Below are 140,637 nucleotides of genomic sequence, written 5' to 3'. Positions count from 1 at the left end.
TAACCTATTTCCCCTGAATTTTCAGATATTCCTACTAAAATGTATTATTATAATATAACGTCAATTTCAGACATAATTTTTGTATGAGATTTTCTCACCACTTGCAGGAAAAAAGTGATTTGCATTCACATAGAATACTAATTTGATTTGTAAAAGTTAATTTTCATTCATAATTTACACTTTAGAATTCGGTTTTTCTTCTCAAAAACACATCATAATACTCGTTTCACAAATACAGACTGTTCCTTTCAGTTTCAGAGATGCCAGATTATTTTAGTTTGCGAAAATATATGCAGGTTATTTTATCTGCAAGCAAATGTTTTTATTCCATAAATGAGACTATGACAGTAGAACCCCGATTATCCGCGAGCGGGTGATCCGCCCTGCGGATTATTCGTGACTGCGAGTTCCATAGTAAATCAATAGGCCTTTCCGGAATTTGTTAGTGAGTGGTAGGCCCATGCTCTTTTGTTGTGATCATGGCTTTTACATTATTTATTTACTGGTGTACACGACCTTATAGATGGATAATTGATTGATTTCTGTATTGATAGAACATAGTTTTTATGTTGAAACATCTCTTTTTGTGTTTGCATTTTTTTTATCCTTTAATGGGTCATCCGCGATTTTCGTTAATCGCGGTGAGTTTGCCCAACTATTCCGCGGATAATCGGGATTCTACTGTAGCTTGAATTAACACATGATGTTTTTTCATCTGTGCTTTTCCAAGATCTTCTCATTATCCAAATTTTATAGCGGAGTGTGAAGAAACACACAACCCGCGCACTAGCGCAAAGAATGACCGAGTTCAACGTTAAAAAATTCCTAAAACGTTAAGTTTCATCCACTCTCTCACCATCACTTTGTCAGTTTACTTTGAAGTTTTGATTTGTATCGTGAAAAGTACCGTATTTTGCTATTCATAGTATCGGTTTTCCAAACCAAAAGCTTCCATTTACGATTCCTACAATTTCAGTGGTTTATGAATTTTAATTGCAATCGCAAAAAAGACTAACAAAAATTAAATGTGCGCTTGCATATCTGGCAACTCAGTCTGGAAGTCCGTGAGGTAAAACGTCAACATCATGCATCCATATGAAATGTCACGATATTGAAGCCCGAAAATCAGAAAATCCGGATTTCTGCGTTGTCGGCCATGTTCAGCTGTCATTATGCTCTCAAATGTCATCATATTGTCAATAAATTTGACCGTGTAAGGTCCGCTTTATGTGTTAGCAGAGAAGAGAAGTGGAACATGAGAGAAAAAAGTGGCAACGATTTGTGGCAAGAAAATGTAAACAGTGAAAAAATTGACAGATGGTTTAAGCCGGGTTCAGACGGTGCGAGTAAGCATACGAGTCGGTCTAGTCAGTTACTGCAGTGCAGCTACTCACACCGTGTGAACACATCATGCCAGTTAGTGTCATGTGTAATCCGGCGTGCGAGCTACTTCAAAGTTTTTTGAATTCACTCGCACTCGCATCTCTCAAAACGTCAAAAACAGAATTTAGCGTTCGAATCAGGGATGCCAAATGTAAAGACATGTCTCAATTTTTTAAATATTTGAAAATATGCGAAGATATTTATAGACTTGAAAATTATTGGAAAAACAAATAAAACCCTCATAGTTTCTAAATGAAATCGTTGTTATTTTGATATGCACGCTGGCTGGGCATGCTTTCTTTTTGAGATAGTTTTCTTGAGAATCTCTAATATAGAATCATTATCAGGCACAACTTTCATTCAAAATTCTCTCACAACTTGCAAAGAAAGTATTGTTCTAAAAAACACAATACATATTCGATTTTAAAAAGTACATTTCCATTCATTATTTAAATTTTTGACGCGTATTTATTCCACCTGCAAATCTACCATCATTTTTATTTCACAAATTGGTACACGAAGCTGCTGGCAAGGCGAACTAAATAAAATTTAAAAAAATCTTCAATGTTGTCATTTATAGCATCACATACTTCCGGAATTATCTTAGTTATGAATGCTTTCGAGATTCTAAAAAATAACGACAACAATCTGAACGATATTCCAGAAGCAAGGCACATCAATGTCGTTTTTTAATTTCACTCTTGCAGGTATAGCATCCCTCATGAGTGTATCTCGGCGTTGTATTTTTGGACCAATGAAATCCAACAGTGTGCTACTGGAAACCTGAGACGAATACTGCCTATAGAGGAGTCGAATTCGGATCAATCATCTGTCATATTCGGACCTGATTGCTGTTCCTGACTATTTGATGGACATTTGAAAAATCATCTGGCATCCCTGGTAAGCCAATGCTGCAGTATCTAGTTTCGTGTCAACAGCTCACACCGTGTGAACGGACAAGGCGAGTCAACCAATTGTCAAGCGAGTTCACCGGGTCAGTAGCTGCTCATTCAGTCAGTCAGCTACTAGCAACGTATAAATGGGCCTTTACTCTAAAAATTGAACATAATGTTAAGATGTTTCTAAAACGGTGGGAGACGTCATATATAAGGTGGGAGGTTCGTATATAATGTTATTAATGTTAGCATCATCATGATAAATACGGCGAATGGGATAGAAATTACGAACTGAAAATTGAATAAAAAAAAATATATATATATATATATATATATATATATATATATATATATATATATAACTCAAGACCTTCGATGGCCTTTTGGGATTTTTAAAAAAACACTACTCGACTACGTTCCTCGACGTTTACTACTATAATCCTCTTTATTCAAGTTGTTGAAGCCTTTTTATAACTTCCCTAATCCTGTTTACTAAACTAAGCATACAACGGTCTCGCTGCGCATTCCATCGATAGTTGGGTAGCTGGCGAAATATGACACCTTGTTGGCGGAATATCTGATTGTGCGTTATTCGTTGATAGTTGAACGGCTGGCTGGCTGCCTGGCCGCGTTGCTGACGGGATGTTTATTCGTGGGAGGTTTGATGCTGCTGATGAAGCGAGATACACGCTTGGGGCGGTTGGCGTTTGTTTCCAAGTTGGGTTTGCAGTTTCGTCGTTAATATATATATATATATATATGTATATATATATATATATATATATATATATATATATATATATATATATATATATATATATATATATATATATATATATATATATATATATATATATATATATATATATTTATGGTCGTATTCCACCAATAACAATAATTATACGACTAGGTAACGTATGTACGCTTAAAAAACAACATAAATATATGATTTCTGAATAAATTTATTTTTTTTCAATACCCTCTGTTGGTATTGTATCTTGAATTTACAAGGTAATGAAAAGTTAACATCAATTAGTTTCTAATAATCAGCTTTTTAGTTGCCGGGGAAATTAACACCAAACTATATTTTTTTAGTGTTATATATATTCCATTCTCAGATTTTCGTGTAAATGAGTAGTTTTCTTCCTTATCGCAAAATGTTAGATCCCATTCCATTTTAGGGTGGTTCAAAAAATCTAGTTTTTCCCCTTTTTTCAAAAACTCATATCTTTCGAACTACTAAACCGATTCAGATGATCGACATATCAAATTGGCTAGTTAGCTATTCTTTTTAAAAAAAATACTATACTTGCAAGAAAAAATAATTTTGTTTCCTTAATTATTGATCGTATTTGTTTTTTATATAATTGTTTTTTCATTGTCCAAAGGCGCAATATTTTTTTATATATTTTTTCTCGAAAGCTGAGGATTTTTATATAACATCCAAAATATGTTCTTCGTTTTTAAATTATGATTTTTCAAATTTAACCGAAATAAATCATTTTTCTCCTTTTTTCCAAAAATTATGTTTTTCAAAAATTCATGACTTCTGATCTACTGAACCGATTCCGATAATCGACATAGTTAAATGAAGTCAATAATTTCACACTTGCAAAAAGGGGAATTCTATACGCATATAAATAGTCTTATCGCATAGGATGATCGAACGAAGCTTAAAAACATGTTAACTTTGAAAAATCATAACTCAAAAACGAAAAAGAACACACCTCTGATTTAAAAAATATAGCGCCCTTGGTCCCTAAACCATGTAAACTATAAAAAAAAACCGATACAATTATTAATCACGAAAACATAATTAATTTTTTTCGCAAGTGCATCATTTTTCCTAAAAATTCTAGCTTTAATTTGATAAATCGATTATCTCGGTTAAAATTATAACTCAAAAAAGAAAAAAAGAACACATCTGATTCTGAGTAAGAAATGTAAATGTGTAAAAAATCCTCAGTTTTCAAAAAAAATAAATAGAAAATTATAGCGCCGCTGGTGCCGAAACCAAAATTTAAATTTCTTGCAAGTTTGATAAAAGACTAGCTAATTAACTTCAATTTGAAAAATCATATTTCAAAAACGAAAAAATAGCATCTCTGATATCGAGATATGTAATGTAAAAAATTCTCAGCTTTTAAGAAAAAATATAAAAAATATAGCGCCCTCTAGTCCAAAGTCATAAAAAAGTAAAAAACGACTACAACCAATAATATAATATAATAATTTATAAAAAAAATATAATTATTTTTTTCACAAGTTCAATATTTTTTAACAAAAGGCTAGGTCATTAGTTTCAATCTTATATGTCGATCATCTAAATCGGTTCAGTGATTCAAAAGTTATTGATTTTCATTTGTCATTTTTGGGAAAAAGTGGAAAAATTGATTTTTCGGACCACCCTGAAATGGAAATGGGCACCCTAATGAAAAAATAAAAAAATACGGGTCTAATGTTTTGCGATAAAGAACAAAATTACTACTTTTGACGAAAATCTGAGAACCACTATATCGGTTTTGCATGGAATGGCTGTATATATACCCGGGAAACGTTGTTCTGCCATAGAAAATATTTCTAGCGAATATGTTAGATGTAAAATAAAAAATAACGTATGTGTTGTAAGTGTGTTTAAATGTTTCAACGATCTACACATACATACGCGTTGTTAATTTTTATAAAAATCAGTATTTCTTCGTTGATATATTGGACATCCACCAAGACTTGCGGTCTTGTCGTTGGTGAAATTTATAAGAAAATGCAGTATATATTTTCCATTCGCCATGCAAGGCTATACAAGTTTTGGATCACCACATGGCCATGAATCATGTCTGTGGTAACAATATAGAACAGTAACCCATATTTCGTCATAAGCAGACCCGAAAGCAAATGTAAGTTGTTGACAATAGAATGAAAATTTTTATTCGATGTTGTTTAAATACTTAGAAGACATAGTCCTGACCCTAACTTAACTATTTTTCTATAAATCTCCTTACATTTCAGCAAAACAATCTTATCCAGAACAGAAAATAATTATCAGAGACAATTTTTGTTCAAGATTTTTCCCTACCTGCAGAGAATGCAATTTTTCATTCATTGTGAATAATCGTATCCTCTCTTTCGTCTGCAATGATGTCAGGGCAAAAGTACTTATGTGTATGAGTTCCAAACTTCATACACACCAGATGGGCCAATCAAAAAGTCTGCCGGGCCGCAGGTTGAGTATCGCTGGTCTAACGTCATGCGTATTGATATAAACTAAATACAATAACTTTTCTGTATTAAAACTATGGAAAAATGTCATATGGTGAGTCAAATATCTCTGTTGTGATGAATAGAGCCTCTTAGTTTTCAAAAACCTGTGAAACGTTGTTATATCCATAAAGTCTACAACAAAAATAAAAAGTGTTTTGCAGACATGTCTGTAAATTTACAAACATAGTCGTAAATCTGGCATCTCTGGTAGTCTGAGAATTTATTGCAAGAAATCGCTTGAAGACATGCATGAATTTGCTTGAAAATGAAGTGGATTGAGTCCTCACCACTTAGGTTTTAATTGCTCTAGGTTGAATACTTAGTTATACAGTTGGTGGAATTATTTTAAAATAATTTTTTGATAATTAAGGCAAATATCCCAGCAAACATTAAATCGCATAACAAGCGTATATATAACATCATATGCCCTAAAATTTGGTTGGCATATAATGCGCCTAACTGGCATATGCATGCAAAAGTGGAGGCCATATACATACATGGCAAATGCTTACCGAATTTGTTTGGATGAATATGCAACTTTGACCGGCTATAATAGCGATTATAGAAGCACCAAATACGATTTTTGCCGTATTCATATACGATTTATTACAGACATAGAAACAAAACAAATGGTGCAAAATATTTTCGTTAAATGTTTATTATAACCTCACGAATCGCCATTTTTATATATGAGTATTTATGTTCGTAGAAATACTAATTGATTGATTGACTTATGTTGGGCGTGGAATATGAATGTTCAAAATGACACAGATTGATGTTTGGTGAAAACTGCTCCGATGTGGGTTCGAACTCCGGTCGTCTGGATTATCATCCACCAGCTATCTCGCGCGGCTATCTGAAATTTAATTCAACAGCGGTTAAAACTTCCGCGTGCATCAGCATTTCATTGACATTTCAATATGATGTAATTTGTTCTTTATTAGGATTTAATATGATTTACTGTTTCATGATTTTCTTCAGCATGCAACACGATTTACTAAAGTACTGAATCGATTTAAATTATACGCTTATACGACACACAAACTGCATCAGCGTAATATACGCATCATAAAATTGATGTTTATTACACCGAATTACGACTTAATTTGATAATGGTATATAAAATCGAGTTTTTACATTTTATGCGATTTCAAATATACACGATACATACTTTGATTGATATTATATGCGATTATGATTTATTCGGATTTCTTGTAAGACTTGGCACGTGCAAAATTATACGATTTAATGTTTGCTGGGATGTTAGGCCTGTTCATGTCTGTAAAATGAAAAATTGAATAATTAAATGGTTTATTTCGCCATTATACGAACTACATATCAATACAGTGGTACCCCGATTATCCGCGAGCGAATGTTCCGCGGTGCGGATTATGCGCGACAGTGAGTACCATAGTAAATCCATAGACAGTCCCGGAATTTGTCAGTGAGCGAGGCTCATGCACTTTTGCTGAAATATCTTTTTCGTGTTTGGAACTCATTTTAGTTCTTTATTGCGTTATCCGCGATCCGTGAGCTAGCCAAACTATTCCGCGGATGATCGGGGTTCTACTCCACTACACGAAGCTTCTAAGGAAATTCTAGTTCGCAGACAGTGGAATGGGTAAAAAATTACTTTAGATAAATCAGGACCGATCTTCTTAAAAGAAATTTTTTTTTTTGATTAATCTTCTAGTTTTCGGAAAAATGTCATTGGCAACCCTGCTTCCACATTATGGCGATCGGCATCATTTGGCCCGAGCCGCGCGGCAAAGCCGAACAAATGGGAAAACGACCGAACCGAAATGAAACGAAACACATAGATGTGATGTGTGTGCCGCTCGGCTTCTAGTCAGAGTTTTAAAGTTAGCTTACCTGTGCAATGGTGTGGACGGACGAAGAAACGTTGAGTTTAATCGACATGTACCGTGCTCGTCCAGTATTGTGGGACAGCAGTAATGAGCACTACAAAAACAAATACCGGAGACACGATAATTTAATTGAACTCGCAGTGTTATTTGGTGTAGACAAACCAGAGATTGAAAGGAAAATAAAAAATTTACAAAGTCATTTCATGAGGGAACGGAAAAAAGAAGCGGAGGGCAGACAAACTGGAAGTGGCACGGACGAACCATATGAAAGCAAATGGTTTGCTTTCCAACCGATGATGTTTCTGGCTTACAAGAATGAACCGGGAAGAATAAAGGATGATGTCGAGGTTAGTTTTTATTTTTGTTCTTAATTTCGGATACATTGGTAGTGGGGTGAACGTATTTTTTTATTTGAGTACAATTTGTAGTTTCAATGATTGTAGATTCATTCGTGAGTGGTGATTGACAAAATAAACAAAATCAAAAAAGGATCACAATCATTTACCAACTTGTAGTGTTGGTAACATACTTTAAATGCGTTTTCGAGTCCTCTTCTTTCGATATTCTTTCTCTTCGATCCCTTTTCAATTAACCCCGAATATGGATTTATGTTATTTAATACTAACGCAAACGGCATCGGGGAGATTTTCCCTGACAAAGTCCGCAGGGGAGGATAGTGCAAGACGCCTATGTTAAGCAAAACAGGATGAAACGCGTCTTTTTATTTCACATTTTTCAACAATATTTCAACGATTCTTCACATCCACAATGTAACCACATTTGTTTTCTTTGTAATGAAATGAGCTAGAACGATTACAAATAGACAAACCAACAGAAATAACGAGAATTCTGAATGCATTCATATTTCACCATTTTTGAATGAGCAAGGTAAGATGCCCTTGTGCGTGTCCAAAATGCACCACAACAACGGGTCAAAATGTCAAACGACATCGAAGTATTTGGATAATTTCTGATTCACTGCTTATACCATCCGCTTTCGGTATGTTTCTGCCAGTTAGAATCGTCGGAGGGCATCACATTTTCGAGGCAATTTTGTTGTCGAACGCCGAATAATTTTGAGTTCAATATTTTTGTTTACGAACGTATTAATATGTGCCGCTGTTCACAAGTCTATTGCTACATGCCGCTGTTCACAAATGTGCTGCCAGACTTTTAGCTTTTTTATTTATGAGTTTTGATTTCAAGGTTTGTATTATTCGTAACAATGTAAGAATTTTAGTAGTCAGAAACATTGAAAAAATTTTGTTCGTTCGAAATAGTAGCGTTGGCTTTTGACAGATAAACATGTCGTATGTGACAAATCATATTATCGTGTTTGCTTATTATTTTGCAGGCAAGTATTTTCGTAAAATTTAAGGGGGTATTCTAGTGTAGAGACACGAATTTCAGACGTTTTTTGAGCTCCGTAAAAATAAAACAAAGAATGTTTTTACTATCCATTATATCATTATTTGTTCATCTATCTTTTAACAATAAAACAAAATTTGAACGGAGAAAAATATTCAGAACTAGAATTGTTAAGAACTGATGAAGTGGGAGGGTTCAAAAAAAAAAGTTGTGCCATGGCGTACACGATTCCAGATCTTCTGGTTAACTGAAACAAAAAAAAATCGGACAGATTCTGAATCAGTAGAGATGCCGCTATCGCATGAACCGCGGACCAGACTAAGACATGTTTTTTGACTAAATGGCGGCCATTTGAAAAACAAAATGCGGCTCAAAACGTTTACCGATTTTTTTTAAAATAGTAAAATTCAAAAAAATATCATGTTTTAGAGGTTCGTTCGTTGCCTGCAGATTGTATCCATATAAATTCGACATGAATCGCATTGCATTTTTTATTGGACAATAAATTCGGATTAAAGCGGATGTGCGAAAAGTACATAACCTCACATAACCTAATAAAAAATATGTAAACTTTCTTACAGTATAACTTTGATAATAGAACACACATTGTGATGTAGAAAAGAAACCATTGGATTGAACCTCCTACAGGATCATAAATGTAGGTTTTAGCCAATGTTTTTGTTTGGCGATTTTTCGGTTTTTTGTCATTTTCCGGAAAACGGAAGGACAGAAAAAAATAATTCTTGAAAATTTGGGTTTCTGTAACACTAAACTGACCAGACGTCCCGCGTTATGCGGGACAGTCCCGCATTTCAACGAAATGTCCCGCGTAAGATTCCGTCCCGCGAAACGTCCCGCATTTGGCAAAAGAAACGAAAATGTCCCGCGATATCAATATATTTCAATATCACAATTTGATCATGTTGATTTTCTTAAATGGATAAACCTCAAAAAAACTTTTATTTGGCAGACTGTTCTAGAGCGCTTCTAATGCATTCAAAGATTAATACGTTGAGCTGGTTTCATCGCACCGACATTGGGCTTTTTGTTTAGAGAGTGTCAACTGGAAGCGACAGCAACAAAATTGAAAAATGATTTTTATGAAAGTCCCCTATTGATCCGCAGGGACCATCGTGAATCAGACGAAAAGTTCATCTTTGGTCCCTTAGCTCGGTCAGGGCTTAACGTTTTCAATAAGCCGGAAGAACTAGTGTATACTCGATAGGAAAAGGCAGAGTTGTTCGATGAAGTATCGTAAATCAAACGCTGGGCGGTCTTACGGAAGTTGGCCGAAACCTGAACCATGGCCGATGAAAATATGTATATCGGCGTGTTATTTTACCTTTTCGTGGCTTTGGTGGTCGTCTGTCTCTCTATTTTGGCCTTTCGCCCAAAAGTTTTCTATCAGGCCAAGCTGGGAAATGTTGGGAAGGTTGGTGGTCTTCGCGACAATGTTTATCCCCAACCGATCCATCCTCCAGTGATCTTTTGGCATAATGGGCTGATCCCAGGTTCGGCATAAAGACCACATCACCTTCCCAACTCCGGCAAGCACTTCGTACAATATATCTCCCCGTGCACCATATAACTCGAAAGATCCGGAAAGAGCGGCTTGGGCATTCCCTTCACGTCTGTCAGAGAAGGACCTTCTTCGAGAACTTGATGTGAATGATATATTCAAGCATCAAGTACGTCTCGTCTTTCATTATGAGTACGAAAAGAAGTTTTTAACAGAACCTCAAGCTACTCCTTCTGGGTGATTGCCTGCTGCTCAGATGTGGGGTGGAGCTTGCAGTATGGAAAAATCATCAAGTTGCTTGACAGTGCTGCTGCTGTTGCGAATCAACATCCTTGAAGACTTAATAAACGTAAGATTTAAAGAAAACTTGTTCCTATAAATTATCTTTCATCGCCATCCGAAATAAGTAATTTTTTTTTGAATGCATACGTTAACATTAAAATCGATTAAAAATGAATTGGAATTTTCGAGCATTCCATTCGATAATTCGAAGAAAATTGTAGAATTTGAATCGTGCTTGCCCGGCGTAAATGCTCTGATTGAGCGAGTGATTTTCGGGCGTAAACAAAATCTAAACCACCGAAAAATCACAATTGAGCGCGGACACTGAGAAAAAAAAATAATACTGATCAGTTTAGAATCGCTAAACTATGGTTTATGTTCACATAACGTATATACATAACGTTTTGTTTTTTTGTGTCCCGCGTTAGACCTCTGACCATCTGGTCACTTTATGTAACACCAATAATCAACATACAAACAACAAGCTGCCATACAAATTAAACACAAATTTCTACATTACTCGGGAATTAATCAAGTAAATGGAACCAAATTAGGCATATTGAGGTTTTAGGGTGCAATAAATGTTTCTATTGTGGTTAGACTCTCCACCCCCCCTCTCTAAGGGGGAGCTGACATACAAATTAAACACAAATTTCTACATTACTCGGGAATTAGTCAAGCAAATGGAACCAAATTAGGCATATTGAGGTTTTAGGGTGCAATAAATGTTCCTATGGTAGTTAGACTCTCCATCTCCCTCATTAAGGGGGGGCTGCCATACAAATGAAACACAAATTTCTGCATAACTAACAAGTGCTGTTAGTCCATTTGATGTTTGCGCTAGCGAAATTGATCTTTGTTCGAAAATGGAAAAGGATTTTAATGTGATGAAACGCACTCCTATATATTCTTCTATCTATACAAAAAAAAAGGATCGCCAGATGTGTTGATAAGAGCAGAACTCGAGGAAGTAATTGTCCGATTTAGGGCTGTTTTATTCTATCATCTTTTCTGTATAAAACATTTATTCCATGTAACGGAGAAACATGTTATTTACAAGTGGTTGAAAAATCTTGAACGAAAGTTGTGTCTGAAAATAATCTGATATGATAATGATGAGTTTTGTTAGAAATACTAGGAATTTTATAGTAAAAAGTAAATTCAATGGAGACGAATAGAAAATCAATCAATGAACAGTTCTGCGATTGGACTCATGAACTTGCTCATAGTAAGAAATCGTGAATGTTTGTAGGTATTGTTAACAAAAACCTAATTTTTGGCGGGACGAAGTTTGCCGGGTCAGCTAGTTTATAAATAAAAATGGAAGGCCAAATGTGTTGGTAAGTGCAAAACCCGAGGAAGGAATGGTTCAATTTAAGTCATCTATATTTCGTTGTATTCGTCTCTTCCCGTAGATCAATATAGCGGAGAGAAAATTCGGAAAATTGAATTTCCAAATCTTCTACAATTAGCTAAGCGTTGTTACTCCATTTGATGTTGGCGCTAAGGAAATTGATTTTTGTTCGAATGTGGAAAAGGATTTTCAGACGGAATAACGCATTCCTATATCTTCTATCTATATAAACAAAAATTGAATGCCAGATGTGTTGGTGTGCCCTAAACCCGAGGAAGGAATGGTCCGATTTGAGCTGTCTTTATTTGTAATATTCTCCGTATCAAACATGTATTCCATGCAACGGAGAAACATGTTATTTCCAAATGCTTGAAGAATCTTGAACGAGAATTGTGTCTGAAAATAATTTGATATTATAAGGACGAATTTCTGTAGAAGTACTAGACAATTTATAGTGAAAGTAAATTGTAAAAGGTCAAAGGGTAGTCAATCAATGAAGAGTTCAGTGATTGGACTCACTAACGTTCACTTAGTAAGAAAACGTGAATGTTTGAAAGTATTCAAATCAAAAAATCTATTTTGGGCGGGACGAAGTTCGTCGGGTCAGCTAGTAAATAATAATAATCTTCTGTAGGAGCCTTGAACCACTGCGTTTCCTCTATTGTAGTGAAGTAATAATAATAATTGAGCAATAAAACATAAAGTTATGATATTGTACAACAAAGTAAAACAAATTATAATAGCTTTTTTTCTTCTAGGATTCGGAGGACCAGGAAGGACAAAAAGATAGTCGAGTTCATATTCGATCCAGAGGTTCTCGAGTGGGGCCGGCATCAACACGGTTTAAAACTTCTTCAAATGTGACCAAAACCAAAAGGTTTCAATCTTCAAAGTCACTGCGGCCCAAATCCTCAAGACTTGCACTCAGAGCTACTCCTGGTTCATCCAGTGGACTCGCCTTTGCAAGAGCGGACATCAAAGACGAACATTCTTCGTATGGCGAACACATAGCAATTAGGCTACGCAGACTTCCACCGCGAACGAGGTTTTTGGTTCAGCAATCCGTCAACCAGATGCTCTTTGACGCGGAAAGTGGGATTTACGAACAGGACAGTGTACCAATAAAAAGCTGAGTTCTGCAATCCATTGTAATCCACCTTGAGCTCGCTAATGTTATTGAGAACGGTTCCCTTGTATTTCAACAATGTAAATAGAAATTAACTGTGTAAAAGTTGTAATTCTTTTTTTCCACTCAGCCTTTACCTCTACCTTAACCCCTTCCCGTATTATTTAATACGTCACACATCAAGTGATTCCACTAGCCTGCTGAACGTTCCAGCGCCTTATTTTATTCAAGTACCCACGAGTGAGACTCGATGTTGTACGGGAAAGGGTTAAGCTGGGTTCAGACGTTGTCAGTGGGATGCCAGGTGATTTTTTCAGATGTCTTCACATGGTACGAAACAATGTCTTCAAATGTCTTCACGATCATTTTGTTGGAAACAAAAAATCATAACTTAATTTTAAACAATGTTTGATAGATTATTCAATGTTTATTTCAATTGATATTGTCATATAGCGCGTTTCTTGAAACTTTCCTTGAGATTTTGAAGTTCATTTCGTTAAATGTGAACAAAGAATATATTGCGCAACAGCGAACTAAATTTTATGAATTTATAAATGATAATTGGCTTGCTAAACCGTTGGTTGAGTGAATATCGCCCCAGTTCATTCACAAAAACGGAACTTTAAGAAGTGTTCCATTAAGGTGGGCTTAAATGCCAAAAAATGTTATGGATGACTCTCATTCGTCAAACAATTTTTATAAAAAACTCAATTTGTGTATTTCAGCTTTGAAGCTTTGGTTATAACTCAAACTGTATCCATAAAACTAATTTTTGAAAAGGTATGTACAGGAAAACATTCGATTTGTGAAGTGGTCGTAAAAAACGCGAGAGAAAGACACGCGAATGTTTGCGAACTTTTTTCGCCAACCAATTAGAACGAAGCGCGGGATCTCTTGCGAAAGAGCTTTTGCTGCGAAAAAAACCGAATTCGCGTTGCTTTGACAGTTGCATCTGTCCACGTCAGAAAGTTGGAACAAGACAATCAAGATAGGTGCAACAAGATATAACAAATTTCGCTCAGCTTCAGTTTAGCTGCATCAAATTGTTCCTCTTCTGTAGGCGAACAGAACTTTACTGCACAATACACGAAAAGTTTGTTTAATCAGTGGGAAAAACCTTGAAACCACGACCGGAAAACTGCTTGTTGTGTTGATGCTACCGTTTCCTTCTACCTGTCGAATTTTACCAAAGTTTTCGTTGGTTACATACGGTTCAACAATAAAAGAAGGCGACATTATGAAAAATCCAAGTTGAGCCGTACTTTTGGAGATAAAGGGGTGGTCCAACTCACCCTGTGTTACCCTACCAATCTGTACTTTTTGGCGAAAATCTGTACCCTGTACCGTACAGAATCTGTACCGAAAATAACGAAAAAATCTATACCTTTCCAGATAAATCTGTACGTGTGGCAACACTGGTAATGATCATCGTTTCGAAGTACGTAGAATAAGAAGGTAGTCTCCCTCTTGCATTGATTGCAAGTAGAGGTAGGCATAGAAGAAAAGCAGAATATAGTAATAAACCATCGATCGAATCCATGTGAATTCAAACATTTTTATTATCAAGAACTTTACCAAAATATGTTTCGCAATGTTTAAAGTTTACTTAATTATTTCAAAATTAAAAACAGGAAAATTATCTCACCTGTATTATACAAACAGAAAGTGGGTTATATCTATGGTATAACCGCAAGGGTGACGTAGGACTATCGTTGATTTAGAGATCATTTGTTTGAAGTTGAATCTAAATCCATTCTGAATGAATGAATAAATGAATATTTAGGGGACTTCGAAAATGAGAGCGTTACGTTGGAGGCACAAGGTTTTATGCATCCAATATAGGATACGAAAAACCTTGTTCTGAAGAATAATCTTCAGAAGCTTTCCTGCTAACTGTACTTGATTGACAAATCACAAACCCAAATGTATTATATGGATATTTTATGGATAGAAAACACTAAAATAAACTCTTTCGCTTGAATGTAATTTTCAATTCCAAGGGGAACTGGCAGATTATTTTCCAGCAACGATTAGATATTTCCACATTTTCCTCGATACTGGAAGCCCACCAGTGGTTAATGCTAATTCGATAACCACCTGTTAATAGCACTTGATTGAAACATATTTGGTCACAGTGTTACATGGATAGAAAACATTCAAATAAACTCTTTCACGTGAATGTATTTTTAAATTCCCAGAGGAACTGGCAGATTATTTTCCAGCAATGATTAGATCTTTCCGGAACTTTCTCGATGCTGAATGGCATCCAAACGGAAAGAATTCTGCGCGTGTATGTGTCGATCCTTCGCCGTCCACCTCCTCCAGCACGTTAGGCAACGATGTTGTCTTGTCGATGTCCTCACGAAAAATGGATGTGTCTCACCACCAGAATATCGCTTAAGTATGCTTTTTGTGTGTGATTGAATCGAGAGAAGGTGTGGTTTACGATGGCAATTTGGAAGGCAAACTAGAGGGGAATGAACTCTCTGAGCTCGGAACTTTCGGCGACTGAGCAATAATCGATTGAGGGCGCATACAATATTGGATACGGAAATATCCTACTACTGATGGGGAAGAATAATCTTCAGAAGCTTTCCTGCTAATTACACTTGGTTGAAAAATTACAAAATCAAATGTATTTGATCGCTGTGTTATATGGTTAGAAAACATTAAAATAAACTCTTTCACATGAATGTATTTTTAAATTCCCAGAGGAACTGGTAGATTATTTTCCAGAAATGATTAGATCTTTCCGGAACTTTCTCGATGCTGAATGGCATCCAAACGCGTGTATGTGTGTGTAGCGATGTCTTCCCGGGAACCGTTTGTGGCATCACTCTCCTCTTGATGGATTGACACCGTTCATCCGCGCTTTCATGATAAACGAAGAGCTTCACCACAACAGCGACAACATGCTCCAATCGCTGTTCAATTTGAACTGAGTGGATTTCATTTTTTTTTCATTAAATTCATTTTTATTTACCAATTTTTGTTTTACAATAGGTTTTTGCAATTTAAGTGATTCCGCAGTATTTTGCTTTTCATGCTTTTGTTAAATTATTTATTCTATGTGGAATTGGATTTGATTTTACTCATTGGGATTTTATAGCTGCTTGACATCTATGGATGTATGTTTGAGTTTCAATTTGATATTCTAACCTAACCTACAAGCTTAAACTACTATACAAAAAATTTATTATTCTAGGGGTAGAGTTCTGCAATCGTTTGCCATTCTGATTGTTGACATCTTTCTATGTGCCTTCGTTCAAAATTATTTATTCTAGATTCGATTGGGTCAAATCCCGCTAGCCGGTGTACCTCGGTAGTTCTAGTGTGCCACGGGAGGTTTAGGATTAGCTTTAAGAACCGGTTTTGAATGATCTGGAGCTTTTTCATGTGTGATTTAGCACAACTCTTCCAAACAGGAGAGGCGTACTCAAGCATCGGTAACTGAGTGGATTTCCGAACGGCGCTCGCTTATATACCGATTGGTGATTTCAATAGCCTGTTTTGAAAGCAATTTTAAGACTATTGAAACAAGTTTTTGGATTAAAAAGTAACAAGTATAGAACGCGTGAACGTTTTATCTTTCAAATGAAGTGTTTATCATACCATTTCGTTCAGTTGTTTAGGAGCTATTAACGCTCAAAATCTCGGTCTCCGGCGTAACGCTTTCGTTTCCGAAACTTTGATTTTACACCCCGGTATAGAAATGAAAGACGTAGTCCTACGTCAAAAAAAGCAAAACCGATAAACAAATGTATGGAGAGGTTATATCGAAGCAGTGTCGTTTCCGTTCCCGATCCAAGAAGCGAATGCATGGGATAACTGAAAACATCTCCGATTAGTTTATATCATTCGAAAATATTCTGCTCCGGCATCGCGGGAAACGAAAAAAAATAATTCAATACTGAAGTGAAATGTATGAACGATGTGTTCCGATGAACAATTGCTGATATAAATATATATAGGGGAGAGGGAGGCAAGTTGGCGACGTTAAGCTTTGGCGAGCCCTGGATGCTGGAATTATTTTTTTTTAATGTTGATGCTGATTCATATAGCCTGAAGTGTTTTCTATCATATTATCTATTGGATGGGCAGTAAAAACTAAAAAACTTTTCCACCCAAAAGCATTGCGTAAAAAGCATCGAATTCGCCATCTTGCCTCCGTGTGGAGTCAAGATGGCGAATATGGTTTGGTCACCTAAAAATCAACAAAATATAATAACAATTATTTATTTATCCTTGGTTGGAACCAAGGCGCCTCTATATGTACCAGGTGAAACAATCATATGAAATGCACTTTCAGCCATATTGGAAATGCTGTCGGTATTGTTTACAAACAGCTGCCGGCGGCTCTCTACAAACTGCCACGACGCTTATTCAAACGATGCCTACTATGTTCGGCTTTCTCGAATTTATGTGAAAAAGAAGCGATGATTTTGTAGAATTTCATTCTCATCCAGTTCATCCACTACTCTCGCATGTGAAAATGCAATAATGGCGTATCCTAGCAATAACAAAACAAACAACCCCCGCTCCACAAACCGTAATCCCCTTCTTATTGAAGTGATGATGTTGCTTCACCTGTTATACATTTATACAAGCGCCTTGGTTGGAACAGTGGAAATACCATTTTCATCATCACTGTAAATGTCACACGCAGGAAAACGATACTGAGCTCGTATATCTCCCAAAGTTCGAAAAAAATAAGTCACAATTTTCTTTATTGAACGCCATTAATCGAGCCGCTGAGCTATTTTCTGGCTTTCTCAAAGATAGCTTATGAACCTTCATAAACATTTCAACCCATGTCCGTCCAGCGCATGTTCCTTCGAAAGGGTGCTCTATGCCATTTTTAACCGCAAACGAATAGGCAATTCTTCGAAGCTGGACCGGAATGTGGCTTTAAAGCGGCCTTTATTGGACGACTTATCCTGAAATTGATACAGATTTAATATGTCTTGCATAAAGAACATGGAAACGCAAATGCTGAATTGAGATCTAACCTCCATGTCTGGATATTTTCGTCGACAGCGTCTCAAAGTTGGTTCTGGCACACCGAACTGTTTTGAAGCACCCAGAACAGACAAACCTTCTTCCAGAGCTTTCATTACATTCTCCAAACTGGTGTCCGACCAATATTGGTCTATTTTTGACGTAGGATTACGTCTTTCGGGAACATATTGGGGTACAAATTGAAAATCGAGAATCGAGCACATCGTGAAAATTGTCCAATTTCAAACGCTTATTGCTCAGTCATTTCATGACGGATTGATGAAATTTTTGCGTCAATCGATTTCGGCACTCCATAACAATTTTTTATATTGAATAAAATAATATATATCATTAAACTAACTATCAAACAATTGAAAAATCTCAACCCCTATCCTAACGGAAATACCCACTTCTGATTGGTCGAAATTGACGACACATGCGGCGGTTCCCTAACAGAGACATCAAAACCAAGTTGCCTAGTGGAAATCAGCATTGCAAATACATGAAAGTAGGGGGAGCTTTTGCTCCCGCCGAGTTGTGTTCCCAAACAGAGACATCAAAACCAAGCTGCCTGATGGAAATCGGCACTGCAAATACATGAAAGTCGGGGGCATTTTTATATTGCAAATAAGAAGAGTGATACGAATAATTCTAGCAAATAAAATTTAAATTTGGAACTTTAATGTTCGATCGTGTATTGTGAAAAAATTAGCACAAGGGTAGGTGTAAAATTGTATACGATAGCCGTTGTGTTAACCCTTTCCCGTACAACATAGAGTCTCACTACATATAGTACATATAGTATTAGGTGTACATATAGTATTAGGTATTGTTAGTCCAATTCAAATTCGCATTGGGTTGAATAAACAATCAGAAAGTAAAAATTATAAAAGAAATTTACCTTTCCCATTTCAAATATATTTTCGCTATATTAAAGTAACATGTTTTTACTGATAAGAAAAATTGATAATTGTGTTCGGTATTAATAATTATCTTATATTACATTGGTGAATTTGTTTTCTTTATTTCATCAATACATATCACAAGAGGCATCTCGTCTAGGATCATAGAGGGCGATTCTCATCATAACTCGTTCCTTTTCGGTATCCTTTATCTGATACGCACCATCCAACGACTGTTTATCATCCTTCTGTTATCATCACCCGTTAAACACTAGTGGAATGAACAAACAATACCCAACAACCAAACAAAAAGGCCTTTTTCAGATCCACCTAATCATTATCAAAGAGTTTAACGATGTAATTATCCAAAATCAACAGATAACCTAACGGAATCCTACGTCAATTATGCGGTCGTGTCTCGGACACAACCCTCCTGTGACTTTTTGCTTATAAGTTCTAACCATCTGCAATAAAAAACCAAAAATTAACATAATGTTGCAGTTCGCCAACTTGCCCCCAAGCGACTTTTTCAATAAAAAAAATTTAGCTGAAAAAATTATAGGAGGTTGTGTCCAAGATACGACCGCATTGTGACATAGAACTACGCTGTTATTTTTTATAAGTCGCTTGTTTTTACCTTCGGATATTATTCTATAATGCTGTGAAATTTTAGAAACAACTGCTTAGTAGAATAATCTCTGGAATGGTTTTTTCATTGTAGAATCAGTTGACGATAATTGATTGATGATTCATTCTTGCCCTCGCAAAACAATACACTAGCTGATCGTATGTCGCAATTTATTTCATGTCAATGCATTGGAAATTTACCTCGAACGCTATACCGGTGGCCTTTTTCGCAATTTACATAGACTCGGCTACAGTCGATTATATACATGTTGCACCAGCACTAGAGATGGGCAAAACGGTTCATTTCAGTGAGCGGCTCAGAGCCGTGCGCTCAATGAAAAGAGCCGGCTCATTTGAGCGGCTCGGCGGCTCTTTTCAAGAAGCAGTTTATTCGGGTATGGGACGTAAAAAATTAAGCTTAAAACAATAATTAGTGCAGAGAATAAAACAAATAATATTTCACAGAAGGTTTTCTCATATATATTTCTATTAAAAAAATCTTCATTAAACATTTTGATCTATGAACATTATTTTTTCAATTTTTCCTGACGTAAGTCTACTACGTCTTTCACTACAAACTTGTCCTGCTTTCGAAAAAATTCGCTCACATGGTACTGAAGTCGCCGGAATACATAATATTTTCAAAGCAATTTCGTAGAGCCGCGGATAGATAGATTTCCTTTCCTCCCACCAAAGCAAAGGGTCGCTTGTTCTCAGCAAATATGGCTCCACTAAATATTTATCTAACTCAGCAATTGCAGCAGCTTCTGGATCATGTGGAGCTTGAAGATTGCCAACCAATGCATCAAACTCCTCCCATACAGATGACCGCGCTTCATCACCAACGATCGGTGCTGGTTCTGCAGGCGTGTATTCTATGGATGTAATTTTTAGCGTCCTTATCAACGACTGGTATGCATTGTTGTACATTATATTATCCCTAAAACCTTGCCGCTTGAAGCGCGGACCTAGCAGTATTGATTGGGCTACCAATTCGTCTGACTCAAGACCTGCAAATCGTTTTACCAGCTCCGAAATCAATTCATTACACAGCTTTTTTATAATCACGGGAACTGATCATCATGACGAACATGAACATGACGAATCATCAGTCGGGAGATTTAATTGTTGAAGGAACACGCTCAATGCTTGATTTGCATCTCATTCCTACATACTTTCACACGTTAATGTATCCCGAAGGCAAAATCCACAGCGTAACTACTCCCATCTCTTTCACCCTGTACTTGAAGAGGATTGTTAGAATGAGAATCAATCGTTAGGTTCATTTATTCATTTCTGTTTACACTCTCGTTGATCACATTCGTGATGACAGTGGTACAGTGTCGGCGTCTGGTGGCGACCTTTAATTCGGGTTCCAAACTCGATAGTGTAATTTCTGTTAGATCATCAGGAACGAAGGCAATTTAAAAATCTTAACAATTGAATGAAAATTTCTACATCATGTTATTTAACTACTCGAAACACTAATTCCTGACTATAACGCTATACATTCCCGACATTTTTATAGAAACTTTCCAACTTTTCATCAATAGTTTAAAAATTTATCGATGCATATAAATATTCACAATAGGAAATGCAAAAATAAATGAAAAAATCTTTCGAAGTAAATAATCTTGAATGCGCTGCGGTCGCAGATTTTTTGGTTATTAGTCAACAGAAACAAAATGTCATTATTTGATCTATCGAACATTTTATTTTTCCACCAATTTTTTCTATAGGAGGTTTAATCGAATGGTTTTGTCCTACATCACAATGTATGTTTTTTTCATCGAAGAAGTGCTGTGGTATTTTTGCATTTTATTAGGTTTCTTTTATTGCAATTGAAACTTCTTCCGTACTTCATTGCTTGAAATCGAATTTATTGCCCAATAAAGTTATTCGAAATTAAATTGATGGTATTTGGTAGCTAAGAAATTAAGCTATCATTTGGTGCAAAAACTTTATAATATGATTGCTTTCCAAAGACATGAAAAATTATCAATGTTGCTGTTAGATTTTTCGAACAGCTGGTCGTTAGCTGGCTAACAAAGACGTTGTAACAAATGAGCTCTTGTAGCAAACATATTATTGAAAAATAAGTAGAACAAACTTAAGTTAAACGGTTTCATTGTGATTCAACATAAAAACAAACAAATAATGTACTGAAAGCTAAGAAATTATTAGACAAGTAACCTCTTCCTTCATTAACCCCTTGGCCTATGATTGAATTTCCAAAATAATGGACCAAATGCAAACAATTCGATTGGTCCACATCGAATAATTTCACTACTTTTCTGAGCGTACTAGCGCCCTATGATATGCAAGTACACCACGAGTAAAATTCGATTTTGTAGGTGAAAGGGTTAATCTAGAAGAGATCGATATTGACCCCTTAGGGTAGAATGTTACATGAACAAACCTGTTATAAGAATGACAAATATTTTAGTAGAAATATTAATGTTGTAATTTGTATTAATAATTATTAATTACACTTGATTTCTACTGAATTTTATGCCTATAAGTATTTTGTATGAACGAGAAAAAGATTTCCATTTTTCATAAATAACTGTGTTCTACTAGTCAAGCCCTTTCATTTGATATCCATGATGGGGTTTTGAAAAAAATACATATTTCGCTATTTTGTGATGGCGGCCATTTTGAATTTACATTTCTCATAAATAACTGTGTTCTACTAGTCAAGTCCTTTCATTTGATACCCATATTGATGGGGTTTTGACATAATTTGTAGTCTGCCATTTTGTAACTGCCGCCATCTTGGATTTCCATTTTACATAAATAACTGTATCCTACTAGTCAAGTCCTTTCATTAGATTCCCATATTGATGGGGTTTCGAAAAAAATGCATATTTCGCTATTTTGTGATGGCGGCCATTTTGGATTTCCATTTTTCCAAAATAACTGTGTTCTACTAGTCAAGCCCTTTCATTTGATACCCATATTGATGGGGTTTCGAAAAAATACATATTTCGCTATTTTGTGATGGCGGCCATTTTGGATTTCCATTTTTCATAAATAACTGTGTTCTACTAATCAAGCCCTTTCATTTGATACCCATATTTATGGGGTTTCAAGAAAATATGTAATCCGCCAACATTTACAAACATACAAACAGCCAAATAAAACCTATTAAAAGCAGCATGGGAAACATATATTTCTTCCGCACTGCCGCAGGCCACGGTTCGTCAGAACGAGCATACGATCCACGGTTCATCACCAAAAAGCCGGCTCTTAAAAGAAACACGGTTCTTTTATGAACCGCGGTTCTTTTTTGAACCGTGGTTCTCGAATGAACGGCTCTTAAGTGAACCACGGTTCACAAAAGACCCACGGTTCACAAAAGACCCACGGCTCACAAAAGTCCCACGGTTCACAAAAGACCCACGGCTCATTTAAGAGCCGTTCATTTGAGAGCCGTTCATTCGAGAGCCGCGGCTCATTTTTAATGAACCGTGGGTCGTACGCTCTTCCTGACGAACCGGCTTAAATGAGCGGCTCGTGAGCGCTCGCCCATCTCTAACCAGCACCATTATTCCACATCTTATAACTACATCAATATATCTTTGGCACCGCATGGAAACAACAACAATTTTTCAACAATGACAACCGTTGCAAGTATCAAATATCATGCTACATGTTATTTAGTATTGCCTCAAAGGAATCGCACCTCTAGGCATCGTTTGTACAACGTAAACCAAGCGCCAAATAAGCGTTCGCCATAGCATGCATACAGAGCCATACATTGGTGGCTTGAAACTACCAGAAATATAAACACTTCTCATCATTTTGCGCTATTCTCAAAAGAAACGCTTCTGTTGATATTACTGGCCTTGAGAAAAGTTGCATTACTTTCTCATGCTTGAGAGAAGCGCAGCTGTCACCCTTAGTGGAGGAAGTTTTGCCACTGGCAAGCGAAACCTAATCACATACAAAATTCCAGAACGACATTTACTTTCTTGGTGACTAAACAAGCGAAATAAACTCTTTTCGTTAATAACAACTTCGAAAATAGTAGCAATGCTTCATTATGATCAATATTAGCGCAAATGCAATCCTAGTTGAAGGCAGTTTTGCGACTAGCACGCGAATCCAAATAACTTATAACATTCCAGTAAGACATTCAAGATGCTTGATATTCCCCAAATAATTTTTTTGGCACACAACCTTAACACCTGCTTCGCCATAACGTCAGTTTAATGCATTGATGCATTCTCAAAGGCACCAACGAAGCCCTAATGATGACGGAAAACAAACAATGTTAACTGCTTGGAAAAAAATGAATAATGCCACACAGCTTGTACTCTGATGTAACACCCATCGATGCGAATTCGCTGATGAGTTTGTCAAGAGCGACCGCCTTCGCCACCAGCGGGGAGAGCTTGATTTTGGTTGCTCCCTGGGTAACTGCGTTTACATTTTCGACCGACGCGCCGAAATCGCCATCGCGTGCATCATTAGATGACGCTTGTCTCGAAATTTTATTGGCCCTGGCAATGCGTTCGTTTTTTGCAGGGCTCGATAGAGATGTGCCATCCGCTCATGAGCTGTTCCGAAGAATCGACTCTTTGAAGTGAGTTGACGCGGAACAGCTCGCAAAAAAAATCAAACAGCTCTTCAGCTCACTTTGATGATGATGAAGGAGAGAAAAGAGCTGTAGAATTGAAGAGAGTGTGTGAGCTGTAAGATTCAAATGAACTGACCGTCTCTCGCTCTTCGTGTTAAGACATCAGTTTAGTTTCATTTGTCCCTCGTCTTTTCAACTGTTATATTCGCGTTGACGGCATTGAGCTTTGTTTACCAGTTTAGGGGGCGCCAAAAATAATAATTGGCTCTCAGGCAGAATGAACACGTTTTTAAAATTCAAATTATTAATGAAAATTAACTTCTGTGTATCAAATAAGTATTCTATTTCAATGAAAAACACTTTGTTTGCAGGCGGTGCAAAAATCTCATAAGATTTTTTTTTTTTGAAGAAAACTTTCTATTGTAATGCCTCAGTAAAAATGTCGGAAATGTTGTACTCGCCGAGTCTGTTGTAAATAATAGTCTGGAATACGTGTTTCAAGTAATTAATAATATGGTGTGAAAAATTTCATTTGAATTTTAACATTTTCAAACTGGCTTCGTGGCTATCGAGTTTGGGACCCAAATTGAAAGTCGGCACTGACAACTGAGCTGAAGAGCTGTTCATAAAGAACAGCTCATTTAGATGAGCTGATATGATCAGAGCTGTTCATCATGATGAGCTGATTTGCACACCTCTAGGGCTCGAGCCTGCCTTCCTCTTCTACTTGCTCATCACACACTACGCGAAGCGTCCAATTTATGACGCGGAAAGAAAAACACACGATACGAATAACGCGAAAAACGAACAGAAAAAATCACACGACGATATCCAAGTTGGATTACCACTGGTGGGGTCCAATCTAAGATCGAAGCGCAGCGAAAGCAAAGTGAACTGGATTGCTCAACAGTCCGATGCCGAATGGAAGTTTGCCTCAGCGAGATCCACTGTTTATACTCTAGGCAAGTATTCCCCTTCATTCTTCTACTTTTCCTTTGTTCACGGAGACTTTAAATCCTACGATTTCCCCTCCGTTGGTCGTCGATAAGTTGCTCGTTATTGACAGCTTTGTTCGGGAAAGCACGCAAATGGACAGAACAAATGTAGGAGAAAATAGAAACGCTTAAAGTTTTCATGAATTTTAACTGTTTACAAACCAGGGGATTCTAATGTATAACATATCAAACCAATCTTACGGTATTTCCGATTCGTTTAGTATGTAAATCGCCAAAATCCGTTCACGGCAAAAATAGTTATTAACGTTAACTTTATTTCATAAAAACGTGACCTGTTTTCTGATTTGGCACTCTTATTGAAAGACGTAGTTCTACGTCAAAAATTCATGATTGAAACTGGCCAGAAACAAACAGATTATGTACAATAGAGTACCTTTATCATGTATAAAATTGTTTTGATCATTCCTCGTCGATTATTTGCAAGAGACGGACACACATTGTCCGTCCTCCGCTACAATATCGAAGCTGGAAAGTTTTTTTTTTTTCTCCTCCACCAAAGTGATTTTTGGTTCGTTTTTTTTCTTCTTTCGCCTATTGGTTAAGAAACAAGTTAAGTGCCAGAGCATCTAGAACAGCGAGGAAGCAGCACCTCTCCAGCGACGCTGGACCGGTGATCTGTGGATTGGTTCCATTGAGCGTCACATCTGTATCTTCACCAAACATCAAACAGAGAAGTACAAAAGAATAGTTTTTGCCGTCACGCTATTGTGCTTATACCATAGCGTGCGGCGCTGTATAGCTCTCCGAATAGGGTTGTTCAGTTGTTCGGACTCATCAGACTGAATTTTTTTTTTCAAGTTTTTATTATTATTTTTTTTCTTTTATTTTCTTTCTTTTATTTAAATTATTGTTTTTTTTCAAGAAGATTTTTTATTTGAACTAATTTTTAGTTTTAGTTAGTTTTTACTCTAAGTTAGTTTTAAATTGAGTTTTTGCGCGAGTGTGTGCGTGTGAGTGTCAAGTGTCAAGAATTTTTTCGGGTTGGAAATTTCCTTGACATGCCTTGGAATATGTGAAGTGATGGGCCTGAAGTGTCGGCTAGAATAAGGCTTGGGTTTGCTCAGCTACTAGAACTCGGAAACGATCGCAATTGCAGGCCGTGGCCGGGGATCTGATAAAGCGGGATTTCCCTTGAAAATTCATGGCTAATACTGACATAGGCATTGGGTTCAATTCCCGATCGGTCTAGGGTATTCCCGGGTTGGAAATTCTCTCGACATGCCATGGAATGAATACTTTAGACAAAGGCTTAAATTGTTCTATCGATTAGTAATCTATGTCTGCGGGATAACCAGTCCGTTTTCTTTTCAATTTAATGTGCTCACTGGTTAGTATGATGTAATAAACTCAGTAACTCAATTATTATCAATAAGATAACTCGTCCCGCTCAAGCCTTTGTAGGGGAAAGAGGTGGGACCATCATCATCATTTAAAAAAAAATAAAAATTAAAAAAAAAATGGTTCTCAAATGGGGATCAACACTAGGGTAGGAGCCTACCTGTTGGTCTCAAATGTTCCTATCTCACGCCTCCACGAAGATCATATGACGACATTTTTAGATCGGGCGTGAACTGGAAACACACACCTGGTCTTGGCTCCGAGAACGGGTGTCGAAAGTGGCTAAGTGAGGGGGTGCGAGCGAGTCAGAGCGCTATATCCCTCCCGGGGAAGGCCTCCCGGGTCATGGAGGCCTTGCCAACCCGCTGTCTCCCGGGCAAAGGAGATACACCCAGACAATGGAGCTAAGGTCAAGACGAATACTACGAATGCGATCACCCGAGGAGGGTGCCCGAACTGGAGCTGGTCCTGGAACGGGCGTAAGAGCGAGCGGCCAGCGGCTGGAGGGCGATGTGCAAGAGCGGGCCACCAGCCGGGTTCAACCCGAAGAGCTACCGCCACACGGAAACAGCAGCCATCGACATCACCAACGAAACGCTGCGCCTACGAGGCGTGTTGCGACTGTCAGACGACAGTCGTCCACACTTGTGGGTACTACTAGGCGACGGATCATGTGGACACACGACATGAACGAATTCGTGATCCGCGCCTATTACATCTGCACTGCTTTGGAGACGGACATGAGCGGTCGCCCTCGAATACTCGCAATGTTCGAGGAAGCGTATCCAGAGTTCGTCGGGAGGCTTGACCAAAACGCGATGAACGCGAGGCGTAGAGCGATTGTACGCAACAATATGCTCTCCCAAACGCAAGTCGACGAGATCAAGCAGCAGGTGCAGAGAGAACTAAGCTCCAGAACAAGCAGAGCAAGCGATGTGTCGAGACGAAGTTCAGTACGGCTGAGCAATTCATTCGCGAGTGGGGCACGCGAATCAGCACCAGTGGAGGCCACAGTACAACAACCCCCTGAGCCGGAAGATCCACAGCCAGATCAACAACTACTACGCGATCTGGTCTTCCATTACGACGAGGCGATCTCACAGTTCCGCGACACGGACCCTTTGTCGCGCCCCAGGATCCCGAAGTTGCAGCATTCCCGCAGGCTGACAAGTGCAGTAAAGCTCATGAACGAGCACGTTCTTCCGCTGCACTTGGTTGATGCTGAGAACATGGAGGAGCTGCAACTGAAAGTTTACTGTGCTGCTGTGGCGACCGCCAAAAGTTTAGGATACCGTATTAGGCCAAGAGGCGGACTGCTCCAACATCTCCGTGAAAGGCGTGAGCCTCCATGGCGAAGGAGATTGGAGCAACGGATCCTAAACAAGCGCGCCGCAATTGGAAGACTGATGGCGTACAAAAGAGGCAGCAGATCGGTGAAATTATGTCGCCAAGTTGCTGTGATCGTGCGGCCTACTGAACTTCGCCAGCTGGGAGCTCACCAGCTGACGGAAAAACTCGACACACTGGTACAGCAATTGAGCGTCCTTACTAAACGGCTGAAACGTTACTCTGACTCTGCAAAGCGCCAGGAACAAAATCGGATGTTCAGAGATAACGAGAAAGCGTTCTACGACCACATTAGCGACGAGAAGCCCGACTACCGCGAAGGTTTGCCAGATATTAGCGATGTGACGAACTTCTGGGCTGGTATTTGGGAGACCCCAGTAGAACATCGCGACGGGCAAATGTGGTTAAGACGGGAGGAGGAGAGTTGTGGTGAAATTGGAGAGATGCCAGCTATCATCGTCGGAGAGAACGATGTCCGCGAAGCCTCGCGGTACCTGAGGAACTGGGCAGCACCGGGCCCCGATGGTGTCCAGACCTTTTGGCACAAGAAGCTGACCGTCGCACATCCAAAGATAGCTGAGTGCTTCAACAAGGTGCTACGTGACCCACACAACCTTCCTGAATTCGCCACCCGTGGCGTCACCTTCCTCCTCCCGAAAGACAGCAACACATTGAACCCATCAAAGTACAGACCGATAACGTGCCTATCGAGTCTGTACAAAACACTGAGCAGCATAATTGCCGCCAAAGTTTCTGCTCACTGCGAACAGCATCACATCATCGCAGAAGAGCAGAAAGGATGCAGGAAAAATACGCATGGCTGCAAAGACCAGGCCATCATCGACGCAGCCATAGTCGGCCAGGCGGTATATAACCAGCGGAACCTAAGTATGGCCTACATTGATTACAGGAAGGCTTATGACTCCATACCTCACTCGTTTCTCGTCCGGGTTTTGGAGCTCTACAAAATTGATCCCGTCGTCGTTAGGTTCCTGCAGCATGCGATGAGGCAGTGGAGTACGTCTGTGCACCTCAGTGATGGGGAAAATGTGTTGCAGTCTAGAACGCTGCAGATAAAGAGGGGGATATTCCAAGGCGACTCTTTCAGCCCGCTTTGGTTTTGTCTGGCACTGAACCCCCTCAGTAGGACGCTCAATAGAAACGGTCATGGCTATAAAATAAGGTATGGCGACGGCGCCCACGAAGAAGTGACCCATACCTTCTACATGGATGATCTCAAGGTCTACGCTGATTCACGTCAGCGTCTAGGTGTAGGTATCCGGGTTGTCGAAGAAATAAGCAGGGACATCTGTATGGAGTTCGGCCTCGACAAGTGCCGCTGTGTCCATCTGCTGAAAGGGCAGCTTACCGAATCCGGAGGTTACGAGGTCTATGACGGCGAGTTCATAAGAGACATGGTTTGTGGCGAATCCTATAAATATCTTGGATTCCGACAGCTCACCGGGATTCGCCACTCCGACATCAAGACGGAGCTGCGAGACAAGTTCTTGAGTCGAGTGAACTGTGTCCTGAGGACTTTCCTCAACGCGGGGAACAAGGTACGCGCGATCAACACATTCGCGGTTCCCCTGCTGACCTTCAGTTTTGGTGTAGTCAAATGGAGCAAAACTGACCTAGAGGACCTTGAGAGGAGGATGAGAAAAGCATTTAAAGAGGCCGGAATGCACCATCCTCAATCGGCACTGGAGAGAGTTTCACTGCCACGCAAAGAAGGGGGACTTGGAATAGTCGACATATCTGCACTGTGTGTTGCCCAGGTACGACAACTGCGCGAGTACTTCGCAGAACGCGCCAACCAAAACGCGCTATACCGGGCTGTCTGCGCCGCCGACAGAGGATACAGCGCTCTGCACTTGGCGCAAGCGGAGTACCAACTCAACTGCAATCTGCAGACAGTGGAGGAGAAGATTGCAGCTTGGAAGCAGAAGGCAGTGCATGGTGCCCACCCCCATCAACTGGACCGGCCACACGTCGACAAGGCCGCATCTAATCTGTGGCTAACGCGTGGTGAACTCTCTTCAGTAGTAGAAGCCGTCATGATAGCCATCCAGGACAGGATAATGCCGACGAGAAACTGCAGGCGGTACGTCTGGCATCAAGACGTTGATGACAATTGCCGGATGTGCCATCAACCAGGTGAAAACATAGAGCACATTATGGGAGGCTGTCCCGTTTTGGCCAACGCAGCCTACACCGAGCGCCACAACAACGTGGCCCGTATTGTTCATCGACAACTGGCGCTCCAATGTGCTCTGCTGGAAGACAACGTACCAAACTACCGGTACCTGTCTGCACCTGTCCTGGAAAATGACCGTTTCAAGCTGTACTGGGATCGCACTGTTCTGGTTGCGCACCGCCTGCGCAACCGTTATGGCGTCCGCTGATGCTATTGTTGCGCGGACGCGATATTACCAACAGTCCTCAAAGGCACCATGGGTTGTTTTCTTTCGGCCCAAAGGGAAACCGTTGAGAACTCTTGACATTTCAAGAGATTTGCTGCGTAAGTATCCGTAAAGAGGGACCGGACAAACTGCGTGTAGAAGCACCGACTTTTGATGTGGCGAACAAGATTGTTGACCACGAGATTTTCAACAGGGAGTACCAAATTTACATCCCTTTGAAAAAATCTGATGCTTTCAAAGCTTTTCGTAGACATGGAACATCCACACACTGCGAGGAATATTCGAAGCTTGAAATACAGCTGTTTCAGCTGTATTTCAAGCTTCGCAAAAAAACGCGGTTACTGGTACCTTGTGGAGGGTAGCTCGCAACATGCGTAACCGCTCATCTACCAACGAGAGTGAGGAATACTCCAACTGATGGATATTCGATTTCGCTAAAAAGGTCTGTCCAGACTCAGTTCCAGCCCAACATATTCTTCGAGAAACGTCTACAAGCGGTGGACCTCTGGACAGACCATTCTCAATGCTGGAATTTTCTATGGCTCTTCTTTCATCGAACAACTCTTCACCCGGAAGCGATATGATTAAATTCGTTCTTCTAAAAAATCTTCCCGATATCGCGAAAAGACGCTTGCTAGACTTATTCAATACCCTACTAGAAAACAATATTGTGCCACCCGAATGGAGACAGGTCAAAGTAATAGCAATTCAAAAGCCTGGCAAACCAGCGTCTGACCATAACTCATACCGTCCGATTGCTATGCTCTCGTGCATAAGAAAATTGTTGGAAAAAATGATCCTTCGAAGACTCGATCAATGGATCGAGACAAATAATTTGCTATCAAGTACACAATTTGGGTTTCGCAAGAGCAAAGGAACAAACGATTGGCTTCAGTATTCTTGGATATTAAGGGAGCTTTTGATTCGGTTTCCATAGAAATTCTGTCAGACAATCTGAACAGATGTGGACTTCCTGGAATTTTGAATAATTTCTTGTACAATTTGTTGTCAGAAAAGCAAATGAACTTCACCCTCGGACAGCTGACAACTTCCAGAAATAGTTATATTGGTCTACCCCAAGGCTCATGTCTCAGCCCCCTTCTTTATAATTTTTATGTAAAAGATATTGACCTTTGTTTGGCAGAACAATGCACGCTAAGACAACTTGCAGATGATGGTGTGGTTTCCGTCAGAGGTCTCTATGCCGAAAACTTGCAAAGACCATTGCAAAATTCCCTAGATAACTTGTCTTCTTGGGCAAGGAACTTAGGGATCGAATTCTCGCCGCAGAAAACAGAACTGGTAGTGTTTACTCGAAAGCGGTTCCCAGCCCAATTGCAACTTAAGCTTTTGGGCAGAAGCATTACCCAATCATTGACCTTCAAGTACCTTGGTGTCTGGTTTGATTCAAAATGCACTTGGAATACCCACATTACGTATTTGAAGCAAAAATGTCAGAAGAGGGTCAACTTTCTCCGCTCGATTTGCGGCACGTGGTGGGGAGCTCATCCGGGAGATCTCATAACGCTTTATAAAACAACTATTCTATCTATTCTGGAGTATGGCTCTTTCTGCTTTCTCCCAGCAGCTAAAAGTCACCTTCTAAAATTGGAACGAATTCAATATCATTGTCTGCGTATAGCTCTCGGCTGTATGCACTCAACGCATAACATGAGTCTCGAGGTTCTGGCAGGAGTAACTCCTCTACAGAACCGATTCTGGGAACTTTCTCTCAGAATACTGGTGAAATGCGGAGTCACGAACACACTTGTGATTGAAAACTTTGAAAAAATTCTTCATCTAAATATACAATCTCGGTTTATGAGAATTTATTACCACTATATTTCGTCGGATATTTGTCTTCCATCGTTTACTCCAGACCGTGCTCACTTCACCATCAGCAGTTCCTCAATTGAATACGATCTGTCGATGAAACAAGCAATACTTGGGATTTCAGATCAGCTTCGACCAACTTTCATTCCCCGTATTTTTAACCGAAAGTACACAAAAGTCAATTGCATGAAAAGATACTTCACTGATGGGTCTCGCCTCAATGGATCCACTGGCTTCGGTGTTTTCAATGAAAATTCGAGCGCCTTCCGCAAACTGCAGGAACCTTGTTCCGTTTATGTTGCTGAGCTGGCAGCAATCGCCTTCGCATTGGGGATGATCTCCAACAAGCCTGCAGACCATTACTTCATTTTCTCGGATAGTCTCAGTTCGCTTGAGGCTCTCCAGTCGATGAAAACTAGTAGGCACCCATCTTATTTCCTCATAAAAGTGAGGCAGCAGATGAGTGCACTGATCGAAAGATCTTATAAGATAACCTTTGTATGGGTCACCTCTCATTGCTCAATTCCTGGCAATGAGAAAGCGGACACTCTCGCAAAGGTGGGTGCCCAGGAAGGCGAATTGTTTGATAGACAGATTTCATACGATGAATATTTCCAATTACTACGTCAGAGTTCTGTCTTGAGTTGGCAAACCGATTGGGACACTGGAAGTCTTGGGCGGTGGTTATATTCAATTATTCCAAATGTTTCTTCGAGAGCGTGGTTCAAAGGTTTGGACGTAAGTCGTGACTTCATTCGTGTAATGAGTAGACTTATGTCCAACCACTACTCGCTAGATGTGCATCTCCACAGAATAAATCTTGTTCAAAGCAATGTCTGTCGGTGTGGAAACGGTTACGATCACGCAGTTTGGCAATGTACGGATAATTTCGCAGCCAGAGAGTACCTTTTGAATGTCCTTGAGGCCCAAGGAAGACAACCCTATGTTCCTGTTAGAGACGTGTTAGGAACTCGTGACATCTGCTATATGCAGTTGATCTATATGTTTGTGAAACGGTCTAGTATACGTATTTAATGATTTTGTGTTTTTCTGTTTCGTTATTAATTTATTTGTCTTGTCCCCTCATCTCACCGTCGCCCACCCTCGACAGATAGTCGAACACCAGATGCTATCACTGGTCATTATGCACAATGCTACAGTGCGTGCGGCAACTCTCGGTTGAGACAACGATACCTCATATCCATATCCCCAACCTGACCCGTCCCACAAAAATTGTTGCCCTTTTAATCTCGAGTAAACCGCGAGTATTCGGTCGAATCCTACTAAACATAGCAATTACTTGAAACTTTGTATAAACAAAACTTGAATTAGCGGCTCCGCAAAGCTTATGCGATTGAGCCTTACAAATAAATGAATTGGAAAAAAAATTGTTTTGAAATTTTAACTTTTCTCATCAAGTGGATAATGAAACTTGAAAAAACGGAAAAAAATAACAAAATCACGATTTTTCTCATTTTTATTTTTCACTTTTTTTGTGTTAACGTTTTCGGCAGAGTTACCGAGTACAAAGTTTGGCCTTGTTATGATGCATCTACAGTAAAAAGTAGGTGGCGCTACCTTCATTACAACGGGTCAAATTACCGGGGCTCTGGCAACCCTATCCCATCCAATGCAAATTGAGCGTAGGCAGCATAAAACAGGGCTCGCGCTTAGGGGGCTCACGTATTGTTTAATGTTTGGAGTCATATATGTTAATATTTGATTACGTTGGATAGTTTTTTTTTTTGGCAAGCGATGTTTGGATACCCATCCGGAAGCTTTCTTGACGATTTGCAATTCAAATCACAGCCCAAGAATCGCGCAGAGCACTTCATTTTGAATTTTAGGTTATGATTTCTATGCTCATGATTTTCTATGCTGGCTACTGAAAGACGGCCATCTTAGCAATCCCTTGCAAATTACCGATTCGTTATCTTGCCTCCCGCGCCAACTTGCCTCCTTCTCCCATATAAAAGCTGTATTTGCATATGAAGTAAAATTCTGATTATACGCGAGCGTAACATGAGCAAATTTATAACACATGCGAATTGGGTCTCTTTTGGTATTAACAAGTTCTTCCACACAGTAAATCGATGTTGATAATTCCTCAATATTTTCCTTCGTTGATCTTTTTTTTCACATACTCACGTTGGCCGAGCCATTTTGATTGAATGTAATACTTTTCCGTTTATTATTTTTGAAAGCATAGGTAGCCGTGGCAGTGTTCCGACCTCTGCAATACAATTTTCTTAACGAATGTTGAAGTTGCTAAAACTTACATTATAGACCCATTAAACGTTAAAATTGTAATTGTATTGGTATCAACACAATTTTATTTTATTGATTTTCATGACATGAAACGCTATGACTCAGGAATAACATTTTATTGAGTGGTTTTTATAGCTGTTTCGATGATGTTGTCTGATATCAGTGTCGAAAAAATAACGATGCTTTCACCAATACAAACAAAACCATTGCGGAAAATTGAAAATTTAACTTTCAGAGCACTAGCTCGAGTTTTCCGACGTTTTTCACTACACAGCGCAAGGACAGATGAAAATTTAATATCTTGTGAGTAATCGATTAGAGTTTGGCTTGAAGGAAAGTGTGCGAAAACGATCATTTTCTTCACACTGTTTCGCACAATTTTTGATTTTCGGACGAGGGGTAAGGGAGGGAGATGAAAGAAATGAGCGCCATTGTGGCAGCCATTTGTGGCTTCCTTCCATCTTCACCTTAAGTGATTGTAATATTGAATACGCAGCAAAAAATCAACACGTTCAGTAATATAGCATCTATATTTTTTCTTCAAACAACACTTACAAATAGATCATTTTGCATTCCACCATAGTTCCGTTTTTTTATGTCTAAATTTTTTATCTCTTGTCTGCGAAGGATCATGGTCCACCCCAGCCAATGTAATATGGATAATATATATGTGTGTATAATATACGCTTGACAGTGTATAACGGAAAAAAGCACTCTGGTTCCTTTCCTTTTTTGTTTATTGATGATAATAATAATAGTCGTCAAATACATTGTAAGGTTTGTCCGTTGTTTCCGAACGGAAACATACCTTCGTGCAGTAACATCAACCCGAAGAGAATATATTTTTTTCTTTCGCAATTTTTTCGTGAGTTGTAAAAATTTTAAAAATATAAATATTTTGACTTCTGCCGAATCACGTGTATTCCTTCTCTGTTTGTGTGTGTGCATGTATGTATGTGTGTGTTTAATTGATCACATTGCGATTTCCCATTTCATCACTTAACTCCTGCCTTCGCATCGCATCATCTAAAGGACTATAAAATGTGTCGCCATTTATCACTCTAGAGTTAGTTATAGTTATTATATATCTCTCGTTTGTCGCACACCATTTGCTTCTTGTACATAAGACTTATTGTTTAAACAGCGCGCACAAATAATTAACTCTTAAGGTTTTTTTTTCCGAACGTTACGAAATTAAAAAGAGGCTTACTTTTTGTGGTGAATATTGTATTTTTCGATTTTTTATTTGTTGCTTTTAAGCATTTTTTTTTTCATTTCATGTTGGGTTTAAAATTACGTGTAAAAAAAGAGGAATTTTTCTCAAATATTGAGAAGTGTAATCAAGCTTAATGCAATGACTCTGTTCTATCACTATTCGCACAGGTAAAAAAAATGTGGTCACAATTAAAAAATCTTTAGACAATAAAACGAACCGTGTTCATCCCCAGTCAGCGTCCAGAGGGGAAAATCTGCCATTCATTTCTCTACCCCCATTTTGCTGCCCACTGTTGGCTTCCACCCAGAGGAGCTCATTCGGTAGGTGCTGCTCTCCGTTTGGTTCCGTCGCAACTTGGGCCCCGTCTCGGTCGCCACTGTCCATCAGGACCAGAGGTTGCCGTTCCAAGTCCCCATCGGTGTCGCTCATACTGCTCGAACTGCTGCCACCACCATTCTCCTCGTCGTCGTCGTCGCTGCTACTCGAACTCGTCGAAGTGGAACTATCCGACTCGCTATCCTCACTGCTCGTGCAGGACGAACTGTCCATCCGTTCGACCGCTGCGGGGTTACTGTTGTTGTTGTTGTTGTTGTTCCGGGGAGACGATTTGGCCGACAGCACCATTCCGATGCGGGATGCATGCTCCAGCTGTCGTCGGAGTTCTGAAAAACAAGCAAATAAATGAGGCGCTGAGTGAAAGGCATATAGGGTAAATGATGTTGGTTTGCCCAGTTGAAATAAGGATCTTGGTTTGTCCACTTTTGACGTAGAACTGCGTCTTACATTAAGGGTGTCAAATCAGAAAACAGGTCACGTTTTTATAAAATAAAGTTAACGTTAACAACTATTTTTGCCGCGAACGGATTTTAACGATTTGCATAATGCTCTTGCTACACATACATGCAGAGCATCTGTTGGGCAAACATCATTTGTTTACATTCGTAGCTTCTATGCAGCAGAACCGGATTCATTATCAATCGACGTTCTTGTAGATGATTTAAATATAGTTGCGATCTTTCTATTAGCGCGAAATATTTAATAGAACTAACATGAACTTTGTGAAACAGTTAGGCAAGCTATTTACCGAACAAGTGCTTTTGTATGACGCATGTTGCTTTACTTACTAGCACCTATTTCGCGATGTTCATTGAGTGAATTTTCCACTAGATTTGAATCGAAAAAACAATGGGAAAGGATTATTAGCTTGTTCGGATCTAGATTCAAGACACAGAGGTTCGAGCTCACATTCGAATACTTCCTTGTATTTTCCATGATTTAGCCAATCGATGGATTTTCTTCGTTTCCGATTAATTTTCTTATAACCATATTTCACTTCTTCGCAGAGCATTCAGGTACCCGGAAATCATATCTGAGGGTTGGTTGATATCTCGGGCTGAATATGTTCTTAATTTCAACATAATCATCTGCTTTTTTGGCGAAACTAACCACCGATTAAGGATATCTGCACACGAATATTCATTATAGTTTACTTCATCACTTCATCACGAGACCACGATAATTTTTCTCCGTGTATATATATATATATATATATATATATATATATATATATATATATATATATATATGGCTTTGACACTTAAAGTAAATATTTTTATGTAAAGAGACATATATTCGCATGTTATTAATATAGGGTAGCGCGTACTTTCTTAACTATTTCGCTAAAATAATTATTTAAACAAAGCTCAATCTTGTCGATCCATATAAATCCTATGCAGCGATCTCTTTTGCCTGCCCAACAGATCACTAATACATATGCACGCTGCACGCTTTCCAATCGAATTGGAAATTTTCTAAGATTTGTATGTATATGTATGTATGTATATGGTTTAAATTGATGAAAATTGGAAGCACGATGAAGAAGAACTTTCCTCGAAAGCGAAAACTTTCCTCGATAGAACAGAACAAAATCCTTAGCTCTTTACATCATCAAAATAAGTCAGCGGGAAAGAACATGTCAGCAGTGTAACAATTGGTAGTCAGCAAAACACAACCTGGATGGTATCAACCATCTCTTTTTTCATATTTACGAGCTAGAGCTAACAACTCTGCCATCTGCATAGTGAATGATGAGACTTTCCATTTCTTCTTAGCAATGGAAATTATATTCCGAAATATGAAATCGCATTAGGGACCTAACGAAGCTAAATTGACAAATGAGTGTTTTGCCGTTCACTTTACTCCATTGTGAAAAAAACACATACACAAACTTTCAAATAATTCCTTCACATTTCCTTTAAACTCAATATCGTAATATCCATTAAATTCACCATTTCTAAATTCAATACAAACCCAACGCTATTTATGTTTATTGGCAACACTGACAAAATCGACTTTGTTTACAAAATTGATCGAAATCAGCCAATCAGAAATCCGAACGACTGACAAAAATTTGGTCCGTAAAATACCCCCTATTGTCTGATCTTATCTTAGTAATAACGTATCACGTTGTCATTTTGGTCACGTGATCTATCGGGTTGTAGATGTTAGATGGTTGGATGAAAAAATTATATAGCCTAATTCTTATCCGAAAAATGCATGAACCTTGAGGAAGATTCCTTCTTTCATTAATCGCGATTACAGTGACAGTTATTCGATGTACTCATATTTCGATTTTAAATTACTCGATTATAATTTCAGTTATTCGATTATTTGGATTAATCGAACGATTAACCGACGTCTCTATGCGCATCAGCTCTGTTGCGATGCAACAAGCTCCTAGCTTTGTTGACGGGTTTGACCGAGAGTCGAGAAACGATTTTTCATAAACGGTCATTCTCGCGATTTTTTCATTTTTATCGCTGTAACTGTTACGGTGGGCTTAGACTAGTGATATATTCATGTGAAGAAATATGATGAGATTTATAGAAATCGCATCAACCGTTCACACTAGCTTGAATTTATATAATGAATATATTCATGAATTTCTTCATACAATTTGAAGTGATGATAAATGTACATCCCGTTCACATATGCATATATTTATTCTGAATTGGGCATCATTCTACCACTTGAATAAACAGAAGTGAAAGGCAATTCTGGATCAGTTAATTAATTTCGACTTTCAGAAGCAATCAGAAGCAAATTGATAAAAATGGATTTAAAAATGAGCGTTGTTCACATCTGCTGACAAAAAACACATTCAATTTCCTTTGAGTACGAGTGCAAGAAAGAGAGAATGAGTTGTCTCTCTTTTTCGGTGATTTATTCACCTGAAGTAGAACTGCGGTCAACTTCAGTTATTTCTCACCAGTGAGCAATTCACCAGCGTTTACATATGCTGAATTTATTCTAGTTATATATACCTCGAATAAGTGTATCATATTTATGCTCACCCGTTTACATCTATTCTCACGTGAATAAATCCATCTATAGCTATAGATCTCCCTAATGTGAACCCGCTATTAGACGCGTGTTTGATGCTTGTTGAATGGTGATGCACGGAAGATGCCTCTCGTTAAATACTCAGTGTAATGCGTGCATTTATGTAAAGAAACAAGTTGCGACATATGACCATTCATTGTATTGTTCTCGCGGAGGCAAGAAAGCATGGTTGCTTCTCGAAATGATTCTTCAAAACCACGCAAGCCATTAAACCTTTCCAGGGTTCACGGAACTTTTTACTAAAGAGTTATTTATGAAATGTCGACGTATTCGCAAATAATATCCGAAATGATAAACCAACAAATTTCAAAAAAAAAAAGATTGCGTAGTCCTTCGTGCTAAGCGGTCGTGTCTCGGATACAACCCCTCGATTTTTTTTGAATGCTATAGTTCAGCGCAAATAAGATATTCAACTGTTTCAAAACAAATAAATAAAATTGTCTTTTCATTATTTACAGTAGTTTTATAGGATTCACTCGTTTTAAAGATTTCCAAAAAAGGGTAAAGGTATTCAATGTGCCCTTCATTTTCTGGATTATAACACGCACAAATGGTTCAATAAAAGTAATAAATAATGTTTCAAGTATTTGATGTGAAAAATATTATTCAAATTTTAACATTTGAAAACAGTCTTCGAGCCTTCTAATCTGGTAGAGATTACACCAACGAATTTGGTACCCAAATTATGGCCCCTAATTGAAAGTCGTCACCAGACGTCGACAGTTTCTCTGTGTTTATAACAAAATAACAAAATTTTTTTGAAAAAAAAATTTCGCTGAACAAAAAGTTATTTTAAAAATTAAAATTCATTTTTCTCAAAAACGTTTTTTTTTAAATTCCCAAAAAATATATATATGAATAACTCTTACAATTTCCAACAAGTCGTCCATACATCGGAAGATGGGCACTTTTACAGGGAAAAAGTTTTTCGAACAACAACTTTTTCATGCTTTCTTTGAAAAAAATACAACCAATCCTAATTTTATTCAAAGTCAAGATAGCGTTAAAGTGTATTCGACAAAGTTTTAGATCTTATTAAAATATGAACTTTTGTCGAAGACGTCAACATTCTATCTGTTATAGTTATAGTATATATATATATATATATATATATATATATATATATATATATATATATATATATATATATATATATATATATTTGTGAATTTAAAAAAAATACGTTTTTGAGAAAAATGAATTTTAATATTTAAAATAACTTTTTTGTCAGCGAAATTTTTGGTGTTTTTTGTGAAAATTTAAGCAATTTCCTACATTTCATCCTTTGGCATGAATTTTGTAGGTATCATAGTTTTTATGTTATAAATTTTTGTAAAAAAAAAGAAAAAAATTGGCTTTTTCCAGAAAGTAGTCTAATTATTTTTCGAATATTTCAAGTATGCAAAGCTGCTCAAATGACCCATGTCTTCACACTCACAACGTTTCACTGCTATCTGAAATGGCGCTGCCAACGGCCAGTCGAGTTGGCATGAAATTCGTCTATATTCAAAACAGATTTTTTTTCTAATGAAATCTATGTTTTTTACTCCAACATGTATGATTTTAACACTATTTTTCAGGCGACAGTAAACTCTGGCATTGAGAAATGCAACATCTACTCAAAAATTCGAATTTCTTCAACTTCTTCATTCAAACCATGATCATAATTTCTCTTTGAAGAAAACCACTAAAAAAAATAAAATTTGGATGATTTGGACGCCTTATGGTGGCAACTAGAGAATTGGGGCTTTTCAACAAACTCAAACTCTACATGTGATTTTAATGTAGAAAAATCGATTCGCATTTACTAGTTGCGTGAAAATACCCTAAAGCCTAGTTTATACGGTGCGAGTAAGCATACGAGTCGGTCTAGTCAGTTACTCACACCGTGTGAACACATCATGCCAGTTAGTGTTATGTGTGATCCGGCGTGCGAGCTACTTCAAAGTTTTTTGATTTTACTCGCACTTAGTGATCCCTGATTTTTGAAATTAATAGTTCATCAGCTAATCGAATACTTTTCAGCAGTTTGTTATTCGATACGATTAATCGCCCCAAATAATCGATTAATCGTTACACTGAGAGAAATAATTAGTTAGACTAATATTTCTCATTTGCTAGAAAGCCATCTGGAATCAAAAAGTTTTCATTCCGCCTGAAAATCAATTATTATCTTTTACGCGTCAAAGATAATTATTTATTTCAGGATAAAACTGCAGCGGCCATAGGTTTTTTTCTCTGGGTTGGGATCCATTAATCGACGTAAATTATTCGTTTGCTTCGATTATTGGTTGCGCAGTATTCGTTCGATTAATAATCGATTTCTGTAGGAAATATTCGATTCATCGATTAATCGATCGATTATTGGGGATCATTACTCGCACTCACATCCCTCGAAACGTCAGAAACAGCCTACCCTATACCAGAAAACGAGACGAGCAGACGAGCGCTCGTCTCGTTTGTTTTCATATTCCAGAAGCCGAGCTCGACTAAAAACAGACGAGTAGCTCGTCTGGTTCGACGACCGTTTGGCCGCGCTCGTCAATGAATCAGTCGAATCGTCTAGTTTGTTTGATGCGTTTGTTCATCATGTTGATTGAAAGCATCGGTATTCTTCAATGTATGTTTTCAACTGCAACCATCAAATTCAATTCAGTAATTGCAAGATTTTACAGATTTTCAAATGGGCCTCTTCCAAACAACACAACCAAATGTAAACATTGAACTCATATCCAGGGATGCTAGATGACTGTTTTAAATATGTTAACATGGCACGAAAAGGGACTTCACATATTGAACGAAAATGAGTAATGAGTAAACAACTACTTTATTGAAAATACATATAAAAATGGATTTAAAACTTATAAATCGTTGATTAGGTGAACGAACATTGCCCCTAATAAATCCATAATAACAAAACGTCTGAGTGATGAAACCATATGCTCGAGGAAAAATATCAATGAAACCAAAAGATATATGAAACTCATTCCTTTTTGTTATGTTTTTTTAATATTTTGGCACTGGGAAAATAGTATTGATTGATCAATTTTAAAATTGTTTGTTGTTTTTCTCAAAACAAAAACATGTCTCCTCATCTGACATCACTGATCATACCGAGAAAAACTGACTGAAGTCTCTCCAGTCTACCAAATAAAACATTTCAATGAAACTCGTGTACTGGAATGGGTAGTGATCCGCGATCGATCCAAATAATCGATTAATCGTCACACTGAGAGAAATAATTAGTTAGACTAATATTTTTCATTCGTTAGAAAGTCATCTGGAATCAAAAAAGAGTTCATTACGCCTGAAAATCAATTATTATCTTTTACGCTCCCCTAAACTCGTAAACGAAGCTCATCTCGCATCGACGGCATTGAGCTTCTTTTAGGAGTTTAGGAGAGCGTCAAAGATTATGATTGATTTTCAGGATAAAACTGCAGCGGATGTACGATTTTTTTTGCTCTGGGTTTGGATCGATTAATCGACGTAAATTATTCGTTCGCTTCGATTATTGGTTGTGCAGTATTCGTTCGATTAATAATCGATTTCTGTAGGAAGTATTCGATTAATCGATTAATCGAACGATTATCGGGGATCACTAGGAATGGGATATTTTGCTCGTCTCGACAGTGACTGAAATTTTTTGCTCGTCTCGCTCGACAACAATCTGAACGACATTCCAGAAAAAAGGCACTTCAATGCCATTTTTTAATTTCACTCTTGCAGGTATAGCATTCTTCATGAGTGTATCTTGGTGTTGTCTTTTTGGAGCAATCAAATCCAACAGTGTTTCCACTTATTCAGGTGTTTTTCTCAACACTGCTCTGTACTCTAGGGGATCATCATCGTAGAGCTCCTTCAATATTGTATTTGTTGCTCCTTTTTCTTGCATCCAATTCATTTTGTTTTTCTGCTTTTTCGGATAGTACCTTCAGTTCGAAGAAATTGAGCACAAAGTATTTTTATACACGGTCAGCGTGTATTTCGCGATAAAATTGTGTAATGATAAATGCTACTGAAAACCTGAGACGGAAACTGCCAATAGAGAAGTCGATTTCGGATCAATCATCTGTCAAATTCGGACCTGATTGCTGTTTCTGACTGTTGGATGGATATTTGAAAAATCATCTGGCATCCCTGGTGGTGTCTAGTTTCTCGTCAGCAGCTCACACTGTGTGAACGGACAAGGCGAGTCAACCATTTGTCAAGCGAGTTCATCGGCACAGTAGTTGCTCATTGGCATGCCAGCTACTAGCAACGTATAAATGACAAACTTAAATCGGACAAACCAACATCATTTACCCTAGTCTTCGGCTGCGATGATGTGAAACCGCCAAAAACCGTGAGACGAAAAACCACTGCAAAGCTTATGGCGAAATTACTTTTCCTCGCTTCGCGCGTCAAATGCAACTGCTCTTCCCGAGAGATTAGATTTTACCACCACTGACTGACTGACTGACTTGTAGAAGTAATTACACGCACAGCGCAAAAGCGGTGCTATCGCTTGCAACCAGTAACATATTTGCTGTGGCTCTGCGCTTTGAATTTCTCGGCGAGGAGCAGCAGAGATAACAAGCAAACCGGCGTTTTGATCGGTTCATTTTTTGCAGTACCAATTGTGCCACAGACTACCCACTCTCGATTCACGAACTGCTAACGCTCAGTCGAAATTGAATTGATCCTCCGTCATATGTTGCTATCTGTGATAGAATGGATTCACGTCCAAGGTGACGGATCGAAATCACGCGAGCTAACAATTATCAAAAACTGCTCTCACCCGCAGCTAAATTTCAAAATGTAAACATGTTATTTGCACACAGAGAGAAAGAAAAAGTTGCAAAGCAATACGAGAGAAGCGAAACCGAGGTGATAAAGTCGGGACCCACCCCCTGGGTGGGGGGGAAATCTCAGCCTGCCTCCGATATTACCGCAACGAGCAAAAAGTTATGCAAAGCGGGCGGAATGTGTCATCCCCTCATACTAAATATACAGACTTCACTATTCACATAAACATCATACACCTACCGAGATTCTCAGCGGTGAGCTCCCGAATTCTATCCTCCAACCGCCTGCGGTCCACTCCGCCGCCGCTGCCCCCCGGTGCATCTTTGGCCGGCATTGCATTATTCACACCAACAGCGGCACTTTCGTTTTCCTCCCTGATCGAGAGCGACTTGACGGCGTTGTAGCGGCGCGTGATTTGCTCAAAGTTGGCCTCCAGCTGGAGGTACTCTTGGATCAGCTGCGTCTTGCTGAGTCCCTCGAGTCGCTCCGAGCGGGCGTCTTCGTACACGCTGGAGAACTCCTTGGTGAGGAATTCCTCTTCGTCCTCTGGTAGTGAGTAGAAATAATTTTCTTCTGAATCTATAGAAAAACTTGAATCACGGGTTCTACCTGAGGGCGTCAGGACGTGTGGCATGTGGTCTTCCATCAGGAAGCGATTGGTGTTGTATGGCACTAACGGTGGATGGTCTGACTGATGGTAGGGACCTTTCAGCGGTACGATACCACCACCACCACCAGCAGCTGCGACCAGCGCAGCTTCCGCACGTCGTTTATTCGTCGCTGTCCACATGGGGGGCACCTGGAACTTCCATTGGGACTTGGTGTACGGTTTCGAGCTCGATTTTTTACCGCGTTTAGTTTTCCCGCGGCGCGTTTTACGCCTGCTAGTATTTTTATCTCCATTACTGCGCCGTTTCTCGCTGTTCAATCCACCACGACCACCACCAACTCCCCCACTGCTAGAGGAACTTGACGAACCGCCGCCGTGGCCACCAGCACTGGATCCAGCGACATCCCCGTTCAATTCACTCCCACCGATTACCGTATCAAACTCATCATCGACCACAAGCGTCGCAGCAGCCGGTGCATGCACTACTAACGGCGGCGCTAACTTCGTCCCCGCATCGCTTCGTATTTCCGAGCGCTCATTAGTTTGTTCGGCTGCCGCACCGAGTGCTTCAGTCACCGCTGAGGTCGCACTCTGCGAACGAGCGACGTCATTTTGCTTCGCGAGCAAATTTTCTTTTTCCGCCGTGTTTTCAACGTTCTTAGCCGACATTTTCGTCGTTTTTCCAACCCTCCAGCGAAACGCACCAATTATCCTGCACTACGTGTCTATAAAATCGGCCGGATATCACTTACTCGATGCAATACCACTATTACTGGATATAATTTTGCAGTTGTCGCCATTTTCCACTGCAATAGTTACTACAACAGCCGGTGGCGGCGCTTATCCACCACCCGAAACGAAAAAAATACTTTCCACCAGGGTTGTACCCTTGGGCGCCTCGAGAACCACAAATTTTTCAAACTCTTGCAAAAACCACGCAAATCTCGTTCGCAATCAAACAATTTCAACCGATAATCGTACCCCCTTCGAACGCCCCTTGTTAACTACACCACTGGTTGCCACTTTTCCGAACGGAACACACGGCTCGACTCGCTGAACAAAATCACACACTTTGTGTTCTTCTTCTTGCTCTGCTCCGCTCCGCTTCGGCTGATATCCCAAATCGGCGCTAGGCGTACAAAACTCACTCGGTAGCGACGACGACGACGGTGCTGCTCTCTGCTGCTGCTGTTGCTACTATATGCTTCAAAGGCATGTGCTCTCGGTAACGTTTATGAAAACGAAATGTGTGCGCTGGACGAACGGCGGCTCGCTCGTACCCTCGGAGAGATCGCGCGGTGAGCCGAGCGCTCGCGTTTGCTTTTGTATTGAGAAGGGTCTCCGGAAAAGGTGAAACGTTGTCGTCGGGCAGGTAAGACTTTTTTTTTCATATCATAGTTTCATTGGTCTTGTTGGATTGATTTTACTTGTCCCAACTATCAGTTAGCATTCAATCTTTTTCGGTTCTCATATTTCCACGAATGTTATGAGGCAGAATTATGATGGTTTGATGAAAGATTTACAGCATCATTCATGGAGGCTGCCTTCCTTTTTTTTGGCTATGCCCGTTTTTCCATTTCTTTTTTGATTGTGAGTTCGGCTCGCGCCAGCCTTCGGGTTTGCAGTGGTGCCAAATCGTGGGCAAATATAAAATTCTATAGCAAAAGTTGTGTCCACTTGGAAATTGATCTTTTTCCATCTGCGTCGATAACATAGCTTATCGCTCTATTCTGGAGGTCGCCTTAATGTTCAGTTCCTACATGACACGCATGAGGACACGCCTTCAAATCTCATCCAATGACCAACTATTCACGTTGACGACATTGAGCTTCGTGTTCCGATTTTGGAAAGCGGCAAAGACGATTGGGGATTTTCAGATGTGTCTTTTTGGTGTGTTTTAAAATAACAATTATGAATGAAAATTAACTTTTCCGTATCAAATATGTATCTTATGTGAATGAAAATCCCATTTTTTTGGAAAAAGGTGAAAAAATCTTATACGTAAAAAGGATAAATAAGATCAATGGAGAATCGATTATTCGCGGATGTCTCTCGGTTAGCAGAAAGATGAAGGGACATAAAGAGATTCGGACAATATCGATGATTACACACAAAGATCGACGGTTTTGAGCAGTGTCGAAAATATTCACCTTCATGACTTTGAAATACGGCGAATTTCAGCCTACCTTCGATTGTTAACCTACTGCTCAAGCGAGAATCGGTAAAGATGAAACAATACTATCAATGAAAACAAGTGGAATGAACGTCAACGTCAGCACGCTATGAAGTCAGGGGTTAGACATCAATTGAATATAGGCTACCCAAAATCAAAATCAATATGGCGTCATTTGTTTATCAACATATCATTTACGAGGATTGAAATCGAAAAATGCGCTGCTTTATTCTAACTGCATGAGCGATTTTCATATTCCGGTTTCACATGGAGGTGTTCACATTTAACATGGAGTTTAAAGTTAGCCACTATTCGACTATATAACCGCACCGAGTTGTACACAACAGTAATTGATTGAACCAAAATGTCAGTAAACCGCAGCAATATTGGGTACACTGGCAATATGAGGGATTTGACGTTTTAGTCGTACCCCTGTACACTGAGAGAAATAATTAGTAAATATAACGAATTTTTTGGTAAATACTACCAATCTATAGTCATTTTCGACCGTACTAATAAACACATATGTCAAGCTGAACCATGATTCGGAAGCCCAATATCGGCTACATTTTCTCGCCGAAAATGCACGTATCAGAATTATATCCTTATTATACCTCCGTATTGCCTTATGGGAACAATGAAAATTGTTAATACGCGCTTTTCTCACCAATTTTCAGATATGACAATATACAAGCCTACTAATGTTATCGAGTAAAATATACTAATCTCTGGTAGGGATGCGGGTTTGTTGACAATATGTACAAAAAAATTTGTACATTCTACTAATTTTGCATTACCAAATGTATTTAGTAGTTTTCGACCGAGGATTTTTCTAAGGGTATGAAGTTCATTTTTTATAGAATCTTCATTTTCGTTTTGATATTTGAACCGTCAGACTCGAATATTAATAGCGTATTACTGAGAATCAAGACATAAAAATTCAACGTCAACCAATTGAGAGTGAAATCGACTAGGGAGTTATCCTAGGGAGATGACTAGTGAGATTTTTTGACGTTTTTTTGGGCTCTGAACATCTTTCAAGGAATACAAAAATTATATGAACGCAACAAAAATATTAAAACTAAGAAAGTAACAAGCGTGTGAAGTGTGGAGCGGCGTTCCATGGCGTACACAATTTCAGCCGTTCTGATTGTCCGAACACCAAATAATCTATTTAATTTTTAATCGGTAAAGACGCCTCTATGGTATGAACTTCGGACAATCCAAAATAAGAACGGCACGTATCAGCTGCGTAAAAAGTCTGAACTTACTTTTAGAGTGATCAGATTGTATGTGCTAATTGATGTGACTTTTCATGAAATAAGTATTGTATAACTGATTCATAGCTGAGAAATAAAGGAAGTAACAGATAGCATTATTCAGCCATTCCATGCTAAACCGATATACTGGTAGATTTTCGTGAAAAGTGATATTTTTTTTGCTTTACCGCATAACATTAGACCTGTATTTTTTTTTATAGTTTACATGGTTTCGGAACCAAGGGCGCTATATTTTTATATTTCTCTTGAAAGCTTTTTCACATAACATATTCAAAAATCATAGGGGGTTATTTTTTTCGAAAGCATTGTATTTTTTCAGAGAAGACTAGCTAATTGGCTTCAATTTGATATGTTGATCATCGGAATCGGTCTAGTAGTTCAAAAGATTTTTGGAAAATGTGATTTTCGAGAAAAAGGGGAAAATCGATTTTTGGACCACCCTAAAATGGAAATGGGCATCCTAATAACAAATAGAAAAATACGGGTCCAATATTTTGCTATAGGAAACAAAACTACCGCTTCTCAAGAAAATCTGAGAACCACTACGGTTTGGCATGGAATGGCTGTATTGTAGCATGCAACAAATTCAGTTGATCAATTGTTAGAATAGGGGTTGCATTTTAAACTAATAATTCACTGTTTGTTAGATTTTACACGGATTTAGAAATTTACGCAGTTTATTTTTACGTGGATTTTGGAATTTACGCAGATTTTGGGATTTACGTGGTTTTTTACGAGCCTATCCACCGCGTAAAAAGAGACTCCAGCATAATTGAAAAAAAAAATGTGAATTAGTTCATGCGATGGACGTCTATAGTATTGGCTCTAGAAACACGACCGGTGCAAGTTTGGTAAACAAGGTTAATGATCCTAGATGGACGTCTATAGTATTGGCTCTAGAAACACGACCGGTGCAAGCTTGGTAAACAAGGTTAATGATCCTAGAAGCGCCTCAAAATATGTCAAACCCACCATGCGGCCGCCCGAAACTCTCGTGACTATATTAGACTTATTCGAGTATGGTCCACGAATCCCCGGGTAATGTGATAACTTTCTAACTTGTGGGAAACCCTATCGTGTGGCACATTAAATTACATCAAAAATCATAAAAAATGTCATTGTAAAAAAAACTGAGTATCTGGAATACTTCATGAGAATAGATTCAGAAGGAAATATTAGATTTAAGCATATATGATTGATTTCGGGTGTTTGTATTTGAAGATATGAAGGGCAATTTAAGAAAGGTCAATTCAAGGCTTTAATCGGATATTTATCGTTAAGTTCAAGTGTTTTTCACGGCTCGTGTTCGTTCAGTAACATAATTTGAGAGTTATTTAGCGCTGTCAAGAATGCTGGTCCAGTCGCAAGATGCGGACAACTTTTCGAAAATGTCGCGATTCAGCTTCAGAAGCAGAATGTCATCCAATGCACCGGGCCCCAAGTCAGTTCTGTTACATGTTAGGACCAAGGCAAGTGCACTAAATGCACGTTCCATAGAGACTTGATTTGATGGCGTGACAAACACAACCATAGCTACCTTAAAGAGTTCTGGCTGGGTCTCTCGTCGCATCAGCCAATACTGAAACACATCAAAACTATGGTTTTGCGGCAATTCTGCATCTAGCGCTTTCAATTGTTGTTCAAATGTTGAGTCATTCGAGCTTTTCGATGTTGAAAGAGTGCCACCAAAAAACTGTGAGGAACTCATCCAATTGGCTGCTATTGTTGGCCTCACTTTCCATGGTTTCGTTGCGACATGTCAATGGTTACAGTTCACTTTTCTGTTCAAGGTATCCCTAATGCCGGACCTAACAGATGCGAGAAATGTAGAAGTGTGTATATCGCTTATTGCTTCCCAAAGTAACATTTGGAATGCTCGTGACGTTTTAAGAATTCCGAGACGAATTCCTTATTACTCAGCCAGCGGTTTCGAAGAGATATTTTGACGTAGGATTACGTCTTTCGGGAACATATTGGGGTACAAATTGAAAAACGAATATCGATCGCATCGTGAAAAATGTCCAATTTCAAACGCTTATTGCTCAGTCATTTCATGACGGATTGATGAGATTTTTACATCAAAACATTGCGGCACTCTATAACAATTTTCCACCTTGAATAAAATAATATATATCATGTAATTAACTATCGAACAATTGAAAAATCTCAACCCTTATCCAAACGGTACTGATTGGTCGAAATTGACGTCATTTCTTTTTCGCCTGCTTCGCTTCTTTCGTTCCCCGATAAGTCAAATATTTGCATGGCGAGCGAGTGGGGGGCGCCTATTTCTCACATACCAACTGATATAAAAGGACGGTAGCATTTTTGGATCTCATTCTCGTTCAACGCTCAGATCGGCAAACATCTGGGCTTCTAGTGTGCAGTGTTCTACAAATCAACCAACACCATACGGTGCGGCAAAGGAGAGGAAGCCATCGGCAACCAGCGATGGATGCGGTGCGGCAAAGGGAGCAAAGAAGAGGAAGCAGCGGAGAGCATCGAATTAAATCTAGTGTGCATTGCTGGTGCGCTCCTCTTCACATCAACAATTGGATGCGGCAAAGGAGGCAGAGGAGCGAAGTGCATTGCATCGCATCGTATCACACCCGCTATCCGTCGTTTAGCTCGTCGTGGTGGTGCCAATCAAACCCTCGCAAATCGACGCACAGAAGCCGATGGCGCCAAAGTCAAGGAAAGCATCAGCGAATCCGTAAAAGCTACCGCTCCCAGAACTAAACTGCTACATCCGACTGAAACGCAGCAGATTCCGTACAACCCATTAAACCATTCCAGTCCTTCTCAGGACTATCAATTTGTTTTGAAACAAAAGAGTTTATTTTACTGTTTTCCACTTACCACAAAAACTATATAAAACCGATCAAAAATACTGTTTATTTTTACATTTTCTACTAACAACTAACATGGAACGTATCACGTCAAAAACATACGTTTCATCAACCACCTTTTACTGGATTTGGCAAAAGAAGCGAAGGACATATGCATGCACGTATATAACGGAACGCTCCAGTCATACACAGCCCGTTAGGGATGAATGACCTTTGGGTTAAAGTCCCTTAAAAAACAAGAACGAACGATACACAGCCCGTATCAGACAAATGCATGAAGGAATTCTATAAAATAATATTTTTGCGATGCCTTTGCGCCATCTACACGGGCGAGTAGCACCATAGTAGCAAAAAATGTCGAAGCTCGTGACATCTGGTAGCAATATTTTTCTTCTTTTGAATTATAGAGACTTTAAACTTTACGTTCATTCGTCTCTAGCCCTGAGAAGGGCCCTTGCGAAGAAAACTAGTTCATACTCTTTCTCGACCTATCTTTAGAAAGACATTTTCATTGTCGCTCAGCACTCCTCAGCAAACGAGTCTGCTTTCGGTGGCACCAAGCGACACCATGAGCAATATTCTTTTAGGGAGGCAGATTAATCTCCCATCGAACTAGAAGGCTCGAAGGCATATTGCCTGATGTTTCTACCAAAACACATCATTCAAACACATTTTTTTTCATGTGCAATTTTCATATAAGATTTTTTGACGTTGGATTACGTCTTTCGGGAACATATTGGGGTACGAATTGAAAATCGAAAATCGATTACATCGTGAAAATTGTCCGATTTCAAATGCTTATTGCTCAGTCATTTCATGATGGATTGATGACATTTTTGCCTCAATCGATTTCGGTACTCCATAACAATTTTTTATATTGAAGAAAATAATCTCATCCCCTATCCTAACGGAAATACCCTCTTCTGACTGGCCGAAATTGACGACACATGCGGCGAGTCCCTAACAGAGACATCAAAACCAAGCTGCCTGGGGGAAATCGGTATTGCAAATATATTAAAGTAGGGGGATCTTTTGTTCCTATCGAAATGTGTTCCCTAACAGAGACATCAAAATCAAGGTGCTCGGGGAAATCGGCATTGCAAATATATGCAAGTCGGGGGCTGCTCCATGAAATTTCATATCAATGACCGATCGTTTATTGTGAAAAATTTAGCACAAGTGTAAGTGTAAAATTGTATATGGTAGCAGTTGTGCTAAGTATGACTTGATATATGAAACGATTTATTTTAATTTCCTAAAATTAAAAACCAAGGAGTGTTCCCGTTCGAGAACGGGTCGTTTAGTTTAAGCTGTCTGTTTTTTTGTTCATTCTCACCCGAGGGAGGTTTATACGGCGAGAAAAATGGGAAAAGTGAAGAAATATTCGAAAAAGTAATTTCCCATATCCTCTATATATAGTATTAGATGTTGTTAGTCCAATTAAAATTGAATTGGGTTGAATAAACACTCAGAAAGTAAAAATTATAAAAAAAGAATACCTTTTCCATTTCAAATATGTTTTCTCTATATTAAAGTAACATGTTTTTACTGATGAGGAAAAACTATAATTGTGTTCGGTATTGGTAATTGTCTTATATTACATTGGTGAGTTTTTTTTTCTTTATTTCATGCATACATATCACAGGAGGTATCTCGTCTAGGATCACAGAGGGCGGTTTTCATCATATATCGTTCCACTTCGGTATATTTCATCTGATACGCACCATCCAACGACTGTTTACCATAAACACTGATGGAGTTAACATACAATACCTAACAACCAAACAAAACGGCCCTTTTCAGGGCCACCATATCATTATCAAAGAGTTTAACGATGTAATTCTTAAAACATATCCAAAATCAACAGATAGTCTAACGGAATCCTACGTCAACTATGCGGTCGTGTCTCGGACACAACCCTCCTGTGACTTTTTTTTTTTCGTTTATTATCATCAACCAGGATAAATAAAAATCAGGCAGCGAAACGTGATTTTCTTGCATTCTCTTAGTACAAAGAAAAAGAGTCTCGAAGGCTGCACGTATTGGTCTACGAAATCCCAGTTTTTCGGATTGAGAGCTGTAAAAAGAAGAGATTATAATAAGCCATAGGCAAACAGTAGAATACTGATTTATCTGAGACGCATCATAAACTTACCGAGCTCAGGAAACTGGAGAGCCAGTTGATCAAAGAAGCTCCTTAGGCGAAGAAAGCTATCCAGCATCATATAGACACCTCCCCATCTTGTTTGCCCCCGAACAGGCGGAAGATTGGCGTTATGATAATCGAAATGTGTCTTGTACTTGACTGATTTGCGCATTTTGCCACAGCTGTAATTTCTTCGACAGATTCATCACTTTTTTCAACGACGTCCAATATAGCCAATTGTAGAGTGTGAACCGTACATGGAACTAGGTTCAGTTCATCCTGTTCAGTCGAAAGGGCTACCGAGAAATCCCGATCTTGGTTGTTTTCGGCAACTTCAGTGTCAATTTCGTTTTCAGGGTCGGCTTCTTTCTTTTCTGTGTCATCTAAGTTAATCACATTCTTCAGCTGCAGTGAGATTATGAAATCGAGTTTCTGCTTCAACTTTCTTACAGCGGTCAACATATTCGCGGCATTATCACATGTGACTGAGAATATTTGCTTAGCGTTAACTCCGTACGTCTGGAAAATCTCTAAAACGTTAGATTTCAGAAAAGCAGTTGTTTGACGATCTTTTATATCAATCATACCTGCAATGGTAACATAAATGCATGAAAATTGACGTTTTTCCACTGTTTATGCATTTGTTTCCTACCCTGGCATGACTGCTGCCTATTTTTATTCAACAAAAACACTACCGTTTAAAGAACCTGATTATGTCGTTCGAACGACGGTTTTGCCGTCCAAGAAATATTGAACTTTTATTCCAAGCACCTATTCTGAATTTCACATTTCAAAAATCAAGCTAGAACGCTGTTAGATCACTTTTATATATTTGCCATACATAAATTATCCTCGGTGTACACGAGAAAATAATTCGAGAATAATAATTCTTGGTTCCAGCACTCGCTTCAAAATATTGTTTGATTCATGCTTCTCATAGGACTCGAACACTTTCGTAGTCATATATGGGTGACATCCCGTCACCAAATAAACACCTGCTTGCTTACAAAATAACAGCGAATCGCATAGAAAAAGCATTAATATATAAATGCAAAGTATGTACTCCAGAACAAATTCAAAAATTGTCCCCTCATCTCACCGTCGCCCACCCTCGACAGATAGTAGAACACCAGATGCTATTCCTGGTCATTATGCACAATGCTACAGTGTGTGCGAAAACACTCGGTTGAGACAACGGTACCCCTTATCCTAATCCGTAAACTATCCTGTCCCACAAAAATTGTTGCCCTTTTAACCTCGAGTATACATAGCAATTAGTTCCATTTGCCACCTTTTTTGAGTTTTGAATATATTTAGATTTATGTTTATAATGTGTATGTGACATAAATGTCGATAAATACAGAAACATATTAAGGTTCCAGTGAATTAAATGCTTATATTAGAATCAGAATATGTGTGAATTATTTGGTAAGTCTTTGAGCCGTTTGCGATACAGAAGGCTTGAAGTCTGCCAACCTCTTGGTGCCTCCTCTTGGTGGTTCCACAGGCGTGTGTTCTATGGTTATCATTTCGGTATTCTGATCAAAGACTGGTATACAAGCCAAGTACAAGGCTGTTGTATCCGAAGCCTTGCTCTCTAAAGCGATAATCTAGCAATATTGATTGGTCTACTCTGATATCTGACCGAAGATCGACAAATCGCTTTACCAGCATGTCTTTGATTGGACGAAACAATTATATCGAGCGATCATGATTTTGAACAAACTTGTAGCCTCCTAAAATCACTAAAAATATTCGATGTGCAACTTGCTTCACTATTTTTTTGTCCAACGTATTTTTTTCCTCATCAACGAATCAGAGAAGGATTATGTCCAATCATGACATTATCGAGATGAACGATCGACTTAAACGACTTGTACCAGATATATACCCTACTGAACGTTATTCATCCTTACGTTGAGGAAAACATATTCGATTTGAAGTAAAACTTGTTCTGTACCTATTGATAATCGTTTCATATAGAATGTGACCATTCTGAATAGTCATTTTTATACTTTCAAATGGCTAGATGGCAATAAAGCGCCATCGAACCAGAGGAAGTTATACTTATGAGTAGTTTCGCTCGCCACACAAAATCTGCCAACTCTGCCCTTCTCATCCCGAACCCGAACTCATAGCACACGCTGTTCTTCGTTCGTAGAAGGCTTCTATGATAGTGTGTGCCCCATGGCAAATGGTCTCGAGATATATTCAGGATGAAAATATACCAGGTGAGCCGAAATGTTCACTTTGTGGAAGAGATGTGCTATTACATGCAAGGATAACGTTAACGTTTTTGAAAACCATCAATTCACTTTTCGAAATTGGTTAAAAACGACTATTTTATCGAATCGTCCCACCTCACGCGAAACGACGCTGTGTAGATGAGCACGTTCAACATACATTCGCAACCTGTGAAAACAGAGTGATGCACATACACAAATAACTGGCGAACTAACGAATTAGCAGCAGGTTAGCAAACAAAAAAAAAACGCGAGGAAGTCGTCCGTTTATGATGGAGCCGCGTTTTTTTGTTTTTGTTGACATGTCGTTTAATATGAGGCGAGGAAATGCCAAAAATTAGTTAATGTTATTGAATGATTACAGCACTGTTCAAATGCGCCATGATGGAGAAGAAAAGTAACTTTAACGTAACATGAAGGGATATTTGTCTGTTTTTTTTTTATTAATTCGTTTATTTTTACAGGCTCAGTTACTTAAGTTTAAAGGAGCCGAATTCTTAAATATAATTTAAAACTATATATATAAACAATTTTTCTTACATCTATGGTTAGTAAGGTGGAAAACCGATTACTCGCGGTGTATATATTTGTCTGTTCGCGCTGTTCATTCTGCTTTCAAGGGGTGAACATTTCATCTACAAAATCAAGATAACGTATTCATTGAAAAATGAACTAATTCCGGATGGCGATGAAAAAAAACTACAAAAAATAATTCAATGGACCAAATTTCTCTCTCGCTTTCTCTCTGAGAATTTTTACTTCATGTTATTTAATTTAAGTAATTGATACGTAGCACTGAACTTTACTTGACCATTTCTATATACATTTCAAGATATTTCCACTGAAATACGATATACGACCAGGAATGACGTATCCGATTGCATCTTTTTCTTATATTTTTTAATATAGTACGAGTTTTAACTGCTCTATTAATTATATGCCAGATAGCCGTGCGAAATAGCAGTTGCTTATCATCCAAACAACCGGAGTTCGAATCCAATCGGTGCAAATTTTCTTAACCAACACCACCATTCATTTTAAATATTTATATCCCCCCTCCCACTGAAAGTCAATTGAATAATTACTTTTTCTAGAATCATGAAAGTTGTTATATATACAAATGGCGTTCCGTGAGGTTATAAAAATAATTATAACCTCATGAACGTTTCCGCCATTCGTTTTTTATTTGCCTGTAGTAAATCGTATATACGTATACGTATCACAAAAGTCGTACTAGATGCATGTGTAAGTCTTTTTTTTTTGTTCTTTATTATGGAGACTTTCAGCCGTAGGCTGGTTCGTCCCGCATGTGTAAGTCGTACAACCGTATAGCTATGCGATTTAATGTTTTCTGGATATAAATGCTTGCGAATTAGTTTGGATGAATTTATGTGACATATATGCACCTAATACGATTATTGTCATACGCATATACGATTTATTATCGACAGAGAAGAAAAACAAATGGCGGAAACTATTTACGTAAAATTTTTAGCCTTACAAATCGCCATTTGTATACTTGAGAATATTTATGTTTGTAGAAATAAGAATTGACCTTTGGTGGAAGGAAGATATACATGTTTAAAATGAGTGGTGGTTGATAAAATTGCTCCGATGGGATTCGAACTCTGGTTGTTTGGATTGTCGGGCAGTAGCTATGTCGCACGGCTATCTGAAATATAATTCTTGAGCAGTTAAAACCTATACATATGGAACTGTAGAGATGCAGATGAAAACTGCCTACGGGTCTGCTGCCATCTCTCAAATGATAGAGATTCACTTCTCCCTAAATCACCACCAAACGTCGACACTTTACATAAGTCATCACAGATATTGATATGTAAAATTCCTACTACACTAAAGTCGCTTTTTATGCGATTATGCGAACTGCCTACGGGTCTGCTGCCATCTCTCAAATGATAGAGATTCATTTCTCCCTAAATCACCACCAAACGTCGACACTTTACATAAGTCATCACAGATATTGATATGTAAAATTCCTACTACACTAAAGTCGCTTTTTATGCGATTTTTTACGCGGATTTCGGAATTTACCTGTTTTTTTTACGCGGTACGTATGAACCGCGCAAGGCGTCGTGCACAAATGACGTAACGCTAAAAATCCGGACCACCTCCCCCCCCCCCACGTAACGCAATTTCCTATCTCTGATACACAGAAAGTAATGCAACATCGACCTCCCTACCCCCTCTCCCTTATCGCGTTACGTAATTTGTGCACGACGCCTAAAAGAAACTCCAGTGTAAACAGATTTATTGTGCAGATTTAGGAATTTACACGGTTTTTTCTTACGCGGCACGTATCCCCAGCGTAAAAAGCGCCTCCAGTGTACTATGTAATATGTCGTCCATTGCGGTATAATACGATTTTCCGCAGCATGTAAACCGATTTTTCACCGTAGAGGTCGGATTTGATTATATGTAGATTAGATTATATACAGTTCCAAAAAAATCATATTTTTTTATATAATATTTCGAACATGACTTATTCCAAGCGAAAATCTAATTTTTCAACGTTAAAGTGAAATTTAGTTGACTATGTGAATTCTAGTTGAAGATTCACCAGGAATTGTTCAAAATGATATTGCAGCGAAATTTAAAAAGATAGAAGTTGGGTGTCAACAGACGAATTGTAGAGCGCTTAGAGAGCTTCAATTGATAGGAACATTCAAGTTGAATAAAATTGAATAAAATTAAGAATAACATCTTGAAAACCACTATATTTTGAGTTTTTCGCTACTAAAATGTTACTTAAATCCACTAGTTTGGTAGTTTCACAACTGTATAAAATTTTCTCATCTTTCAAATGGAGGCAACAGAATTGTCCTACGTAGCGTCATTTTTGAAATAGAGCCAGTTTAAGGTAAACAAAGCCCAAAACAGAGAAAAAGTTCAATAACCCTGTCATTGTTGAAATTCGAATACATCCATAAAAGGAGGAAGGAAGGAATTTTATGGCTTCAAGTGGAAGAATCAAAAATGTAATTCTATCAAAGAAGAATTTCATTTCGAAAAACAAAAAATTTTTTTGACTCGATTATATACAGGATTCGATTATATACAGTGGAAAGAAGTCGGAGACTGTATATAATCGAGTCCGCCCTGTACTACACTAATTAAAATTATACGTTTATGCGACTCACGAGCTGCATTTGCTGGGGTTTGTGCGCGATCTTGAGGGGAAAGCTTTTCTAGTGCCCCGGGGACCTGTAATTGATTACCTCCTCACAAAAACCGCGATGCAACTGATGCAATTTGCATTTAGACCTGAGTAGTGTTACCATTTTGTGTATCACTTTGAAAAAGATCCTCATATTTACCGTCCTGTTATATTCCATCTAATTCGACAATTATGAGTTGAACTCAACATGATAAGACAGTCCCCCTTATTCCACGCGGCGAGTGTCGTGAGATAGCAAAATTTCTCTCTTCATTGTGGAAGCTACCTTACTTTTCAACTTCTTTTTGATACCCGAGTCGATAACATACGAGGACACGACTACAAATCATTCCTAGTGACAAACTATAGTCACGCTATTCGCCTACGGGAATGCAGTGACTTGAGCCATCTCACCTCACTCGCCGCGCGGAATGAAGGAGATTGTGTTTAGGAATGAAGGAAAATAAAAAGTTAGCTATTGTTCATAGACCAGGTGTTTCATCTCGATATCGTGAATCATATCTTGTCTCGCTAAGAAGCGCATTCCGTAAATGAAGATGAATAAATAACATATCATACGTATCGCTGTCCTAACATTGGTTGCATTTAGCGGAACAAAAACTGTTCCCACGTCGTCGAAAATATCATTTGAAATACAATTTCTCCAAAACAAAATGAATACCCACACAATCACTGACTAATCCATTCGCTTAAGTACCACCCACGGAATCCTTTGCTTCCTATTTTTATACCGCAAACAGAAATGCGATAGAACAACACGAACGCACACGACCTACGATAAAAAGGAAATTGTCATCGGCACACTCATTTTAGTGGACTGCGTTTGTTGAAGAGATAAACAAAGTGCGCTCTTCGAGAGAGCCGTGTCTGCAAAGCCGCCGGGTGATACCGTGGTGCCACCACGAAAACAAGAAAGCAATTCTCGGCAATAAACATGTCGTCTGTGGTATTTTGATTCCATCCACTCTGCGCTCCGCGCTGAGGTTATGTGTGTAATACAGTGATGGCGAGAATAATGGATACACAGTCATTTTTGTCATGCCATTTTTTCCTATTTGTTGTTTGCTATTTTTTATACTAGCGCACTACTACTTTTATGGGATTTCTTAGGGCCAGTGCCTGCGAGATTTTATGTGATTTTTTAGGGCCATTGTCTGCGAGATATATGTATAGCTATTTTTAAAAATGATGGCGTCTAAAAAATAATTTACTTTTTTGATATCACGCTTCAAGTGAAGTCGCAGATTCAATCCGTTTACGGGTAGTGAAAACTAGGAATGAAACGGATATCCGGTAACTATCCGGTATCCGGCCTATCCGGCCAATATTTGCTATCCGGCCGGATAGTGAGTCACCGGATATTTGTAAAAAAAACATTATTTCTTATTAACATAAGATAAACTATAACACAATAGCATATAAACATCATTCACACGTGATTAAAAATAAGGTGTGCTTACTGACATGTCAAAATGTTATTGAAATTGATTATCAACTCATTTTTTTTTTATCTCATTTATTTATTTATTAGGCTCATTAGCATTTTAGCTGTAACAGAGCCGGGTTTTAATCGTGTACATGTACATATGTTTATGTTTCTATAAATTGTAAATTACACAGTAGTTAGTAGTAGCCATTTAGGCGTTAAGTTTTCTGTTCCATTACATTATGGTAAATTACACAGTAGTAGCCATTTAGGCGTAAGGGTATTCTTTCTGTTCATCCATTGTTCAGCAGACCGGACAGCGGAGACAGTTGATATTGATCATTGTTGAGTTATTTATAGAACAGCAGCCCGATGTGTCTTGCAGAGCAGAGCAGTTGTATGGATGAATCGATCTTATTTCGACCGTGGATCGATTTCCATCGCTGATGATGGTTGCGTGGACGTAGTTATTCTATAACAACACAAAGATGGTCAATTGAGGGCCCTGAGTTGAACTCACGATCGATCGCTTGGTAAGCGAACGCGTAACCAAGTGGCTACGAAGACCCCCTATTATCAACTCATATCATCAGAGTTTTATTAAGCTCCATCACTTTCGTTTCGTTTAACGTTTCATTGAAGACGGCAATGAGCTGTTATTCTCAGAAGGTTTGTCTCGAGATATTTTTGTAAGATGATTTTGATTTTAATGATTTTGTGTCTGTCTGTTTACGTTTCGAAAACATCTAAATGGTTTAACCTGAACCTCGTATATGAAAAAGTTGCAATCAGATGATTTTGATCTTCTTCCAAGTAGTTAAAACGACCTCTCCAGCGTTTAAGTATGTACTCATACGAAGTAAGTTCGGCGTTCTTTGTGCAGTTTAGTCCTTATCCAAATACTTTTTTGATGCCTCGAATTGAAATCAGCTCTAATATATAAAAAGCCAACGCACTTCTCCGCCGAGCCTAACATTTGTTGAGTCTTCAAATTAGTGAATTTGTCGCCGATCATAATAATTTCGATTTATGGTGAAGTCTCTCTCAAACTATCATCCCTGAAGACAGTTCTAAGTTTGTTCTCAATCTCAATAAAAATAATTGATCGCTGGTTGCATGTAACTCTTACTCTTACTCGGCCAGCATTAGAATTATCTCAATACACTTACAAAAATCTACTCATTATAACATAAACCATTATCAAAAAAAAAACTGTTCCAAATTTCTTGTAGAAAACATGATACACTATTAAATAGGATGTTTTTTTCAACTAGCAATAACCACACCTCGGTAAAATCTCATTGGTCACGATATCGTCACTGCGCGAAGCTAGATAAGACATTTATTCTAAACGAAAAATTCAATATTCGTTCAAAATTTTTATTCAAAAATTTATTTATTTATTTCTTACATTTAACGCTTTATTGTCCACATTCTGGAATAATTTTTGTCGTAGAACTACGTCTTTCATTGAAGATGTCAAATCAGAAAACAGGTCTCGATTTTATGAGATAAAGTTAACGTTAATAACTATTTTTGCCGCGAACGGATTTTGGCGATTTATATACCAAACGAATCGGAAAATGCTATATTTGTTTGATATGCTATACATTACAATCCCCTGGTGTGTGAAAGGTTACAATTCATAAAAACAATAAGCGTTTCCATTTCCCCATATATTTGTTCTACTGACTTGTGAGCTTTTCTACCCGTGCTGTCTATAACGAGCAACTTTTCGTCGAACAACGAAGGGGAAATCGTAAGATTTAAAGTCTCCGTGAACAAAGGAAAAAAAGAAGAGCGAAGGGGAATATTTTCCTAGACTATAAACAGTGGATCTCGCTGAGGCAAACTTTCATTCTTCGTGAAGACACCAACTAGACAACACTGTTGCTGGGCGAGCTGGACGGCGAGGCATCGAATGCCTTTCTCAATGCAATGCGGGTGGAGGTGTAATATGAGGAAAGGGTAGAGGTTTCCAAGGGCCTTTTTGGAGACTAGAGGCGAATGAACTGAAGAGGTTTAAAGTCTCTTCAATTCAACAAGGAAGGAAGGCAAACTTTCAGTATGGTTCTAGATACGAAGCAATAAGCATCGTTTGTTCTACCTTGTTTCCACCTTGTTTACCTTGTGCGCCATCATACGTCTTCGTTTCGGACTGAGCTGTGAACGCAACCAAATTACTCACTCGCTGGTGTCTCTGGTATTGCAATCATTGCATCAAACTGACGCCATTGCATTAATGTTTTGAGCTACACAATTGTGTGGAGAGTCATCAAGCTACGCTATCGTCGGCTCACCAAGGAAATAAATGTTCTGGAATGTGATTTTTGTGATTTTGTGATTTGGCTTCGTTTGCCAGTAGCAAAACTTTCTCCACTAATGATGACAGCTGCGCTTATCTTGAGCATGAGAAAGTAATGCAACTTTTTTAGAGGTCAGTAATATTAACAGAAGTGTTTTTTTAAGAATAGCGCAAAATGATGAGAAGTGTTTATATTTCTAGTAGCTTTAAGCCACCAATGTATGGCTCTGTATACATGCTATGGCGAACGCTTGTCTGGCGCTTGGTTTACGTTGTACGAACGATGTCTAGAGATGCGATTCCACTGAGATTCAGAACTGAGATACTAAATTACATGTAGCATGATATTTGATACTTGCAAGTGTTGTCATTGTTGTTGTTTCCATGGGGTGCCAAAGATATATTGATGTAGTTATGAGATGTGGAATAACGGTGCTGGTGCAACAAGTATGTAATCGACTGTAGCAGAGTCTATGTCAATTGCGAAAAAGGCCACCGGAATAGCGTTCGAGATAAATTTTCAATGCACTGACATGAAACAAATTGCAACATATGATCAACTAGTGTATTGTTCTGCGAGGGTGAGAATGAATCATCAATCAATTATCGTCGATTGATTCTGCATTAAAAAAACCATTTCAGGGCAATCAAACCATTCTACTATACAGTTATTTTTAAAATTTCACAGCATTGTAAGATATTATCCTAAGTTAGGAACGAACGTCTTATATAAAACAACAGCGTAGTTCTACGTCAATAATGCGGTCGTATCTTGAACACAACCTCCTATAATTTTTTTTTCATTAAAAATTACCAAGTAAATACCCTTATTCCATTTCAAGATTGTTTCATCATATATTTTGTTTCTTTATTTAAAAAAGGAGAGATTCAGGAAAAAAAACTTTGGGAAGAACTTTCTCTGAAAGGGCTATTTCAAATGACTTTTCCATCAACACGAATGCAAGGTCAGCGGTTCAAGGATGTATTCCTGAACTATTTGCTGCCGTTTTTGCATCGAAACTACCGTGATGATTGGGTATTCCAATAGGATAAGACATCATTTCATAAAAGTCGGAAGTCTTTTACATGGTTTATTGGACTGAGACTTCAGATTCTGGGCCATCCTGCTCATTTATCAGTTCAAACCTTAATCAAGTAGCTTCATCTGCGTGGAGCGAGATTCTCACATTCAAAAAAAAATTGGAGTGGTTCTGTCGTCATGAAAAGGAGTCAAGGACGTCGTAATGACAGCATTTTGAGGAATTAGAAAAAGCGTGCACGTGAAGTGTGTATTTATTTTTTCCCCTATCACTGTAGATGAAACATGAAGAATTTGAGAAAGAAGTAATGTAGGTATATGAAACTGTAAGTGACCCTATAATACGCCGCATACTTTTGTTTGATAACGATACGTCCGCTCTCTATTGAAACTTGCAAGTCGTGCCGTATCAAATGGTGGAACCGGCGCGGGCAGTTATCAGGGAAAAGATAACAAAGTGCAGAGAAAGTTAGGTTACTATTTCTGTACCTTCTCGCTTCACCAATCAATTAACCTCCCATCATATGACCACATCTGTGAACAGCAACAATAACAACACGCAAACTTCCAGAATGGCGAGTGCTTAGTCACAAAAACGTCAGGCAGTTTCATCGGAAAACATTTAACTTCTGATTGATTTTTTTATTTTGTCATTTTCACCTAGCCACACTCAATCAGTGATTCTTTTTTGCTATTCCTTTTCGTATCTTTTTGTTGTATTTGGTTCGCTCTGTTCTAGTGCCGTTTCTATCGACATAGCGCGAAGGGGGTGACCGCTAAAGCCGTAATACGTATCCACATAGATGATACCAGAACGAAAAATGTGAATGCACCCCGTTTCCTTAATTGACCTGCACTATCTCCATCGATATCGATTCAGCAGCAGCAGCACCCCGTGGCATTAACGCGCTCCGCGTTCCGTTGCCGTCGTTACTTATGGATGACACCGTCGCACAGTGGTCCTTGAGAAAATTTAGGCGGCCAAAACTCAGATTTTTTAATTTTTCGGATACACTGAGTTGAACTCTGTTTCATCATAAAACCAAAAAAATGGGAGGAGGGGGTTAGAAGCAAGGGGCAAAGTTCAAAATTTTCAGTTTTTATCGTGTTTGGTATCAAAGTGTATGTTTTCGGATACGCACTGTTCGCAGCTTATATTCTGTTACATCTATTGCTTGTGGAGTGGTAGGGGAAATCTGGGAAAAACCGACATCCCCTGATTTTTTTTCGGTTAGAAGCATTTTTTTGAAAAATTTGCGATATCCCCTGTACACACTTGTCATTTCTTACGTTTCGAGGTATCTGACATCTGCGGAAGTCGCTTTGCTGTCAATACAAACAACAAAACAGAACCGGCCAGCAAACATGAGACAGTCCATGTAAGATTTCGCTCGTGGACTTTAAGTGTTTATGTCGGAAAATTGTGGAAAATTCGATGCTTTTATGAGCTTCTTTCATCGTAGATCATTGTACAATGTGGTTTGTGAGACGGTAGGTGGTGTTGTTGCTTATCAATTCTCGAAACTATTGTTTTGAAATTTCGAGTTCATTCGGGGTAATTCCGACATCTTAAGTCAGGGTAAAACCGACACCTGGTTTGTGTTTCATAGACAGGGAAGATGCGTTCTTCCTTTTTGTAGATGCCTTGTATTATTATATATTTGTATTCGAAAGAAAAAACGGCAGAGCTTAATTAATAAAACAGTCAGAACCAACGTTGAATCGGGCATGGCAACAAAAAGCCTGGCAAAGCTCATGGTATCCCTTCGTTCAACGCCCGTCGGCACATTTCACGTGGATGCTAGCCTAAGTTGGGATCTTCAAGTGTCCACATAGTATATAGATAATCTCCTAATACTTTGAAATTATTGTACCATGTTTTCATTCGTTTTTCCAAAAGTGTCGACCTCACCCGCACTCCCATTTATTTCACCTGAGAACATCAATTTTTGTATTCTGTCAAAATTCGAGTACTAATCAAAAAATGATCAACAGATACTGTAGAATGGTTCATGAACATTCGGAGAGAGGTTTTGGAACGATTTGAAGTCCAAGACACATGAAAGATCTTGCAAATATGCAAATGTGGTGTCGGTTTTACCCAAATTTGGAGTTACGTTGTTCTATAACATAAAATTTGAGAGGAATGATGAAATTTTCATGTATACTGTACCTGTTTTTGCAGTTTTTCTTCGTTTGATACGATCTTTAGGGGAAATGGGGGTAAGACGGACATGTTAAGGAAAACTTCCATTGTATCTTTGGAAACTCATGTTTTCCAAAACTTAAAAGCAGTTGCTTACAGTTCAATATACTGGTTTTCAAAATAATTGGCCAAATGTGTTATAAAAATGTGTTTTTTCATGTTTTTTACTGAAATTAAAACAAGCCGAAAAATTGACCATTTTTATCGATGCGGGTATAATGGACATGTAGTGGGGGGAATATGGACAGGTCCATAATATAAGAAGCGTAGAAGTTTATCGCTCGCGAGAGGAATAATTTCGCTCTCTCTCAGTGTTTGTGCGTCCAGTAACTGTAATAGAACAAAAAGAGAAAGCAATATAAAAAAGAGTTCAATATTCTTCCCTTCACTTTCCATCATGCATTGGATGTAACTGTCCATTTCAACCCCACCAGTGCAATTATTTCAATAATTTAAATTTACCACTTACGAATGAATTTACTTTTCCGTACATACCTAATATCGCTTCCCTCACAAACCGAATTTTGCAATTAAATCAATCAAAATTCTTGATGTCGAAGGCGCAAAAATTACATCCACACGCGGAATCATTTTTGATTTTGGGTTTTTGTTTTCCTATTTCACTTTTGATTAGTATTCATTGTCATAGGATGGTTTAAATATTCTAAAATAGCATGTAGAAGGGGTTCCCATCAATAGAAATTTGAAATTCATAATGCAACTATACAAATCAACCACCTGTCCATCATACCCCCACTGTCCGTCTTACCCGCGGCTCCCGTACATTCTTCGTAATCTTTTTCAGGCTTCCCTCCTAGAGATGAATCATCTTCACTGCCCATGTTTGTATACGAGACGTATGCGACAAAATGAACAAAATCGACTTTTTCGCCGTTATGCATTCTACGCAATGTAATACGTTTGCTCAACCTGCAAACAAACATTTTTTATTCGATAACATTTGAGCAATTTTGAAAAAACGTTTCCGAAAAATCACTGTTTGTCCGCATAACGGACGTAGTTCCATACAGCTTTCATACATCGTTCGAAAATCAACAATTATCACTATTATGTCTACATTTGAATCACATTCTTTGTAGAGTCCAAACATGCCTTTCATGTTAGTGTCTTTTTACTTAGTGTTTCCAAATAGATGAATATATGAAACCGTTGAAATGCTGCTCATATAATTACTATATTCTGTACACTGCACTGCGATGAACGAAGACAAGCAATTGTGTTTTTTAATGTTATAATATCCTAAATTTCTGCATTTGAATCTTCAAGTAGATAACGAAACAATCAGATCAGTAGTAAAATAAAAATAATATTTATAACTCCATCGAATTATTCTACGTACTCAGCATTTACTCATACCGTTGGTGTAAGTCACTTCACCATCTTTATGCGATTGATCGTGATATCGGTGAATCATGTTGCTAAAATTACCAACATTGCAGATTGCCTTTACAAATTCAATAAATTGAAAAAACACGAAACTGCTGTTGTTATTGTTTTGACTATTATCGGAAATGTAAATACTAACGCTACCGACAGAGCAACCTGGTGATTACGTCTAGCTATGCGAACAAATGTCCATTAAAACGATTGATTGTCCGCAAAAACAGACGCAAGCGTTTTCCAAATGGAAAAAAAAGTGTTTTATTCCGCAAAATCTCCTGGACCCTCTTTTTGCCAACCTATAAAATATTTTTAAAGCACCCTTTATAATAAGAAAACACTACAATTACCAGTTTCTGAAGGAATTACAAGTTCCAACTTCAGAAATCGGCCCACCACATTGTTTGCAGAGCCCCATTTCGCTACTAATTTACTAACAAATCTCCCAATTTTCTTTCGTAGAGGCGCTTGCAAAGTTGACGAAATGTTGGTTAAATTTGTTTTTCCTAAAACGAAGTCCTATAATGAATTCCTCACGGGAGTGGAGGCAGTTATATTTTGCCCAGCTGTTCTTGAATGATCGAACAAATCTTTACTACATAACTGGGATGCCATATCTACAAAAAATTATTCACATTAATGAAAAGGCACAATCTCAATAACAGTTATTTCTAATTAACATTTCGGGTTAACATTGAAAAAAAATCCAAGAGGTGGGATTTCGGGTGAAAAATTCAAGTGCTGAGTGATAAAAGACACTTTGAGGAACACTTTCGTTGAAAAAGTTTTGCGGGAAAATGCGGGGCAATTTTTATAAGTCCATCCGAAGCAAAATAAAACTTCCAAAATAGAACTTACTTTGTGTGGAGTTAACACATACTACAACCAATTGAATCTTGGAACTGACAACAAACGCCAATTCTCCGTTAAAAATGCTTCAAGAAACATAATGAGCCAAAAAAAATCGTTCAAAAACTTCACCAAAATACATGTTAGAAAAACACACGCGAAATAGTGGCACCGGCGAGCATGCGAAACTGGTATCTAATCGCGTTGCCAGGGTAATGATGCCTTGAACATCCTAGAATAAGGGACTATAGGATTTTTTTTTGTTTATGCAACTTCATTTTTTGGGTTTTGGTCGCCTAAATTTTCTCAGGGACTACTGTGCGTCGCGGGGGAAAAGTTTCGCAAATTTTGTTCGACTCGAAAAACGAATCTACTTCGACCGAGTCGTTGCAAAATAGGGTTGGCTTCGGTGATCGGTTCAGTTCTGTTCTCGTTGTGCCCCAAGTTTCGCTGATTCAACACCCTATTACCACCGCTACTGCTGCCAACGCCCCGGTACGGATGAATAGTCCGTGACTGAATCTCATGTATTATTCGGCATATCGTGTGCTCAGCGTTCACTTCACCACCGCGTGCCGTCATCCCGCTGCCCCTCGTTCGTTCGTTCCTGCTGCTCGCAAAGCTACCGAACAGAAAACCAGCTTTTCCTCCCAACTTGTGTTCGACAGCGACGATTTCGAATCCCTTTCGCTGCATCTTTTGTGCGTTCTTCCCAAGCCCTTCCTTAGGCTGATGTCCCATTAGGCGGATTCGCCGCCGCGGATATCGCGACGGTTTTTTTCTCGATATAAATTCGCTTTCAAACCCGCCCCGCTCTGTGTGACATGGCTCATTCACAATACACTGTAGATCCTCCGCTGCGGTTTTACTCGCGGAATCCGCGGCGGCGAATCCGCCTAATGTGACATCAGCCTTAGCAGTTAGGTTGCGTTGCTTGGAAAATGTTTTGGCCCAACCTGCGCTGGCGGTCGTGGCTGCCTTCGATTTCCAAACAAGAGCATTGGCGTGTTATTGACGTAGGATTTTTGATTTTTTTTTATTCTGCTGTAGTCAAATCCCAGCACTGTGAGCGGTGAGCAATTTTGCATCTATATTAGGTAATCACCTTCTGATTGATTATATTTGGCTTCATTGTTCATTGACTGGGGCTCACAGTTTCATTGAGCACTTCTTTCCACGCCTAATGATGTCCCGAAGCACGCTGCTCTGCCAAGCGTGTGACACATTTTTGGCTCATCAATTGGAACGGCCAAGGCTGGTTAGCGTCCGTATCCCAACTCCAACTCACTCCTCTCTTCCTGTGGTGGGCAATAAACAAGATTGTTTCTTTTTATGCCACACAGAGCGGAATAACAACGGCAACGGCAGCTACACTATTATAAACATGTCAATGCAATGTAGGGGAAGATGTTTAGGAGCTGTGCCCCGAGTGGGCGTTGTGCTTAGGTCCTTGGATGCGGGTGCCATGTGGTGCGTCATCGTCCTCTTTCTGCACATGTAGCTAGGCAAAACATTAGCTTTATGCGAGGAAAGAGATCTGGCCCTACTGGTGTGCCAGTACTTTCCCAGGGTAAGCGAGAATTGATTCGATTGAACAAGTAAACGGAATCTTAGCAGTTCACTTGTTGAGCGCCTTTCAGTTTGGTCAAGATTGTGAACATCTAAATACGATGTGCTCGTTACGTAACAAAATTGTAATGGCCAGTAAGCAGGCACCGATTAATGCATCTCGAATATCGAATATAATTTGGCTGGAGGACCAGACGAGAACTTTCTTTTCGAAGGATCATAGATATTTTCGATTTATCAGCATACGTATGCGTATCGTAAACTGAATTCAATTTTGTACAAAGTCCACGTCTTGAGAATGCAAACCAATCTGCGACAAAATCCGAGAAACTTCTGGAAATTCGTCAACAGTAAGAGGAAAAACTCAACCCTCCCAAGCAACGTGCTTTATGACGACGTCGAAGCGAATACTCATACTGAATGCCGTGAGCTTTTCGCCAAATTTTTTACATCCGTGTTTGACGATATACCAGCCAGTGAAGCTCAAGTTGAGTTTGTCTCCTTAGGTGTTCCTACGGACGTCATAAGTTTAACGACGTTCGTGGTCACTCCTGCCATGATCATCTCCGTTGCAAAAAAATTAAAAAGTTCGCTTTCGCCGGGTCCTGACGGCATACCATCGGTATTGTTCTGCCGCTGCGCTGTTGATCAGGCCGAGTCACTTTCTGTCATATTTACCCGATCACTCAATGATGGAGTATTCCCTGAAATTTGGAAGAAGTCTTTCATGTTTCCTGTCTTCAAAAACGGTGATAAGTGAAACGTCAGGAACTATCGTGGAATAACAAGTTTGTCGGCTGCGTCCAAGCTATTTGAGATCATCGTCAGTGAAGTTATTCGTACTCAATCCAAGAGTTACATCTCTACCGATCAGCACGGCTTCATGCCCGGCAGGTCGGTCTCCACGAATCTGTTGAACTTCACCAACACCTGCATTACTGCTATGAAGGACAAGGCTCATGTCGATGTCATCTACACCGATCTGAAGGCGGCTTTCGATAGGATCGACCACACCATACTTTTGGCTAAACTATCACGTCTCGAATCATCTGCAAAGCTCGTGTCGTGGATGAGGTCATACCTGACGGAAAGAAAACTGCGCGTTGAAATTCATGGCTGCGTTTCCTCGTGCTTCTGCAATTCTTCTGGAGTCCCTCAAGGAAGCAACTTAGGCCCTTTGTTGTTCATATTATTTTTTTGCTGCGAAATTAGGGTTGAACTGCAAATTAATTTATGCTGATGATTTGAAATTCTTGATTTCTTGTCCAAAAATTGCATTTTTAGCGTTACGTGATTTGTGTATCAACTTAATTTAGACATTTTCAACCGAACGTTCTTACACTTTCTTTAAATTCAAAATCGACTCGATCGAACTACGAAACCACTATTATACCGGAATATCGTTCTTATTATTAGTCTTCATCAGAATTCTACTTACGAGCGCCACAGATGAATTTGGTTTTCATCAACTTTTTTCATCAATTTCCATCTCTAATGAAGTAAAAATAAATTATGTAAAAGTGTATTATGTAATTACACCCAGTTTTTTTACGCGGATTTTCCAATTAACGCGGTTTTTTTTCGCGCATTTTTATACGCTTTTTTTACGATGTACGTATCACCCGCGTAAAAAAAACCTGGATGTATGATAGTTTAGGAATCAGTATTGTGTTTTGTTTACAAACAAAACACAGTAGACTTCCAAGATGGCTGAAGAGTGGTTTTAGCAAGTTGGCCCACCTTAGGATATACTTCTACGCGCCTTGGAAGATGGTAGAGTTTCGCACAACATAGCATGCGCTGCCATAACTATTTCTCAAATAGTGACGTCAGTTGTTGTGTTTATCTTTAATTGCCTTCCGCATCCATGTGAAAATGCTTTTTTCAAGAAGTAATTTATCAATTAAAAACGTACATTTTTTTAGAGTTCCCGCTGAATATGAGGCTAATGTGATAGCGTGCAGTGAATATTTGTGAAATCACGTCGAAAAAGACGGATAAAAGTGATATTCCCATGTCCCATTTTCACTCCCCCGCGTTCATAGAAACAAACGAAGTTTCATTATTTTAACGTTATGAAGTCGATGTTTCGAAGGCTCTCAGTGTCGGTGTGTATGATGTGAGAGAATAATCGCCAATTAATCAAAATTTCACGTAAATGTTACTGCTTTCGATAACTAAGCATACCACTGCTCTCTGGACCTTTTTACCACATAAATAATCGAAATAAGCCACGATTTGATTGTCATCTGTTAAAAAATAAACAGTTGAATGATTTCATGAGAATTTTGGCTTAAATTATCATGCAACCGTGAGTACTTTCAACATTGTTTTGTTTCTTCCATATTGAATGCAAATAATTACGACACGATATTTTGCTTGCCAATACAGATATACTACGCCTTCGGTTCCACCTCGATATGTACGCATTGATTTGATAGGATGAAATGGGATTGTATTTAACGGAACGGGAATTTGGTAAGAAAATGTCCACGATTGTTCACGGAGAGGGGGGAGGGGGTATAAACTGAGTCCACGTGGACAGGAAGATTTTTTTTGAATACAACCACCTATACATTCAAAATTAAATTGAAAAACACACATTCAAAAATTTCCTCTGTATTTATCAATAAACGGATTGAGCCGCCTTAAGGTAATATTATATTATCAGGCACGTAGCGTAACCGGCACGGCACGTTTCATGCAAGACAAATATTATTGCGTGTGTTTCAAATGTGTATGCGTATATATAGCGGAACGGCTCCGGACATACACAGCACGTTTCAGACAAATGCATGAAGGAATTCTCGAAAAGAATATTCTGCCGGTGCCGGGCACGAACTACATGGGCACCATACATACTAATCAAACGTCGGAGTTCGTGGTATGGGTGCGTTCGTCGCTCTTCGGTACGACATCGGTTCAATCACCGGTAGCATTTCTCCGCTCCGTCTGCGCTGCCGGTCCGTACAGAGAAGTTGCTATGCCTGATGATATGAATACATCATGTATTTGTCTGCCGGTGTCGGTACGTGCCGTTTACGCTACGTGCTGGATAATATAAAACGGCCTTTAGAGGGCTGCCCAGTAGAACGTTTATATATTTTTTCTCATATCATTGATCCTCTTCAGTGAAATCTGTATTAGGAAAATATCTGACGTGAGTGACCAAACTATTTCTTATGATCGAACCTTCATAGTTATTGGGTATGCATAGATCCTCATTAGGGTGGCAGCAAAAATGGTCATGTCAAATTTCAAAAACCGACCATGTACATTTTGTTTATTGGCCCAAAGAAATGACGTTTGCAAAGTTTCAGCTCAATCGGACATGATTGAGGGGTGCCTCAAAGCGCTTAAAATTTTGATTTTTTGATCCTCGAAAATCTTACAAGGGGAGAGGTAAAAAAAGGAAGATCGGAAAATAGAATTTTTTTTTTGACTCCAAATGACATAAAAATACATGAAACGTCGAGATTTGGTGTTATCTCGAAAAAAAAATTTGGCCGAAAATCGACCTTTTGGGACCGACCTGATAGGCGACAATGTCGATAGTGTCGAATTTAAAGATCCGTCAATCAACTTTTTGTTTATTAGCCCAAAAATGACCTGTGCAAAATTTCAGCTAATCGGACATGATTTAGGGGTGCCTCAAAGCGCCCAAAAGTTTCGATTTATTGATCTTCGAAAATCTTCCTAGGCGGGAGAAAAGGAAATTTTAAAAATCGAAATTTTAAATATACAATAAACCTGGCCTTTTGTTCTTAATCGCGGTTCTTAATCGTTCACAATAATACGGTGATGAAACAGGCGTTCGGCGGTACGATTCGATAACACTAAAGAAATTCGTTACTCAGTTACATCGTACTTCAAAAAGTTGGACGCTACGCACTTCGCGCTTGGAATAGAAAAACTCTTGCCACGCTATGAAAAATGCCTCGAACGTTACGGCGATTATGTAGAAAAATAGAAAATAAAACGTAGATTATGAAAATCACCTTGTTTTTTGTCCTAACTATTTTTCCGCGATTTCTGAGGTACTGAAACTTATTTTTTGAACGGCCCTCGTATATAAAATTGTTCTATTCGTTACAAAAACTTGAAAAGTTCGGCACTGATGGATTATGACACAATATACAATCCACTTCAAAGATTATTGCTGCTACTGCCAACGTCTCAGGAAGCTTTAAGATTTCCAGATGGAATAAGCACACTTCTGAAACAAAGCTGCAAACGTAAATTAACTTTCTAGTATTGAACATTGAATATTGTGAGTATATTGAATATATGTGCTAGCAACACATTTCTTTGTGTTTAAAAATCGTGAACTTAAATTGTATCTGATAATGAATTTAAATCCGTTCATTTTTATTCGGTTGGCGTTGCCCAAGATATGTCTTCAGAATTGTGTAATTTATATTCGGATGCGGATTGTTCAACTGTATTTTGCACGTTTCCGTGTTAGCAAACCAGATAGGCTTCTAAACTTCGCAGATAATAGAAAAACAAAGTATTACAATAAACGCGGGACAGTCCCGCATTTCAACAAAATGTCCCTCGTAGGATTACGTCCCGCAAAACGTCCCGCATTTGACAAAAGGAACGAAAATGTCCCGCGATATCAATATATTTCAGTATTACAATTTGATTATGTCGATTTTCTTAAATGGTTGAACCTCAAAATAAAACTTGTATTTGTCAGACTGTTCAAGAGCGCTTCCAATGCATTCAACGATTAATACGTTGAGCTGGTTTCATCGCACCGCCAGTGGACTTTTTGTTTAGACAGTGCCTGCTGCTTATCAACAGCCTTGAATAATTTTTGTTGTAGGCCTAATAAACGTAATATTTAAGGAAAATTTGTTCCATTAAATTATTTTTCGTAGTTTTTTTTCATCACCATCCGAAAATAGTCATTTTTTTTAATGCATGCGTTAACACTGAATTAGATGAAAAATGGATTGAAATTTTCGAGCATTCCATTCGGTAATTTGAAGAAAATTGTTGAATTTGAATCGTGCTTGCCAGGCTTTAATGCTTTAACTGAGCCAGTGATTTCCAGGCGTAAACTAAATCTAAACCACCGAAAAATCACAAATGAATGACGATACTTAGAAAGAAATAATACAGATCAGGTTTAATTGCAAGGACACATGTTAAGTGTTTCACGAGTAAATGAGACTCGCTAAACTATGGTTTATTTTCACATAACGTATATACATAACGTTTTGTTTTTTGTGTCCCGCGTTAGACCTTTGACCATCTGGTCACTTTATATTACAAGTATTTCAAAATTAAACTCATATGAAACACATGCTTTGGTTTGCTACTCATTTTTCTGTCAAAAACAATGTGCCACAGCAAAGCATAGCGGGGTTCAGCTAGTAAAATTTGAAACAAAATAAACTTAAATGGAATTAAAATTTATTTTTTGCGCAACCATGTCATTTCCTAAATTATTCTAATAAAATAAGGAAAAATGTCCACGTTTGTCCTCGGAGGGGGAGGGGGAGTATAAAATCGTGCTTTTTCTGTCCACGTGGTATGTGGACAGCCCCTTAATTGCATGTACATTTTAGAACAGTGATTTTCAACCGGTGGGGAATTCCCCCCTAGTGGTCAATAAAAGGGGGGAATTGTGCTAGGGAATATTGAACAATTACTTCGCTTTGGAAATGACAACGATTAGCAAAAATTGACACAAAAACATTATTGGATACGCTAAAACTTGCGATTCTCGGAAAACATTTCCAAATCTGAAATGTAATGTTCAATTTAACAACATCGCAATGTTTGAAAGATTTTCGTCAGTGAATGATGATGGAACAGACGACGAAACAGTACATATGTCCATAAAAAAGGAGATTGTACAGCATTTGTCAAGGCTTTTAACAACAAGTTAAACTTGAAACAAATTTTCCTTATATCAAAAAAATAAGATTTGGACATGGTTTGAATTGCTTCCCGACTGGCAGTGACGAAATTTTCGGATCAATTTCAATTATTTGTTGTCTTTTGTGTTAATCTGGAAATCTGTAAATCTGTGAATCTACATTTTACAGTGATGCTGAAGGAAGTAAAACACCGTAACAGAGTGGATATCGACAACAGACAGAGTAACAGAGTGGATATCGACAACGTTCGCAAGAATTACGATTTTGGCGGAAATAGTTCGGGTTCAGGTGCCATACTGTCTTGCCAAACTTTATATACCTTTTTTGAAATCAGATACAAGCATAAAATCAAATTTGTTGCGAATATAACTCGAAAACCGTTTGTACTCTTTCATTATTTTACTGTTATGCTACAGACTTTATTACAAAATACTGATAGGGGGTAAGCACTGGGATTATTTTTCGTAAAGGGGGGAATGGAGCAAGAAAGGTTGAAACCCCCTGTTTCAAAAGAATACTGTTCAAAGTTTTACGATTAGTGGTGCATAGACAATCTCACGCAAATGTAAATATTCCCCCTTATTCCGCGGCGCGAATGACGTGAGATGCCTCAAGTGACTGCATTCCCGTGGGCGAATGACGTGACTTCGTCACTTCGTCGCTAGATGAAATTTGAAGACGTGTCCTCATTTGTTATCGACTCTAGCGTCGAATAGGTGGCTTCTAGAATACAGCGGTAAACTTTGCAATCTCACGTCACTCGACGCGTGGAATGAAGGGGATTGATTCCTAGAAACATCCCACAATTAGAGGCGAATGAACTGCAAAAATTAAGACCTATTGAAAACAAAGAACAGAACAGAACAATATCCCACGAAAAACATTTCGTATAACCATGCGCAGATATCTCCGGTTTTTCAGATAAATTCCGCATTTGGAGAAACAACAGACTAGTTTGCAGTTGACGTTTCTTTTTCGTTTGTATATATTTGTTAGATTCGATTGTCCAAGCAATTGTCATCCCGTAGTTTCTGGACCCAGGATAAGCTCAATACGAAAATACACATCGACATAAGCAATCGATCCATTGCACCGCTTAGGAAGAACAACAGGAAACACGCTGGTCAAGCTTTTATTACATAAGCGATCTCATCACTTCTACCCTTCCAGCTTCTCCCCTCCTCTGTCTCCACCCGGATGATGTTCTCGCCGCTTGGATCACAGTTGGATCGTATCTAGATTGACAGTGAATATTGACGTCTGTTCCACCAGCAACAGTTGCCTATATTATTTGACCTCGAACGAATCCGCCCGGGGATTGGGCCACTGGGTTCCCACTTGTGGAACGTGCTTAACGTGGCCCCAACAGCCATCCATAATGGATGGGGATTTGGAGTAAGGAATTGTTCCCCGCGATACGTGTTGAATATGTGTGGTGGAAGCACCTTCTTTTCGCAAGACTCCCGTTCCCCATGCTGCGGCAGCACCGCCTGGGGCACTTTCAAACGAGTCGCAATTTACCCTTTTGCGACTCATTTCGACCGCCGTATGGTTTTGGTGTTGGCATTGAGCGCGCGCGCGATGCTGTCTGCAAGAAAAATTGACTTAACGGCAAGTGGAAAGATAGGGTAGGGTGCCCGTATGTTAGTCACAATTCGGCAGGCATTCCACGAGAAATATCTCCGCCAGTGAGTTGTTAGTCTACCCTACCCTACGGCGCTGGATACGGATCATAGTCAAATTAAACAGGGGAGATTTTCCATGCGTTTATGTGGACCTGTTTTCTCATCAACGGATGGATGGATGGATGACGCAGTTGTTATTAGATAGGATCTTCTTGAAATTGGTATGCTCTTTCGATGTTTAGAGGTACTAAAAAGCGAAACAAATGAGATTGTGGAGAACAGCAATCCCAAACTTCGATTAGCTCTTGTTCAGTGTGAAATATTTTCTGATTCGTTTTGTTCTAGTAATGTGCATCGCGAGGGATAAGCAAAATAATCTGACAAACAAGCGCGAAAAAAATGCCCAAGTATGTTCGTTATCGTTCTTATGAGCATTCGCGTTGGGATTTATACATATCCGTAATGCTCCGCATTATGCTTTTTTTGTCATAAATTCACGATAAAATCAAAATGCTGATCCATGCTAAACCCAGCACAAATCTGCCCATAGTTGAGTAGCTCATAGTCCATTCGTGTTTATCACACATAAGTCTCTGTTTTTTTTCCAACACATTATCTCTCTTTGACTGGTTTTAGATTTTGTTTGCCTTCAACATTGTGCATCTACACATTCGAGCTGGTCGGTACACAAAGCCAGGCATAAGAACCCGAGTACAAATGTGTGCTCGTGTTTGGAGGGTACTTTAAATAGAAGAATACTACAAGTAAAAATGGAACCCATATCGTGATAGCTATGCATTAAAGTTTTACTCGCACACAGCCAGAATGTAAACGAGCGCAGCAGCTGCGCTCTACGGAGGCTGGTTGGTATGGCGGGGACGGGGAGGCATATGGATATTTCTATGTTTGCCTATGATGGTTCGTCAACGAATCATGTGGCTCCATCTGTACGGTTTGTGCAGAAATTATGGAAACAAAAAAAAAAGAACGGAGTGAAAAATGAAGGTCAATTCCATTCGTAATTTGTTTTGAGAAAGGAAAAAAATGCTAGAGTACGAAATAAATAGTTAAATTGCTATTAAATTATTGACGAGTCAGTGTCATTTTTTTACATTCCCAATACGCCACCATGGCCCGGGCAAAGACGTGGAAGTGTAACACATCAACGAGGCCAAAGCGGCTTCAAGATGATGGCTGTTATTTAATATTCTATTTGAGCGTGCTTCAATCTGAAAATAAACATGTAAACAAAGATTCGGATGGTGTGCCGGATGGAAGGTGTGGTGTGGGCGCGGGCGCAGGCGGTGGATTGTGAAGGGACCCACAGGAGGAGGTGGTCGAGGTGGTGGCCGTGAGACAGCAATAACAAAGAGAGAAGATTTCAGTCACGGTTCGACCTGTTCCTTTTGTAGCATCGAAGGAGGCGGCGAAGAACCCGGCGAAACCAAATCAACCAGAGAGGCGATTGTTTTCTCGCTCGCAGTTTACTACGATCGGACCAAGCTAGCTAGCTTCCCGGGGTGGTGGTTACTGTTCATATGGTTGGATACAAGGGGGTTGGGATAAAGTAGGCATACGCAAGCCACACCACGATTACTGAGATTTATAACATACCACCCGATTAGCTTCAGCGATTAAGTTTGCCTGACCTTGAAACAGTGCTATGAAGGACGGAAGAATGAGGGACAAGAAGTAATATATCGTGTTTATAGGTCTAGTATGGGGAGTTACTCTGGGTTTCTGGGTTGAGTAATAGTGCTGGCCGTATAAAATAGAACAAACAAAATGCCGAATTAAATCTCAGATTTCCAAATTGTGAGCAATTAGACTTAGTTTGAATTCTACGCTTTGTTTTAATTTGGTAAACAGTATTATAATAAATAAATTGAAAGCTAGGCTCAACCAAGGCGCTTATATCAATGTATAACAGGTGAAGCAACATCATCACTTCAATAAGAAAGGGATTACGGTTTGTGGAGCGGGGGTTGTTTGTTTTGTTATTGCTAGGATACGCCATTTTTGCATTTTCACATGCGAGAGTAGTGGATGAACTGGATGAGAATGAAATTCTACAAAATCATCCCGTCTTTCTCACATAAATTCGCGAAAGCCGAACAAAGTAGGCATCGTTCGAATAAGCGTCCTAACAGTTTGTAGAGAGCCGCCGGCAGCGTTCTGATGCTGAAGAATCAGAACATAGCATAACTGCATGCTCGAGACCAACATATTTTTTACATTTCATGCAGTTGTTGTGTATTTTTCGGTTCTTTTATCGAAGAGAAGAATTATAACGACCTTCTAGATAATTACCAGATGATAAAGGTTCTGGAATATGAAGTTTGCATATTCTTTGTCTCTGTATTCTTGGTAAACTAAGAATTAATGCCTTTTTATAGACGGAGCATAAAAAGATGATATAAAATAATTTCTATGAACTTCCTTTTCTTTTTCTTGCTTCCTTGTTGATATTGTTACCTTTAATTTACAGTTTACTGTTTACAATTCTTCCACAAGTGAAATTATTTCATAAGTGTGTATATGTATGACCATTATATTTAGCGAATAACTATACGAAAGTCAAGTCAAATAAGAATAGTCCGGTAATGATCTTATGCATTATATTCAACAAATATTCCACGCCACTAAAATTAATTTATACGTTTCATTCAACAATTGGTGCACCCGTGGCCGAGCGGTTAGCGTCTCACATTATCATGCCGGGTGTTCGGGTTCGATTCCCGTTCTGGCCGGGGCATTTTTTCGTCAATGAAATTTCCTTCGACTTACACTGTGGTTACGCGTATTCTAGTGCTTGCCCCTCGGAATACATTCAAGGCGTGTTATTTGGCTTTAGAAATCTCAACTAAAGTGTGAAAAAAGTGGCAAACGTCCCATTTGTACCAACACATGCGATACGCTAAACGATGACGAACGACGAATAACGAAGCTAGAGAGAATCACAAAGTCGTAGTGATGATATTTTCTGAGAAATGAATGAATTATTGATTTCTCGGTCTGACAGACCAATGCGCGAGTATAGGAGTGTTAAAGCCAGGCTGACGCTGTCTGCAGGGTTACCATATCTACAGAATAATCTGTATTTTTATATTTTTTTCAGATTGTTCGAAATCAAGGATATATAAATACAGATTACAGATTTTTCGAGATCAGATTTACAGATTTTTTAAAACAACGTTCCAATATTTTGTATGGCTTTAACATTAAGTATTATTTAATTTAACATAAGATGAACAGAAAAAACACAATTTTAGACTTCCACGTCCCCCTCCGTGGACAAGCGTGGACATTTTCATACCCCTCCCCCTGTTATCCACGTGGACATTTTTCCTTATTTTATTTATTTATTTTTTATTAAATTTCAATTCCATTTATCATTATTTTGTTTCAAATTTTATTAGCTGTATCCTGCCACGCTTTACTGTGGCAGATTGAGGTTTCATGGTAGAGAAATGAGTAGCAAAACAAAGCATATGTTTCATATAAGTTTAATTTTGAAACACTTATGATACTTCGTTCTTCTGTTATCTGCGAAGGTATATAGATATAGATCTGGTTTACCAACACGGAAACGAGTCATATAAAGTTGAACAATCCGATACATCCGAATCCGAGCATCCGAACATAAACCACACAATTCCAAAGATTGATTTTGATTAACGCCAATCGAATAAAAAAAACATTATCAGATACAATTTTAGTTCATGATTTTTTTAACACTTGCAAAGAAATAAAATTGCTATCACATAGAATTGCAAAAGTGTGCTTATTCCATCTGGAAAACTTAGAGCTTCCTGAGTCGTTGGCAGTAGCAACAACAATCTTTGAAGTGGATTGTATATTGTGTCATAATATGAGTGCCATCAGTGCCGAACTTTTCGAGTTTTTGAAGCGCAACAAAACCAACAGAGCAATTTGATATGCATAGATTATTTTTTATCGATTAAATATAATTTCAAGAAGAGAGAAGATAAAGTAGAAAGCATGCACTGATATCTATACGCGTCTTCACTTGACAAAGGATTGAGGGGTAAAGGATCGAAATTTTTAAGCGATTTCAGAACGCCTGTAGCTTCGATATACAGTCTATCGTAAAATTAAGTATATTACTCATGCGGCTTCGTTATTTCTGAGTTTTTCGGGGTTGAAAAATAAATAATTAAATGCGACTTATATTCATCGTAAAATTGATCCATTTTACTCTCATTAGTAATAAGAAAAAAATTAAAATTGTCATATTTCTACTTCATATTTCATATACAAACAAAAAATCTCCAATTAGGACGTGGCAAAATTGAATGTACAGTTTAAGTTTTTCCTAAAAAGAAAACTAAAATCAGTTCAAAAATGTGAACAGATAACAAAAATCAATCTCCTTGTATCTAGAATAGCTCTCCTTTGGCGTCCAGCACTTTCTGCAAGTTCCGTGTCGAGATTTCTGACCACTGTAGACGGAAGTGCCTATCAGATTACCGTAATCGTCGTTTTGAGTTCCGCTTTATCTCCTGTATTTTTATTCTTCAGATGGTTCTTGATTTCGCACCATAGATATTCAATAGTGTTGAAGTCCGGTGATTGCGGAGGTGTTTTGAGTTGATTGGGACATTATAGAACAGGTATTCGCGCACGATGAGGCTAGTTTGCTTCGGGCTTCGGGCGATGAGGCTAGTTCTGTTGAAAGTAGTAATCACGAGGGAGACCCAATTTCAGAACGGGAGATTGCAGATTACGTTTCAGGAAAATCAATTAAGCCATTTTGTCCATCGCCGGATCGATAAACTCCATGGCTCCAGATCCAGAAGCCACCAATGTACCATACATCATCTGACTACCGCAGCCGTGTTTCACTGTGGGAACCAAATGCTGAACCTGGAGCACCGATACTGGTTTCCTCCACACGATCGGTCTTCCATCCGATTCAAAGAGATTGGTTTCCGTATAAAAGACCTCCAGAACTCCTTAGGTCTTTTTACACATGCATTAGCAAACTATAGTCGTTTTTTTCATATTCACCTTTGAGATGAAATACTTTTCACGGTCATTCGGTATCTACGCTGACAGGTCTTCCAATGATGCCGGCCACTTCGGTAATCAATTTAGGAATGTTTGTTATAGGTTTCTTTCGCAATGTTCGCATGATTACTCGCTCATCATCAGAAGACAGGATAGTTTGTGTCTTCTACTCGAGAGATTTTCCAGATTTCCTTCGTATTTTCACTTGTTTATGATTTTACTTGCTGTAAAGTGAGTTCTCCCGACTATATCTGCTATTTCCTGCAATGTGTATCCACGACAATTCATATTTATTATCATTGTACGTGCAACGATATCTATTTCTTTCCTCTAACTTGCTATTTTGATAAAAAAAAATGCAAATATCAATAAAAAACAAAAACCAACACTGCCCAAGCAATGGTTAAGTGTTGACACCAATCACTGATGAAAAAAGTATGCTAACCAGCAAAGAAACTTACTTACAAGGCTAATTTGTTCGGAGAAATTTAAGGTGTACACACAATTTTGCGATGCCTAGAATAGAGATTGTTTTCAATTTTTGGGAATAAATAATTAGCAGAAAACTTTTCTCGGAATGTTATTACACGTACAGCTAGTTAAATGTGTGAGTAATAAATATGCATCAAAAGAATCAATGTATTCAAAATATTCCATACCAAATAAATGGAAAGTATCGTCAAGTAGCATTTGTACACTCAATTTTGCGATAGACTGAAAATAAAAAATAGAGTGAAAGTGCTCTATTTTCGTAAAGTCTATATAGTTTTTCGTTTCGAGTGTTGTTTGGACCGATTTTTGAAGAAGTATGCTGAAAACGCATTTTCAATGAATGACTATTGTTTCAACTACAGATATTATAAATTTCTTCGAACAATACAAATAAATTATTATAAATGGATTGTAACAGTGGGTTGGACTATTTTCTCTCAATGTTTTGACACTTTCTTTTTTTGTTTGAACAGCTTGGGCTTGAGCTTGAGCTTGGGAAGACTGTACAATTCGTAGTTGCTCTCCGTGATTGACCTGAACCAACCAAGTTGCACAAAGAACACACAGAATGACGCTTGGGACTAGCAAATCATTCTCGTTGTGCAATTTTCGGTGATTCGAGCTTTCAATGATCAATAACGACGCCGGCCACGTCCTTACAGTCACCAGGGGAAGGGTAGGAATGTTAGTATGATATTCGCCGCCCGAAGGCCAGAAGGGTCGCCTCTATAGCGTGGTTCCCTAGCGTTTATCATGGAAGGGATAGTTTGTTAGTGGGAAGGTGTAATAATCAGGATTCACTGTGGTAAGATATGTGATTATGCTAACGCAAACTAGAGATCACTTGACGAAACGAAAACTTGAAAACCAAATGCATTTCGTAGCCGTGAAGATATTAAAGGGTGACCTGAAAAGGTCTCTGCAAAAGGATCATAACTCTGGTAAGTGAATTACCTTTCTTTTTTTGTTTGAACAGTGTTCTTAAAGTTTTGTCCGACCCTGTATCTGTTTAAAATATTGTTACATACAGTTTGTTAGGTAGCTGATACGGTGATTTCAGGTGATACAGGATCATATTTGATAAAAAAAATCTCCACGCTTATGGTCAAATCTCAACTACGGAAGAATTATTGTACTTTATTTGAGAGCGGTTTTTGCCCTAAATTGACTTTAATTCAAAAAGTACGCTGTTTGCACAATTCAATTGTATTATTTTCATTTGAGGAAATTTTGCATAAAGTTCTGTTGTGAAACATTCAAATTAGTGGAAGATAACAAGAAGGATAACGGTGTGGTATCAAGGAAGGAAATGTAGAGTGGTTGGAGAGCTTCAATTTGGTTAATAGAAACAATCCAGTTTATCATGCATTTTTGGAAAATTAATAGAAAATCCATAAAAAACATAAGCAGCATAATTCTTTTAAGTAGCGTACTTTCTAAATTAGAGTCATGAAATTATGCTCAAGAAAAATTCAACAAATCTGTCCTAGTTGAGAATTAACCATATGTGTAGAAGGATTCTTTCGTCAAATATGATCTTCTATTACCTCTTGAAATATTCCGAATCAGTTACCTAATACCACGTATATTTTAATCGGAATACTGGCTCAATTGTTTTAAGTTTGACGATGGCATGGACAATCTCATACAAATGTAAATATTGAATTTCAGAAATTGAGGAAATTAAAATACTTTGGAAAAAATATTTTACCCTGTATTTTTGTATGAAAAACTATGGATGGGTTATACGTATGATATAACCGCAAAGTTCTCGTAGGACTGTCGTTGGCTTAGTAATCATTTGTGTTTTTTTAACTATCAATTATCGCAACTCGGACGTACCTTATTGCGTACGATATCGCCAATACGCAGAGCTGTCATTTGTGGGTATTGTTTAAACTAGTAAATGAACAAATGCAAACGGATTACGATATAAGTCAATTCATGCATTGTGATAAACCACGTAAATCTAATGACTAAGTCTGACCGTCCGTTATCATTTTACGTATGTCATGATGCCTGGGTAATTTCTTTCATTTATAGTGGACTTGCAAAATATGCGAACGGGAGATTAGTTAAACGATTAATATATTTTACATTTCTCTCTGAAGTTCGTGCATCTCCAAAGTGTACGTACTTTTCTAACCGCAAATTTGATTGATCTGATAAACTTTACGCACTCAGTTTTAATTGTGACATGCACGAATTCCACCTGCGAATTACGGATCTCTATACTAGCATGTCCGAAAAAGAACCTGAAACTATTGAGAACTAGAGCAGAGGGTCCATAGCCCCTATGGAGGATGGTTGTAATAGCTTTTCTCCGTGGTTATTATGAAAAGAAAGAAATTGATAAACTCGTTATCACATCACTCACCCCAATGAATCCTGATTCTTAATCCTGATTAGCTAGGGAACCACCTACTGGCCTTCGGACGGTGAATATCATACTAACATTCCTCCCCCTCCCCTGCTGACTGTATGGATGTGGCTGGTGTCGTTATTGACTATTTAAAGCTCGATTCACCGAAACTTGCAAAGTGAGAATGATTTGCTACTCCCAAGCGTCATTCGGTGTGTTCTTTGTGCAATTTCGCTGGTTCAAGTCAATCACGGAGAGCAACTACGAAATGTACAGTCTACCCAAGCTCAAGCTCTTTCGCATCTTTCGCAGAGATTTTTTTTATTCATCGATTATAGGAATTACGAATTTATTCATCGATTATAGGAATAGATGCATTGTTGAGGTGATGGCTAACATGAACAGGGGCCGAGAAGCGAATAAATGAATAATTTTTCTGTAACCTTTGCGGAATTACTTGCTTGAAGGCATACTTGGTGGTCGCTAGACTATCTAGCTTATTATATTCAGAGACAAATCGTTTACGATCTTTCGTTTTACTAAATAAATCTTCATTTCTACATGAGCATTCTCCCTGGATGAGAATACGCGGTAGTTTTCCCCAATTAACGATTGCTACTGGATGTGTAATAACCTGTCAATTGACGGATGCAGTTAATCTTCATTATAGCTTCGGTCATGTTTTTTATGAACATATTCAAGATATCAGACTGGAGACAACACCTAAGGCGGTTATAACACTTTTCAATAATTTTAACAAATCTTCATGTGCGAATCAGTCTCGTTGTTTCAGTATTGTTTTATAACAATAGGCCTTCCTAAAGGCTTACTAAACAAGCAAGTGACCACTTTATCCCCACTGCCACGAATGATGTATTCGTATCAAATTTGGAATAAATCGGTTCAATAGAACTTGAGAAAACAATCAAGATAGCTTAAAAAGTTGTTTTGAAACAATGTCGTACATGATTATATATTTGCGGCTATAACTCGGTAAAACTCTGTAAAACAGAAAAACCTTCCTAGGACATATTCTTGAAAACCTGAACTTCAGAAATATAAAGAAATTTTTTTTTTTATTTCTCTACTAGAATACCCTAAGAGTATGCAGCTCATTTGATAATTGCAATTAGCCATTCGATAGTACATAGGGTGCTTATACACTGTTTGACCAAAGCCAAATATTTGACAGATAAAATTTAGTTAACGTGTTCTAATCAAATATATTCGACACAAAACACGATAAGCAAATATTCAATTATTTGATGTTTACAACATTTTTTCCGTCTGTTCTTGAAACCTTTCGGTATATGGTAAAGTTACCTTGAATATTTCAGTCGAATTTGTTCCATGTTCGATGTTTGACATTGTTTGCCACTGGTGAAAATTGAAGAGTGGCAAACAAAATAGTGTTTGTGCAAATAAAAAACCAATCTTTATCTGTCAAAAATATCAATTATTAACAATGGCAAACAATGTCAAGCATCGAACATAGAAAAAAAAAATGACTGAATTATTTAGGGTAACCTAATTATGTAACGACAGGTTCGAAGAACCGATCGAAAAAATATTTGATGTATCCAATAATTGAATGTTTGCTTGTCGTGTTTTGTTTCTAATGTATTTGAACAGTACACGTTGGTAAAATTTTATCTATCATAAAGAATCAAATATTTGGCTTCGGTCTAACAGTGTATCTTAACTTATAGTTTCGAAATAATCATTTGTATTGGAGCAAAGTGATTTCATGAATTGATGAAAAGAACTTTTTTTCTAGCGCAGTATGCCGTTCTTGTTCTTTTGACACGTGAGGTGCTAATCAAAGTGTTTCTTCCTGACCTAATGATGGAACACCGGCAATTTGTTTTCGATTGTGCTTTCGATATTATTCATTACTTCATAGTTTCTCTTTCTCCCGCGTGCGACGACGGACCAACAGAGCTCTGGGGAAAACTGTCCATGGGCTCACATTGGATCTGCTTCTCGGTCCGTCGTCTGTTTGTTTGTGAACGTTAATACGCATTTTATATTTGTGGCACAGCAAAGGCAACGATGGTCAGCGGCGCTTTCTTTCGCAACCGATTTTTTTCCCTCCGCGGTCTTGTTTGTTTTGTTTTCCAGCAAAACAAAACAAAATAGAAAAGCTGAGCTTTGTAACGCTTTTTGCTTTATTGCTGCTTCGCGGCTACGCGAGGTCGATGACATCCGCCGAATCAATCCGTGCAGGGTTGACTGGACACTGAGACATTAACGCGTGGTGCAGCAAAACATTGCATCACATTGCATCCACTATGTGACGTAATGTTGGTCATTTTGATAAGTCGCCTAAAAATCAATCTCAAAATCGTAAAAATGTCAATTTCTCGAAATTGGACAACATTTTAAGTTTCTCTGCAAATGTTCTGCATGAAAGAGACTTTAATGTGTGGTATTTGTATAATTTGAAATAATACGTAATGGAATGTAGCAATGTAATACCCTGATCTTGTGGTTGTTTATTGTTTATATCAACAGATCTCCAAGGTCCCAATGATTTAAACTTAACCTAATTAAACTTAAGAATCGCTGCTTCAACATGCTTCTGGAGGAATTGAGATCAAATACGGGAGCAATCGTATTGAAGGTGCGCTGTAGTCCCGTTATTCCGGAATGCATGCCGTAGTTCGATCGCTGAGGTAACATTCGCATGAACGGTGTGTTTCTCAGACGTCGTGGAGGAACATTGAAGTTCAGTTTTTCCAGGAGTTGCGGGCAATCGATGCGTTTGGTTATGAGATCAGCAACAAACAATGACCTCGCTAGATTTCGTCTGGTATGTAGAGAATCCAGATGGATCAGCAAGCTGCGACTCTCGTAGCTTGGAAGCCGAAGCGGATCACGAGTCGGAGAGCGTATCTAACAAACCGTCGTTGCACTGAAGTTGCTCCGAACGGCTCCGAGCTGTTGTCTCCAACTGAAACAGTTAATCGGCGTCCTTTGAGGTAGGATTCGAACCAACTTAGTAAAGTTCCAGTGACGCCTAGCTTTGCCAACTTCGCTATAGCGATGTCGTGGTAACGAAGATGTACACCGAGAGAAATAATTAGTAAATATAACGATTTTTTTTGGTAATATTTTTCCACTACTTGCTACTTGCAGGCAAAAGTGATTTTCATTTACATAGAGTTTGATTTGGGAAATATAATTTTCATTAATTTTTTTTTTTCATTTTAAAAATGTGTTTATTTCTTCTGGAATCCTATATTGTCATGCCTACTCCCCCATTTCGTAATACGAAGCTCAATGCTTGCCTATATACTACATATATGACTTCAAGATATCATATTAAGTTTGTAACAATCATATTGCCAATAAACAATTTTCGAAGCGACAATGTCAATAATGGATTTTCAGGTGAAATGAATAAACTTTTAAAATAAAAGTTAAGAATAAAAATCAACTTTTACGAATTAAATTAGTATTCTAATATTAGTGTATAATATATAAATAAAAATCACTTTTTCAGCCAGTGTTCAGCACTTATACTTATACAGCCATTCCATGTAAAACCGATATAGTGGTTCTCAGATTTTCGTGGGAAATTTTTTTGTTAGGGTGACCATTTCTATTTTAGGGTGGTCTAAAAATCAAATTTTTCTACTTTTTTCAAAAAATCATAACTTTTGAACTACTGAGCCGATTTAAATGATCGATATATCAAATTAAAGCCAATCTTCTTTGAAAAAATACGAGAGTTGCACAAAATTTTAATTTTAGTTTCGTTATTAATGATTGTATTTGTTTTTTATAGTTTTCATGGTCTCGGGACCAAAGGCGCTATATTATTTTATATTTTTTTGGGAAAGCTAAGAATTTTTTACATAACATATCTCTAAACCAGGGAGGCGTTTTTTTCGTTTTTGAGTTATTATTTTTCAAAGATAACTGATGGTCCGAAAAATCATTTTTTTCCCATTTTTTCCACTACAAAAAAACATAACTTTTGATCTGCTGGACCGATTCAGATGATCGACATATCAAATTAAAGCCAATAAGCTCTTGTTTGAAAAAATATTACACCCTGAATAGAAATGGATTTTATTTTCGTAATTATTGATTATATTGGTTTTCTATAGCTTACATCGTTTCGGGACCAAGAGCACCATATTTTTTTATAAATTTTTCCCGAAAGCTAAGGTTTTTCCGGATACCAGAGAGGTGTTATTTTTCGTTTTTACGTTAAGATTTTTCAACATTAACATGTTTTCAGTTTTCGTTCAATATTGCTATGCGACTAGACTGGATGTATGTGACCATAATCCAATTAATTGGCAAGTATGTTATTTTTTCAAGAAAGGCTAGCTTTAATTTGATATGTCGATCATCTGAATCGGTCCACTAGTTCAAAAGTAATAATTTTTTGAAAAAAGTCATTTTTGGGAAAAAAGGGAAAAATGATTTTTTGAACCATCGGGTAACTTTCATAACTCAAAAACGAAAAAATAACGCCTCCCTGGTTTCGAGATATGTTATGTGAAAAATCCTCAGCTTTCCATAGAAAATATAAAAAAAATATAGCGCCCTTGGTCCCGAGACCATGAAAACTATAAAAAACAAATACAATCAATAATGACAAAACCAAAACCTGAAATTTAGCGTAGTATATTTCCAAGAATGACTAGCTTATGTGCTTCAATTTGATATGTCGACCGTCTGAATCGGCTTAGTAGGTCACAAGTTATGAATTTTTGAAAAATGTCATTTTTGGAAAAAAGGGGAAATAGTCGATATTTCGGATCAGCCTAAAATGAAAATGGGCACCCTAACAAAAAAAAAAGTTAAAAAATACGGGTCCAATAGTTTGCGATAAAGAACGAAACTACCACTTCTTACGAAAATCTGAGAACTACTCTATCGGTTTGACATGGAATGACTGTATACGAAGATTTTGTCTGAAGATGATTCTATATTATAATCTAGGTAGTGCGGACTGAATCAAAACGGCTGTCAAAAAGGATCCAATTGAAATGTCAAAAGAGATCCAACGATCAGGAGTGTTATTTTTCTTATGATAATCAACACTATAAAAGAGGTATTGTTGTCAAGGGCAAAAATAATTAAAATTATAAAATGACCGAACTACATTTTTCCGTCAATTGTTCAATTAACCATTGCATCTCTGAAAGAGCATCTAAGCCTTTCACTGAGAAACGCATTTTTAATGTCCCCTCTCTTTGACATAACGTTTTTTCCGAACGAAATAAAAACAAACGAAGTCAGAGTCACGTAAATGTTTACTCCTGCGATTTGAAAATATTCGATAAAAAGTGGAAGGAAGAGATGCCAGATGATTTTTAGAAAAAGTCTGTAAAAACATGTGAATGTCTGTTAAAAATGGGGAAAAGTCTGTAAAAGTTTGCAGATCTATAGAAATGTCTTTTAACGTTAATTTTCACATATTCATTAACACTTTGTACATCGCGCCAAACCAATATAGTGGTTCTCAGATCTTCGTCAAAAGTTGTAATTTTGTTCTTTATCGCAAAACATTAGACTCGTATTTTTTTTAATTTTTCATTAGGGTGCCCATTTCCATTTTAGGGTGATCCAAAAAATCATTTTTTCCACTTTTTCCCAAAATGACTTTTTTCAAAAATTTATAACTTTCGAACCACTTAACCGATTTAGATGATCGACACATCAAATTGAAGCCAATGAGTTTTAATTGAGAAATATTGAACTTGTAGATAATATGGATCCTATTTTCGTAATTATTGATTGTAGTCGTTTTTTAATGTTTTCATGGTTTTGGACTAGGGGGCACCATATTTTTTTATATTTTTTCTTGAAAGCTTAGAATTTTTTTTCATAAAATATCTTGATATCAGATATGCTATTTTTTCGTTTTTGAAATATGATTTTTCAAAACTAATCGATGGTTCGAAAAACAATTTTCCCCATTTTTCCCATTACAAAAAGTCATAACTTTTGAACTATTGGACCGATTCATATCATCGGTATATTAAATTGAAGCTTACGAGTAATTTTTCTTTGAAAAAATATTCCTTCTGCGAAAAAATTGAATTTTTGCTTTTGTAATTATTGATTGAGTTAGTTTTTCATAGTTTTCTCGGTTAAAGATAGGAGCGCTATATTTTTTTATATTTTTTATGGAAAGCTGAGGATTATTTACCTAACATATCTCGATATCAAAGATGCTATAATTATCGTTTTTAAGTTATAATTTTGTAAATTTAACATTTAACATATTCATATGTGACTAAACTAGACCTATGCTACTAGAATCCAATCTTCCCGCAAGTGTGATATTATTGGCTTGGCTTATTGGCTTCAATTTAATATATCGATCATCTAAATCGGTGTATTCAAATTAATCAAATGTTATGATTTTTTGCAGAAAGTTATTTTTGGACAAAGGGGGAAAAATGATTTTTTGAACCACCAGTGAACTTTGAAAAATCATATCTAAAAAAACGAAAAAATAGCATCTCTGATATCGAGATATGTTATGTAAAAATTCCTCAGCTTTCAAGAAAAAATATAAAAAAATATAGCGCCAAAGTCATAAAAATGAAAAACGACTAAAATCAATAAATACTAAAATATAATTATTCTTTTCGCAAGTTAAATATTTTTTAATAAAAGGCTAGGTCATTAGTTTCAATTTTATATGTCGATCATCTAAATCGGTTCAGTGATTCAAAAGTTATTAATTTTCGTTTGTCATTTTTGGGAAAAAGTGGAAAAAATTGATTTTTCGGACCACTTAATAACTTATGTGTTGTAAGTGTGTTTAAATGTTTCAACGATCTACATATACATACATACACATACATACGCGTTGTTAATTTTTATAAAATTCATTATTTCTTCGTTGATATATTGGACATCCACCAAGGCTTGCGGTCTTGTCGTTGATGAAATTTATAAGAAAATGCAGTGTATACCATCCGCCATGCAAGGTTATGCAAGTTTTAGATCACCACACGGCCATGAACCATGTCTGTGGTAACAATATCGAACAGTAACCCATATTTCGTCATAAGCAGACCCAAAAGCGAATGTAAATTGTTGAAAATAGAATGAAAATTTTTATTCGATGTTGTTCAAATACTTAGAAGACATAGTCCTGACCCTAACTTAACTATTTTCAATAAATCTCCTTGCATTTCAGCAAAACAATCTTATCTAGAACAGAAAATAATTATCAGAGACAATTTTCGTTCAAGATTTTTCCTTAACTGCATAGAATGCAATTTTTCATTAATTGTTTATAACCGTATGCTCTCTTTCGTCTGCAATGATGTCAGGGCAAAAGTACTTATGTGTATGAGTTCCAAACTTTATACACACCAGATGGGCCAACCAGAAAGACTGCCGGGCCGCTGGTTGAGTATCGCTGGTCTAACGTCATGTGTATTGATATAAACTAAATATAATAACTTTTCTGCATTAAAACTGTGGAAAAATGTCATATGGTGAGTCAAATATTTTTGATGTGATGGATAGAGCCTCTTATTTTTCAAAAACCTGTGAAATATTGTTATATCCAAAAAGTCTAAAACAAAAATAGAAAGTGTTTTACAGAAATGTCTGTAAATTTACAAACATATTTGTAAATCTGGCATCTCTGGTGGTCTGAGAATTTATTGCAAGAAATCGCTTGAAAACATGCATGAATTTGCTTGAAAATGAAGTAAATTGAGTCCGCACCACTTAGATTATAATGATAAGTTTCAGTGGGGGCAACGAACAATTTAGAGAATATAGGTAATGTTAGGGTTAAAACTACTTGCTTCAAGTAATTAAATAACACTGATTAAAAATTTTCATTCAAATGTTTAACCAATCGAAAACTACCTTCGGGTTTTTTCATCTGAAAGAGGATATTTTAGGTCCCAAACTGAAATATCGCCTTTTAGGCCGTCTGTCGACTGATGATGGATCTCTGTACTGTTTAACTTACGTCGTAAACTGTCAAAATTAAAGCACGTTTTGCCCAGCGAGTTATATTTTGTGAGTTCAATTAGGACAACACAGGACACAGAACACAGGAAAAAAATATCCAGCTAAGATACCGGTTTATAGAATTCGAATCGTCGGCCCATTTGTTTAACTCCGGTCATCAGATTCTGCACTACCACCTCGTCCGCTTTGTTCACAGAATACCCAATCCATCCAAAATAGTACGGAACGATCGTGTAGCTTCAAGAAAAGCAGAAGCTGTCTTCCTAGATTCTTATTTCATTTAACCGAGTCCAGTGTATAGCAATTAAAAAAACAAGCGGTAAACTACAGGCTATCTACAACCTACGAAACAATTTGCAATACATGACCCCACAAAAACCTTAACCCAAGAAAAGGGACAACACACTCACCCGACGCTAGTCCGACACTCCGACAGCCTCGTAAACGTCATCCGCTCACAAACGCTCAGTCTGTCAGACGCGCTGTCAGTGCGAGTGTTTTGTGTTCCGCTGGTGCTGTGAATAAGCAAAAAACATACGTGCAGTTTTTCCCGTTCCTGGTCTGGAGCTGCGATTTTTGACCATAGCAAATTGCTACCTAGTGAAAGCTGAATCGAAAATCCATGTAAATATGCTGAAATTGGTCGGTGAATTGTAAAATTTGCTTGCTGCGAGCGGATCTCGTGAGTGTGTTACTTGCTAAGTGAGTGGGTAGTTGTTTGAGTTACTTCTCGAGAAAAGAGCGTGTTCAATCGAAACTCACCGCAAGGGCCTAGGGTGGTGCTGTAAAATGTTGACCCAATGAAAGCCAAAATGCGGAACTCAATATTTTTGTTGTTTCAACGATTCTATGTATTGAATTTGCCCTGATGATACGAGGGTATAGGCCAGTTCTTTTTTGCCATTATGTTTATCATTTTTGAAACCACTGCATTATTATCCGCTTTATGTGCGATTCACATAGCACGTTACGGAGAAGAACGTCTACGTTCCGTCAACGTTCCCACCAATTCACACATGCAGTCAATGCTTCCACCAGCACCGTCACGTCAAATGCCAAACGAATGATTTATTTAATTTTATTCATGGTGTCGCCACCTGCAACAATTTCAAATTGCAATGCCCTCTTTCAAATCAGCATGCCTAGAATCAGTTCTAAATTTTGAAAAATTCAATGAGAATCATTGAATTAAATTATTTAAATGCTTAAACCCCGTAGTCCGACCCTCATGCAACAATAATAATAAATAGAATAATTCTTTCAACTAGTTGCGAATGATTTTCACTCCGAAAGTTGGAGCTAAGAGATATGTTGGCATAAAAAGTACAGTAAGTTACTTCTAAAGCGATATGCTGAGGCACCACTCAGTGTCGCATTGGAGTCGGTTTTGACCAGTAATTGGACATTTGTGACTGGTGGCGACTTTCAATGTGGGGCCATAATTTGGGCCCCGAACTCAATGTTTACAAAAATGTCCAACTAGAGGTAAAAATGTCTAATTAAACGTGTTGCATCACATATCTGTTCAATTAGCTTAATGTCGATTTAGATGTAAATTACTGTACAACCAAATCAAAACAAAAGCCGAGACACAAAGCCCAGACAAAAACCAAACGAGCCGTCCGTCTCCGTCAATTATTGTTTTCCACAAACCCTGCCGGTCGTTTTCGTTGAACGTATGCTGACGGGTCGTTACGTTGCTGGTGTATGTGAATATTTTCCTGAGAATTGCATGGTAGAATCATTGACGTATCGTGACGTGCATGTTGTATGTGAATCGCATTTTATTCCGCGCGGCGAATGACACGAGATGGCTTAACCCTTTTACGGGCAGTGGAAACATTATTACCACAAACGATTTTATTGTTTTGTCCTCTTTAACAATAAATTATCACTTCTAGCCTTATGTAGTAACTAGTTCTGACATCTAGCAACATGCCCCATTTTTTTGAACGCCAAAAATCAAAAACCTTTTCATTTTGTAGCCGTTTTCGTGTTTGCAACTCCCAATTTAGAGCAGCAAGAGCAAATTTCCCAAAAAGTCATTGAAAAACAGTTATTTTGTTAAAAATTTTCAATGCATTTGAACTGTTTAGGACCTGTTGAGTCTGTTCATGCATTTTACGCTAGCTCTTTTAGTATTAGAAAAAAAATTCGTGTATTGCTGTTCCGTGGGCAAATGGGGCGACTATATTTTGTCATAAGGTGAGATTTGAAGTCGTTTTCTCATGTGTTATCGACTCGGAATTGAAAAAGGAGTTGAAAACTAACGTGGCTTTCACAATGAAGCGAAAATCTTTGCTGGGAGGTACCTAAAATCGCATTTTTCATTAAATAACCTAATAAAATTTCGCATCAAAACACCGTACGCATACTATACAATTTTTCTTATTGAAATACTTTTAAACAATCCTTCCTTCGACTAAGTCGAATGCACTTCATACGTGTTTCGATGCGATGACTAAAACGATGGTACCTTCATTACTCCTTTAATCACTGATGAAATACTCAATGCTCTGATTGAAGATAAACGGATTATTGTGAACATCGTCCTATCGTCCTAATTGTGAACATCGTCCTATTGTGAACATCGTATTTTTGCACCTTCGCGTCCAAATTTGAAAATTTCCACTGAGTCAAAAAATAATACTTACATATGGATCTTCGAACCACATAAGAACAATCTTTTTTTTTTTTTTTTTATCTGTATTATAGTGATTTTCAACTCAATTTGGCTGGTTCGTCACTTTTACTTCCATTTTTGGAAGAATGTCGGGAGTAAAAATTGAACTCGTGACCTTTAGCGTGAGAAGCATGCCACTACGCCAGATCGCCTCCATAAGAACAATCAGCCAATTATGTTCGCGCTTTATCTGTTAATTTGTTAGATCATCTGTATTCTAGTTAACGATCAAACGTCAATATGTCTAATCATGACAATGGTTCTCGAGCGAAGACAGCATTGTAATGAAGAAGTGTCGTTGTGATATGAACACGCTTCCAGGGATAAAATCGTTGTACTGTTAAAATAAATTATTGTTTGTTCTCGCCAAATTCATCTGTGGGGATTTGAAAAGAAGCGTAGTTCTGATCCGTAACTAATCACTTTTTTTGTAGTTTTTTTTTATATTTTTACTCAATTGTCGTTATAATATAACATCAACTACAGAAACAATTTTCGTTCAAGATTCCTTTACCACATACGAAAAATCTGTTACTATAGACCAATTCCCTCTCAAATCAACGGGCCGCTAATCCGATTTTTCTTCCCAAAGTTTGACGTACAGTGGCGCTGTGGAGATATGATTTTTTTTTAAATTTTTGAAATTACAATACTTTAAGAAATTGTTAGCATTTTATAAAAAGTAACACACAAAATGGAATCTTCATGTGATTCTACATTAAAAAAATGAAAAGTTTATATCTTTATTTTGATGAGCTTATTGGAAGGGTTTTCCAATAAAAATGTACAAAAAAACGAAGAGGTGTGTTTTGGGTTTAAAAGTTTCAATTCTCTTTTAAGTAAAATTTTTAGTCCTTTTATTTTACAACAACTTTGTCAAACATATTTTAATCAAAAAATCAGGATTTCTTGACATTCCACAATCTATTATGAATTCCACAATCTATTATGAAATGCTCGAGTTATAAGCATTCGAAATCGTTCATTTTTTCCCACATGTTCGGTGCCTAGATTTTTATTTCACCCTCTATATCTTTCGGTTGAACGTAGTCCTACGTCAAAAAACAGTCGTAATTTAAATTAGTCATATGATAATGAAAATTGTAATTTTGGGTAGCTTCCATCATCTGTACCAAGTTTCAATGAAATCGCTTTTTTTCGGTTGATTCTGCGTAAAATTGCTCTATAGGATCATATAGAATACATATTCGATACGAAAAAGTTAGTTTTCATTCACAATTTTAATTTTTTAAATGTGTATATTCCGCCTGAAAATCCATTACCATTTACGCTTTACATATCGGAACATGAAGCTGAACACCGTCAACGAGAACATTCGTACTCCTGAAACATTTTTTTTGTATTAATTGCGGCGAACCATGTTTCAGGCTGTACGATATTGTTGCAACATATGTTGCAGTCTGAGGAGCAACATGAGTAACGTGAGTTACCGTGAGTGTCCGATTATTTTATAAATGTATCTCAAGAAAGGGGACTCACCATATGTGAGTGCTGGTTCCATTCTGAGTCACTACATGCGCGGTTCGGAGACTATAAATCAGTCTCAGAACGGAGAGCCGCAAATCTAGTCAACGAAAACAGTAATCTGGGTGTGTGTGTTTTTGAGTAGGAGATTACTTGGTGGTGGGTGAATGGCCAGATTGTTTCCGTTTGTTGTATTCTACTCTTCCAATATGCGGGTATGTTGCGAAAGGCGTGTCGATTTCGCTCGAACTCGCTGCTTATTTCAGGCACGTTTGGTTGCCTCGTGTGTCGAGAGAAGTAGAGAAAAAAGATTAACGGATATTGGGTTGATCTGTGTATTTAGGAAATGTTTCCTTCCAAACGTTTTCAATAGGAAGGGACGTAACGTTTAAGTTTCATTATTAGAATATTTATAATATATTTGTATACTTTGATGTTTATATGAAGCACACAATCTGGCTTTATGAAAATTTAATTTGATTAACGATTAAGATTAACGTTTTCTATGCTTCTGTATATTTATAAAAGAACAAACGTTCGATTTTATTCAAAACCGATGAAGCATGTACTATCTCGCGGTAACGATGATGATGTAAACACACCTATTGAATTGTGGCCAGCGAATATTATTTTCCAGATTAATATCTGATTCAACAAGATTTGTGGAGCTGATAAATGTACATTGTTTCTATCTTCGTGCATATATAACATTGATTCAACTACAGTGAAACTTCCAAAATATGGGTTTTGTCAATGACCTCTGAAAACTTTTGAAATACACTCGACAAAAAAATTAGAGGAACAGAGTGCGAAGTCGGAATTTTAAAGTGATTTTTGACAGGCTGTAACTTCGTGAAAAATCAACGCATAACGATGGGATGTACATCATTTTGAAGATTTTTTAAAGCTTCCAGGTATTACAATATTTTACGCACATATTTTTATATTGGTGTATAAAGGTTTAGCGGGAAACAACATTGGGAAGAAATGAAAAATAGATTTTTTTCAAACATTTTCTTGACTAACACATTTTTTTTTGCTAGCCAGCTCAACGACAAATCCAATTAATCTTATCAACCAGTTTTCATTTGGTACATAGAACGTTCCTGTAGGATCTTTCCATACAGAGATATTTCAGTTCGAATAAAAATTACCTCTTTGTTTTTGATGATGAATTTTTCAATAAAGAACCATCGCACCGCCAATCGAAAGGCAGTTTTGAAAAATCCAATAAATTCTGAACAAGGATAATTTGTTGCTTTGACGAAAAAAAAAATGTAAGTTTTTTGCATCGATTTCAAAAAAGTGCCAAAAATAGTATTTTTATAATGCTTTACAAAATCCACTGTGATTCTGCAGAGAAAACAGAGAAAAATCGATTTTTCATTTCTTCTCGATATTATTCCCTCTACACCTACACACATCAAGATCAAAATATGTACGTAATATATTCTAATACCTGAAAGTTGGAGCTTCAAAACGATGTACATTCCATCGATATGCGTTGATTATCCACGAAGTTACAGCATGTCATTTAAAGTTTCCGACTTCGCGCTCTGTTCCTCTAATTTTTTTGTCGTGTGTATATGGCATATTTGCATGAAGGTTCCTTAAAACTAATGTTTTTTTTAATAATATTTCGTAATTACATGTTCTCGACTTGTTTCTAAATGGGGAAAAGTTTGCAGAAAATGCCAATCGCGAGAATTTATATAGGAAAGTGTTATGAGAAAAACATTAATAGACGAAATTCTTCACAGGAAAGATGAAAAGTTATTGTTTGGAAAACATTTTTCCTGTGAAAGTGTCCTACTCCCGATGCATGGAAGTATTGTTTTTCAATTTTTTCCAGAAAAAAAAACATACTTGAGAAAAATGAATTTAATTTTTTTTCATCATTTTTAAAAATTTGTTCAATATTTGTTGTTGAAAATTACATTAAACAATTTCTCATATTTAATCCTTTGATCAAAATTATGTAGGTCTTACAGTTTGTAGAAAATTTTGTAAAAATTTGTGGAAAAAAATTTTAGTCAAAAAGTCGTCTAGTTTTATTTGAGATTTCAAGTATGCCTAGTTTCAGTGCTATCTTAGATGGTGCGGCTAATGGATAGTCAAGATGGCATGAAATTCGTCAAATATAAAACCGGAATTTTTTCATTAAAAATACACGTTCATTGTCTCCAATGTTATACCTGGGTTATGCGGATAGAATCAAATTGGTTGTAAAAAAAATCCGATAATAAGAATCCAAAAAAAAAAGAGATCCCGACAATCAGGAGGGAAAAAAGATGTTATTTTTCTTATCATGTACACAGATAAAAAAGTATTTTTATCAAAGGCAAAATAAATCAAAATTAATAAAAATTAACGAACTACCTTTTTGCATCAATTAATGCTAGCTGATGATGATTTTATATTATGGGTAATGTTTTGGTGGAAATGCAAGGAAATTTATAGGAAAAAAGTTGAGTTAGTATCAGCATTCTATCTTCTATGTATTGAAACATCATCGAGTGATAATTTTCATTCAAATTTCAACAATTCAAAATTGCTTCCAGGTCTGCTAATCGGATAGAAAGTAAATTGCTCCACGAATACGGATGATTTTTTTTTACGTTTATTGCGACAAGGCGAGGTTGCCACTTTTGCGTAGAACAATTGAATTTGAGTCGAGCGGATTTAAGAATGCGAAAATCTATTTCGATCAAATCGCGAAATTCGATCGGGTTTCAATTTCCGGATGCCCAGTGTATTGAATTCCAGTATTAACATTAACCTACGTAGAAATTGATTGATTTCGGATGGCGATGGAAAAAAAACTACAAATGGTAATTCAATGGAACATATTTTTCGTAAATTCAACGTTTATTAAACTTTCTGCAAAAATTCTTCGGCGCCCTGCCGAGCGGCCTTACGAGAGTTGAAAAGGTGGATGCCGGTATGTTCTTCAGCACTTTCGTGGGCTTGGCAACCAGCTGCTTCTCGATTTTCGTCACGAAAATATTGGAGCAGATTCTTCGTTTGATGTTCACCTAAAAACTTTCTATCGGTCGAAACTGGGAGTCGTTGGGAAGGTTGGCGTTCTTTGGTACAACGTTTATCTTCAGCCGGTTCATCTCTTCCAGTGATCTCTTGGCATGATGGGCCGTATCTTAATACCAGAAATACTGACCGGTCAATAAGACCGGATGTGTTTATTGTTCACAATATTTTGTCTTAAAGTTTTATTTTATATTTTATAATAATGTTTCTTTTCTTTTTCTGAATTCATGTTATAATTTATTTTGATGATTGCATTTTTCTGATATACATACAGTGATTCGAACTCGGTTTCGTACTTTTGAAAGTCGAAAACAAACTTTCGAAACTTTTAATTCACGTAATGGTATATACATCATTCTAAAAAATTAACCTTCAGCTTTAACCTTATCAACCAGCTTCCATTTGGTTCCTACAACGTTTATGTAGGACCCATACAGAGATATTTTTGTTTGAATGAAAAACTACTCCTTCGATGACGAAAAATTCAATAAACAATAATCGCACTGCAAACCGAAAAGAAGTTTTGAAAATTCAAATAAAATTTGTACAAGCTTAATTTGTTGCTTTGACGAAAAAAAACAACTTTATTTTATTTTTTGTATCAATTTTAAAAAAAAGTGCCATAAACAGAGGTTTTAGAAAACCATCTGTAATTTTCCAAATATTGCAATAAGTTCTAATATTAGCAGAAAAATTATTATTCTAATATACCCCAAAACACCTGTGAACGTTTCATATTGATACGTTCATTCGTTTTTTAGCGGATCGATCAAAGTTTTGAGTAAATTGAGGAAGGTACCACATGATCGTTTTAGGAATCGAATTAATTCAATTATATCTTTCTCATTAAATAAATACCAATAATGCCTAAAATACACAACAGTAATATCACACAGGCACACATAGTCTGTGAGTATACGAGTTACGACTTTGCGCGCAGGTAGAAATACAAACATCATCACTTTTGTGTTTCTGAGCTCTAATGTAGGTGTCGCATGAGCTGATATAGCTTTGCGTAGATTCGTCAATTCTAGTCACAAAACATTAATACAAATTTCACTGATCAAAGAACCTCTGGCAGCGCTGCGTTCACAGCAGCACTCACGGTTGCTGCTGTCAAGCGGGCCTGAGCGCTCTTGGCGCTCACCGTGTATCGTCAGTTTTGACAGCTTGGAAGGAAAAATTTCTGATTTGGACAGAATTTTTGCAGAAAATCGTGCTAAAATTTTCCCCAAAATGGAGTAAATTTGCTGTCTTCCTGTGAAGTGCCTATTCGTGCAACGTTTGACATCGGAATTGGACTGGTTCGTAACGGTGCCTGCCCGAGTAGGGTGATTCCAGTTTCTGCCCTTCAATCGCACATAGAGACGATTGATTGTCGTCATTAAGTGTGTGCACGGAGGAGGAGGCAACGAAAACAATAAACTGATCCTTCCCGAGACAACCAATCTCGGCCGGGAAGGTAAACGATTTCTTCCGGAAGGGCCGGCTCTCGCGCTCTCCCTCAGTGCGTGGGATAGTCAAGGTAAGGTGGTGATTCCTCCGGTCTTGCTCCTAGCACATAATTAACGAAAGGTGTTTATCTGTGCATTTGCTGAAAATTAAGCAATGATTTATCCGCCTTAAAGGAAACAACGGTTCGAAGCAAAGATTAAGTCGAGCTTATCATTTTCTCCTGCGAGCAATCCGTTCATATAGATTGATTGGCAGCCGCCAGTCTAAATTAATCGAGTCGCAAAACCTGCTGCTGCTGTTACTTTTGCTTCTCCGATTTCAATTCTGTGTATTTGCCCTCGTATTCGTCGTCCAATGTTTGTGGTTTTCTCCACATGTTGTTTCGTTGATAATGTGCAAAAGTTCATTGTGTGAACCTTTTTTTTTTATTTGTTCGCTTGTTGCGCGAACCGCTTGTTTTCGCCACATTGACTTTGTTTTCCATCGCAACTCCGCAGTTTGCATTGCGCGATTTTGTTCTCATTATGCGCCAGCAGCAGCGGAATCTTTTGCCCTTCCGGGTGAGGTTGTAGACTTAAATACGCGAAACAAATATAATTATATACGCGCTAGGGGTGCATTTGAGCAAAATAACGAAGAAGAACATATACAATATACATACTCATCTTTTTTTTTTATTTTCCTAGGGCTCAATCGTACAACAACGTCGTATAATTTCAATTACTGGTGGGTTTGTTGTCCCGAAATCGTAATATTAGGATATGTCATGTCAGCAAGCGAGCCGCGCTCAGGAAGACCCGTATGCCTTCACAGAGCCAGCGCCACTGCAGGCGAACGGGTCCCTCTACAAACATCCGCCCACGAGTAGCACGAGCGGCGGAGCAACCATCATCAGTAGTAATAGCAGCAATTCTCCGGTGATACAGGCTGGAACGAGTCTGCTCGCTAACAGCAACAACAGAGTGAACCATGTCGTGCAGGTTTGTGTGGACCCGTTTCATAGTTACCAAACAAGATACAAAAGTTCATACGTTTTCTAGCAACGCACGTCGGGTGCATCGCCAAAAATGACCCCGATTAAGGTAACCCTTGTACAGTCTCCAACGGGAGTGCTAGCGAAAACGCGCCTGAATGGAACCGCTATTACAAGCAGTCCGAGTGGAACCATCTTCCGGACTGTCACTGTTCCGCAAGCTACAACAATAGTGCAGAGAGCTGCCACAAGTGCAGGGTTGACACCGACGTTGGCTTCAGCTGCTACACCAGCAGCCGCAACCACAACTCCAACAGTATTTTCTAAACCATTGCAAGTTCAAATATCTCCCCAGCAGGTGGGAAAGTTTACTCGGCGAGTTTTAGCCAGCAAATCGCCAAACGTATCCCCAGCGACTATCCAAACGTTGAGAATAGTAAAAACTGCAACTCCACAGCAAATAACCGTAGGGAGGCCGAACGTCCAAACGTCCGATGCCAGAAGATATATCAATCATTCCAGCAACAGTCTGCTGGGAGCTCCACCAGCAAGCACGACAACTTCCCCGGTAGTTCCCCTGCAGACGGTATCTCCCACCAAAATTCGGCTCATTCAACCTCAGCCCCAAGGGAAGATTTTCTTGCACACTCCAAACAGCACTAACAGCTTGGCCGCGGCAACTCACATTTCGAACCCCGCTAGTATAGCAGCACTGAGGAATACTCTCGCTAAGCAAAATCCATCATTGTTACACAGGATTCAACATGTCACAGTGGCTCCCCAGCAGCCTACTTCGCAGAGTAGTAACGGCACAGTTCTTCCAATCGTCAAAACCAGTCCCACAACGGCGATCAATATACGCCGAATGATACCACCGATTAGCCAAACGAGTCTCGATGCTGCATCCACTGGGATTGTCATCCAACAACCTTCTGTGGTCACCACTGTACCCACTGTAGTGTCAGCTACAGCCATCAAACACGTTCCCCAAGTTCAACAAACCATAACCCAGCGAGCCAAAACACCGACAGCGTCAATTCTGAAGCCTCAAACGCAGCAGCAGCTGCTACAGCTGCAACTGCAGCAACTACAGCAGCAGCAGCAAAAGGAACAACAACAACAAAAGCAAGTGCAGCTGCTGCAGCAGCAGCAGGTACAACAACAAGAGCAACAACTACAGTTACAGCAGCAACAACAACAACAACAGCAACAGCAAAAACAACAGCTTCAGCAAAAGCAACAGCAAAATAAGCTACAGCAACAAAAACAGCAACAACTTCAACAACAAAAACAACAACAGCTCCAACAACAACAACTGCAGCTTCAACAGCAGCAGCTCCAAAAGCAGCAATTGCAGCAACAGCATCAACTGCAGCAACAGCAACAGCTGCAACAACAGCAACAGTTACAACAACAGCAACAGTTGCACCAACAGCAACAGTTACAACAACAGCAACAGCAACAGCAGAAAAAGCTTCAAGAGCAACAGATTCAACAACAACAGCTCCAACAACAAAAGCTTCAACAGCAGCAACTTCAGCAACAACAACTTCAGCAACAACAACTCCAGCAACAACAACTTCAGCAACAACAACTCCAGCAACATCAACTTCAGCAACAGCAGAAGCAGCAGCAACTGAAGCTGCAACAGGAACAACAGAAACAACAAGAACAACAGAAACAACAAGAACAACAGAAACAACAAGAACAACAACAGCTGCAACAGAAACAACAGCTACAACTACAACAACAGCTACAACTACAACAACAGAAACAGCAACAGCAACAACACCAGCAGCAGCGAATACAACAGATACCAAAACAACCGAAACAACAACAACAGCTACCGCAACAGTCCCCCAAGCAAGAGGACCTTAGTTTCACCATTCCGTCGTTCGTCATCCCCAAACAGGACCCGAGAATTGAGCAGCCGCCCCTGGCGGTACCCCCAGCAGCACCCGAAGCACCTTCCCCGGGTAAACAAGTGGCACCGTCCTCGTCCCCTGCAACACCCGCACCACTGCCGGCAAATATCGCCTCGACCAGTACGCCTTCCACACAAAGCACGCCGAAGAATCCCGCAAAGACTCGCCAAACTGCGCTCGCCGTCGTGGATCGTGCTAGCGCCGCTGGCAGCGACAGCAAGTCCACCCCGCACCCAACGACCAAGCGAACCAAGCGATCCTACAGCCGATCATCGCATCATGAAACGCTCGAAAGGATACCGGCAACGGCGGCAACCATTTCCGTGATGCATGGTGGCGGCAAGCATGAATCGAACAGTAAGCCGCCAGCCGAATCCAAACCGCCGCGTCCGATGCGGTTCCCCAAGTGGAAACCACCGGGAGCTGTGGCCGTTCCCTTGAACCGAGAATGGCACGCTCCAGATTCGTACGTATTTGACGTTGGCGAGCCGGGCGCACCTAGCTACGGATCGCTCGAGCTGGAGCCGCTGACTCAAGATTTTTGGTTTGAAGAACCGTTCGCTAGCACTGAACTGGATGCCGAGGCTGCACTTGCGATGCGACCACGGAAGGGTAGAAAACCGAAGGGTTTGGACCAAAGAAATCTTCTGCTGAATCTCGACAATGGGGAACTCAAGGAGCTCAGCCGAGACGAAAGGTTAGAGTTGAAACGGACCTATCTGCGGCGAAAGGCCGTACAATACTGGAATGGGCAGAGTTTGCGCAGCAGTTTGCGTGCCCGCAAGCGATTCAAGACGGTAGAAAAGATACTAAAGAAGCTGGACAAGCAGCGCGAGACGATGTTGAAAAAGAATGGGTGAGTTCAATTTTTTGAGGCGTTGTGCACAAATTACGTAACGCTAAAAATGCGCACCTCCTCCTCCCCTATGTAACAAAAAGTAACGCAAGACAAATCCCCCTCATATTTGCTGGGTTTGTTTTCACGAGGGCCAGAGTAGTAAATGCGGTGAGATCCTTTCCACCTTATAAATTTGCAGGTGCAGATGGGATTTTTCCAGCCCTGATTCTAAATGGAGAATCAAAGCTAATTCCGGCTCGAATCGAGATTTTCAAGGCCTGTCTGATACTAGAGCACATTTCTTCGATATGGAGACTTGTTAAAGTAGTTTTCATTCCAAAAGCAAGGAAACGTGACAAATAACTCCCAAAGGCATTCAGACCTATTAGTTTATCATCAATATTGCTGAAAACTATGGAAAAAGTATTATATGAATATATAAAGTCTGTATTCGTGTCCAAATGCCCATTATTTAAATACCAGTTTGTCTACCAATCAGGCCCACAGTAACAGCGCTACAAACGCTTGTAACAAAAATTTAAAAATCAGGGCATGCTCACACAGACGAATCACCTCGAAGATGAGTCGTCTAATTCTGTGATTCAAAAAATGGTTGCCCACAAAAAGGCGTGCTATCACCTCTCCTTTAGTCACTCGTAGTTTACGACCTTCTGATAAATTTAGAGGTAAAAAGATTCGAAGTTGTGGGCTTTGTCGTTGATCTAGTCATAATGGAACGTGGCAAGTTCGACGACGTGATATCGAGCAGAATTCAGAATTTCTTAAACTTTACACAATCTTGGTGTATCACAGAAGGTCTGAACATAAATCCTGGTACCTTTGAACCAATATGTTCAGCTGGAGGCTAAAAAAAGCGCCCTAAAAAATACTAGACGGGGGCAAAACTTGAGCATTCTGAATCTCTTACCCATTTAGCACAGGACCAACCTCAGAGTTGAACAGTGAACAGTGAAGTATGTTTTGAACGGTTTCGCGACATGCGGCCGAGCATTGTCGTGCTGCAAAATAACTTTATCGTGTTTTTGATCGTATTGTGACCGTTTTTCCTTAAGTGCACGGCTCAAACGCATCAATTGTCGTCGGTAGAGGTCCCCCGTAATAGTTTTATTCGGTTTTAGCAGCTCATAGTACACCACACCCAGCTGGTCCCACCAAATAGACAGCATAACCTTCTGGTCGTGAATACTCCACGCGACCGTTGATGTTGATACATGGCCGGGGTATCCATACGTTGCCCGATGTTTAGGATTGTCGTAATGGACCCACTTTTTATCGCCAGTAACGATTCGATGCAAAAAAAAAACCCTATCTTTATGGCGTTGGAACAGTTGTTCGCACGTGAAAAAACGGCGTTCGACGTCTCGTGGCTTCAATTCATACGGCACCCAATGTCCTATCTTTTGGATCATCCCCATTGCTTTTAAACGATCGGATATGGTTTGCTGAGCTACTACTGCTAGTGTATCTGCAAGTTCTTGTTGCCTTTGTGACGGATCTTGATCGAATAAAGCCTCCAACTCTTCATCTTCAAACACATGGCGGTCCGGACCGTTCTTCGTCTTCCAAGTCAAAATTACCACTTTTAAACCGTGCAAACCACGTCTGACAGGTTCGTTCAGTTGGAGCATGGTCACCATAAACTTCCACCAAAATGCGATGACTTTCCGCAGCTTTTTTCTTCATATTGAAGCAATGAAGTAACACTCCCCGCAAAAACACATTCGTTGGTACGAAATTTGACATATTCGAAGTGGCAAAAAACTATGTTGTTTACGCTTCAACTTTTTGACATATAGTGAAAAAGACGCGCAATGATAGTAGCTTTCCAATGAATGTCCGGAAATTTTATTCACTGGAATAATAATCAAGTTACGCCATCTATTGTGAAACCGAAAAAACTTACCGGTACATCTATTATTATTCTTGACATATATTTCTCAAGTGCACCCGTGGCCGAGTGGTTAACGTCCCACACTATCATGCCGGGTGTTGTAGACAACAGATCTACTGGCAACAATGCTGATAACCTGTGGATCGACCTGACAGTTCTAGCTGTGAGCGCTCCGATGTCAACAAGAGGAATAAAAGACAGAAGGGATAATTATTTTTGTTATGATGTTTTATGTAACACTGTTGTTCTTTTTAATCTGTTATTAAATGTAGTTATAATCGTTAGTTTGTGTTTCAATTCAATGTCAAGAAACACACGGCGTAACAGTGGCGACGAGAATTTTAAATTGTTGTATTCGTTTCGTGATTTCGTGATATTTTTGTAAACAACATTTCGCCACCCGCGCGGAAGAAACGAAAAAGAATGGAGAACGAGGATAGTATGCGTGACGTCGAGCAGCAGCAGTTCCGTACACAGCAGCAGCAGCAGCAACAGTTCATTTCAGCACCCGCATCAGCATCCGGGCAACTGTTTGCGTCTCCCCCTCGGCCTGTTCAACAACAAGTTCCTCTCACAACAGAAGGATTACTGTTGCAAGTGATGCAGATGTTCCAACAACAGCACTTGCAGCAGCAGCAGATGATGAATCAAATCCTGCAACGGCAACAACAGAGCGAAGAACAACAGCAAGTATTCATGCAGAACGTCGTATCGTCAATCAAGGTGCAAGTACCGCCGAATCCAGAGCACATTCTCGACTCGTTGGCGAATAACATCAAGGATTTTCGCTACGATGTCGAGAACAACATAACATTTGCTGCATGGTACACCCGATACGACGATCTGTTTGAGAAAGATGCTTCACGACTGGATGATGACGCAAAAGTGCGGCTTTTGATGCGGAAGCTTGGTGTTTCAGAACATGATAGGTACGTCAGTTTCATTCTGCCCAAACTACCAAAAGATTTCTCTTTCAGTCAAACGATAGAGAAGTTGAAAATGCTGTTTGGTTGCAAAGAGTCGGTAGTGAGCAGGCGCTACAAATGCTTGCAGATTAGCAAGAATCCGACAGAAGATTTCATCACCTTTGCCTGTCGTGTGAATAAACATTGCATCGAGTTCGAATTGGGTAAACTGACGGAGGACCAATTCAAGTGCCTTATGTTCGTCTGCGGATTGCGAGCAGAGAGTGATGTTGATATTCGAATGCGTCTTCTGTCTAAAATTGAAGAGCATTCTGACGTCACGCTGGAGATAATTTCTGAGGAATGTCAGCGTCTCCTCAATTTGAAGCATGACAATGCTATGATTGAGTCGCAACCCACACAAGTGAATACGATCAGACACCAGTATCGCAGGAAACAGTTCGTACGTCGAGAACAATCTATACCGAAGCCAGCGAGTGGGAGTAAAGAGAAACCACAAACTCCTTGTTGGTTTTGCGGCGCGTTTCATTTCGCGCGTGATTGCGGCTTCAAAAGCCACAAATGCTCTGATTGTGGGCAGTTTGGACACCGTGAAGGATACTGCAACAGCGCGAAGAAGGCACGGGGGAGTATGCGAAGGCGTAAGAAGCTGAATGTGGCAAGCAGGGTGGTGAAGGTGAACGAGTGTTCTGTACAGAAGCGAGATTCGTTCCCGTTTTACTTGGTGGGGTTCAAGTGCGTCTGCAGCTTGATACTGCCTCCGATATCACCATCATCAGCAAGCAGCTTTGGCGGAAGATTGGTAGTCCTGTCCTGGATCCAGCGACGGTAGAGGCGAAGTCTGCTTCTGGCAGTGCATTACCATTTGAAGGTGAATTCAGTTGTGATGTTACGATTGGTGGGATAACCCACCGACAGCTCATCCGTGTTTCTGAGAAGCAGCTACGACTCCTTGGGTCTGATGTGGTAGACAGTTTCGGACTATGGTCAGTTCCGATGGACGCTTTCTGCAACCATGTTTCGAGTTCGTCTAATTTTGGTTCTTCGTTCGAGTCTGAGTTTCCGAGCGTTTTCAGCGACAAGCTGGGTTTATGTACGAAGACTAAAGTGAAATTGGAACTGAAAGAAAATTGCAAGCCTGTTTTCCGTCCAAAACGTCCGGTCGCATATACCATGTACGATGCTGTAGATTGTGAACTAGATCGGTTGGAGCAGTTGAAGGTTATAACACCGGTAGATTATTCGGAATGGGCTGCTCCAATCGTCGTCGTCCGTAAAGCGAATGGTACAGTTCGCATTTGTGGTGACTACTCTACGGGACTCAATGCCGCTCTCCAGTCTCACCAGTATCCTCTCCCTTTACCTGAAGACATTTTTTCGAAACTGGCTAACTGTAGAGTCTTCAGTCAAATAGATCTTTCCGATGCATTTTTACAAGTGGAAGTCGACGAAGAATTTCGAAATTTTCTTACCATCAACACACATCGCGGGTTATACCACTACAATCGTCTGCCGCCAGGTGTGAAAGTTGCCCCAGGTGCATTCCAGCAAATTATAGATGCCATGCTAGCTGGACTTGGGGGTTGTTCTGGCTACCTCGATGACGTAGTAGTAGGTGGTCAAAACGAGCAGGAACATAACCGCAATTTGAAAGCTGTTTTGCAGCGAATTCACGAGTTTGGGTTCACTATCAAGGCCGAGAAGTGTTCGTTTGGCCGGAATCAAATCCGGTATCTCGGTCATATCATCGATTCCAGTGGGTTACAACCAGATCCTGCCAAAATCGAAGCTATTGTCAAGCTGAAACCACCCACAGACGTTTCTGGTGTGCGCTCTTTTCTGGGGGCAATAAATTATTATGGGAAGTTTGTCCCGAACATGCGGAAGTTGCGATATCCCCTAGATAATCTGCTTAAGACAGAAACAAAATTTCTCTGGACACCAGAATGTCAAGCTGCATTTGATCAATTCAAAGCTTTCCTTTCATCAAACGTTTTACTCACACACTATGATCCGAGGAAAGAGATAATCGTTTCTGCTGATGCTTCATCCGTTGGTCTAGGAGCCACCATCAGTCACAGGTTCCCCGACGGCTCTATCAAAGCTATTCAACACGCTTCTAGGGCGCTGACTAAAGCAGAGCGCAACTACAGCCAACCAGATCGAGAGGGTCTGGCAATCATCTTCGCAGTAACGAAATTTCATAAGATGATCTTCGGGAGACATTTTCGTCTGCAGACTGACCATGCCCCGTTGCTAAGAATTTTTGGTTCGAAAAAAGGGATTCCGGTTTATACGGCCAACCGGTTACAACGTTTCGCGCTCACATTACTTCTCTACGATTTTGAGATCGAATACGTTCCAACAGCCAAGTTCGGGAATGCAGATGTTCTCTCTCGATTGATAGACCAACACCACAAATCTGAAGAGGACTACGTCATTGCCAGTGTCATAATTGAGGAAGATGTGAAGTCAGTAGCATTGGATTCAATCAGTGCGTTGCCTCTCAGTTTTAACGTTGTAGCTCAGAGCACTCAAGCAGACGCAACGCTTCGCAAAGTTTGCCGATATTTGACGAACGGTTGGCCAAATGCGAAGCTCGACGATCCCGAACTCAAGCGTTTTCAGGACAGGCAGGATTCGCTCACAGTAGTGGATGGCTGCATTCTTTGCTGGATGAAGGCCATTGCGCGTAGCTACGTCTATTGGCCCACCTTGGATAGTGACATAGTTGGATACGTGAAAGCATGTCAACACTGCGCATCCGTAGCCAAATCAGCTCCACATAGTACTCCGGTTCCGTGGCCGAAAACATCAAAACCCTGGCAGCGGATTCACGTAGACTACGCAGGACCAATCGAAGGAGATTACTACCTCCTTGCCATAGACGCATTTTCTAAGTGGCCAGAAATTATAAAAACTGGTCGCATTACTTCTGCTGCAACGATTGGCATTCTCCGGGGCCTTTTTGCTCGCCTTGGAATGCCAGAAACACTGGTTACCGACAACGGAACACAGTTCACAAGTGCCGATTTCTCCAATTTTTGCACAACGAATGGCATCGAACACCTCACGACAGCTCCGTTCCATCCTCAATCAAATGGGCAAGCGGAGAGATTTGTTGACACATTCAAACGAGCCACAAAGAAGATTCGAGAGGGGAGAGGCACAATCGCAGAAGCTTTAGACGTTTTTCTGCTCACCTATCGCAGCACGCCGAATTGTTATTTACCGGAGGACAAATCACCGTCTGAGATAATGTTCGGTCGTAAGATCCGGACGTGTTTGGATCTACTTCGTCCTCCAGTTGTTCAAGTTCCAGATCAGCTAGTGAGTAATCAGAAAGGCTTCAAGAAGAACGATACGGTGTAAAGTTTTTTCGAAGAACCGCTGGAAATGGGTTCCAGGCATCATCATCGAACGAATTGGACAGGTGATGTACAACGTTTGGGTAGAACATAGAAATATGCTGCGCTCCCACCTCAATCAACTGCGTAGCCGAACCGTAGACCCACTGTCAACGAAGCAGTCAGATTCCCTTCCAGAGCAGTCTCTACCACTGAACGTGTTGCTGGAAGCATGGAATATGAAAGAACTAGCAAAACCGACACCTGAATCGACTGTATTGCAGCATGTTTCAACACAGCATTCAAGTTCTGCAACGGGACTCTTGAGTTCCGATCGAACGTTGCAAAATATACCGGCGGGGCGTGTTTCTTCAACTCCGCGGCATGATATGTCGCCTCCATTGGAGTCAAGTCCTGCACCTTTGTCCTCACCGTCGACATCATCAACGGAATCCAACGATTATGAATCGGCGATTGAGGCTCAACCGATGGTACCTCTACCTCGGCGGTCTTCAAGGATCCGAAGACCCCCGCAGTGGTTTGACCCGTACCATCTCTATTGAAGAGGGAGATGCTGTAGACAACAGATCGACTGGCAACAATGCTGATAACCTGTGGCTCGACCTGACAGTTCTAGCTGTGAGCGCTCCGATGTCAACAAGAGGAATAAAAGACAGAAGGGATAAATATTTTTGTTATGATGTTTTATGTAACACTATTGTTCTTTTTAATCTGTTATTAAATGTAGTTATAATCGTTAGTTTGTGTTTCAATTCAATGTCAAGAAACACACGGCGTAACACCGGGTGTTCGGGTTCGATTCCCGTTCTGGTTGGGGGATTTTTCGTCAAAGAAAATTCTTCCGGCTTGCACTGTGGTCACGCGTATTCTAGAGCTTGCCACTCCAGAGTACATTCAAGGCGTGTTATTCGGCATAGAAATCTCAACCAAGTATTAATGAACGACGCTAGTTAATGAATACGTTGAGACGGCAAAAGTTCCACAGGGAACGTTAACGCCATTCAAGAAGAAGAAGATAAATTTCTCAAGAAAGACAAAGAGACAGTAAGACAAAGTGTTCTGGTGTCTGAATTAATCTGAGTGAATTCAGGTGTTTCAGTTTGTTTTTTTCACCTCAATAATCAATAGCAAAACGTAGTTCAAAAACAGTAAAATAGAATTTCGGTCATAGTTGAATCTCTCTAGGTTATGTTTAACGACGGATCCCTGTGAGAGCGGGTGAACTCAGCATTTTCAATGTTCCGAGCTTCAATATTTCCTGAACTGATTTAATGCCTTCTTTTCGCTTTGAGCTGTGCATTTTCAATTCATTTGAAAAATAAACTTTCAAAGGACATGAATTTTCACGACAGTATGAGTGCACTTTCCGAATTTACATTCTCTGAGCTTTAGTCAGAAAAAGATAAACGATGTCATTTATTTATTATAACACTATATGAATGAAATAGGTAAGTGGGGAAATATTATGAACCTCAAGCCATTATTGCAACGTTATTTTGAAAAATTTGTGAATTTTGTATGAAACACAAAAAAAATGTGATATGTATCTACAGATTCTTGGTTTTAAAAAGTCTAAATAATCTGTAGAAATACATTCTCTGAGCTTTAGTCAGAAAAAGATAAACGATGTCATTTATTTATTATAACACTATATGAATAAAATAGGGGAGAGGGGAAATATATTATTAACCTCAAGCCATTATTGCATCGTTATTTTGAAAAAAATGTGAATTTTGTATGAAACACAAAAAAAATGTGATATGTATCTACAGATTCTTGGTTTAAAAAAGTCTAAATAATCTGTAGAAATACAGATTATTATGTAGATATGGCAAACCTGTTCGAGATGCATCTATTGGTGCTTGCCATCTTTACTGGCTGCTGTTAAATCCATTAAAACACGTGCATCTTGACTCAGGAAACACATCTTATTTGGTCCCAGAATCGAAGCTAGCTGCTCAAGCACATAGGGGCCCGTGAATTTATTCAGGAATAAAAATGAAATTTAGTTACGTAATGATCACGGTTAACCCCCCTCCTTCCTATGTGACATTAAGTAACGCAACGTTGACTCTACCTCCCGGCCACCCCCGTACTCGCGTTACGTAATTTGTGCACGACGCCTGAATATTTTAAAGAGCTGTTAATTTTATTGGTTTAATTTTTAGTGGTGCGGAACAGCCGCAATGTCAGCGAGATGGCTGCAATCAGGCTGCGCTGCTAGCAACCACCCACTGCTTCCAGCATATCACCGATAACAACGAGCAGCGTCTGTTTCAACAGTGTACAGCCAAGTTCTCGGATAACAGTCAGTGTCGGGTGCCTGTGTTCGACATTAGCCACGAATTGATCCTTTGTCGGGAGCACGCCTGGAAGCATGACAATCACGACAAAATGTCTGCGGAAGTGAAGCTACTGAAGAAACCTGCCGTTAGTGCAACTGCGAAGAAGAAAACCGTGAAGGTTGCAGCAGCCACTGTAGCACCGGTGCGGGCGTCTACCTTGCCACCCGCAGGCGGGATCAAGAAAAAAGCCAAGAAACGAAAGCTAACCCCCTTCCAGCAGCAGATGGCACTGCACCAGCAGCAATACAAACAACAGTATTCCAGCTTTAATAACACAAAGTCAACAACGATACCCCCACCACCGTACGGGACAACGGCTTCCTCTATCGATCCGAAGGTACTCCAGCAAACGTTGCGTCAGACGACAAACATTTCACAATCACTCCCACAACATCAGCAGCAACAACAGCAGCCCCAAGTGAAATATACGCAAAATATGAACGTATCTGGAGGAGGAAGTCTGATGCAAATCGTTCCGTCGCCGCTCTCAACGACGATTGCTGCCCGTAACGTTCAAATTCCGTTGAATCAACAACAACAACAACAACATCAGCTGCAATCGCTACCGGCTTCTGCCTATCAACAATCAGCGCACATTACGCAGACACATCAATTCCAACAGCAACAACAACAGCACCCGCTCATCATCGGGCGTAATGAGGATCTGATGTTGAACTACGTGCCCGCTCCCCAGGATCAGCAACATTTCAACCAGCAGCAGGTGCAGCATATGCTGGGCGGTACCACCACACAGGATCTGCTCAATATCTGTGAAAACAGCTCTGCATATGCTAGCTCCGAGGACACGGGTGTCGGTGGGCTCTCCGAATCGGAGCTGATGGCCGCTCAAGATGTTATCGGTAAGTGGGAGGAGAAAGCGTGTACACGAACCTCTTCTGCAGTTTGTCCTTAATTTCATTTTTTTTGTTGACTGCGAGATGTGATTAACATTCTGTGTTTGCATTCATTCTGCAGAGGAAATTCCATTTGAAATTGGCAATCTGAACAATGTACTGAGTCAGCTGCCACCGGATGCATTTAACGAGTTACTGTTTAGTGGTAAGTATACTGGATCGTTAGTTTTTGTGTGTCAAACGTTAAACTACTCATGAAATGAGAAGAGAAGTCCTAATCTACAATCACTGCTCACTTTATAGCAGCACCTGCTAGTGATAGGGTCTGTAATGTTCTATCAATCAGGTTCCGTGAAGTTTTGCGTCAGGCAAGACACTTAGGCTTGATCAGATACAAGAATAGAGGTCTTAGCCCCGTTGGTTGTGTGTCTGCCTACTAAGCGAACGATCACTTGCGAACTTAGAAGGCCATCTTTGAGTGTTATATTATAGAAAAACTACGTACCGTCATCCGGTTGTTTTGTTGTTTGCAACCTAGATAGTCCGAATGGAAAGAGGCCAGTGTAGCTCTTTTGCTTGATCGATGACCCACCTATTAAAAAAAACTTTTCGAGTTACGCAAGCCGTTTTAGTCTCAAAGCCTTGATACGCTTGCCTCCAGATTTGATTTTCCACATAAGGTTTTCATTTTTGATATGATGGAAAAAATCGCTATGGAGAGAGCAACCAGGAATACTTTGGGTAATCTCTGTTCATTTAATATAGCAATAGTTTCGTACTCAACCTTCACCACGAAATGATTGTAGTTTGTAATCTATTTCACCATGTTTTTGGAAATTACCAAAACAAAAAACAATTACTACTTTCTATTTTCCTCCACCATCAGAGCAAGATCAGCACGGACCTACATTCGAATCGACCCAGGAGGAAGAGGAGGACCTGGAACGGGCGCTGGAGGTAGTGGGCGAGCACGTGAAGTCGCTCGAGGACATGACCGTGGAGTCGGCTAACTTTCTGGGCGACTTCCTGGACAACGTGGACGACGAAATGTTGGACGGATCGGACATTTGCTCGGATCAGATGTTGCAGTCGCCGAACACGGGCGACATTCGTGGCCTGGTACACACGTGAGATGTGGGGTAAGCGCTCTTCTCGGGATGTATGCTGTTCGAAGAGAGCTTCGCAGCACATTTCAACAGTTGCGTTTGTGGGAAAATTTCAATAATCGTGAATATTTCGGATGCACGGAACTAGCTCTTTCGTTTTGGAATATTTGTGGAATACGCGAAGTAGAGACTAATAAAAAAAACGGTCGAATCTGTCGCATAGAATCTAGAGGCATTACGCGGACAACAATGTGACAACAACATTAAACATTAATCCTATTTATTCAACTATGGAGGGAAAAGAAAACTTGGCTTTCAGCAAATGAAGGGAAAAAACACGTGGCGATAATAGGTTTAGTTAACTAATCGTAACGCTTAGGCTTTAATTTGTCTTCTCGACGCGCTCGAGGGTAGGTAATAGTGAAAGGACTTTATTTGATACTAGATACGCTTCTTTACAACAAACAAAATAAATGAATTCTATGAATTTGTTTATTACAACATCTACTATAATTTGCTATAATTTCAACTTAGATCTTAAGTTCTGTGCACCTTCAGCGGAAGCTACAATCTTTTTTGTATGTACAGTTTATACACCAAACAACCTAAAACCGACGACACAACAGCAACAACATCCATTCATCTAAGAGGAAAATTTCCCAAATATTATATTTTCCATACTCGGTGGAAACTCGCAATTTTTGTTCGTTTTTTTATTTAGTTTCAATTCATCCGAACTCATGCTTTTTTTTTGGTTGTATGAATTCTCAAGTTTTTCAGTTGATCAATACGTAATTGGGTGTTTACGCGTGTCAGCCACACTCACACACAATAGAAACAAAGTTAAGTGGACGAAGAGTCAGTTCTATCCATCCATCCATCCATTCTTTGATGCTAGAAACACAGTTTACCGTTTAAGAATTCAGGTGGCGAGCAACGCAAGAGTGAGACAGAGCGAAGTAAAAGGGAATAATTTGGTAGTTAACGCTTGAAAATATATTATCGAGTAAAAGGAGGGAAACGAAAAACAACACATTATATTGTAAGTAGTAGCGCGCCGCGTAGAGGTTTTTCATGTTTCGTGATTATCCGGAGAAGCGTCTGTTCAGTTGGGACGGGTTTAAGTGTAGTTGGTGAGAAATGTTCGTGAACCTTTGAAAATGTGCTTATTTGTTCTAAGTTGTGGTGTTTGATCAGCCCTGTAGTCCTGTGCGTTTCCAAGAGTTATGAGAGTAGATGCACTTCAGGCGGAAATCGCGGGAATCAGTCACTTTTTCGGTCGTTCTGTAACGATGAATGAAGTAAGGCTTCTTCAAGTGGGTCCTGGAAAACTTACACAATATATACATTGAGTGATAGTCAGAGTGTGCGATACAGAGCAGCAACCAGAGAAGGGGAATGATGCATGAATTTGATTTGATAATGGGAAACGGTTTACTAGAAATTATCAGATTCCCAGGTATCTCGCGCATATGGTACGATCGACCATTGATGGCTATGGAGAATCACAGACGAACGTGACCTGCCCGGAAAGCTGATTCGAGTCATCCAGATTACTATAAACATTGTTCGAAACTTAGGCGGTCTGTCTGTCAATTTTCTAAGACTCGCAAGGGACTTTGACATGCGTTGGGCTCCTCTGTCTGCTGGTCAACGTGGCACTAGAAGGTGTTATGTATAGAGAGTGGGATTTAAGCAGATCAAGTCAGTCGAGGACGTGGCAATTGTCGAAAGAACATACGCGTTAAGGTTTGTAACCGCGATAATCTGGACACACTCAAAACATTAACTTTTGAAATATTGCAGCCATGAGTGAAATATTTCACACAAACAGGAGTGGATGTCTGTACTGCATGAGGGTTTGTTTGGTTTTAACATTTCACGAGCAGTTTTCAAGATGGCAACGAATAAAAAATATGGGCTCGAACGGATCTTGTACAGTCGTAATGAAAATCCTGACCTTTTGATATGTACACTTGCAAAAAAGTCTGATTTGCCCAAATCTATTGTTGACAGAAAAGAAACCAAAAAATGCTAAAAATATTGGAAATGTGGATCGTGATATGGACAGAAGGTGAAGAAGATGCAGACAAGAAACCCGAACCTCTCGCTTCGACCTGTGACTCGAAAACAGAGTGTCGATTACGTGGAAAAACCTTGAAAATCAGGGATTATTAAGAAATTCAAAGAATCTCAGGGAATATCAAGGAATTATGTCAACAATCTGGAGAAAAATACAATTCATTTCATTCAAAGGTCATTCGTCCCTTTTTTATTTCTGCAGTAAGTCGTCTTTTACGTAACGCTGAGAATGCGATTTTTGGACTCCCCCCCCCCCTCCTATGTAACAATAAGTAACGCAAGACAAGCCCTCTCCCCCTTAAGTTACGTAACGCTAATATGTACACAAAATCAAAGTCGTTTGAATTTTTTAAAACTTTTTTTAAGTAATGAGAATATCAGCGTAACAAAATCTGATATCTAACCAGGTCGGAATCAAATGTTCATAAGAAAGTTTCTCATATGCAAGTAATGGCTTCGGAAGAACTTTCGACAAGTTCATAAAATTTCAAATAAACAGAGATGGAAAATTAAAGCTCACATCTGTTGGAATTGGTGCTTTCAAAACATCTAGTGTTTAGCTTAGAGAAATATGGGCTGGTATAAATTTGTGTTGATTTACACAAAAGTAACTACTCCTATATTCAATGCTGCAGCTCCTGTTGTTACATTTCACTACTTGCAAAAGGCCTTGGGATGTGCTTACGTGACGAGCAAACCACTCAGCTTAATATCCTACTAATTCCGCTTCATCGATTTGGGAGTTTGAAGACTCAATATATTCTGCTTCGAAGGAATATTCATCGATCGCTAGGTTATTCCACTAATCAGCAAACTATTCCCCGGCATACTCAAAACGTTTTGTTCCCCAGTTCCGAGTCAGTTGTTTTGAGTTTTTCATCCAAGTGAGATCCCTCATGATCATGAGGAAGTATTGAACCCGCTAACTCTCGGAAAAGAGGGGCAATCCAACGTTCAACTCAGTTGAAAGCACTGCGTACTGGAGCATCTGTAGGAACAAATATTGCAAGATGACATTGACCAAAAAGATAAACCGAAAATATCTTTGACCTAGGTCTTTTGCTGTTGGTTCATCCGTCAAGCCTACCGAAACTATTTGTTGCAACACGCAGTGCTAGTCTGCCGTAATTTCGCAAAGTGACGCAAGCGCCAAGGTTGACGTTTTTCGTTTTTTGTTATAGATCGATAAAGAATACAAAATACTTTCAATGAACCGCGAAATTTTGCAGAAATGTGGAAAAATGACCCCGTAAAAGCTTGAAAACGAAGTGGCGCAAGCGCCATTTCCATTGTGAGGCGGCGCAAGCGCCAATTTCCAGTATGATTAGATCAAGCTGATTGTTATGCGATGTTATTTTTTATCTGATTTGATGGCATAGAATAAACGAGCTGGGACAGTAAATTCCACACAGCAACATATTCCATAATGGACGTTTAGCATAATGAGAGTCACAAATCTTCTCTCTTGTAAGAAACCATTTTTAATGTTTTAATGGAAAACAGTTCATCCCCACGCATTTAGAATCTTTATTTTAAAATCTTGTTCAATATTCAAGTTCATAAAATGAAAGTCAGCTTAAAGGAATATTTTATCCTAGATTGAGATGTATTTCTGTTATCATATTGCACATTACAATCTTTATTGTAACTAAATAATTAATCGTCATCAGTGTTATTGTTGATCGTGAGGTCTCCCCAGAAGTGTCGTTTTTTCTCAGGCATCAAGGGACAAAGCTTCTTGACGATATTTTCTTTCCTCGACTGCGCAATTCCTCTTTCGGAAGAATTGAAGCTTAGTGTTGATTGGAGGGTAAATGACGGTTTCTTCACTTCTTTCAGCTGAGTTTTGGTGAACAGTTGCACTCTCTTAAATTCTCCATCAAAACGTATCTTGTAGCAAAACTCAAAGCATCCTCGCGTGAACTGTATATGTTTTACATCAGATAATTTGGGACGCTGCTTCATGTGTTTTAATGCGGATGGCTTTAATTGTATTTTGTTTTGGAAAAAATCGGTGTAGTTCATTATTGTTACGATCGGCTTCTCAACTACATTAGCCTGCTCGACGCACGTAACAAAGTCGGAAAATGTGTAGAGCTCTCCGTTCTGATGTTTCCTCATACTTCGCTCAACGGCGGCATGAAAAAATGTTTCATTCATGGCAACAATTCTCCTGGCAAAAATGACATCCTTAAATCGCTCCATTCTTGGCAACTGAATTACCTATTTTAGATCGAAGGAAAGATATAGGTATTAATTAACTTGACAAATATAAAAAAATTCAAACCTTCTGCATATCCACGGAAACTTTAAGACCTTCAGCAAGTGTTTTATCTTTTTCATATTCATGTCGCGATGTGATAGCTGCATCACGGTGTTTTAACCAAGCAATGCATTCAGCACATTTCTCTTCATTCACTTCTGGTGCAGCTGAGACGAATTCGAAACTACAGTTACTTTCAGCTCGCTCAAGATGATTTTCATTCTCATCACTTTTGTCGTTGGCCATTGAAACTTCGTTGCGAAACTCAATCCCTTCGTGGTTCTGCTTTCGATGACCAGTCGTTTTCAAATGAATTTCTGCTACACGACACTTTTCACAGAGCTCATGACCAAGTTTGGTGAAGTGAATTTTCATATCCGATAGTCACCCCTATTCTGTATTTCAACCGATTCGAAATATTTCGAACGACTTGATAAAATTCCATTCTGTGTTTCGTTTGGGTTGTTTTTGCATTCCGTTCGATCTGTTTCTCTTCGAACATTAAATGGACAAAACGTTCGAAATAGGAAATGCGAAATTGTAACTCGAACGAAATAACGGTTTCGAACGAAATGGAAATCCGTCGGAATACAGAATAGGGCTGAGTATCTTATTGTAATATGAATAACTGCATTCTTTTAGAGACTTATCTTCACGCCGGACTATGAATAGTTCATGCATTTTCTTACATGTTAGATCCGACGGTAAGTAACGGACATTCGGCGCGTGCTCTCTTCTGTGGTGTGAAATGGTTGGATTGTAGGACAGTATATCTTCCTGTACAGCTTGTGCAAGAGGTTTCAATGGAACCTTCCTTAAATTGTGATTATTCACAGGCAGCACCTTGTTGGTTGATTTATGTGTTCTATATATTAAATTGCTAGAATAAATTACACATTATGAAATATTGACAATTTTAGTTGCAAATAATAAACGTATTCTGTAACTTACTTGCTGTTCGATTGATATCCTAATGTGTTTAGAAAGAATTTCAAGCATACCGGATAGACAGAATCCCTTTCATCGGTCAGCCTAAAAGCATACGTATACGTCCGCTTGAATCCAGAACCACGTTCAACACGTCTACATTTTATATCCTGACGAGAGCTGTGTTCCAGTATGAACGATCTTTTCTTATCTAAAGATATGTTCCAATAAATTTCATTGATTTCGAATCTTCTGCCTTTTGAAATGTGTGAAGAGCACTTCAAATCACAGAAACAGTCAACAGCTATTACGGCCCGTGATAGTTTTCTACGCTCTACATACTGCTGATGAGCTTCCTGGCGCTTGCAAAGTGGCTTTCTTCGGATCTCAACAAGTGCTTCATGGACCGCCGCTTCTTCAGATTCACTATCACTAGTGCTATCGTACTCACGAATTAGCTCCATATCGTTTCACTCACTTATATTTAGGTAAAACTTGGAAAACGCGAAAGAAATTTTACTGGTTGTGTGCAAAAATAGTTGGAGACAGATTCTCGCATGCTTTGATGGTTAACGCCAATAGGTAGTGGAAACAGCGATTTTAAATTCGCTGTTTCCACAAAAAACTGGCGCTGGTAATTTTACTCAAATAAAACTGATTTTTTTTCAAAAATCAAGCCAACGGCAATGTTTTTTCATCTAGTGTACACATTTTGTACAGATCAGATTTTTGTAGTGTTCACGTATGCTGATTATACATGCAATTTTAAGAAAAGCCTCGTACTGAAAATTCTTCCCTCGGGCGCTTGCGTCACTTTGCAAAATTACGGCAGTAGTAGCATTCATCCCATCGACGTAAGGAAGAATTAAATGGATGCACTCGAACGAAATTCATCTCAAATTTCTTTTGATTTGAAAGTACAATGTAATTCATGGTTCGTAATACAATAAACTCTTTGTTCTATTCACCTGCATCCAACTTATTTAACTTCTTCGTGTTTTGACATAGGACTACATCTTACAATAAGGGTGCCAAATCTGAAAACAGGTCACGTTTTTATGAAATAGAGTTAACGTTAATAACTATTTTTGCTGCGAACGGATTTTAACAATTTGCATACCAATCGCATACCAATTTGCAATCGAATCGGAAAATTTCTAAGATTTGTTTTATATACTACACATTACAATCCCATAGTCTGTATATGGTTTAAAATGATGAAAATTGGAAGCATTCCCATTTCCCCATACATTTGTTACGTCCATTTGTGTACTTTCCCGAACAGAGCTGTCAATAACGGGCAACTTATGCAGCCGCTAGAACAGAAACAACGAATAGTGATGTCTAAATTTTTCATTTATTCGATTATTGATTAATCGTTGGGGCATTTTTCAATATATGATTCATTCGAATAATTGTTTTGACGTAGGACTACGTCTTTCATTTCTATACTGAGGTGTAAGTTCAAACTTTCGAAAACGAAAGCGTTACGCGGGGAACGAGATTTTGAGCGTTAATAGCTCCTGAACAACTGAACCAAATAGTATGATAAACAATTCATTCGAAAGATAAGATGTCTACGCGTTATATGTTTGTTACATTTTGATCTAAAAATTTGTTTCAATGGCCCTAAAATTACTTTCAAAACAGGCTATTGAAATCAATAAGCGAGTGCCGCTTGTAAATCCACTCAGTTATAATTGCGCAACGATTGAGGTACGATCGCTGGAATGGATGGATGTTTCCCTTACACAGACTTCAAAACCATGGAGCCTGGGGAAAACGGCATTGCAAAATAGCTGTAAGCAGTGAGTCTTTGTACTCGCTTGCGTTTCTGGAAATTGGAATGTTTCCCTAACACAGACTTCGAAACCATGGAGCCTGGGGGAAATCAACATTGCAAAACAGATTCAAGTTGCGGGTAGTTTTGCACTCGCTTGCGTTTCTGGAAATCGGAATATTTCTCTAACACAGACTTCAAAACCATGGAGCCAGGGGAAATTGGCATAGCAAATTAGATGCAAGCAGCGGGTACTTTTGTATTCGTTTGCGTTTCTGCAAGTTGGAATGTTTCCCTAACACAGACTTCAAAACCATGAGGCATGGGAAGATCGGCATTGCAAAATAGATGTGAGCTGCGGGTACTTTTGTACTCGCATGCGTTTCTGCAAATTGGAATGTTTCCCCAACACAGATTTCAAAACCATGGAGCCAAGGGAAATTGGCATAGAAAATTAGATGCAAGCAGCGAGTACTTTTGTACTCGGATTGACTATGGATTTGATATGGTATGATACGGTGTAGTGGATATGATCACAGTGGATATTATATTACATATCGAAGAAATCACATTTATAAAAGCAGCGTTATAAAATTATTTGTTTACGAATGCTCCTATCGATCGTCGTTATTGGGAAGTTGGAATTGTTGGGAAGAGGGTCTTTTTTTCGCTGTGCAATTCCGAGGAGGAATCCATTACTTCTCAAGCGTTAATAATCCTGCTCCGGCTCAACGATGATTCCAATTGCCGGGGCTTGGGGAGTGATTACTATTTGCGCTGGGTATTTCCGAGGAGGAATCGATTCCCCCTTTGAACGTTAATAATTCTTTTCCGGCTAAACGAAGTGGTATAATAATCACTTTATTCGAAACATGAAACGTCTAAGATGTATGTGCTTGTTACTTATTGATTGCTAAGTCAACGTTAGGCCTACGTCCACCTTGCGGTTATATCAAAGATATAACCCACTTCTAGTTTTTCAATATTCAATTAATCGAGCGAATATTTCTTTCTTGTAATAATCACGTACCACGTTGTCATTCTGGTCGCGTGGTCTATCGGGTTGTCGATTTTAGATGGTTGGATAAAAAATGTTCGAAAAATATTTATATAGCCTAATTTTTAACCTAAAAATGCATTAACCTTGAGAAAGATTCCTTCCTTCATTAATCGCGATTACAGTGGCAATTATTCGATGTATCCTTATTTTGATTTTAAATTATTCGATACAAAATTACTCGATTATAATTTCAGATATTCGATTATTTGAATTAAACGAACGATTAACCGACGTCTCTAACAACGAAGGGGGATAGCGAAAAGGGAATATTTGCGAAATAAACTTCACCCTTGCATAGTAACAGCCCGAAACAACAAATGTCGCTTATTCTGCTCGTTTTGTGTTTTATGTTTCCCCTCGAGGTGTGTACGCTAGCGAACATTTCACTTGAAGCGGATCTGGCATCGCAATTAACACAGCCATCGGAGCCATGGCAAAGCAGGCGAAAAAAGAGAAGTGTGCAAATGATTATAGGTCGCTTCTAGCCATCAGTGTTTGGCTTTGTGTTTTGCTTGATTTTGTTGCGCGAAACTTAGAACTTGTTCATTTCTTGTACATGTGAATAGCACACTTCGATACTATTGGTCGCCATTCATATTTGCTGTCGTGCGCATCGGTTTTGTTCTGATGCACCAAGCTCCTAGCTTTGTTGACGGTTTTGTCGAGAAACGATTTTTCATAAACGATCATTCTCCCGATGTTTCATTTTTATCGCTGCAACTGTGTGCATCTGTTAGGCGCGTGTTCGATGCTTGTTGAATGGCGATGCCCGGAAGATGCCTCTCGCTAAATACTCAGTGCAATGCGTGCATTGATATAAAGAAACAAATTGCGACATATGACCAATCAGTGTATTGTTCTCGCAAAGGCAAGAAAAAATCGTTGCTTCTCGAAATGATTCTACAAAACCATGCAAGCTATTAAACCTTTCCAGGGCCCCCGGAACTATTACTAAAGGGTTATTTATGAAATTTCGACGTATTCGATAATAATATTCGAAATGATAAACCAACAAATTTCAAAAAGGAAAGATTGCGTAGTCCTACTTCCTAAGCGGTCGTTCCTTATTCTATAACCTCCTGGTAAATTTTTTTCTCTTCAAACTCCCCGCTTGATTCACTTTAACCTCCCGGGTCGATTGATTTCAATCGCTCGGCTGGATTCACTCCAACCTCCAACCTTTCGGTTGAATTCAATTCAATCTGCCAGTCCAATTCTCTTCATCCTCTCTGTTGGATTTATTTCTGCCCCCCGTTGGATTCACTCCAGTCTCGTCAACCTACAGATTGGATTCGTTTCATCCTCCCGGTTGAAATAATGTCAACCCTTCAACGTTATTCCTCATTGATAATTCAACAATCTATTCAACCTCTCGGTTGATTTCTCTTCAACCTCCCTGTTGAATACCTTTCAATATCATTCTTAATTGAATCGTTTGTTCGAGAAACCCCATAAGTCCGCTAGACCTGGTCCTCCTTTTTGTTGGTATCAGGTCTGGTAATTTCACCCAGAATATATTATGTGAAACCACTTTTTCATCGATATCAAACTTTAAGCTTGAAACACAACGCTTCAAAGTTGGTGGACTGGGGAGGTTTCTCAAACAAACGAGAAATCAGTGGTGTATTTAGTAGTTTTGAAGTGATTTAATTCAATTTTAGTATTTTTAATGTTTATACCACGTAAGAATGGGGCTGTTTATAAGTTTTGCTCTGCATTGACGGAGGGGTGAGAAGAGGGGGGAGGGGGCGTTGGAAAAGTATTGTTTGTTTCTCTTTCAAAATACTTTTTGCGTTACCTAGTACATGAAAAGTACTTAATAAGTACTACGGGACTTTGCCTACCACTTTGCTTAGTGTTCTTTGTGCTTTAGAACCGTTGACTTATGGGGCTTCTCAAACAAAAGAATATATGCAACCCCAATCTAAGGAGGTTCGTAGAACTAACTTTTTCTGAAATTTTGATAGTCGATGTAGGTACCCTCAAGGACTCAAAATCTGCCAAAAAGTAAATTTGGATAAAAATGGCGTTTATGGGGTTTCTCAAACAAACGATTCAATTCAACATTCTTACTCTCTTCAAACTCCCGGTTGAACTCACTGCAATCTTCCGGTTAAAATCACCTCAGCCTCCCGTTCAAATTCCCTTCAACTTCCCGGTTATTCACATCAACCTCTCGGACGCTCACACAACCTCCTGGTCGCTTCTGTCAGTCTCCCGGTTGCCTCCACCAACCCTCTGGCCGCATCCCTCAATCGCCCTGTCGAATTATAACCTCAACCTCCACTAAAAAAACAACCAATGTCCTTTAACGTCGCAACACTATTTAAAATTTTCTGCTTTCCCCCTCAATCCGTGTTTTCATCAAATAAAACCAAAACAAACGTACATTCCCAAAATGTATCCTCGAAGCCCATTATAATGGATTGACCTCCGATCCAATTCGTCCTGTTCTTTTGCCATTCTGTCTCCTGTCCGTTATCCGTGTTTACTGTTCGCTTTTTATTCTTTTCCTTCCATTCTCTCTGACATCGCGGTGAACGCTACGGGACTATCATTGGCTTAGCAATCATTTGTTTGTATTGACCAAATTATTGATTGAATGAAACAATTTTCGAATTCAATTGAATTGACCATATTTGCTTTGTAAGTAAAGAATTTGAACAAACACCATGTAAGATCAGTTCATGCATTGTAATAGATTATGTTCTTCGTTACAAATAAATTTGATCACCGCCCTTTTACGTTTGGTATGATACTTAGGACTACGGAAGAATTGTCAAACGACCAATGCATTTTACATTTTCCTCTGAAATTACTGCATCTCTCATGTGATCGAACTTCTCGCAATTTGTATATATTGGCAAAGCGGATTTCCCAATGCCCCCCGTTTGATTTTGCACTCCGTGTAAGGGAAACACATTCCGGTGGAAACAAAAGTACCCTCACATTTCATTTTAGGCCAATCAAAATGTGGCAGTTAGGGCGTTCAGATACTGCTTGACATTTCACAGTTATTCAATTGTTGATCTAAACAAAAATAACATTCAATTAATCGTTATAGATGCGTTGATAAATTACCTATCAATTGATACAAACATCTTTCCGATCTATTAGGAAGTGTTCGAGTTATAAGCATTCGAAATCTTTCATTTTTTCCTGCATGTTCTGTGGTTTCCAAACATTTCTCACCCCCGCGCACACCAATCACAAAACGCATGCAGAAAGCGCTGCGGCTTAGCGCGCCGCAATAGTATTTATCGTACATGCATAACGATAAGAATTGAAGCACCATAGATTATCGTGTTGTCGTCGTTGATCTGTGAACAAAAAAAAATGAAGTCGCTCAGCCTGGCGAGATATGCCGTTTATCGAAATCTTTATGTACCTTCGTATAATGTAAATTTCTGAAAGCCTCCGAGTTTGGCGAGAACGGTCAAAATAATGTTACTAATATTGAAACGAAAACAAACAGAAAAAAAACAATAGTTAAACTGTCGTGAGAAAAAAAAATCATCAGCTCTAGCATAATTCATCCGAATATGCTTAACGAAAATGCATAATTGGACTAAAATATTTCGAAATCTGTGTGCGTGTGTGTGTGTGTGTGTGACAATACATCAACAGTATTTTCGTTTAGTGGAATAAACTTTCAAAAACACTCAACACACAGAGAATGCGGATCGACAGACAGTGCGTTATTAAGTAACATGTAGAAAAGAAAAACCACATAAGGAGAGAGGAAGCTTTATTAGTAATCGTATATCACAACTGCAGGTAAGATAATCTAAAAAAATAATTTGAAACAAAAAACGGATATATTATTAAGGCAGAAATCACAATATCGCAATACTCACATAGGAATTCACGAACAAACAAACATTCACACACATCAGCTCATCTGATCCAAACAATACACACGGGAGTTTGTCGCGGACATTGCAAATAGCGTGAAAAAAACAAACCAATAGTGAAACAGATTTACAACCTTGTGAAAGTTAATTTTTTATAATAAAAACAAAAAATCACTCAACTGTGTTGTTTTTGTTAGTTTACGTTTGATTATATATGGATGCGTTACTGAATAACTCTATAACTATCACTGTGTCCTATGTGATAAACACCTTCAAGAAGCACTAACAGCCCAAAGAATAACGGATTAAAATGGTTTGAAGGCTTTTTGTCTCATTCAATCATCAACTGAAAAATACCCACAGAACATTTGATTATTGAATTTGACGTATTTCTTTTGAGTGTGCATTCGGAAAATCTAAACATCCCTCATTTTGTTGGTGTAGAATGATCCCTTTATTTTAATTTTTACACTTGTTCTTCAGTTCTTAAAATGGCATCCAAGCAAAAGAAATAACGCTTGAAATGTTTTCTCACGCAACACGAAAATCCAGACCAAATTCAACCCGTTTAGTTTTGGCCGGATTTTGGTTTGGGTGGTTTAGTTTTGGCTGTCATTATAGAGAGAAGGCCGTGGGATGATATGGACGTTATGGTGGTGCCCAAGAGCCCTCCCAACCACCCAAATAAGGCCTCTTATTTCTTTTTGCCACCGGATTTTACGGAGAAAGAATAAAGCTGTCGTTAAATTCAAATTGTTGCCACGATCGCAGTAAACCTGCCGATGTAGTCATAACGACGGTTACTGTGAAAAATAACAGTTTGAACAAAACGTTTAGCAGCATACACGCGATTGAAGATCACGGAAAAATTATTACATTAAATGTGTGAAAAACAAAAACGAATTTAATTGAATTTAAAAGGTATGGATTTAGAGTTAGTTCAAAACCTTGCGATATCTAATTTCAGTGGAAATATATCATTATAGATTATCAGACAATTATGTGATAGAGACAGAAGTTAGGAACGATTCGAAGGCTTTGAAGGAATTAAACATCCAGGTTTTTAAATAGCGCACTTTTATGTAATATGCAGATATTTCCATATGATTCCAAACTATAAGCAAATTTAAATTTCAGCTTGAAGCTATACAACAATTATACTACGAATTAACAAATAAACTGTATTGCTATCAGGAATGGTGTGAACCCGATTGTTTTTAATAACAAATCTTCAAGATAAAAACAAAACTTCAATGGCCTCGAATAAATCTCTATCCGACGCATCCCGTGAAAACGATGAACACACAGAAGTCAGTATTTGTGTTGTTTGTAAAACAGCGGATGGAACGAATTATGTTGCATGCGACAAATGTGATCGATGGTGGTGTTTCCGATGTGCCAGAGTCGATGCAACTGTAGCGAATAAAGATTGGATTTGTCCTCATTGTTCACCACCGCTGATGCCAGTTTCGATGCGAACGACTACGTCAAGTCGGAGGGCAGATTTGCAACGCAAACGCCTGGCCGAACAGCAGGAATTGGAGCAGAAGCAGATTGAGTTGGAACAGAGACAATTAGCGCTGCAGAAAAAGCATACCCAGGAGAAATACGAGCTGGAGGAGTCGTGTGCTGATGAAGCTGCTAGCCACAGTACGAAGAGAAGTATCGTAGAAATTGAATCTCGAGATCGCATAAGGCAGGTCCAAGACTGGGTTGACAAGCACACCAAAGCGAAACAGAAATCCACCGAGCAACCTTCGTGTGCTCCGAAATTTCATTCAACCCCGAATAACGGCAGGGGAACAACGATAAAGAAAACCGGTGTTTACGATACACGGCTACTTGATGAAAATATTAACGTAAATTCAGTCCCAAGTGATGCATTCCTCTTGTTGGAAGATGAATTGCGAAAATGTCGGTTACAGATGCAGAGAACGATGGATTTGTTTCGTGCAAGAGAAGATCAGCCAGTGCATATTGATTCTAGCATACCACATACTCTACCTCCACGCCAGCCAGAGTCCCACCCGATTTCTGAAGAGCAGACGCGTAATTCGTTCACGCGCGCGAACTACAGCGGAGTTGCAGGAATATCGCCTGTCTCACCAACTCATCCTGAAGAGCATAATCGTAGAAGACCTTCAGCAGAGCAGCTGGCAGCTAGGCATGTAATGCCCCGCGATTTACCGGACTTCTCGGGTGATCCTGAAGAGTGGCCAATTTTTTACAGCAGTTTTTGTAATTCTTCTGCGGCTTGTGGATTCAGCAACGTGGAGAATTTGGCGCGTTTGCAAAGATGCTTGAGAGGCAATGCTCTTAAGTCAGTACGATTCTATTTACTCTCTCCCGATTCGGTTCCAGTGGTAATTGAAACGTTAAGAACTTTGTTCGGTCGCCCGGAGGTTATCATCAATAAGTTGATTCGAAATGTCCACGAAACTCCAGCTCCAAAACCCGAAAAGCTGGAAACATTGATTGAATTTGGTATGACGGTCAGAAATCTAACGCACCTTGTCGCAGCAGGACAACAAGCACATCTGTCGAACCCTGCGCTCCTCCAAGAGCTAGTTGAGAAGTTGCCTGCCAACATTGAACTTCAATGGGCTCAACATATCATGTACCAGCAAGAAGCGAATTTGCAAATGTTCAGCAATTTTATGGCAATGGTGGTCGAATCGGTCAGCAAGGTGGTCATCTATACGAGTGCCCAACATTCCAAAAACGACAAAGAAAAAAATAAAGGATTCGTTCATACTCACTCCGAGAATCAAGTCGCAGTAGGACCAAAGAAAGAGAAGGAAGGCAATGAAAAACTCTGCTCATACTGCAGAAAAGGTGGTCATCGTTTGAAGAGCTGCATGAAATTCCAACAGTTATCAGTAGACGATCGATGGAAAAGTGTTCAATCGCTGAAGGTATGCCGAAGCTGTCTTAACCCACACGGTCGTCGAACGTGTAGAAATTCCAGTCAATGTGGAATCGATGGATGTCAATATCGCCATCACCAGTTGCTGCATGGGAGATCTGATCTGATAGTTCGGAATACTGCAATCGCATCCGCTGAGAGTCACGTCCATCATTGCGGACAGTCCATACTTTTTCGAATAATTCCCGTTATACTACACGGGAAGTCAAAATCTATCACCGTGTTCGCCCTTTTGGATGAAGGGTCCTCTGCAACCCTCATAGAAAGCAGCTTGGCCGAAGATCTCGGGGTTACAGGACCAACCGTCCCCCTGTGTCTCAAGTGGACCAGTAACATGACGAGAACCGAAGAGGAATCGCAGGTCATATCGCTCGAAGTCTCTGAAACTAATCGGAGAAAACGGTTCAAATTGGTGAATGTGCGTACAGTAGGAGCTTTGAACCTTCCATCACAAACTCTACGTTTTGCGGATCTTCAACTGAATCATCCTCATCTCAAAGGATTGCCGGTGAAAAGTTACGAAGATGTCACACCGAAACTTCTGGTGGGTCTAAGGAACCTATAGTTGGCCGTGCCTCAAAAAATCAAAGAAGGAAACAGCGGAATCGTAGTTGCTAAAACTCGCTTAGGATGGTGCGTATACGGAACCATGGATCAAGGTCAATTATCCGACGAGTATACCTATCATGTATGCGAATGCCAGGCAGAAGAAAAATTAGATCGTATGATGAAGAATTACTTTGAGGCCGAAGATTGTGGGGTGAAACATCCGGACGATCTGGAATCCGAAGAAGAAAAAAGAGCACGCAGAATTATGGAGAAAACCACTTCAAGAGTAGGTGACTGTTTCGAGACAGGACTTATTTGGAGAACCGACAACGTAGAATTTCCCGACAGCTATTCCATGGCCCTCAGACGATTGCAGTGTTTGGAAAAGCGAATGGAGCGAGATCCACTTTTAAAAGAGAACATCCATCGTCAAGTGATGGAGTACCAGGAGAAAGGATATGCGCATCGAGCAAAAGAAAACGAGCTAACTGAGGCTGATCCTAGACGAATTTGGTACCTTCCGCTAGGTGCCGTCTGCAACCCAAATAAACCGGGAAAAGTTAGATTGATTTGGGATGCGGCTGCGAAAGTCGACGGAATATCGTTGAATTCCCTCCTTCTTCCGGGACCGGATCATCTTGTTCCGCTTACATCCGTCCTATTCCATTATCGTCAATTTCCAGTAGCAATCAGTGGAGACATCAAAGAGATGTTCCACCAGGTAAAAGTAACTCAACGCGATCAGCCATCGCAAAGCTTCCTGTTTCGCAGCAATCCAAAGGACACTCCCAGCGTTTTTATGATGAACGTATTGACCTTCGGAGCCACCAGTTCGCCTTCATCTGCACAGTTCGTCAAGAACAGAAACGCGCAAGAATTTTCCGAGCAATTTCCAAGGGCATCTGAAGCAATTTGTAAATACCATTATGTCGACGATTATCTCGACAGCTTCGAAACAGTCAATGATGCGATGTTGGTAGCACGTCAGGTAAAATGGATTCACTCAAAATGTGGCTCCGAGATGCGTAATTGGTCGTCGAATCAGCAAGCTGTGCTAGAGTACCTGGGAGAACCAAAAAAGGAAACAATTAAAGATTTGTTGTTGAAAGAATCCGAGCGCGTTCTAGGAATGATGTGGTACACCGAAGCTGATGTTCTGTTCTTTTCAACATCATTCAGAGAGGAAATCGAACTAGTAATCAGGTCGGGCAAGAGTCCTACTAAACGGCAAGTTTTGAAGTGTGTCATGAGTCTTTTTGACCCACTAGGACTGCTGGCATGTATACTAGTGCATGGGAAAATCATGATGCAAGATATTTGGAGGAGTGGGATCCAGTGGGACGAGTGCATCAACAACGAAATCTACGAAACTTGGAAGAGGTGGATAAAGTTACTGGAACATGTTAATCGAGTTCGTCTCCCAAGGTGTTACTTTGAAAATGCGAATGCTAATTTGTACAATTCTTTGGAAGCACACGTATTCGTCGATGCAAGCGAGGCGGCATTTTCCGCAGTAGTATATTTCCGAAGGTTGCCCCATTGAAATACGTCTCCATTCCACAATTGGAACTAATGGCAGCGGTCTTAGGAGTACGTCTACTCTCATTCGTACGTGAAAGCCACACAATTCAACTGCGTCGTTGCATCTACTGGACAGACTCTGAAGTCACCTTAGCATGGATCCGAGCTGAACATCGCAGATACCGACCATTCATAGCTTGTCGTGTAGGAGAAATTCTATCAGCAACGAATGTTAAGGACTGGCGGTACGTTCCGAGTAAGATGAATGTTGCAGATGATGCCACAAAGTGGGGAGAAGGACCTTGCCTCGAAGAATCAGGCCGTTGGTTTAGTGGTCCTCCTTTTCTATGGAAGCCCGAAGAAAAATGGCCGAAACAGAAAAAGTGCATCGAAAGCACCGACGAGGAACTTCGAGCATGTTACATGCATCATGAGGTTCAAAATCTGCAAAATCCAATTACCCTCGCACGCTTTTCAAAGTGGACCCGACTTCTGAGGACAACTGCTTACGTAATCCGTTTTGTAGACCGCTTGAAGCGACAGGAATCCGGAAGAAAGAATGGTACAAACTTGACGCAAGAAGAGCTACACGCAGCGGAAGTGCTACTTTGGAAACTCGCTCAATCGGAAGCATATCGTGATGAAGTGGTAATTTTCGCAAAGAACAAGACGTTGCCAGAGGTCGAACGTTTGGAGCTGGATAAATCAAGTTCACTGTGGAGATTAACACCAATGATGGATGAGCAAGGAGTTTTACGAGTTGATGGTCGAATAACCAAAGCAAAAAATGTATATGAAGATGTAAAGTTTCCCGTTATATTACCAAGAAACCACCGAATCACTGCTCTCATCACAGAAAGTTACCATCAGAAGTTTCTACACGACAATTCCGAAACAATCATTAACGAAATGCGTCAACGGTTCTACATAGCCCAGCTGCGAACTGTTGCTCGAAAAGTAACCGAACGATGTCAATGGTGCAAGGTATTCAAAGCAAAACCAGCAGTGCCTAGAATGGGTCCCCTCCCAGTTGCACGTCTGTCGCCGAATATTCGCCCGTTCACTTATATAGGTGTCGATTATTTTGGTCCTATCCAGATAAAGGTGGGTAGATCGTCAGTGAAACGTTGGATCTGTTTGATTACGTGTCTCACGGTACGAGCAGTGCACCTAGAAGTCGCCTATGATCTGTCGACTAAGTCTTGTATCGCCTGTTTACGTCGCTTCGTATGCCGAAGAGGGGCACCACTCGAAATTTACTCCGACAATGGTCGGAATTTCTCCGGAGCAGATCGGGTATTGCGAGATCAAATCCAGCAAATTGAACAGCACTTAGCATCAACTTTCACCAATACGGAAACGAAGTGGTTGTTCATACCGCCTTCCGCGCCACATATGGGAGGATCGTGGGAGCGTATGGTACGCTCAATAAAGAAAACCATGGCAAGCCTACCACAGAATCCAAAGCTTGATGACGATGGATTGCAAACGCTAATAGTTGAAGCTGAAGCGATTGTCAACACTCGACCACTTACATATCTACCGCTAGATTCTGCAGAGCAAGAAGCGCTCACTCCGAACCACTTCATCCTAGGAAGCTCAACCGGGGTCAAACAACCCGTGGTGAAGATTACGACAGAAACGATACGGACTTCTTGGGATTTGATCATACAACGTATCGATTATTTTTGGAAGCGATGGGTTTTGGAATACCTACCTACTCTAACGAGACGTACCAAGTGGTTTAATGAGACGAAACCGATTCAATGTGGAGATCTAGTAATAGTCATTGATGAAACCAGAAGGAATAGATGGATACGAGGACGCGTCCTGCAGGTGATAACTGGTAGTGATAAAAGAGTTAGGCAAGCACTGGTTCAAACACAAGGTGGATTATTTCGACGGCCAGTTTCCAAACTGGCTGTATTGGACGTTGCTAAATGTAGTGAGCCTGAGGGTTCCATTCAGCCTCACGAGGAGGGGAATGTTGCCACGATCGCAGTAAACCTGCCGATGTAGTCATAACGACGGTTACTGTGAAAAATAACAGTTTGAACAAAACGTTTAGCAGCATACACGCGATTGAAGATCACGGAAAAATTATTACATTAAATGTGTGAAAAACAAAAACGAATTTAATTGAATTTAAAAGGTATGGATTTAGAGTTAGTTCAAAACCTTGCGATATCTAATTTCAGTGGAAATATATCATTATAGATTATCAGACAATTATGTGATAGAGACAGAAGTTAGGAACGATTCGAAGGCTTTGAAGGAATTAAACATCCAGGTTTTTAAATAGCGCACTTTTATGTAATATGCAGATATTTCCATATGATTCCAAACTATAAGCAAATTTAAATTTCAGCTTGAAGCTATACAACAATTATACTACGAATTAACAAATAAACTGTATTGCTATCAGGAATGGTGTGAACCCGATTGTTTTTAATAACACAAATGTTTGACTTTCGTATACTCGCTAAATACAACGGTCACACACAAGGCTTGACAATTTCGAAACTGAAATATGAAAATTACTTTTATTTCTTCCTTTCTATTCATTCAATTACGCGTGTGTGTATGTGTATGCATATAGACACATCGATTCTTCAAATTCGCTTTCGTTCTGCTGTCGTTTGCTTTGAATGTTAAGGAAGACGCTTTCACTTGACAATTGAAACTTACATATTCATTATCATTTGAATGGGCTATATGTCACAGTTTCACATGTTAAAGGACGATCACTGCTTTCAATTGAAAGATTTATTTCTTCAAACTGGATTGTCCCGGACCGTCTTTCAAAGAAAAAATGGAATTAAAAGAGGCACACGAGGGCATATTAGTCTTACAATCGGCGTCGACAGTCGATTACGACTACCGGCATACTGCACATTCTTTCACATCGTCATTTTCATAAGTTTCATTGAATACGGTTCGACCTCCAATGAAATTTTCATTTGAAATAAGACTGTCATTCGATATAAGAACCTTTCATATTGATTTGACGATTTGATGATTTCGCTTTCGTATGAAGAATGAAAGAAATGAACGTGTAATGAAACGAGACTATACGAAGGTGAATTGATATTATCCAATGAGGTACATATGAGGTAGAGCAGTAGGTAAAGTATGCTTGAATTGGTAAACAAAATATAGTGTCGTCATTATTTACATTCAATATGAAATGTATATGGGAGAAGCAAAACAATGTTCAAATAACTCACAGTTTCATGGCAAATTATGGCAGTTATGAGCAAATGAAATACTGATGAAATCTTGTAATCGATTGTTTTGACGTAGGACTACGTCTTTCATTTCTATACCGGGGTGTAAAATCAAAGTTTCGAAAACGAAAGCGTTACGCCGGAGACCGAGATTTTGAGCGTCAATAGCTCCTAAACAACTGAACGAAATGGTATGATAAACACTTCATTCGAAAGATAAAATGTCTACGCGTTATATACTTGTTACTTTTTGATCCAAAAACTTGTTTCAATAGTCTTAAAATTGCTTTCAAAACAGGCTATTGAAATCACCAATCGGTATATAAGCGAGCGCCGCTCGGAAATCCACTCAGTTGTAATTGAATAGCGATTGAGATACTGAATATTTCCCTAACACAGACTTCAAAACCATGGAGTCTGGGGAAACTGGCATTGCAAAATAGATGCAAGCAGCGAGTACTTTCGTACTCGTTTGCACTTTTGCAAATCGGAACGTTTCTCTAACAGAGACTTCGAAACCATGGAGCCTGGGGAAATCGACATTGCAAAATAGAAGCAAGCTGCTGGTACTTTTGTACTCGTTTGCATTTGCGGAATGTTTGCCTAACACAGACTTTAAAACCATGGAGCCTAGGGAAATCGGCATGGCAAAATAGATACAAGCATCGGTTACTTTTGTACTCGTTTGCGTTTTTGCAAATCGGAATGTTTCCCTAACACAGACTTCAAAACCATGGAGCCGGGAGAAATTGTCATTGCAAATGAGATGCAAGCTGCGAGTACTTTTGTACTCGCTTACGTTTTTACAAACCGGAATGTGTTTTCCCAACACAGATTCCGAAACCAATAAATTGGGAAAATCGGCATTCCAGATCTCGACAGTACTTTTTATACCCCCCATGCATTTTTACACTCCGGAATGCGTTTAGCTAACACGGTCTACAAAAGCGGGTACAAATGCAACGCTTTGGCTCGGTTGTTCAAGACTACATTCCCCTTCAGCTCACTGAACTTCTACGCATACAGTTTGATGATTAGGCAAAATGTTGATAACTATTTGCTGCGATAACCACTACCATAATGTATGAATTGACCTAAATTGGGATTTGTTGGCAATTGAATTTGTAAATTGTTTCATTCATTCACTAGTTTAATCCATAATTTAATCAACAGCTCTGCGCAGCGGCGATATCGTACCAAATGAGGAACATTCGAAGTGCGATTATTGCTAATTGGAAAAACTCAAATGATTACTAAGCCAACGGCAGTCCTACGTCAACCTTGCGGTTATATCATAGGTATAACCCATCCATAGTTTTTTTAAAGTATATGGGCTGAACAAAATCGACAAGAAAACAAGTCGCTGAATGTTTCTAGAAATTCTTTTATATCATCTCTTCATGTCGCATAAAAACAGTCATTATTTCTAATTTTATCAAGAACACAGAGACAAAGAATATTAGAAATATGCAAACTTGATATTCCCGAATCTGTATCATCTGGTAACTACCTAAAGGCCCATTTATACGTTGCTAGTAGCTGACTTGACAATGAGCAGCTACTGACCCGGTGGACTCGCTTGACAATTGGTTGACTCGCCTTGTCCGTTCACACAGTGTGAGCTGCTGGCGAGAAACTAGATACTACGGCACGGGTTTACCAGGGATGCCAGGCGACTTTTCAAATGTCCATCAAATAGTCAGAAACAGCAATCAGGTCCGAATTTGTCAAATGATTGGTCCAAAATCGACTTCTTTATTGGCAGTTTTCATCTTAGGTTTTCAGTTGAATGTATCATCACACAATTTTATAGCAAAACAAACGCTGATCGTGTTTAAAAATACATACTTTGTGCTGAATTTCTTTGAACTGAAGGTACTATCCGAAAAAGCAGAAAGAGAAAAGGATTCGGGCCAGGAATTAGATGCAAAGAAAAGGAGCAACAAATACAATATTGAAGGAACTCTACGATGAGGATCCCCGAGATTACAGAGCAGTGTTGATAATAACACCTGAACAAGTGAAAAAACTGTTGGATTTAATTGCTCCACGAATACAACGCCAAGATACAGTCATGAGGGATGCTGTACCTGCAAGAGTTAAATTAGAAATGACATTGATGTGCCTTTGTTTTGGAATATCGTTGGGATTGTTGTCGATATTTTTTAGAATCTCGAAAACATCCATAGCTCAGATAATTCCGAAAGGATGTGATGTTATAAATGGTAGTCTAAAAGATTTTTTTTTTAATTTTATTTATTTTGTGAAATGAAAATGATAGTCGATTTGCAGGTGCAATAAATACGCTTCAAAAATTTTAATAATGAATGAAAATGTACTTTTTTAAATCGAATATGTATTCTGTTTCTTAGAACAATACTTTTTTTTGTAAGTTGTGATCTGATAATGATTCTATATTAGAGATTCTCAAGAAAACTATCTCAAAAAGAAAGCGTGCCCCGCCAGCGTGCAAAACGAAATAACAATTATTTCGTTTAGAAACTATGAGGGTTTTATTTGTTTTTCCAATAATTTTCAAGTCTATAAATATCTTCACATATTTTCAAATATCTTAAAAATAGAGACATTTCATTACATTTGGCATCACTGATTCGAACGCTAAATTCTGTTTTTGACGTTGTGAAGCATGCAAGTGCGAGTAAATTCAAAAAACTTTGAAGTAGCTCGCACGCCGGATCACACATGACAATAACTGGCATGATGTGTTCACACGGTGTGAGTAGCTGCACTGCAGTAACTGACTAGACCGACTCGTATGCTTACTCGCACCGTCTGAACCCGGCTTAAAGGTCGGCTCTTTTTTTCGGCTCTTCGAAAAAAAAAGAGCCGAAAAACATGTTACAACTGCATGAAGTTTGTCTGGAGTAGGTACGATCTGTTCCTTAAATCTATCAAACCTCAATCGATTATTACGGGTTTCTGGTGATGATGTTGGATTAAAGAGGCTTTAAACTTTTCAGTTCATTCGCCTCTAACGGGTTTATGTTATTTCATGACCCTTTATACTTTCATGAATTATAGTCAGTTGCTTACTTTTAGTTAAATAACAGGGAGAAGTCGCATTTTGTTATTTGTGTCGGACTATTAAATTTTTCTTTGTTTTGAGAATTTATGTAGTCAAGCGGGAATAAATTCTAAATAATAAGTTAAATTCTCTAGCTGTACATAATTTTTTTTTCTCTGCCCTCAATTGTTTTGTGGCTTTTCAAAACAGTGCTAGAAGATTTCATGAAACCAGATTGTTTGACGAATTTATGAAATTACGAGTTTGAGGAACTGCTTTATCGAGGATAATGTGTATGTAGATTAGGGTGGCAATGGATGTATGGAAAAAATTCATCATCGAATTTCAAAAACCATCTACATTTTTTATTGGCCCAAAAAATGATCTAAGCAAAGTTTCAGCTCAATCAGACATGATTTAGGGGTGCCTCAAAGCACTCAAGGTTTTGATTTTGACGTAGGACTACGTCTTTCATTTCTATACCTGGGTGTAAAATCAAAGTTTCGAAAACGAAAGCGTTACGCCGGAGACCGAGATTTTGAGTGTTAATAGCTCCTAAACAACTGAACGAAATGGTATGATAAACACTTCATTCGAAAGATAAAATGTCTACGCGTTCTATACTTGTTACTTTCTGATCCAAAAACTTGTTTCAATAGTCTTAAATTTTCTTTCAAAATAGGCTATTGAAATCACCAATCGGTATATAAGCGAGCGCCGCTCGGAAATCCACTCAGTTCTAATTGAACAGCGATTGGAGCATGTTGTCGCTGTTGTGGTGAAGCTCTTCATTTATCATGAAAGCGCGGATGAACGGTGTCACCAAGAGCCTGTTTGTGCACCTTAGGCCAGAAGGGAATCCATCAGGAGGAGAGTGATGCTACAAACGGTTCCCCGGGAAGATCTCGAAGCAGCCGCTACACACACACACACACATACACGCACGGAATTCTTTCCGTTTGGATCGAGAAAGATCCGGAAAATAATCTGCCAGTTCCTCTAGGAATTTAAAAATACATTCATGTGAAAGAGTTTATTTGAATGTTTTCTATCCATGTAACACTGTGACCAAATATGTTTCAATCAAGTGCTATTAACAGATGGTTATCGAGTTAGCATTAACCACTGGTGGGCTTCCAGTATCGAGGAAAATGTGGAAATATCTAATCGTTACTGAAAATAATCTGCCAGTTCCTCTGGGAATTTAAAATTACATTCATATGAAAGAGTTTATTTTAATGTTTTCTATCCATGTAACACTGTGACCAAATACATTAGGTTTTGTGATTTTTCAATCAATCGCAATCAACAGGATAGCTTCTGAAGATTATTCTTCCCCATCAGTAGGATATTTCCGTATCCAATGCATAAAACCTTGTGCCTCCAACGTAACGCTCTCGTTTTCGAAGTTCTCCAAATATTCATTCATTCAGAATGAATTCAGATTCAACTTCATACAAATGATCTCTAAATCAACGATAGTCCTACGTCACCCTTGCGGTTATACCATAGATATAACCCACTTCCTGTTTTTTGGACATTCAACAATTTTTTTCGAGATAACACCAAATCTCGACGTTTTATGCATTTTTAAGTCATTTGGCATCGAAAAAAAATTCGATTTTCTAAATTTCCATTTTCGAGGATAAAAAAAATCAAAAATTTGAGCGCTTTGAGGCACCCCTAAATCATGTCCGATTGAGCTGAAATTCTGCACAGGTCATTTTTTTGGGCCAATAAACAAAATGTACATTGTCGGTTTTTGAAATTTGACATGATCATTTTCGCTGCCACCCTAATGTAGATGTATCCCCAGAGTTATTAATGTAGGAATACGTTTCAGAGTGTAAAATTACTCAAGAGAAAATTTTTGAATCCACAGTCAATATAAAAAGATTTTATATGTAACTAGCTAACCCGGCAAACTTCGTCCCGCCCATTTACTTGATTAATTCTCGAGTAATGCAGAAATTTGTGTTTTATTTGTATGGCAGCCACCCCTAAGATAGGGGGAGGGGTATCTAACCACCATAGAAACATTCATTGC

The 140,637-nt window shown here is 38.9% G+C and overlaps 5 protein-coding genes and 1 non-coding gene across 11 annotated transcripts; 4 read left to right on the top strand and 2 right to left on the bottom strand.

The window, feature by feature from the left end:
• The first annotated feature begins 7,320 nt into the window (after nt 1-7,320).
• On the top strand, nt 7,321-13,080 carry LOC129769815 (uncharacterized). The gene is made up of 2 exons (XM_055772296.1): nt 7,321-7,752; nt 12,687-13,080. Exons 1-2 carry the CDS (start codon nt 7,417-7,419, stop codon nt 13,059-13,061), a joined length of 711 nt encoding a protein of 236 aa, XP_055628271.1. The 5' UTR covers nt 7,321-7,416; the 3' UTR covers nt 13,062-13,080.
• Nucleotides 13,081-34,916: 21,836 nt separating this feature from the next.
• LOC129769792 (protein HEXIM1) lies at nt 34,917-45,658 on the bottom strand. Of its 2 annotated transcripts, XM_055772272.1 has the most exons (3): nt 44,404-45,658; nt 44,035-44,340; nt 34,917-36,266 (listed from the first exon to the last, which is right to left on the bottom strand). In XM_055772272.1, the coding sequence occupies exons 1-3, from the start codon at nt 45,071-45,073 to the stop codon at nt 35,827-35,829; spliced, it is 1,416 nt and encodes a 471-aa protein (XP_055628247.1). In that variant the 5' UTR covers nt 45,074-45,658; the 3' UTR covers nt 34,917-35,826. The 2 variants fall into 2 exon arrangements, with proteins under 2 accessions (XP_055628247.1, XP_055628240.1); XM_055772265.1 differs by having other exon boundaries at nt 44,035-45,658.
• LOC129769749 (histone-lysine N-methyltransferase 2D-like) lies at nt 44,994-116,074 on the top strand. 5 transcript variants are annotated; one of them, XM_055772234.1, is made up of 6 exons: nt 44,994-45,776; nt 101,816-102,109; nt 102,170-104,883; nt 113,240-114,276; nt 114,392-114,475; nt 115,157-116,074. In XM_055772234.1, the coding sequence occupies exons 2-6, from the start codon at nt 101,891-101,893 to the stop codon at nt 115,399-115,401; spliced, it is 4,299 nt and encodes a 1,432-aa protein (XP_055628209.1). In that variant the 5' UTR covers nt 44,994-45,776; nt 101,816-101,890; the 3' UTR covers nt 115,402-116,074. The 5 variants fall into 5 exon arrangements, with proteins under 5 accessions (XP_055628209.1, XP_055628183.1, XP_055628189.1 ...); XM_055772208.1 differs by lacking the exon at nt 44,994-45,776 and adding an exon at nt 92,933-93,143; XM_055772214.1 differs by lacking the exon at nt 44,994-45,776 and adding an exon at nt 92,933-93,163.
• On the bottom strand, nt 60,910-61,051 carry LOC129763692 (U4 spliceosomal RNA). The gene has a single exon (XR_008741016.1). It is a non-coding gene; the product is annotated as a U4 spliceosomal RNA (small nuclear RNA).
• Nucleotides 108,699-112,139, top strand: LOC129769773 (uncharacterized protein K02A2.6-like). Its single transcript, XM_055772245.1, has one exon. The coding sequence runs from the start codon at nt 108,700-108,702 to the stop codon at nt 111,073-111,075; it is 2,376 nt and encodes a 791-aa protein (XP_055628220.1). The 5' UTR covers nt 108,699; the 3' UTR covers nt 111,076-112,139.
• A 16,525-nt stretch (nt 116,075-132,599) lies between the features above and the next one.
• Nucleotides 132,600-134,357, top strand: LOC129764162 (uncharacterized). The gene has a single exon (XM_055762996.1). It carries the CDS (start codon nt 132,600-132,602, stop codon nt 134,355-134,357), a length of 1,758 nt encoding a protein of 585 aa, XP_055618971.1.
• Nucleotides 134,358-140,637: the final 6,280 nt, after the last annotated feature.

The sequence above is a fragment of the Toxorhynchites rutilus genome, chromosome 1, assembly GCF_029784135.1.
Source record: "Toxorhynchites rutilus septentrionalis strain SRP chromosome 1, ASM2978413v1, whole genome shotgun sequence".
NCBI classification, from domain to species: Eukaryota; Metazoa; Arthropoda; class Insecta; order Diptera; family Culicidae; genus Toxorhynchites; species Toxorhynchites rutilus.
This window is presented reverse-complemented; position numbering and strand designations above follow the sequence as displayed.

What these genes read in the sequence shown, in the direction of transcription:
- LOC129769815 (XM_055772296.1), top strand. Translation starts at nt 7,417, where the DNA reads ATGGTGTGGACGGACGAAGAAACGTTGAGTTTAATCGACATGTACCGT. An exon ending in GAATAAAGGATGATGTCGAG is followed by an intron (nt 7,753 to 12,686) that starts GTTAGTTTTTAT and finishes TTTTTCTTCTAG; the next exon opens with GATTCGGAGGACCAGGAAGG.
- LOC129769792 (XM_055772265.1), bottom strand. Translation starts at nt 45,073, where the DNA reads ATGTCGGCTAAGAACGTTGAAAACACGGCGGAAAAAGAAAATTTGCTC. An exon ending in GCTCACCGCTGAGAATCTCG is followed by an intron (nt 36,267 to 44,034) that starts GTAGGTGTATGA and finishes CTTGTTTTTCAG; the next exon opens with AACTCCGACGACAGCTGGAG.
- LOC129769749 (XM_055772234.1), top strand. Translation starts at nt 101,891, where the DNA reads ATGTCATGTCAGCAAGCGAGCCGCGCTCAGGAAGACCCGTATGCCTTC. An exon ending in GAGTGAACCATGTCGTGCAG is followed by an intron (nt 102,110 to 102,169) that starts GTTTGTGTGGAC and finishes TACGTTTTCTAG; the next exon opens with CAACGCACGTCGGGTGCATC. An exon ending in ACGATGTTGAAAAAGAATGG is followed by an intron (nt 104,884 to 113,239) that starts GTGAGTTCAATT and finishes TTTAATTTTTAG; the next exon opens with TGGTGCGGAACAGCCGCAAT.
- LOC129769773 (XM_055772245.1), top strand. Translation starts at nt 108,700, where the DNA reads ATGGACGCTTTCTGCAACCATGTTTCGAGTTCGTCTAATTTTGGTTCT.
- LOC129764162 (XM_055762996.1), top strand. Translation starts at nt 132,600, where the DNA reads ATGAATGTTGCAGATGATGCCACAAAGTGGGGAGAAGGACCTTGCCTC.